General features: G+C 33.1%; 9 protein-coding genes, 1 long non-coding RNA gene and 1 pseudogene across 17 annotated transcripts in view; 7 read left to right on the top strand and 4 right to left on the bottom strand.

The window, feature by feature from the left end:
* Positions 1-2,778, top strand: part of LOC128192886 (uncharacterized) — a 3,458-nt gene extending 680 nt beyond the window's left edge. For both annotated transcript variants that reach the window (XM_052865915.1, XM_052865914.1), the window contains 6 exons: positions 68-558; positions 787-1,037; positions 1,275-1,476; positions 1,575-1,664; positions 1,771-1,848; positions 2,221-2,778. In XM_052865915.1, coding sequence (XP_052721875.1) covers positions 73-558; positions 787-1,037; positions 1,275-1,476; positions 1,575-1,664; positions 1,771-1,848; positions 2,221-2,514 — 1,401 coding nt within the window. In that variant the 5' untranslated portion in view covers positions 68-72 and the 3' untranslated portion in view covers positions 2,515-2,778. The remainder of the gene's footprint in view (positions 1-67; positions 559-786; positions 1,038-1,274; positions 1,477-1,574; positions 1,665-1,770; positions 1,849-2,220) is intronic.
* A 372-nt stretch (positions 2,779-3,150) lies between these two features.
* LOC128192884 (DNA repair protein RAD50-like) lies at positions 3,151-8,596 on the top strand. The gene is made up of 11 exons (XM_052865912.1): positions 3,151-4,214; positions 4,555-4,732; positions 5,333-5,748; positions 5,841-5,933; positions 6,078-6,161; positions 6,321-6,398; positions 6,528-6,608; positions 6,701-6,899; positions 7,243-7,356; positions 7,463-7,552; positions 7,718-8,596. Exons 1-11 carry the CDS (start codon positions 4,102-4,104, stop codon positions 8,027-8,029), a joined length of 1,758 nt encoding a protein of 585 aa, XP_052721872.1. The 5' UTR covers positions 3,151-4,101; the 3' UTR covers positions 8,030-8,596.
* A 426-nt stretch (positions 8,597-9,022) lies between these two features.
* On the top strand, positions 9,023-18,260 carry LOC128156264 (early endosome antigen 1-like). The gene is made up of 10 exons (XM_052818328.1): positions 9,023-9,431; positions 9,690-9,873; positions 11,051-11,307; positions 11,770-11,886; positions 12,280-12,384; positions 14,810-14,884; positions 15,426-15,612; positions 15,740-15,826; positions 16,380-16,463; positions 18,051-18,260. The coding sequence occupies exons 1-10, from the start codon at positions 9,409-9,411 to the stop codon at positions 18,258-18,260; spliced, it is 1,329 nt and encodes a 442-aa protein (XP_052674288.1). The 5' UTR covers positions 9,023-9,408.
* Positions 18,261-56,635: 38,375 nt separating this feature from the next.
* On the top strand, positions 56,636-98,188 carry LOC128156245 (uncharacterized; annotated as a pseudogene).
* A 3,019-nt stretch (positions 98,189-101,207) lies between these two features.
* LOC128155534 (uncharacterized) lies at positions 101,208-105,453 on the top strand. Its single transcript, XM_052817299.1, has 6 exons — positions 101,208-101,373; positions 102,616-102,801; positions 103,141-103,357; positions 103,586-103,675; positions 104,109-104,201; positions 104,580-105,453. The coding sequence occupies exons 1-6, from the start codon at positions 101,309-101,311 to the stop codon at positions 104,895-104,897; spliced, it is 969 nt and encodes a 322-aa protein (XP_052673259.1). The 5' UTR covers positions 101,208-101,308; the 3' UTR covers positions 104,898-105,453.
* Positions 105,454-107,577: 2,124 nt separating this feature from the next.
* Positions 107,578-111,935, top strand: LOC128155533 (E3 ubiquitin-protein ligase BRE1A-like). Its single transcript, XM_052817298.1, has 9 exons — positions 107,578-107,775; positions 108,550-108,712; positions 109,360-109,478; positions 109,907-110,035; positions 110,224-110,256; positions 110,449-110,644; positions 110,785-110,862; positions 110,951-111,049; positions 111,260-111,935. Exons 1-9 carry the CDS (start codon positions 107,675-107,677, stop codon positions 111,545-111,547), a joined length of 1,206 nt encoding a protein of 401 aa, XP_052673258.1. The 5' UTR covers positions 107,578-107,674; the 3' UTR covers positions 111,548-111,935.
* On the bottom strand, positions 109,646-113,761 carry LOC128155536 (uncharacterized). 2 transcript variants are annotated; one of them, XR_008239614.1, is made up of 4 exons: positions 113,640-113,761; positions 113,157-113,268; positions 112,657-112,724; positions 109,646-110,003 (listed from the first exon to the last, which is right to left on the bottom strand). It is a non-coding gene; the product is annotated as an uncharacterized LOC128155536 (long non-coding RNA). The 2 variants fall into 2 exon arrangements; XR_008239613.1 differs by lacking the exon at positions 113,640-113,761 and having other exon boundaries at positions 113,157-113,296.
* LOC128155532 (uncharacterized) lies at positions 112,017-116,909 on the top strand. 2 transcript variants are annotated; one of them, XM_052817296.1, is made up of 11 exons: positions 112,017-112,219; positions 113,140-113,284; positions 113,407-113,584; positions 113,691-113,809; positions 113,902-113,997; positions 114,097-114,126; positions 114,850-114,882; positions 114,981-115,176; positions 115,322-115,399; positions 115,497-115,580; positions 115,681-116,907. In XM_052817296.1, the coding sequence occupies exons 1-11, from the start codon at positions 112,150-112,152 to the stop codon at positions 116,578-116,580; spliced, it is 1,929 nt and encodes a 642-aa protein (XP_052673256.1). In that variant the 5' UTR covers positions 112,017-112,149; the 3' UTR covers positions 116,581-116,907. The 2 variants fall into 2 exon arrangements, with proteins under 2 accessions (XP_052673256.1, XP_052673257.1); XM_052817297.1 differs by lacking the exons at positions 115,322-115,399; positions 115,497-115,580 and having other exon boundaries at positions 115,681-116,909.
* Positions 116,910-122,786: 5,877 nt separating this feature from the next.
* Positions 122,787-125,925, bottom strand: LOC128191952 (heat shock 70 kDa protein 12A-like). The gene is made up of 5 exons (XM_052864335.1): positions 125,819-125,925; positions 125,304-125,651; positions 125,003-125,221; positions 124,563-124,698; positions 122,787-124,339 (listed from the first exon to the last, which is right to left on the bottom strand). The coding sequence occupies exons 2-5, from the start codon at positions 125,616-125,618 to the stop codon at positions 123,282-123,284; spliced, it is 1,728 nt and encodes a 575-aa protein (XP_052720295.1). The 5' UTR covers positions 125,619-125,651; positions 125,819-125,925; the 3' UTR covers positions 122,787-123,281.
* A 40-nt stretch (positions 125,926-125,965) lies between these two features.
* On the bottom strand, positions 125,966-136,817 carry LOC128191950 (uncharacterized). Of its 4 annotated transcripts, none has more exons than XM_052864331.1 (26): positions 136,643-136,814; positions 136,305-136,370; positions 135,810-135,845; positions 135,419-135,565; positions 134,425-135,330; positions 133,647-133,790; positions 133,305-133,361; positions 133,063-133,191; positions 132,822-132,890; positions 132,209-132,238; positions 131,840-131,983; positions 131,570-131,698; positions 131,202-131,330; positions 130,932-131,039; positions 130,358-130,483; positions 130,120-130,245; positions 129,939-129,988; positions 129,794-129,830; positions 129,487-129,612; positions 129,123-129,155; positions 128,451-128,579; positions 128,172-128,225; positions 127,914-128,057; positions 126,739-126,780; positions 126,304-126,443; positions 125,966-126,103 (listed from the first exon to the last, which is right to left on the bottom strand). In XM_052864331.1, the coding sequence occupies exons 1-25, from the start codon at positions 136,653-136,655 to the stop codon at positions 126,313-126,315; spliced, it is 3,105 nt and encodes a 1,034-aa protein (XP_052720291.1). In that variant the 5' UTR covers positions 136,656-136,814; the 3' UTR covers positions 125,966-126,103; positions 126,304-126,312. The 4 variants fall into 4 exon arrangements, with proteins under 4 accessions (XP_052720291.1, XP_052720289.1, XP_052720290.1 ...); XM_052864329.1 differs by having other exon boundaries at positions 129,794-129,829; positions 129,935-129,988; positions 136,643-136,813; XM_052864330.1 differs by having other exon boundaries at positions 127,914-128,054; positions 129,794-129,829; positions 129,935-129,988; positions 136,643-136,813.
* A 2,398-nt stretch (positions 136,818-139,215) lies between these two features.
* On the bottom strand, positions 139,216-142,786 carry LOC128191951 (heat shock 70 kDa protein 12A-like). Of its 2 annotated transcripts, none has more exons than XM_052864334.1 (6): positions 142,340-142,786; positions 141,974-142,076; positions 141,538-141,883; positions 141,113-141,349; positions 140,721-140,871; positions 139,216-140,393 (listed from the first exon to the last, which is right to left on the bottom strand). In XM_052864334.1, the coding sequence occupies exons 2-6, from the start codon at positions 142,039-142,041 to the stop codon at positions 139,327-139,329; spliced, it is 1,869 nt and encodes a 622-aa protein (XP_052720294.1). In that variant the 5' UTR covers positions 142,042-142,076; positions 142,340-142,786; the 3' UTR covers positions 139,216-139,326. The 2 variants fall into 2 exon arrangements, with proteins under 2 accessions (XP_052720294.1, XP_052720293.1); XM_052864333.1 differs by having other exon boundaries at positions 142,206-142,783.
* Between the last annotated feature and the right edge of the window lie 1,393 nt (positions 142,787-144,179).

The following is a 144,179-nucleotide window of genomic DNA, read 5'->3' as shown; positions in this document are numbered from 1 at the left end:
TCAGCTTCGTTGTTATTTTAAGAAGCAAGTCAAATGCTGAATCCTTTTTTTTCTTCATTTGTTGCAGTTGACATGGCTAACCGTAGGAAGAAAAATGCACCGTTCCACGTTCCTATACCCTCCCCTCAGCTTGGTGTACGACCTGTCGTATATTCCGCAGCCTCTCCCTGGAACACCATAACCAATTCATCATCACAAGCGCACCGTCAACGCACGCAGCTTTCTTACCACAGTTCTGACGTCAGTGATTTCAGCGGACGGTTTACTGACAATGTATTTTCTCGTCGTTCACCCGAATTTGCTAATCATCTCAAGTACCAACCTAGGTCAGAGCCACAGAGGATCCTCCGATCAGGGTCTGCTAATTCACTCCAGTTGCTTGAACAGATTGTGAATCGCCAGGATCTGATTCGCAAAAAGATGCGAGGTGCAATAACGGAATGGAAAATCGTTGCAAAAGACATTCCGAAACCCGGAAAGAAGATCTCTGTGAACGACCAGATGAAACGAATCAGAGGACTCTGTCACGACATAGATCAGCATCTCCGTGGATGGAAGGTAAATAAATGTATTCATATAACTAGTTCACCTTCTTTTAAATATTAGTTTTGAATTCGTTAATACCGGTAGTATCGGCGTCTGTTTTTGATATGCATTATCGTACATGTGTTAAACAGTATTCAAGTCAAGTATCTCAAATATGGAAAAAAAAAATTCAAATACACGAACATTGTATTAAATTATTATGATTATTTTATTATAATTTTTTTTTACCTTTCTTTATAGGACGAAATATACAGGCTTACTGGAAGACGCGTGACAATGAGTTCTCATAATTCATCAATGGATGACAATGATTTGAAAGAGACTGCCTCAAAGCAGACGACAGTGAGCCAGAATCAAGGGAATGAGTTGAAGAATTTAGAGAAATGTCTTCAAGATTTCAAAAAGGAAAACAGTAAATCAAAAGAGAAGATTGCTGCTCTTGAGGGAGATTTGAGAAAAGTGATACAAGAAAAAGAAGAGTTGTTGACGAGGTTTGAAAGATCTAGTGAAATTAAATGGAAAAGAAGTTCATTTAGAAAGATCCATGTTCAAAATGAACGCAATTTTTTTTAAAAAGAAAAACAAATATGGTATATAAAGAAAATGAAAATCATTGAGAAAGCATGTACATTGTACAATGTAGCATCATTTTTGAATTTAGGTATTAAACTTTATTCTAATGGGTCATCATCATGGTAATCTAAGATGTAATTCGTATTTATTTTTAGATTAAGCCAAATATCAGGATCAAGACTGACTGATGGTAATGTGCAATTTACAGACCTAAACACTCAGAACAGGCCAACCAAAATTGCCGAGAACTTTCGAGAGCTGTATAACGATGAATGGATGGAAGCACTGGAAGTGTTGCCGAATGACAGCCCCGATGCAGAAAAGAAGTCAATTTCTACATTATTATACATTGTACAGGCATGTATAGTTACTGGAACCTAAAACTTAAGTCAAATTCCATAATTCAAATGTACATGTAATAAGCTCGCTGATATGTCAATTTTTGTCATCAACAGTCTTCGTTTGAGTATTGTTCAAATGAAAGTAAGAAGATGAATGACAGATTGGTGTCTGCTGTATACGGTGATGGATTACAATCAAGCGAGGTAAGTCTCGGTAACAATGCATCAATAAAATGTCTACGATCGTATATGTACAGTGTAAATTCCAGATGATATAATATGCAAAATATTTATTCAATTTGATATGCAGTTAAACGACGAGAGCAAAAGGTTGATTCTGCAACTGCAAAAATCAACAGCTGACGTGATGGCATCCGGAATAGCTCAAGTGAGTTTTCTTGTACCATATTTTTTTTTATTATTTTGTATTTGCTCGAGATATACATCTTATTGCATTATGCAACAACATGAGTAAATATACGTACATATATGATTTACATTAGGTATAGACAATGTAAGGTATATAATAAAGACACAATAGTATAGCAGAAAGCAAAGAACAGAATATCATTGCGATTACTAAAAGCTAAGTGGAGATATTTCCCAAGATTACACAATTCTTTGTAATTCTGGACAGTTAATAATTGTATAAATTTATAAACAGAGGGTTTTCCCCTAATAATATTACTTAATATTAAATCTTCAATTAATTGACATACTACAATGTCAAGTTGCTTAATGATTTTGTTCTTTTTAATAGAAATTTTGCAGTGTTCTGGATATCGACGAAAATTTCGAGCATCCGCTACCTGCAAGTGTTAAGGAGTTTGCTGAGGGGTGTGCAAAGGTCACGTGGTGCATGGCTGTTCAATCACCACCTATGCACATTGTTTGCAATGGCAGCCCTGGGTCAGAGTTGGATCGTAATTTGTTTTCAGAATACACCCAGCAAGGAGAGAAGTTAGACTTTATTGTTTGGCCTGCAGTTTTGATCGAAAATGGCGGTGCTTTGTTATCAAAAGGAGTTGCACAACCCCTGAAGAAAGCTTCCTAAATGTTGAATGCATATCTGCCATCAAAACTTTCTTGGGTTACGGAGTTTCTTATGTAAATTCGGAAATCAAAATGATGGAATATATGTTTGCTGTGTATACGTACATAATAGATAATTGATTATTTTTTAACAATATTATTATTTTATTTATCAAACTCACACGAGTCAAGTAAAATGACTGTTGTCTTGCACCTGAAAACTTATTTTGCGAAAAATGCTAGCGTGTTACAGAGAAACTTAATTATAGTAAAAATGTTACATGTCTGCTGTTTTAAACATATTTACTCCGTTCACAAAACCGTCTGTTTTTTTTGTCATTTTTTTTTACTTTTGATTTTGATACACCCCATTGAATATGTACAACAAATAGATATGTGCAAGTTATGACTTTATCATTCTTTGCTTTGTGAAAATAATAAATAATGTTCCCAAAATTATAGCCGCTCGCAAATTTTAATCGGCAATTATGAAATAATTAAATAATCTAGTAAATATTCCTACTCCTATACTATGAAATGAAAAATTTGCAACTCGTCGCCATTTTGGTATTGTTTGCGTAATTGTAGCACCTTTTTTGCATGGAAGAGTTGCTACCCCTGAGCAAAGCCCCCAGAATCCGGAGGACCGGTGGTCTTCTATTGGGGTCTCCCTTCCCCTAGTAACGATTTCCAGTTATAGAAAGGCGCTGGAGACCCGCCTTTTGCTACTGTCACTCAGCTTTATGTACCTAAGCATCACCAGGGACACCAACGAGAAGTTATGACACGTGACTTGCTGGCAGAACCTATTTGAGACATTAGACATTTTTTAGTGTAACTTAGTAACGTCAGTTACACCCCTCGAGACCTTCACCAGCTTTTGCCCTCTATTTTAATCGGATACGCTTATTTCAAACGATGTTTGCATATTTCTTAAGCAGTTCACAGAAAAAATCAAAATGATGGTTTTCTCTGTTTATTTAAGTGTTTAAATGCATAGATCATAGATTGACTAATTCTAGTCGAGCCAAAACAGACCAAAAAATGGGAGTCGCAGGCAATGTTGGTTGTATAGAGTAGAAGAAGTAGACTGTTTTTTCTTTTACTTTCTAGTATTCGATGGGGACGCCTACATCATTAAAGATGGTACACGAGTCGGACTGCGATTTTTGGTTGTGTTGTTCGATAATTTAGATACATATATAAATCAATTGTAAAAATCTTTCTTCTGTTCATTTGGGAAACAATTATGGAGCTGAAAAAGTTTCTCATGAATAATGAAAAGATTGTCCGCCTATTTATTTCCCCAACTGCGCTACCGTACAAAGGTAAACACAGGTAAAACGTCATGACTGAATGCGCGACCAATGCCAGATGTGTGTCCCTAAAGATAACTACCTGATCTTTGTTGTGCAATATTATCGATAGACCCAATTACGCGTTTATTCTTCGTCGACAAAGGTGTGTTTACGACTCTGTGCAAGGGCTCCCGAAAGATAGGAAGCCAACACGGTGTGCGTACCTGGATAGGTTACACTGGTTATGCACGACATGATTTTATTGATTTAGTTTGTTGTTATTTTTTGAATCCGGGTATTTAATACAAAAAATGGAGGAGGTAGAGGAAAAAGAAGACAAACCTAATTTCTTTCGCCGCATGAGTGTCAGATTGTCAAAAAGAAACAAGAAAAAATCTGCTGGGAGATTTGAAGAAATAACCAAGTAAGTTCTTTGTGTTATCGGTCTAAGGGTTTAGAACAGAGTTAATCGGATCAATGAAGCCGCGATAAACCAAGCTGTGCACATTGTAAATGTTTTCATACATATTTAGTATTCAACAGCAATACACCGGTATGATTATACGTGCACATACGAATAATGTAATGGATAGGTCTTGTGATCCACAGTTTATTTTAATTCAAGGCAGGTTATCGTATTACATTTTACTATAGCACCACGTGCCTACATGTATATTCAGAATATTGATAGTAGAAGGTCATGTAAAGCCAATCGCTCAGTGGTGTCTATGACGGAAAAATCAATTATGTTTGTGTTTATGTAGGCCCGCGGGTTACGAACATGAAGATCTTCACAAAATCATGAAACGCCTGAAGGAGGAAATCAGTGCATTGAAAAAACTGCATCGTGATTGGGAGCAGACGACCAAACGGCCAAAGCTGGACCACGACTTCCGGGAGCACGTAGAGCACGTGTATACCTATGCCAGCATGATAGCAACGGTACCCATCTGCAAGAGGCAGACAAGTGTTTGTCCACGTCTAGCTCTATAGAATAGTTCAATTGTGTCGTCCATTAAGTAATCCATACGGCTAAATTTAGAGATGTTTAACAATGGTTTTGTTTGATATAAACGATTTTAAATTTTTCACAAATCAATATACATGTATATATTATTATTGTTTAAAAAGAAAATGAAGATGGCGAATTAATTTGAAGAGTAAGCAGTAAAGACTAACAGAATTAGTATCTGGCCCCAGGATCATGAAATATCTTAGACTCAGGTCAAAATTTCATTACTTCATTAAATACTTATTAAAAACATAGATTGTCACTTGAATGCTTGAATTGCAACAAGAAAGGGTAACACTCCTTAATTACATTTAAAATGTTGCTAACATGCAATGATAAAACCGTTAAACTGTGTACAAATTCTGATGTTGAGTCTAAGACAGTTTAATGATCCTTGAGCCTGTTGTTTTAATCCCCATATACAGTACTTGATGATTTTTCCATTTAAGAAGATATTGGTCTCTTTGTTTCGACATGTTTTTGCACATTTACACTTTTAACAAATAAATGGTCTTTGGTTTTTTTTCTAGCGGATCGGGGTGGCCACAGTGCAGAAGGAAATGACAGACGGTTACGAAAACGAAATTGCAAAGCTCAAAGACGACATCAGGGACCTCAGAAGGAGCAACTACAATGACAAACGTCTTCAAGATAGAGATTTTGAAATCCAGCGTTTAAAACGTGAAATAGAAACTCTACGTAGTGAAATCCGACTTAAGCGTCAATCTGACTCGGACCAAGGCCCAGCACCGGAACATGAACACAGACGATACTCTCGAGGTCGTCTACCTAAGAAAGATGAAAACGGGGCTCCTGATACGTCAAAGTATATAATTCACGATCTGAAAGATAAAACAGAGAAATTAACCAGGGAAGTCGAAAAACTCAAACAGGAAAAGTCAGAACTGGAAAAACAACTAGAGGATACGGTTTTTGATAATAAAGAGTAAGTGTTCGGTCATTAGCGGCATGATTTCATGAACTTGCATATTGTTTATCTTAATTATGAAAAGGTAATGCTATGACTGTATTTTTTAGGTTGTCAAAACGTAACGCTGGTGCTTTGAGAGAAATGCATTGTGGATATAATGCTAGCAAAACCGAGGATGGTGAAACTGAGCAGAATTTGGGGTAATGTTAAATTTTTTGACATTCGAGATTAGGGCAATTTTTTTTTTTTTAATAATCTCGAGTATAGAACTCTCATATCAAAAACTGTTTGCATAGATATATATGGAATTACAATTAAATGATTTTGATGCTTGTTTATAATAGTGAAGAAGAACAGTCAATATCATCTCTGAGTTCTGTGGAGGATGAAAAGAAAACTCAACAAGATTTCGCCAATAAAGAAAAGAGGTAATTATGTAAATCATATCCATTAAGCCGCTCTGTCAATTTACTTTTTGTAACCCATAATTAATCAGAACAAATGCAATGTGTATAGTGAGCAGCGTAGAATATTGAAATCGCCCTCTGCATCATATAGGAGACTGATAAGCGATTTCTATCATTCAGATTACTTCAGAAAATAGAAAACTATGAGAAAGAAAATCGAAAATTTGAAAAACAACTTCAGGAGAAAGAACATGCTGAGTAAGTAATGACTATAAGCAAGGTCCCTTTGATGATTATGATAATGACTGAATTGATAATATATTCTTTAAAAACTAAGAGTATTGGTGCCATATTTTTATTTTTACGCCATCTCAATTCTCAATAAAGGAACCAGAGGAAAAATGAAATCCAAAGACTACAGAAAAGCCTTCAAGAGGAGCGCAAGGCAAAAGAAAATGCATTGGACAAGTATGCGTTGGTCTATTTGGATTTGGTTCATTTAGATGAAAATAATGTAATATAAAGTTTATTTATTTTACCTTTGATATGAAATATTGTAGATATAAAGAAAAACCACCTCGGAATCATGAGTCTAACAGTGCTTTAGTGATGGACTTAAGCGACCCCAACCGATCACTGAAAATTGCAGAGAGATTTAATGAAATCTACGACAACCAGTGGAATATTGCAGTTGATAAATTAGAAGGGCTAGGAATAGAGGAAGAAAAAGGGATAAAAATTCTTTTAGATATCATCACGGTAAGAAATCAGCGACTGGATTCGTTTACCAGACCATTGTTGTATTTATAAATAGCAGGATAAATAGCAGGCACGTAGCATCGTTTTTTTTAAGTTGGGGTGGAGGGGAGAGGGGAGGGAGGAGGGGCAGCCTCATCCATAAATTCTTGACAACCCCCCTCCCCCCACCCCCTTGATGCTACGTGCATGAATAGTAGCAAATATTATATCGTTGAAATTCTCTGTGTATTATATTCCCGTAATAATAAGCTGGACTGTAGACATAACCAAAAAGATCTACTAGCGAGTTACCGGTATGTGTTGAATAAAAAAATAGTAAATATTATTGTGTAATGTATTTCAGACAATCTATAGAAAATGTGAGTCTTATGAGAAAGGGCAGTGTGCACAGATTGAAGCTCTTCTGCTCAACCCATTATTTACACCAACTACAAAATCAAGCAATTGTACGAGCGAGGTAATGTATCAGGTTTTCATATCACCGACATTGGCTGCTAATACTTTGAGATTATCATTGCCATACATATATACTAATATTGTTGGTTTTTGTAATTTCCTTTAAGGAATCGATGGAAGTTTTCCATGAAGTTCTACAATCAGTCCGAAGCAGCAGGAAACAGTTATCTGACAGAACTGTCAACATTCTAAAAGAGGTTAAGTTTGATTTTGTTTTTCCGAATCGTCTCCATTATTAATATGTCAAAACACTCACAGTGAGTAAAATGTTAAAGCTAATATACGAATACACTATCATTTGAAAAACAATATTAAAAATTTTTTTAGAGTTAAAAGTGTAATGACTATCTTTACGTTTTCAGAGAATTAAGGAGGATCTATCAAAAGACTTGTTAAATGTTGACCAATTAACTGCGTGCAGTGAGTACATAGACACGTGTGTCCAGTGTTGTTGGTTAATGGTCATTCAGGACCCCCCTATATTCATGGAATGGGACCTCACAAACGGAGTGTCAAACTTTGATAAAGACCTACTGAAATCCTACACCAAAACTGGTAACACTGTTGAGTATCTGGTCTGGCCGGTGTTGTATCTCCATAAGGACGGTCCCTTGCTCTGTAAAGGAGTCGCACAGGGACACAATAAAACCATTAGCAATGAAAGCGAAGTATGAGGCACCATTATTACTTGTATTACAGGAATGGTTGGTGATATTGTAAGGACCCGATCATGACGGAAATGGACGATTCTTCATCCTTGGACATTCATAATGTAAATGTTGTACCTGTATGTATGCAGTCTCATTTTTGGAGCCGGATAAATTGGAATTGTACTGAATCGTTTTAACCTATATACTTGTTTTTATTTTAAGATCTGAACTTGCATGTGTTCAAAACTACTATGAAAACAATAAGTGTTTTTATTTGTTATGCATCTTAGGTGATGTGTTGTTGTGTGTCCCTAGATAAGATTTTAAATTATTTATCAATCAAACTTGCTAGATGTTTGGTAATTATTAACGTGATTATATGCATATGCTGAAGCCTAGATTCCAAAATGCATATTGTGTCTGTTGTTGAAAACTGTTGCCGACTTTAATGTGTCTGTCAGTGTACATTATATTTGAGGATGTTGTAGTTTCAAAAGAGGTTAGGTTTAGAATCTTTGAAAAATGATTGAACTTCATTGTTGACTGATGGGTGATGAAACCGTGGGCATTGAATAAAACGTATACCATACATGTACGACTTGCTTTGTTTGATTTTCAATCGATGCATTCACTTGCATACTGCGATTTAAAAACGTCATCGATGAATATTACAGAGCAATTGAGGAAAAATTCAACACACAGTTTTTCCCCTACTCGTTTTAAATTGTTTAAAAGAAAATAATTGTAGGGACAATGAGTCGGATGCAATTTAATCACTTTATCCTGACCACGTATGAAATACTCGTGATGAATCACAGTGTCGCTGAAATAAACAATTTCTTACTTGCATGTATTTATCACCTTTTTATCATCCGACCAATCGAAACTAATGTGCGGATGTTTAAGTTGTTTGAAGGTTAGTTAAAATATAACCGAAAGATTACCATTCGTTTCATAAAAAATATGATACTCGAAACTAATTTGTAATACATAAAACTCGCTTTTAAAATATGCCTTTTTACAAATAAAATATTAAATAAACCGATACAGTATAGTCGATGCTGAAATACGTGTATCATGACAATTTGATATTAAAAAGTAGTCGAGATCAAAGTTCTCCGTATATCGGTTCATATTTTTTTATTAAAATAAACGGTGAAGTTAATAAATATGTGTTCTGATTTTGGAAAATTTTGCAGAGGATTAAAAGTTGGCTTACTGGATCAATAAAACAACCATTACACTATTTTAATACATTTATACTCTCAATACCCTTTTGGTACCCCACATTTTAAAAACAATGTATTCTCCCTATACAAGAAGGATAACTCTAATTTTCCCATTGGAAGACAATAGTAAACAGGTATTCTGTAACGTAAGAATAGTGTTTGCAGTCGTTTGAGATGTCTTGTGCTTCAAAACGAAGGTAAGCGCTTTTTGCAACTTAATCATTCTTGTACAATAATATTTTTGTCTGCAAACAGACTTTAAAATTAAATACAATTTCTAGCTATCGAAGCGTAAATTTACAAAAGTATGGTGGGCCGTTCTTGTAATTATGCATTAGGTTATAGGAACGAGCTGTAAATTTTAATTCACAATAGAAAAGAAACCCGTAAAACCCAAAATTTTTAAGTTTTTAAAAAGTTTACTAATAAGTTTCTTTGTGTTTTATGAAATGAAGTATGCCTAGAGATGAAACGGAAGACTTGGCCATTTTGAGACTGACCATTAAACGACTACAGAGTCTTGAGAATGAAAGAAGTGGGCATGGAAAAGCAGGTCGAAAGTTGGACATATCTCAACTTGAAAATCAGATTTTGGCAAACATTAGAACGGTCGAGAAACATTTCAAACATTATTTAGAGGTAACATTTAACGTTAACCGAAAACTAAAGAAGGTGGATGAATAAGGCGTGTAAAATGCCCATATGAGGAATGATTAGATACTGCAAAATTAAAATATCATTAAATCTGACACTTTTGAAAATAATAATTAAAAAAAATGTATATTTAACGTAACATCGATTTGTAACCCTTAAATATTTTAAATACTTGCAATAGGTTGATTTAAACTTCCGTACGCGTGTCATAAAACCTCCAAATAGTGTCATTTTTATAACTTCAATGCATTTTCTTTTATAGGGTGGGTCTGAGCTCCATATTTTTGTCATAGTCTAAATGCAGTTTAATGGAATTTAAACAGATTTTATTCAACAAAAATGTGGAGAGATGACCCACTATACTTTAAAAATGTCATTTTGTAGCCCAGCAATTGAACGTTTTAGAAAAATAATGCAAGTCCGTAAATTCGTGGCCAACGTCTCATATAGTATTTAAACAACGCAGATTGTTGTAAATGAAATGGCTCAGTGGTTAGAGCACCACACATTATGTTACTTTATAGAACTTGGGTTTTTATGTTATGGGTTCGATACCACCAAAACTTAACGATTTATTTTTTTTTTTTAATCTTTTTTTGAAATATTTCAAACTGAATATAGTTGCAAATTGACTTATTTGACTTTCTCACTCCCTTGTGGAGTATATGCCACAGACAATTCTTCACCACTTCTCTCTGTCCTTTGCTTGTTGGTAGATGGTGTTCCAGCTGTGTCCTCTCTCGACCATTTCTTTTATAGTTGCAAATTACCCTTTTGTAAACTTGTATTATAACATATCAAAAATATTTAATTCAAAAAATGTTAAATTTGAAGGTGTATTTTACGACTAAACAAAATGGGCAGTTGCGCCATCTTATTCCCCCATCTTCTTTGTATAACGTCATTTTTATTGTATCTTTTTTATTGATATTGTCAGTGATATGAACATATTAAAAATTTATCATCAAAAAGTTCAAATATGAAATAATTACATGTTTTTATAGGTATAACAATTAAATAAAAGAATTCAATCTCGGTACATAACAAACGTAATATACAGTTGTTTTTAATTTTTACGCTTTCCTTTATAATCTCAATTTATTGATTTCATTTCTTCCACTTTTCTTTTATAATTTTTGCAATTGAGTATTTTTTTTCTCAGACTAACGGTTACAATGAGGCTATTTATAGACCACCCAGCATAAGCCAATCAGTCACTTCGTTAAACGAAGAGCAAACAATAAACGCTTCTTTGTTTGAAGTGATAAAGAAATTTGAATTTGATAATAAACGTCTAGAGGATGACTGTCAAGATTACAGACTCCGGATCAAGAGTTTGCAGGAATCAGATGAAAGAAATGAGAAGACCATTGAGAGGCTAAGAAAGGAGCAGCAGACGTCAGAAACCCGTCAATACAGGTACAGGTGTTTCTTCAATAGTGATACCGGTACCATTAACAGATTTTGTTTTTTGAGAATAAATATTTATAATGGCAATGATCGATGATTTAGTAATATGATTGAGTAGTTTCTTAATTTGTAAGTTTAACAAAGAATACTATAGATTGATTCATTATGTATAATATATATCATGTGTTACATTAAAAGATTAAAATCAAAGATTTCTTAAGTTTAAAATTAAAGATTTCTAAATTGAACTATAAAAATATAGATGGTTATAAATAAAGTTTAAGTTTAGAAATGTTTGATTTTAAACTCTAAATGTATTATCCCATGCATTAAGAATTGGTTTGAGATATGACGCTGACAGCAAATACGACGACGATAAATGACGTCAGTGATAATATCAACAACAGTCTAAAGACAATGCAACACAATTTATTTAATTTTTGTTGATTAGCATTAGTTTTTCGTATATAGATTACATGGAGAAATAGACAGTTTGAAACAGAAAATTGATTATCTGGAAAACGCACAAGTTCTCAAAACGGAAGAAATAGTTAGACTAACGGAAGAGAACAGAATCCTGGAAGAAAGGTTTGAGGCGAACAGTTTCGCATTTTAAAGCAAAGACTCTGTCCCAGTGAAAATCTGCACAACCCCAAAAACTCATAAAAATGTCTGTGCAGAAATTATTAATCATTTACTTCTAGATATCCTTTTTTTATGACATGTGTTTTGTCTGTCAGGTGTTTTAAAACAGGATGGTGTCTGTGAAGTCAAATTATCTTATTTTTTTTTATTCAAATAGGTAGTGTATGCATATGTAATTTTTGAGAAAAAAAAATGTGAAATGTGATGCAGAAAAACAGGGACAGGGTAGAGCTTTCTTTAATTTTGGCTTAATTGAATATGTGTATGTGGTTTTAATTTATAGAAATAATTGTCAAATAGATTTGCATTTGTGTAAAAGAATATTCGTTATTTTAGATTGAATAATAGGATATTGGAGTTAGAGCGAGAAGTTCATACCCACAAATTGGCTCTCATAAACTCCAACACTAAACACAACCTTACAGAGGCTGACCGACTGAGGTAAATATTCAGTCTACGTCTACTGGTGTCTTTTATCATAAACCTTGAAAAAGGACGCCGGGAATTAAGGTCTCAGTTCTTACTTTTTGAGACGTCGTTTTAGATCACCATCCTGCTACCATAATGACATTACAAGAGGTGATTTTCTTTTACATAAGAATCAATGAAATTGTCATATATACATATTTTCATAAACTTTCGATCACCATTTTTTAAAGATTTATTGATTTGAGAAGCAGTAGACTGAATTTGAAGCGTGATTTTTAAAGCTGCATGGTCCGAATTTTTCGGTCTTACAGTTTAAGATAAATTCCCATATAAACCGATTATCTTAGAAAGTTATGGACTCTCGCCTTCTAACACCAGCAGAAACGGTCTCCTTTCAAAGTTAGAAATATTCAAAGTAAATTAAATACATGTAATTTTGTTATGGGCATGCAAAAAAAAAAGAAAAAAATGAATGATGTGGTATATTCAACCCGCGTGTTATGCATCGACTGTAAACAAAGCAAATTTTATAAATATTAGTGAACAAAATGTACATATTTTTATTATACCCCCGCTCCGAAGGAGAGGGGGTATACTGTTTTACCCTTGTGTGTCTGTCTGTCTGTCTGTCCGTCCGTCCGTCCGTCCGTCCGTCAGTCCGTCCGTCTGTCTGTCCGTCCGTAACAAAAATTTCTGTCGCATTTATCTCAGCAACTATTTATCGCAGATGCTTGAAATTTTAACACAGTGTTTGTTAAGGCAGGCCATATCGTGGGATATATTTTTGTACCAATCAGACGTCAACTTCCTGTTAAATGACGACTTTGCTTATTTTTTAACCAAAATTTTCAAACAAATTTTCGTCAAAGATTTCTCAGCAACTGTTTATTGCAGATGCTTGAAATTTTTACACAGTATTTTTATAGGCATGCCATATCGTGGGATATATTTTTGTACCAATCAGACGTCAACTTCCTGTTAAATGACGACTTTGTTTATTTTTAGCAAAACTTTTCAAACAAATTTCCGTCAAAGAATTCACAGCAACTGTTTATCGCAGATGCTTGAAATTTTTACACAATATTTGTATAGGCATGCTATATCGTGGGATGTATTTTTGTACCAATCAGACGTCAACTTCCTGTTAAATGACGACTTTGTTTATTTTTTGCCAAAATTTTCAAACAAATTTCCGTCAAAGAATTCTCAGCAACTATTTATCGCAGATGCTTGAAATTTTTACACAATATTTGTTTAGGCATGCCATATCGTAGGATATATTTCTGTACCAATCGGGTGTCAACTTCCTGTTAAATGATGACTTTGTTTATTTTTAGCCAAAATTTTCAAACAAATTTTCGTCAAAGATTTCTCAGCAGCTATATATCGCAGATGCTTGAAATTTTAAGACACTATTTGTTTTGACATGCCATATTGTGGGATATATTTTTGTATCAATCGGACGTCAACTTCCTGTTAAATAATGACTGTTATTTTTAGCCAAAATTTTCAAACAAATTTTCGTCAAAGATTTCTCAGCAGCTATTTATCGCAGATGCTTGAAATTTTTACACAGTGTTTGTTAAGGCATGCCATATCGTGGGATATATTTTTGTACCAATCGGACGTCATCTTCCTGTTAAATGAGCACTTTGTTTATTTTAGCCAAAATTTTCAAACAATTTTCGTCAAAGATTTCTCAGCAGCTATTTATTGCAGATGCTTGAAATTTTAACACACTATTTGTTTAGGCATGCCATATTGTGGGATATATTTCTGTACCAATCGGATGCCAGCTTTCTTTTAAATGTCGACTTTGCTTATTTTGCATATTCACATCAGAGCGGGGGTATCACTAGTGAGCATTGGCTCACAGATATCTTGTTAATATTTATTTATTTTTTCTTTTTTTTGGGGGGGGGGGGGCGACTTTGATATGAGGCGAAATATCGCAGTACCTCTTGTTTTGTTATTAGATTTTGTACATCATTTTTTTTCATTAAAATATGATTAAATTGACGGGGAAACTACTGGAAAATCTTTTATTATGCACAGTCAAAGCTTACCATCGTTAAAAATCGTTCTCAATTTGATATAAAAAGAAATGTTTATCATCAAATTAAACGGATGGCGCATGTACAAAAAATGTGTAAACATAAAAGTATTATATGGCAAAGGAAGATATCTGTAAATAATTTTTTCACGAATTACTGACAGAAAATAGGAGCAGATGAGCCGGTTTAAAAAGTCCCAGATATTGACAGTGACGAACCTTTTAATCATAGCACGGAAGTTATCTACCTATTGGAGAAATGTTTTAAGATCAATTGCCTGTGTCTTCTTCCTTCAAATTTTGATGAATAAACAGCAAATGTCATTTTCAATCGTGCATACCTTTGTTGTCAATCTTCACACTATCATATATTTTCCAATTCAGATTAGAAGGGGAGTATACAGAAAAATGTAGAGAAAATCGAAGATTACAGTTTCATGTAAAAGACATTGAAGGACAGTGAGTATTACTTTTTCAATTTACTGGTTATCTATATGTATATTAATTCAATTATATATGAGTACGTACTTTAAGGTTCTATCCTCAGCCTAAAGAGTTTTTTTTTCATCCTAAAAATGTTATTTATCCTTCTAACTTTATAAAAAAAATTAAAATAAAAAGGAATTTGTTGATGGTATACATGCATTTTACGAAGTTATTGCAATTTTAGCCACGATGAATATAATGGAATAAATAATGCATATACGTACAAGCTGAGATCAAATAAGTAAAAAAAAAAGGTTATATCGTACAACGGTGGCTCGAACCCTTTAAGTTCTAGATAGAAGGTCTCCGTGGAGCCACTAAGCAAAGAAGTTCTTTGGAAGACTTCGCGTAATATTAATACTTGAAGAGCAATTAAATTTGTCAAAATAAAAGTCAGATTTATAATACGGATAAAAAAATCCGGATAATTTAGAGTTATTGAACACTGTTGAGGATAGGAGATCGTTAACAAATATTCTAATTTCCATATTCTATTGTATGCATTTACATGTAGATTAAAGGCTCTAGAATATAAATGGAATAAAATGACAAATATCTGCCCAGAAGAGAACAAATACGCTGAAATCATGTGGTGTATGTCCAAGCTGTTCATTCACAAGTGGGAGGAAGCCAGGAACAGCCTGCGGCTCAGTGGCAGCAACGATGGACAGATTGTAAAGGTTCTAGGACGTATTCTGAAGGTATTTCCTAACACTGAATTTTCGAATACATTTTCCACAGAGAGAGAGAGAGAGAGAGAGAGAGAGAGAGAGAGAGAGAGAGAGAGAGTGTAAAAAATACTACATGTTTTGTTATCTTGTGTTCTAGATCTCTTTTGATGAGTGTAAGAAGTTTGTGAGGAAAATGTTTTACCAAGGAAACAAACATACTACAAGACATAGTTTACAACAACCGGTTAGTATGTTGATTGAGGTGTAAAGTTGAATTAGAAAAAAATCTTTAATGAGAAAGGAGAGAGAATAACCTTAAAATATTTTTTGGGGGAAAAATTTGACATAAAATAATACACACGTACAGTAGTATTAAATTTTAAAGGGACACGATTTGAGCTGAAAATATTCAAATTTTAAATTTTGATTTTTAGTATCTTGAATGGTCATTTAATATGGGTATTTTATAATGATTGATCCAAATTTGAAAGTCAATTCTTGAGTTACAAGCAAAATACAGAATTCGGAATTCTTTGTTATTGTATACATATACATGTTATGGTATTTGTATGATTTTCAATCTAATGCTGCCTTTTTGTTGATAATATTATTAACAAACACATTAAATCAGTTGATCTTGTTTATCATTTTATTCAAGGAATGTATTTTTTGTACTTTGCATTATTAATAAACAAATATAAGACTTGAAATTTGTTTATATAACAATTATTTCTTACGTCTGTACCTACCTTGAAACTCTTTTTAATATGCCATGTATTAAAAAAAATTTCTTTAAGTGTTCGGGACCCTCACGGTTGGTTGAATTGACCTTCGGAGTCATAGAAGATCATTCTACACAAGTTCTTTCTGATTTATACGAGGTGTGCTTTTCTATATAAAAAATTCGTACTTAATGAAGGTGTTTTGTTAAAAAGAAATTGATTAAAACTTATGAAGAACAATTATACATAAACAGTATAGATACACTAAGAACTTTCATGTGTAAAACGACTTTAAACACCACATGAGAGCTTCATCGTCGGAAACCCACGGTCGGTCTCGCTTCTCTTACCTCAGGTAAGAGAAGCGAGACCGACCGTGGGTTTCCGACGATGGAGAGCTTTTGACATGAAATGTGCTCTGCCAAATCTTCATGGATGAGATGTCATTGATCGCTGATTTTTGTAGATCGAGTAGGTCTTTGCCCCTTATTTTTCTATTAATAGATATTCAAAAACGATTTTAACCAGTAGTTAAAAAATGCAATGCACACAAAATACAAACTTCTGCAACTCGAAATCTTGCAGAAAATGGTAGAATTGTTAACTTAAGGATTACGTTTAATTACTCAAGAGTGAAAAAAAGTCCACTTATTGGAATGAAAAACTACTTATTGTACATTGTAGCCCTACTATTATGGTGCTGTTTTTCACTTTCGAATTACTAGGTCAATGACCTACTTTTTATGCTGGTGACCTTTGAATGTTAATTGAATGTTTATTGAAAATTTTCAAAATTGTCCACCCTTTCCAAGGTTTTCTTTATTTTGCAATTATAAGAAATGATAAAAAAATTTGATAGTTGGAAACTGATTACATACAAATAGCTTTACTAATTGCATATTTCAATAAATTGTTTTAAGGTCATATTGTATATTTAATTTAGTCCGAATTTCCTCTGTCAATATTAAAAATTCTACCAATTTTTGATCGAGTTTTACAAAATAACTGACTGATAGGGGCTCCAAACCACTGGTTGCCTTAAACTACTTTTATTGTCTGTATTTTGATGACATTAACATTATAGGCCTATAGGGTCAATGATCAAATTTTTAAGTTATTCGATATAGAATTGATTTTGGGTATTTTAAAGATTTTTCCCATCGCGTGCCAGACAGTGATATAAAAAATACGCGAGATTATACAACAATAAAATATGTAAAATGGCATGAAAAAACATGTAGGAACTTAACTTTTGTAATCACATTGCTACAAAAAGTTTTTCAGGGAAAATAAGAAAATGAAAAAAAAATAGTCCGAAATTCCTCTGTTTCAATTTTAATCTACCTTTATCGTAGCATATCTTCCTCAAATAAACAAAACATGGAAATCAGTATCGATTTTGTGAATGACATTGTTATTTTGTGTTTTTAAAACAACATTTGACTTCAGGTATTGAACTTTGTAAAAATATTTTTTGAAGTCTCAAACCCTGAGTAAATGTAATCCTTAAGTACCATTTGAAAAATTACTTAGAAATAACGCAAGATAACCCCAATCCATTTACACACATACCGTAGTAAACTATGATACTTGTTATTCAATTATGTACAAACTATATACCTGGTCATAAAATCTTATTTAATTCCAATTCTGAGGGAATGTAAATGACATATTTTGTTAACTACCAACAGTAACACATATGCTTACAATATGAGAGTCCATGGCATCCTTTCACGTATTTTGTAGGTTGTGGATGAATCATTAAGTACTGAATTAAATGAAGTGTCCGATTTGACTGTTTTGAATAAATTCAAAGAGAGGAGTGTCAGAACATTTTGGAGACTGTTGGTGAAGCACGGAGATTTCTGTTTGGATTGGAATCACACCGGCCCCGGGTTTACACTAGATGATAGAGTCACACTTTTTCCTGAAGTTTCTGTAATAATAAAGTCATGAAAAGTCATTGTTTCATTAGTCTCTCTCTCTCTCTTTCTCTCTCTCTCTCTCATAAAAGCCTGACCAATATGGTTATATTCTAAAAATGGAATTTATTTTTGAAAATCTTTTTCTCTACTCCCACATATGTGACGAAAAACTAATAAAATGCATGAATTGATTATGAAGTCCATGAAACCCTTTACAAAAGTTGTGAAATTCATAGTCCCTGGATCAGGAGAAATATGATTTCTTTCGTTTGAGGGACGAATTAGACAGAAATCAATTTCTACTTAGTATAATAATGAATTAATTATCCGGAAATATAAGGTTTTCATTCGAATACTAAGTACCTGTTTGTGTCACCTGGTTCTTAATTAAGAACCGGTTTATTAGCAAGGCTATATAAAGAATTGCTCAGGTGTTAAATACCAGTTTAGGATGTCACGTACAGCGGAAAGTTTAATTTTCAGAATTGTTTTATTAAAATAAATTAATCATGTAATCCAACTTTATGCCATAATTATGTATTTGTACATTTAATATGCCAAATATTAAATAGCTGCAGCATGTCGTTGCTGTTATATACTAGTTTCATAGTATTCAGCTTTCATTTGGAAAGTAATGAATGGATTTAAAGGAGAATAAAGCACATGGTCTAACAGGTCAATCTTCGGGCTATGGTAAACTGGTGACCGGCAAGACCTTTTGGCCTCTTGTCTCAAATATAAACGGGAGTACAGAATAGATTTAATACATATTTACTGTATATAGCCATATTGACCCTACCCTAGGACCTGAACCACAGAGCAGGGACCATGAATTTCACAAAATTGGCAGAGAACCTCATGGACTTAATAACCATGCATTAATTTTTTTTTTCAAATATATTATAATGGGAGTAGGGATGATATTTTAAAAATAAATAAATTTTCACTATGCATGTATGGTCATATTGGCCCTACACTTGGGCCTAAAACCCGGATCCAGGGGCCATGAATTTCACAATTATGTGAAAAACTTCATGTACACCATAACTAAGCATCTAGTTTTTACCCACGTGTGTGGGATTTAATTTGGCGAATTTAGAATTAAGATTTTAGAAAAATGAGCCTTTCTTTGCATATTTTGCCCCACCCATGAGGCCCCAACGGTCGTAAAGTCATACAATTTAGATTCTTCTCTTACTAAAGATAATTTTCACTATATGACGCATCATATTTGACCGATGTTTAACAAATACATGTAGATAGGCTCTGAAGAAATTCGTCACATGTCTGGTTGATCACTTACTTGTATTTTAGAATATAAAAAATACAACGAAATACATGTACAACCTCTTATCCTCGCCACACCTCACTCTTTTATACTGTTTATATCTCTTTCCTTTTTCTCTTCTTTTTTTTCTTTTTTGCTTTTGTTTTTTTTCCATTTCGTAAAGGGCGGGGTGCAAATCCTGTAACCTTTTCTTGGATCCGCCACTGATTGATGTCATCATATAGAAGAAGATGGTGCTTTATTATATTATGATGTGGTTATTTCATGTGAAGATGGTGCTTTAGTATATGGAGATGGTGCTTTTTTATGTCAAAATTGTGCTTAATTGAATGAAGATGATGCTTTTTTATATGGAAATGGCGCTTTATTATATGAAGATGGTGCTTTTTTATGGGAAGGTGTTTTTTTTAATATGGAGGTGGGTTTTTTTTAATATGAAGGTGCTTTTTAATGTGAAGGTGGTCAATTTGATCTCTTCTTTTTAATAATTCATGTAAGTTCGGTTGAGGTCAAGTCGTACAGTTCATCTCGTTGGCTTAAATACTTCTTATGCTAGAAAAAAGAGGAATTATCAATGGTGTATTAAATGGGTTTTAATTGCATCAAGTTTTTGTTTACTTTCCCAATTTCGAGATAATATAAATGTTAAACTCAGTCTTCAAACATATGAGGCGTTCCAAGAGAACCACCTTCACAAAAGCAAGTTCATATGATAAAGCACCATCATATAAAAATCATCTTCATATGAAGCACCAGGTTTATATAACAAAGCACAATTTTTCACATAAAAAAGCACCATCTTCATATAATAAAGCACCATCTTCACATAAAAAAGCACCATCTTCATATAAAAAGCATCATTTTTATATGACAGAGCACCATCTTTACATAAAAAAGCACCATCTTCATATAAAAAGCATCATTTTTATATGACAGAGCACCATCTTTACATAAAAAAGCACAATCTTCATATAATGAAGCACCTCATCATATTAACCACAGCATAATATAATAAAACACGATCTTCTTTTAAAAATAACCACACAAGGCAGCTATGGCGTTCCGTAGTTATGACCTCAATGCAGAAAGCGCGAATGGAACTATGGGAAGTCCAGACTCTAAGATCGGCTAGTTTCGTTTTGATTTTCATCACGAAGCAGATCTTAAGCAATGGCTTCCTGTTCGTCAAAAAGAATGTAAGGTTAACTTTAATTCATTTCATTTGATATGTTTATCATTAATTATCCGGATCATGTACAGTATGTAATTTCATTTCACCCTAAGTCTAAATCCACTTTCGTTTTGTTCAGATTTCATGACATTATACCGATTAAAAAAAAATTAAGAATATACTTAGAGTGACGATGAATTTCTTGACACATGATGATTTAGCAAATGACAGATAATGACAAGACTCTATATATAGAAGTTTACAAATGACCATTTTTAAAACTTAGAAGATTGTGAAATTTAACACTGGGTTAATGATCACAAGTTTCGTGGAAAACATCTTTACTGCAAAAAATAGACCAAAACAAATTTTTTAAAATATTTGAAAAATGAAATGAAAAGAATCAAAACATTTTGATTCATGAAGCTTCATGAGACTTCATGAAAATGTAAATTTAAGATTAAAACCCAACTAAAAACAACTCGAAATTTAAGCAGCGTATAAATTGTGATTATAATATACGATCATGTTGCTCATCGACTGAGACACACATTAAACTATGTTTGAAGGTAAAATTGAACGACTGCATGGTTATGTTCAAGTCGTAAAGGAAAACCGGCTGCGTAATACACCCGATAAATATTTCACGCAATTGTGGACATTTTTAGATAATATAGATAAAAAATAGATATCAAAAGAGGAAAGCTGAATTTATTAATTCTAATTGAGTATAAGCTACAATGTAACGACCACTCCCCCAAAATGTATTCTCCTCCCATTACAAACCTATGGATTTTATTAGGAAAATATAATATCAAGCTTAAAATGACTGTTTTTATGTATCGGTATGCGCTTTAAAATTTTTGCTTTGTATCCCCATGTTAGATCCGAAAAACAGCAAACTTTTAAAAGACTTAGGTCTAACTTCAAAAAATTAGCAGAAAGGGAAAAGAAACACCATTACTTTAGTAATGATGTCAAATGTAAAGAAGCGGCAGAAGCGATATTTCAAGATTTACGAGAGCTAACAGAATCAGAAGCAGAGGTAAGAAGTATTTTCGCGGGTTTTCAGTAATGATGCGTAGATTAGAATTAAGTACAAAACTTGCACTTTTATTTTGGTTTACATGTATTCACTTAGTTGGAGCCGGTTCTTAATTTTAACGTTACCACAAGGAAAGACCTGGAGAAACTTAAAAACGAAGAAATCAGAGCAGGAGAACTTGAAGCCAGCATTAGTAGGTAAATATGCAGTCGAACGGAGAATGTATTTAGTATTTAAGGGAAATCATCTTAAACTTTCTTGTGAAATTTGGTCACACAGTGAAAAAAGTATTTATCCAAAATTCAAAAAGTAAACGCAAGTGCACTTTAGAATAAATACCTATAAAGGGAAATATATGTGTGTGTAAGTGGTCTTACAATTGTAATATGTTTTACATTGCGATCGTTGGAGCGAGCGGAAGATCAGTATGATAAATTGAAAATAATCAAGTGGATGCAACAACGTTATAAAATCAAAGTACTGAAGTACTGACGGGAGTTGATTTTGTCGATTATTATTTATCTTAAAATCAACGATATGTTATTTTGCTCGGCAAGTAGTTTATAATCTCTATTTAAATTACGCACATTTTTATAATATGGATTCTCGGACTTTTGCGACAAGAATTCGAGAAAACCTCTTATGAATCATGTTGTGTAATATTTAAAAATAGAATTGATTTCATGAAACTATGTATCGGTATTCGAAATATTTCAAAAAGTGTATGGATCCAACCAATAATGAACTCTAGCCTCGTTCAACCAGATGCTCGGCTGTCTCCGTTTATCTCCGACAAGTTAGAGATACCAGGTCACGTGATAGCATAATGATGACTGAATATAGACTGACTCTCTGCTTGTCGGAGATGTACGGAGACAGCCGATGGTTGAACGAGACTATATTGAACTCTGGCGTAGGAAAACACACGACTGCAAAAAACTTCTAAATTGTTCGTACTATTTAAAATCTGACCATTTTCAAGGTATTTATAAATAAGTTTCCTTTAAAAAATGCTTCAACGTACATATACATTACATCGAATTTATCGATTATTTTCAAGAACTAACTCTTCTCAGCGGTGATGATTTGTGCTTAGGTCCAAACAATGTTTCAGTTTCGGTTTGCCAGAGTAACTGCATAGGAGAGTTGATTAAAATCAACTCCCAAAGAGTAAATAAAATTAATGTGGAACGCTACATCAAAATTTTATTTTATGGATCATTACATTATCATTTCTGAAACTCATTCTTTGTTTTCCTCCTTAGAACTTTCAAAAAAAGAACATGTGTGTAATTTGCCCTTGATAGAACAGAAGATTGATATTAATATGCATGAAAGGTGAAGCTGACATTATCAGAATAGTACTAAAATTAGACTAGCATGAAAAACATCGCCATGTTTAGAAAAATTATATGATCACTTTTCCACCATAGCCCTTCCTATTCTATATGGAACAAGTACAATATTGACTATGGTTTCAATATAAGACCACGTCCATGCAAGAACAGAAGAATTTAAATCAATGCTTGACAACTAGCGTGTTCAAAAACATTGTCCTAGTTAGCACATAACATGCTACCTTATACATGATATAATTTTGTATTCAGAATGTTATTAACCTTTGGTTACAGCAGAAAAAGCGAAAGTAATAAGTAATACGATAATGAAGATGCCGACTTTTATACTGACTTCATACATAGTCAGCGCATGTTTTTTTTTATTATATTCCCAGTAACATAACTAAGATTATGTAAATATACAACTGCAGTTAAACGGAGAACAAAAGACAAACATGCACTGACTGTGTATGAAGATAATATAAAAGTGGCGTCCTCATTATCATATTGAGATTCAAGAATTTGTGATGAACCCCGCCTATGAAAACAACTTCTTACTTGGTTACAACATACTTTTATTTAACGCAATTACGTAAAGATGCAGTTTGGTTGTTGACGATTTCTGATAATACAGTAATACCTGTGATATAGATGGCGGTGGCTGGAAAATTCTGCAGAAATGTTACATAATTAAGGACACATTAGACGATCCTCAATTTTATATTATTTTCCTTGATATTTTATTCCTTTTTTATCAACATTTAAACCTGTTGATTCCACAAAATTCAGGGTACATTACCAGGCTCTTTTCGGAGCTAGAATATATAGAAATTTCCTTAAGATAGCATGCAAAAAGCGCTTTGATGCTTATAAATAAAGCCATACTATACATTTTAAAAAAGGAATCATACAACATACATGTAAAAATATAATTATAAAATTACTAAGTGGAAATCTTCACATTTTGGAGATGGAAAAAAATGGAATATAGGTCGAGTCTGGCCTTAAAGGGAGACACGGTAACTTTTGTGTCCGGGTCTTTTTTTTTTACGTTACGGGATAAATGTTCTGTTATAGTTTTGGACACACCGATGATCATTTTAGATGGCATGTATTGTACAAGAATGGTTAGATGGCGTCAGTACAAATATATTGCTCATATTTTTCAAACGGAGAGGAAAACCATAAATATGTCAAAACACTCGGGGGAAAACAACTTGCTGGAAAAGGGTTGGGTACTACTGCATTTGTTTCTACGGATTTGCCAGCTAGGACCAAAATTTTAATATTATTTTACAGTTTGAATATGTATATACTTTTTAAAGACTGATAGATTATGTCTATTTGTTACATTTCATTTTTTTTCAAATGTTTGCAAAAAAAAAAAACCCTCACAAAACTAAATCAAACAATATGTGGGCATACAGGTTAAATAGACTATCAAACACAAACAAACTGGTCAATTTATATAAACTATGTTCTTTGTCAACAATATATATAACTATATATAATATATATAACTATTTATGATATATTTTGTATATTTTTCTGTAGAAAATCAATAAGACTTTTTCATTTAACAACCTTCCTAAATTATAACCTAACAGAATGTATTTTGCTGCATAATTTAATTTATTATGAGATCATGCTTCAGTGTATTAAAATTTGGCTGCTGAATTTCACTGTGAGAAAACAAACCTGCAAAGGTATAAATATTCTGGCCTTTTTAGTAAGTTTTTAAGTTGTTTTAACTTTCAAAAATAGGTTTGACAAAGATTTCTACAACACTGGGTCGGCCTTAACAAATTGTTCGTTGTTTTTTTTTGGTTTTTTTTTTTGCTTTTGTGTCACCTGTCCTGTAAAATATTCAAAACTAAGAATAGTTAGAAGTTGTGATATTGATTTTGCAAACTTACATTATAATATTGTCGGCTCAAGTACAGAACAAGACAAAAGTAGTTCTAAAGTCAAATAATTTTTGCGTAGTGATACATAATTAATATCTATATAATTAATCGGGTTAGACAATAGTGGCGTATTGACTGTTACAGTAGTTCTTTTGGCAATAGATTTAAATGAAAAAAAAAGATATTGAATTTAACGATTAAAGAAATGGACTTATGCGCTATCTTAACCCAACATCTTCTTTGTTGTGAATAAATATAATATTAGTATCTATTAAATCATGCCCAGATATGTTAATTAACCCTTTTTAGCTCAAGTGAGCTTTTCTGATCACATTGTGTCCGTCGTCCGTCTGTAAGCTTTTACATTTAAAACTTCTTTTCCAAAACCACCTGCCCTATTTCAACCAAATTTGACACAAAGCATCCTTATGATAAGATAAATATAAATTGCAGAAATTAAAGACCGATTTTTATTCTTTTACGAAAATAATAAGAAAAAAAGAATGGGGTCGATCAGTGTATAACTTTGGGTTCGGTATTTCGTTTATCGAAAACGGGACGGTGTAAAAGTAGTCCGGGACATTTGTCCCGCGATGTCCCAATTTCCTACTTCGCGTCTAACTTATTTTTCAGTTATTTTTTTCAAATACGATTACATGTAATCAGATATTAAAAAGCGGGTACCTGTAAAGTGCGAAAACGAAATAGAAACAAAATGAAACGAAACAAAATCTACCAAAATGAAATATACCGAACGAAATGAAACCTACCGTAACGAAACAAAACGAAACGAAATCAAAACGAAACGAAACTATCAGAATATTTTTGAAATCATTAAAGGTATGAATTATATGTATAATGTTTAAGGATTATTATTTACTTCATATAAAATTTACATACTTCAAGCATCAAGATCATTGTCGGGTCCAGCTTTTTGAGAGGTAGTTCCGAGAAGGATCCACCTTTCAAGGCATATGTGTTTAGCTCACCTGAGCCAAAAGCTCAAGTGAGCTTTTCTGATCACAATTTGTCCGTTGTCTGTCGTTGTCGTCGTTATCGTCGTAGTCGTCGTTGTCGTCGTCGTCGTCGTTGTTGTAAACTTTTCACATTTTGATCTTCTTCTCAAGAACCACTGGGCAGATTTCAGCCAAATTTGGCACAAAGCACCACTAGGTAAAGGGGATTCAAATTTGTTCAAATGAAGGGCCACGCCCTCTTTAAAGGGGAGATAGTTGAGAATTATTGAAAATTAGTTGGTATTTTTCAAAAATCTTCTTCTAAAAATCTATTTGGCCTGAAAAGCTTTAACTTGTGTGGAGGCATCCTCAGGTAGTGTAGATTCAAGTTTGTTCAAATCATGATCCCCGGGGGTAGGGTGGGACCACAAGAAGGGGATCAAATTTTACAAAGGAATATATAGAGAAAATCTTTAAATAATTTTCTTCTCAAAAACTATCAAGCCAAAAAAGCTCAAATTAAAATGGGAGCATCCTCACGTAGTGTAGATTCAAGTTTGTTCAAATCATAGTTCCAGGGATAGGTTGGGACCACAATGGGGGGATCAAGTTTTACATAGGAATATATAGAGAAAATCTTTAAAAATCTTCTTCTCAAAAACTATTAGGCCAGAAAAGCTCAAATTAAAATGGAGGCATCCTCATGTAGTGTAGATTTAAATTTGTTCAATTCATAGTCCCTGGGGGTAGGGTGGGGCCACCATGGGGGGGGGATCAAGTTTTACATAGGAATATATAGAGAAAATCTTTAAAAATCTTCTTCTCAAAAACTATTAGGCCAGGAAAGCTAAAATTAAAATGGAAGGATCCTCATGTAGTGTATACGCCAGAAAAGCTTAAATTAAAATGGAAGCATCCTAAGATAGTGTAGATTCAAGTTTGTTCAAATCATAGTCCCTGGGGGTAGGGTGGGGCCACCATGGGGGGGGATCAAGTTTTACATAGGAATATATAGAGAAAATCTTTAAAAATCTTCTTCTCAAAAAGTATTAAGCCAGGGAAGCTCAAATTAAAATGGAAGCATCCTTATGTAGTGTAGATTCAATTTTGTTCAAATCATGGTCCCAGGGGGTAGGGTGGGGCCACAATGGGGGATCAAGTTTTACATAGGAAAATATAGAGAAAATCTTTAAAAATCTTCTTCCCAAAAACTATTAGGCCAGAAAAGCTTAAATTAAAATGGAGGCATCCTCAGATAGTGTAGATTCAAGTTTGTTCAAATCATTGTCCCTAGGGTTAGGGTGGGGCCACCATGGGGGGGGGGGGGGATCAAGTTTTACATAGGAATATATAGAGAAAATCTTAAAAAATCTTCTTCTCAAAAACTATTAGGCCAGGAAAGCTCAAATTAAAATGGAAGCATCCTCACGTAGTGTAGATTCAAGTTTGTTCAAATCATGGTCCCAGGGGGTAGGGTGGGGCCACAATGGGGGATCAAGTTTTACATAGGAATATATAGAGAAAATCTTTAAAAATCGTCTTCTCAAAAACTATTAGGCCAGAAAAGCTTAAATTAAAATGGAGGCATCCTCAGATTGTGTAGATTCAAGTTTGTTCAAACCATTGTCCCTAGGGTTAGGGTGGGGCAACAATGGGGGGGGGATCAAGTTTTACATAGGAATATATAGAGAAAATCTTTAAATAATTTTCTTCTCAAAAACTATCAAGCCAAAAAAGCTCAAATTAAAATGGGAGCATCCTCACGTAGTGTAGATTCAAGTTTGTTCAAATCATAGTTCCAGGGATAGGGTGGGACCACAATGGGGGGATCAAGTTTTACATAGGAATATATAGAGAAAATCTTCTCAAAAACTATTAGGCCAGAAAAGCTCAAATTAAAATGGAGGCATCCTCATGTAGTGTAGATTCAAGTTTGTTCATATCATTGTCCCTAGGGTTAGGGTGGGGCCACCATGGGGGGGGGGGGGGATCAAGTTTTACATAGGAATATATAGAGAAAATCTTTAAAAATCATCTTTTAAAAAACTATTAGGCCAGAAAAGCTAAAATTAAATAGAAGCATCCTCAGGTTATGTAGATTCATGTTTGATCAAATCATGGTCCCCGGGAGTAGGGTGGGGCCACAATTGGGGAATAAATTTTATACAGGAATATATAGAGAAAATCTGTTAAAAAATTCTTTTTTAAACTAATTGGCCAAGAAAGCTCAAATTGGCGTGTAACCATCCTCTGATAATGTAGATTCAAGTTTGTTCAAATCATGGTCCCAGGGGGTAGGGCGGGGCCACGATTGGGGATAAATTTTTATATATAGAGGAAATCTTTAAAAATCTTCTTCTCAAAACTATTAGGCCAGGAAAGCCTAAATTTTAGTGGAAGCATCCCCAGATCATAAAGATTCAAGTTTGTTTAAATAATAGTCCAGGGGTAGGGTGAGGCCACAATGGGCCACGATGGGGGATAAATTTTTATATATAGAGAAAATCTTTAAAAATCTTCTTCTCAAAACTATTAGGCCAGGAAAGCCCAAATTTGAGTGGAAGCATCCCCAGATCATAAAGATTCAAGTTTGTTTAAATAATAGTCCAGGGGTAGGGTGAGGCCACAATGGGGGATGAATTTATATACAAAGAAATATATTAAGAAACTCTTTAAAAATCTTCTTTTTAAAGACTATTAGGCCAGAAAAGCTTAAACTTGTGTAGAGATATCCTTTGGTAGTGTAAATTCAAGTTTGCAAAATCACAGTCCATAATGGTAGGGCAGGGCCGTGATGGCGGTTTGAATTTTTACATAGGAATATATAGAGAAAAATATTTAAAAATATTCTGGGAAAGTTTTCGGTCCAAAACTCAGTTCTTAGTGTGAAAGCACAGGTTATGCAGATTTAAGTTTGATGAAACCATGATTCCCTAAAGAAAAGTTGGGCCACGAAATGGGGGGGGGGGGGGTATATAGGAATAGAGAAAAATCTTCTTACAGGTACAACAACAAAAGGGGCTTGGTATTTACCATAAAAAAGAGGCGGATAAAAATTGGCAGATTTTCATTTTTTTTAGCAAGATCTACTGAACTTAGTTGTCAAGATATTTTGATACTATAATGCCAAGTAGATCAGAATTAAGGCTATTATTGCTCAGGTGAGCGATGTGGCCACTGGGCCTCTTGTTGTTGGTGTACTACTGTAGATTCATTATATTACGCGAGTACTTAATACCGCCATTCAACGGTTTAGCAGAGTGGTAACATGTCTATTTTTATTTGCTAAATGTCTGTTTGAGGCAAAATTTCCCAGATTAAAAAAAAAGACATTTCCAAACAGTGGGTATCAATTATAGCGAAAGAGGTAAAAGCAGGAAATCTTAAAATTTGAGAACGTTACCTATTTGTTACTCTTTTTTGTGAATTGATTATGAATTTAAGAAAAAAGGATCAATACCATTTTTTTACATTGAAATTATAATTAGTAGTCAAGAATGAAGCGCAGAGAGAGAGAGAGAGAGAGAGAGAGAGAGAGAGAGAGAGAGAGAGAAAGAGAGAGGTGAAATTATGCAATAGATCGGTCAACTGAAAGTGCTCTCACTGATAGAAAATTGAATCTTAATTTTGATTTTACCGTATTATTTTATGAGAAGTTTCTTATCCTCTACTTTTAGTTTACTATTTATGAAAGCAGGCACGTAACATCAGAGGGGCTACCCCTTTTTTCGCAGCAAACATTTTTTCTTAAAAGTGATTAAAGATGGAGCCATTTACCAATATTTCCTTTGCTTGTCAAGACTTTTGGATCAGTCTGCCCCCCCCCCCCCTCCAATTTTCAAAAACGATGCTACGTGCCCAGAACATAACCCACCAGCAGTCACTAAATATTCTTATCTATAAGTAATGTTTTTAATCGTTAAAAATTTCTTGAAGTTCACAGCGACGTCACATTTTACGTTACCCGATTGACAGCTTTGAGAGCCCTAAACAAAAGAGAGATACATAATGTAATACTTGATTGGCGCAGAACTTTTGATCAGCCGATGAAAGTGGTTTATGTTCTACATGTAAGTAAGTTAGATCACACTGAATAACATTTACGCGCTTAACTGATTAAAAAAAGGGCGCTCGCTTCAATTCTTCTAAATTCCGATTTTGTTTATACAAGTATACATACAAATGGAATACTAATATATTAACAAGAACCCGATAGTAATAATTTAGTATTTTAAATCATAATGGTTATATATATATATATATATATATATATATATATATATATATATATATATATATATATATATATATATATATATATATATATATATATATCTCGATTTCGTTCCGTTTCGTTCCGTTTCGGTAGAATTTCGTTTCGTTTTGGTGGGTTTTGGTGGGTTTCGTTTTGTTTCAGTATATTTCGTTTCGTTTCGGTTCGGTTCTATTTCGTTTCGCACTTTACAGGTATCCCTGTCTACCATTTCCTTTCTAAATGGCATTTATTTTGAACATTTTAACCAAAGGTTTGAAAAATATGAACAATTGAATTTAATCCTATAAATTATTTTTATTAGGGAAAAAATAATAAATTATGATATGGATGTTACTTGATATAATTTACTATATAATTATATCATGCATTAATTCATAACATCTTTTAACAAAGAAATCTTGTTTCAGAAACGACACTTTAGAGGTACATTTAATTAGATAATTGTGTCACAATCAACCTTGAACCTTTCGTATCATGCTTAATAATTTTGCTCTCTCTCTCTCTCTCTCTCTCTCTCTCTCTCTCTCTCTCTCTCTCTCTCTCTCTCTCTCTCTCTCTCTCTCTCTCTCTCTCTCTCTCATGTTACAAGTTTGAGACTACACCGCTGGTTTTTATGACTTTATTGCCCATTCGTGGTGATGTAATTTCATGGATGCGTTGCCTTGGGTTTCAGTAACAAAGATAACTCTGTCTAAAATTGTTTTCGTTGAGGATTTTAATTCGGGGCAGAGGGCTACCCACGAATTCCATGAAAATTAAGACACCACAAATTTTAATAATTCCACAGTATTTGAATCACTTTAAACCAAAGAAATCCGAACAAAATTATGGTCTACTGGTATAAAGTACACGTTAACATTTAATTAGGGCTCTGCGGGGACCCTATAGAAACCGTTTGTTTGTCCGTCCGTCTGTTAGTCATTCCGTCCGTCTGTTCGTTCTAGATGGCTTGTTCGGAGCATATCTTCTCTCTCCTTGCCCCAATCTGGCTTATACTTCACCCACATAGTGCCTTTGGGTAAAGGGTGTGCAGTGACCTTGAATCATGTTTCTAGGTCGAAGGTTAAGTTCATAGCAGAATTATAGATAAAGTACTTGTCCGGAGCATATCTTCTCTCACCGTTGGTCCAATGTAGCTCATACTTCACTTACAGTGTCTATGGTCATAAGGTGTGCAGTGATCTTGAATAAAGGTTGTAGGACAAGAGTCAAGGTCATCGGGCCGTGCAAAAATCTCTTTTTCAGAGCATAAATTCTTTTCACTTAGCCCTATATTTGGTGCATACTTAAAAAAACAGAGCTTATGAATAACGGGTGTGTAGTGACCTTGAACGAAGTTTTAAGGTTAAAAGTGATGGTCATAGCAAAATTATAGGAAAAATTCTTGTTCAGAGCATATCTTCTCTCCCTTTTCTCCAATTTGGCTCATACTTCACTCACATAGTGCCTTTGATTAGAGGGTATGCTGTACCGTTATATCATGTTTGTAGATTAGGTGTCAAGGTCATATCATTTCAAACAAAAATCCTTTTTTAAGAGCAAATGTATACTCTCCTCTTAGTCCTTTTTTGGCTAATACTTTACTTAACAGAACTTTTTGGTTAATGGCATGCAGTGAACTTAAAGTCAATGTGAAGGCCATAGCAGATCTCTTATAATCTGTTTTTGACCATAGATTATTTCCCATTCTGTTAATCTGTTCAAAACAGATGGTCACCATCTCAATTTTGTCTAGTTAATTTTGGTTTAAGGATGACGTTTACTCAGAATGAAAAAAAATTCCACTGATGATAATGAAAAACCAACTACTGTGTGTTATAGACCTTACATAGTAGTGTTATTCCTCACTTTCAAAAAAGTAGATCAATGACCTACTTTTTGAGTTAAAGGCCATTGAATATTTTTTGAAAATTGAAGAAAAATCCATAAAAATTGTATACTATGATTGAAATTTTCTTAATTATGAAAATAATACAAACTGCTTAACTCTTTCCGAAATGAAATAAAGTTTATGAATGACAGTGACATCAAATAGATACAAAGCTTGAAGTTTTCATTCACAATTTTTATAGATATTCTAGTCCGAATTTCCTCTATCAGTTTTTCAAATTAATGCCCTTTTTTGATTCAATATAACCAAAAACTGAATGATGATATTGATAAAACATTTATAGGATTAAACTAAGTATATTGACCTTTTTCTGCTGGCATAAAATTTATATGAGGTCAATGATCAAAATTTTGAGATCTTTTGTCTTTTATCATTTTTAAGCATTTTTCAATATTTTTGAAGTGTGTGCCATACAATTATCTAAACGAAAAAGCAAGATAAATCCAACAGAAAATATGCAAAATAATGTTGACTAACAAATAAAATCTTAACTTTAAATATTATAGTACTATCAAAAATATTTCAGTGAAAAACAAAATCTGAAAAATTTAGCCCGAATTTCCTCTGTTTTGCTAAAAGTCAAACTTTGTCAGAGCCTAATTCCATAATTAAGTAAAAATATCGATTGTTATATCAATGATAATTCATTTCATAAATACTTTTTGTATTTAAAACAAATTTTACTCATGAAATTGAACTTTTTAACAATCCGGATTTGAGAACTCAAACCCTGAGTAAACAACATCCTTAACTGAAAATTTGAGAAATATTTCAGTAAGTGACTTTTCCAATACAATCATCTATTTTGCCATAAATATATGAAAAAGAAATCCAATAAAAGTGTTAGATGCGTGGCCTATACTTGTAGTTGTTACGCGGAGGTCGTTTTGACTTTGTTGCTGGATCGATTCCATCATGTAGTAATTATTTTTTTTACTTAATGGAAGCATGATAAGAAAAGTTTAAACTTTAAACTTAGTAGGCTTCTTCAAACTCATTCCTTATTAAATATGCTCATGGTGTTTGTCTTATAATATTCTTCCAAAATCTCATATAAAATCCCCCAAAAATCATTGTAATTTTACATTGAACATTTTTAAGACAGTTCTTTCATGACCTTTAAAAATATAATATAGATGCAAAATAAAAAGTATTACATCGAGTGAAGAAAAAATTTCCGTCTCAATTCCCCATGTGCACTTTCTAACACAACAAAATAATCGGCCCCTCCTGTAGCTAATAATAACGGACCACATTTTGGCGGTTGGTAATAGTTGAAATGAGGGGTTTTTTTTGGTAAGCTAGTATCAATTTGTGTGCATCCAGGATATTAAATGTTAGCATGAAAACAATGTTTAATAGGCATACAGGATGCATAATAAATAACTGGATGCTATGTCGAGAGGTAAATATTCTTGCAACTATTCTCTACCTCCTTCCTGTTAAACACATCATTGCATTGTAGTTTAGCATAAAAAAACGCAGTACGTTTGCAAAGACATTGTTGCTCAAGTGAGCGATTTGGCTTTTGGGCCATCTGCTTTAGTGTTGTTTGTAAATGGCATGTAAATTATATGTAATCTTCATTAAATGTTTTAAAATTCAGATTCTTTATACTTTAAATATTTTAAGAATAAATAATTCAGTATTTTAACAAAATATCTTTTTAAAGTTTGAAAAACCAGAGGAGAGTCGACATCGACGAAATAAACACGTTAAAATCTGAACTAGAAAAGCTTGAACGTGAAACGGACAAATTGAAAGATGAGAAGAAAAGGTAATTCAATGATAATGACGCAGTGTATTTTTAGTTTTAATGATTTATTAGCTCACCGAGACGAAGTGAAGGGGAGCTTATGCTATACCCTCAGCGTCGGCGTCGATGTCGGCGTCGGGACCTGGTTAAAGTTTTTGTTGCAGGTCCTGTATCTAAGTTATTACTTGTCCTATCTTCTTCACCAAACTTGCATGGATGATGCATCTGGACCAACCTATGGACTTGAAAGACTTGGATGCTGAATCTGGGTCCTAAAATTCAGATGCTGGAGGAGGGTAAGGTTTTTAGAACTGGTTTAATTTTGTTTCAGGTGCCCTCTGATGATTATATCTTAGCTACTGCTGGTCTTAACTTCACAAACTTGCATGTATGGTGCGTCTTATGATACTGATGCATCTGACAGGCTTGAATACTTAATCTGAGCCATAAGTTTCGGATGCTGGAGGAGATTAAGGTTTTTAAAGCTAGTTAAAGTTTTTGGAGCTGGTGCCCTCTGATGATTATATCTTAGTTACTAGTCTACGGGTCCTGACTTCATCAAACTTGCACGGATGGTGCGTCTTATGATATTGATGCACCTGACAGGCTTGAATGCTGAATCTGAGCCACAGTTTTCAGTTGCTGGTTGAGGTTAAGGTTTAAAGAGCTGGTTAAAGTTTTTGGAAACATGTGCCCTCTGATAATGATATCTTAGTTATTACTTGTCCTAACTTCATCAAACTTGCATGGATGGTGTGTCTTATGATACTGATGCACCTGACAGGCTTGAATGCTGAATCTGAGCCACAGGTTTCAGATGCTTGTTGAGGTTAAGGTTAAAAGAGTTGGTTAGTTTTTAGAAACAGGTGCCCTCTGATAATGATATCTTAGTTATTACTTGTCCTAACTTCATCAAACTAGCATGGATTGTGTGTCTTATGTTACTGATGCACCTTACAGGCTTGAATACTGAATTTGAGCCATAGGTTTCGGATGCTGGTTGAGGTTAATTTTTTTTTGGGGGGGGGGGGGGTTGGGGGGTTGGAACAGGTCACATGGTTTTTGTTTAAGATAATAGTAATATTTCAAACTTGCATAGTTTCATTCTATAATTTCATTTTATAATATGAATGAATCGCAGAGGTAGTTTCAGAAGCAGAGCTTGATCTCCATTATCAAGATGCTAAAAATATATCTTAGTTATTACTGGTCCTAACTTCACCAAACTTGCATGGATGATGCGTCTTATGATACTGATGCATTTGACAGTCTTGAATGCTGAATCTGAGCCATACGTTTCGGATGCTGGACGAGGTTTAGTTTTTTGGAACAGGTCAAATGTTTTATAGATAATAGCTTGCATAGTTGATTTAACTGTATTATAAATGAAATGCAGAGCCTGATCTCCATTATCAAGAAAACTAATAAAATCTCCAACCCCACTCAAACCTGCTTGATAGCTAGATCGATGTATTTGTTGTTAAATGATAAATCATGATTCCTATGATAAAGTATTGTATGACATGATACACTATTGTTTAATGTGATACAATATAATATCATATGTTTGATTGAAAAAAAATATATAATAGGATATGATATTGTATCAGTTTTTTGATATTTTATGATAATTATGATATTCTATCATGATATTGTTATGTATGGTATAGTATATTATGACACAATATTGTAGAGTATGTATTAAATTATTTATTTTTTATATTATAACATGATACTGTAACATATGATATTTCAATATAGAACATTGTATCATATAATACAAAATTGTATATTATGAAATATTGTATAATATGCTACTGGTTTCTATGATATAGTATTATATCACATAAAATTGTATTATATGATATTGTTATATAATATCGTGCCATGCAATGTTGTATAATATGATATTGTTAATATTATATATGATTATATCAAATGAAATTGTATTATATATGATATTGTAATATATATTATTGTATAATATGATGCAATTTGTATAATATAATATTGTATTGTATAATATTTTACTATTAAAGGTCATGCCTCGTCTCGGTGAGCTTAGTAATCTGTGATTACCTATGTTTTTGTTTAAGGATGGACGAGACGTTTCTCAGTTTTTTATAATTTTTCTTGGTATTTTATTCTTATTTATTAACAATTAAACCTGTTAATTCCCAAAAATTCAGAGTTCATTACCAGGCTTGTTTCGGATCTAGAATAGTTCGAATTTTCCTTAAAATAACATACTAAATGAATTTGAATGCTTAAAAGTAAAGCCATACTATACATTTTTAATTGAACACTTTATATCTAAATAAAAAAAGAATCATGAAAGTATAATTATGAAATTACGAAGTGCAAATCTTCACATTGTGGAGATAGGAAAAAATAGAAAAAATGGAAGATAGGTCGCGTCTGACCTTAAAAAGAAACTAATTAACACCATTAATGGAAAGTTGGAATCTCTATTTCATCACTAAGTCTGACAGTCATAAATTCATCATTGTTTACTCATAAAAAATATTGATTAACTTTTAATTAAATTTATCATATGTACAAAACGTTTTTAAAGGCTATCGACCATGGATGAGGAAAATAGCAAAACAATAAATAAGCTAGGAGCTGAACTAAGAGAAGCAAGGAAGGAACTGGAAGACGAAAAAAAAAGGTGTTATTAAAATGAATATCTTGTTATCTAAACGAACTTCCTTGTTTAATGAAGTTTTTGTAAAAATAGAAATTGCCGTGAATACATGTATCAATTTTAACTTTATTAAAACAAATATTTAAAAATCAACAAATTAAAATTACAGTCTGAAAGAAACGACAGATCTACAGAGAGAAGAAGCTACCAAAGAGATAAATAGGCTACAAATGCAGGTTAAAAGGCTTGATGATGAGCAAGAAAGGTAATTTTCATAATTTTTAAACATATTTTATTCAATGATGTATGTTTTAAGGCATTTTTAGGGTAAAAGGAACATAGATTATAAATTTTCTGACTGTTGATCCACAGGGGCCCAAAAACATGGCAAATATCTAAAATTTGACAATTACTTGTGCACAACTGAAAAGAAAACTGAATTCATAGTTTTGTAGACAAGAAAACCTTCTACTTAAAATATAAAATGTTGATGTTCCCTGGGATAGTGGTTTTAATATCAGGGAAGGGCCAAAATGGTCATAAAATATTTATGTCTATAATGTTTAAAAATCTTCTACTTTTCTTCTGCTGATAGTGAAAAGAAACTGATGGTATATTTTGAAGAAAAAAATCTACTAAAATGCAAATTTTATGTCCCCCTGGGTAAGGGAATTGGCTAACGGGGGAGGGGGGGCCAAAATGGTGTTAATGTATATATGTGGATGTGAATTTGAATGAAAAATGAATACACAATAAGAGAAGAATGTGATGTTGTCATTCAAAATCAATAGACCATGATAGCCCCTGTAGCTAGAATTCAGTCCTGGGGTTTGGGGGCAGGAGGTGAATTCTATTTAATTCCCGTACAAGTGAATGAAGATTTTTAAATGCAAATTCAAAAAGGATATAATGCAGTCTACCTTTATTTAAATTCCTTGGGGACGGATTTCTGCCTGCCCCAGGAGGTTAGAAAATAAGACATGTATACTAAGGTAAGGTTATGGTACTGAGTTAAGGCCCATGGGCCTCTTGTTTTGTAATATGAATTGAATTGCTTAATAACTGTCAAATGTGCATTGTCAGTCCTATAATCATTTCATATTATAGTATGTAGAAATTCTATTTAAAGTCTGACGAAAGCTGCAAAACTACAAAAAGAGAATGATAACAAAGAGATACAAAAATTGGAATCTGAAATTGAAAAGCTTAAAGACGTGAACACCAGGTAAAACAAATTAAAATTCTTATTTAAACCAATAAATGTAGGTTGGCTTAATTTTCAGGTATGCTTCTTTTTCATCTGTTAAACATGTTTTAAACTTGTTCACAAAATACTTTCTGATGTTTTACATTTCTAAGCTTTTGTTAGCGATTCTGTTGTGGTAAAATAGAAAGAAAGCCCTTAAAAACATTAAAAATACATCAGTTATCATAGTTTTGTTTTAACAATTCTGAAGCGCTGATCATATTACGTTGCGATCTTTATTACATCCAATACACAAAAAGAGAAGTTAACGAAGATATCAATCAAAACAAAGTTAAGATATCATGAAATGCCTTGGACAAATAGTTCAGGGTCGGGGGAGGGGGGGGGGGCGGAATTCCGTTCTTTACATTTGCTGACATTTGAATGAATAATGAAGGCATATCTAATAAGGAAATAACGCAGTCTACCATTTTTAGCTCACCAAGACGAAGTCAAAGCGAGCTTATGCTATACCCTCGGCGTCGGCGTCTGGACCTGGTAAAAAATTTTGTTGCAGGTCCTGTATCTAAGTTATTACTTGTCCTATCTTCACCAAACTTGCATGGATGATGCATCTGGATTTGAAAGATTAAAGTTTTTGGAGCAGGTTAAAGTTTTTGTTGTAGGTGCTCTTTCATAGCAATATATAAGTAACTGCTGGTCCTAACTTCACCAAACTTGCATGGATGGTGTGTCTTATGATTCTGATGCACCAGACAGCTTGAATGCTGAATCTGAGCTATAGGTTTCGGACGTTGAAGGAGGTTAAGCTTTTAATAGCTGGTTAAAGTTTTTCAAACAGGTGCCCTCTGGTGATGATATCTTAGTTAATATTGATACTAACTTCATCAAACTTGCACGGATGGTGTGTCTTATGATACTGATGCACCTTACAGGCTTGAATGCTGAATCTGAGCCATAGGTTTCGGATGCTGGATGAGGTTTCGTTTTTTAAAACTGGTCACATGTTTTAAAGATAAAGGCTTGCATAGTTGATTTAACTATATAATAAATGAAAATCAGAGGAAGCTTCAGATGCAGAGCCTGATCTCCATTATCAAGGATGCTAAAAAAGGTCTCCTACTTCACTCAAACCTGCTTGATAGATCGATGTGTTTGTTGTTAAATGATTTCACATGATTCCTATGATAAAGAATTGTATAATATGTTACACTATTGTTTAATTTGATACAATATAATATCATATGTACTATTGGAAAAAGTTATATGATACGATATGATATTGTATCAATGTTTATGATATTTTATGATATGATATTGTAATGTATAGTATTGTATATAATGATACGATATTGTATAACATGATATTGTATTATTTATTTATTATATTATCACATGGTACTGTTACGTGTGATATTGCAATTTATGATATTGCATCGTATGATACGATATTGCATATTATATAATATTGTATCATTTGATAGTGTAAAATATTAAATGGGTTTTTATAAGATAGTATTATATCACATGGAATTTTATTATGTGATATTGATATATTATATAATATCGTATCATACGATATTGTATAATATGATATTGGTTTATATTATATATAATAATATCACATGAAATAATATTATATGATATTGTTATATTTATTATTGTATACAATATGTATAATATTGTATTACATAATATTTTACTATATCACATGACATTGCATCATTTGATATTAGACAATGTTGTATCAAATTATATTGTATCATATGATACAATATCATATAATGTAACATATATGATACAGTATCATACAATAGAATATCATACTATATGATACAATATAATATCATATGTTACAATAGTATGATGTATTATGTGATATGATATTGCATTATATAATTCTATATTGTATTATATATTATGATATTGTATTATGTGATGAAATACAATTATTTATAACACAATACAATGCCATATCATATGTTACAATATTATCATTGTTTATAACAGTATTTTATTTTATTATATGATATATATTGTAAGTATGATATAATGCAATATTGAATTTATATTATTGTATTGATAAACATTGTATCTTATACTACTGTATGAGATAAAGATATCATAATCATACAGTTTTTTAACAGATGATATGCGATATTGTGTCCAAACAGTATCCATGAATATCCAAGATGATTTTGAATGCTTGATGAGGTTAAACAAAGTTTTTAGTGCAAGTGCCCTTTGATTACTTACTATAGGTCCCAATTCCAATAAACGTGCATTAGTTATGCATCTTATGATGCTTGTGCACTTGACAGGCTTGAATGCTAAATCTGAGCCATAGCTTTTAGATGCTGGAGGAAATTAAGGTTTTTAGCTCACTGGGACGAAGTCAGGGGGAGCCTTCGGCGTCGGCGTCCGAATCTGGTTGAAGTTTTTGATGCAGGTCCTGTATCTACATTTGTAAGTTATAACTTGCCCTATTTTCACCCAGCTTGCATGGATGATGCATCTGGACCTACTTTTGGACTTAAAAGACTTGGATGCAGAATCTGAGCCATAAATTTCAGATGCTGGAGGATTTTAAGTTTTTTTAGCAGGTTGAAGTGCCCTATGATAGTCTTTTCTTGGTGCAGGTCCTGTATCTAACTTACTACACGTCCTTACTTCACCAAACTTGTGTGGACGGTTCGTCTTATGATCATTATTCACCTGACAGGTTTGGATGCTGAATCTGAGCCATAGGTTTCGGATGCTGGATGAGGTTAAGGTTTTTGGAGCAGGTGCCCTCTGATGATTATATCTAAGTTATTACTGGCCCTTAGTTCTTCAAACTTGCATGGATGGTGCGTCTTATGATACTGGATATATTTTTAGAATAGGTGGCGTTTCATAAACAAAATTTTGGTTCAATCATTATAAATATTGAGTAGATTATGCATTTTGTGATTCTGATGCACTCCAGAGGCGTGGAGGCTGAATCGCCAGCTGTTTGTATGACATGTTGACGTCGACGTAACTTTTTGACGTAATACTCGGAGATCGGGGTTGAACGACACATTACGAACTCCACGATATAATAGCCGATGGTTAACGGAAAAGGGTGTGATATAACATCAGAAGATTACCGGAAAGGGATATGATATAAATCTTATATCACACCCCTAGGATTTATATCACGCGGGTAAGTGAATTTTAGGTTTATAACGCACAAGGCGGAAAAGGGTATATTTTCTATAAGTTTACGATATATACAGAAAATTCGCCTACTTGTGTGATAAAAACCTTAAGGGTTTGATAGAAGATTTATATCACACCCCTCTCCGGCAATTTTCGGATGTTATATCACACCCCTTTCCGTTAATCATCGGGGACGTTTACGCATTATAAATCGCGAAGCGGTTTATAAAAAAGCGTAAACTGTTTCAAACCAGTTTATATCGTATAAATCTAATAAATATTGAATTCATTGCTTAATATGTTTTACGGCGCGACTGTTGGGGCGAGCGCAGCGTGTAATCAAACAATGAACTATGATAAATTAATAAAAATAAAATTAACAACATAAATAAATTTGATTGCAAAATAAAATATAACAATATTTTTCCGTAAATTTACATTATTCATAGTTTATAAGATTTGTTATTTATTTATTTATAAGTAGATACAATGTTGTTGAATAATAAAGATTTAAATATAAATGTTCATTGCACTCCATCTCCTCTTTTATAGTGATTGTATCGTTCGTCAGTTCATCCCCCTTTTTGCAGTAGACATTTTTTCTTAAACTTACATACAAAAATTGACTTATCATAGAGACCCCCCCCCCCCCAATATTAATTTTTTTTCAATTTACAAATATAAATTCAACTTATCATAGAGTTGCCCCCTACACTTTAAAATTTTTTTTTTTAAATTTACGCTTAAAAAAAATTGCTTATTATAGTATACAAAAAAATGGAGTTGCCCCCCCCCCCCCCACCTTGGAATTGGGAGCAATGTAATAAATGGAAGTGAAGATAAAGAAACCATTAAACTGCTTAAGAGCTGAAGGATTAAAATTTTCATGATTTTGAGAATTATCCTTTTTTCCTTTTTGCTTGTAAATATTTTTTGGATGAGGCTCCCAGCCACCCAACCACCCCCTCCCTTTTAAGAAAAACGATGCTACGTGCACTTTCGTGGAAATTAACGTTACAGTAATTATAGTGAATAAAATAAATGTTAGCATTCATCCAAATGAGTGCAAGTTACAACTGATTCCTATCTGAAGAAATTTCCTCATTCTTAAACTTTGCAAGATTTTGAGAGGATTTTCAGCAGATTTACAATAACTTCAGTGAGAGTAATTTCTCCTTTTTATGAGAAATAAAAGTACTTAAAAAGCATGATGTTCTTAAAATTACACATCTTATATGCTTCTCAAAAGTTTTACTTCGATTCTCGCGAAAACGTGAGGTTGAAACCATTGGTACTATGAATTGTAGGTCAAAATTTACTGACGCCGAAAACATTTATCGGATCAATGTGTAAACCTTTGTGACGTCACTCGATTATTTTTGATTGAGTGTACTGAGGTGAACTTTCGAGGTAACATTAACTATATCATTGTATGTCGTATGCATCGTTATTGTTTTTATTGTCTTGCTGGTTCTCGTGAAAAGTGATAAAAATTGCCATGATTACATGGAACTACTGAGACGATACAATGCATTACTGGTCCGATTTACTGACGCCCAAAAAATCCGTTGAATGAATGTGTAACTAGTCCGAATGTTCTATTCACACACGCCCTGCCGGTAGAGCTCGCTTCGCGTCGGTGCTGCGCGCCGGCGAGCTGCGCTCACTATAATTTATTTTTTAATCTCTTAAAGAGGTTCGATCCTCTGATTTTGGGTTGCCATTTTGGGTCACCTCTAGTCTTGAAATTCTGTGTCATATATGACTTCTACTTGTAAATTCCTTTTTTACAATGCCAAATAAACTAAACTGAATAAAATAGTGAAGGAACTATTCCATATTAAGAGAGTATAGTAAGGGACTATATTTTGTGGCGGAAGGTTTTTAAGAAGAAAATGTACATTTTTCATAACTCAGTTGTTTTAGAGTACCGTAATTTTAGCTTTCTTATTTTCCGTGCAGACCCAATGTTCAGATAGTTTATGCATTTGGATATCTTCATGTTGCAATTGTTTCAAAAAACAAATTTCAAAAATATTTCAATATATCTATCGACATAAATTGGCATGTGTAAGTGATATTTCGTATAAGTAAAGATAAAATCAACTCCAATTTTCCCCTAAAATATGCTTATATCATGCCATATCTCAAAATTTACATTATAGACCCATACTTTTGGTTTTATTTTCTGAATATTTAAGGTTTTTTTTAACAAGTCTGTCATAATTTGAGAAAAAGTTTGAGACTTTTAAATTATTTAATTGCAGGTTGAATCGTTTATGAATAAAAATAGTATTTTTTCAGTGCAAAAAGGTCAAAAAATCAATAAGGTTAAGAAATCGCAAACTTTTTCATTATGATGATTTTAATTTTATTCTAAATAATGTAAATTTGTATTTGATATCATGGTTCATTTCGATAAAAAATTATAGAGGGAAAAGCGATTTATATGCAATTTGCACTTTCAGTGCAGAAAGGTCATATTAAATACACCGTAGCACCGAAAAGAGCATATAGACCCCAAAATTTTGTTTTGAATTTTGGTTTAGATATGTGTGTAGATGTTAAAAAAATACCTTAGAAAAAAACTAAGAGACTTGATCGCAGGATCAAAGTCCTTAAAATGATATAAAATTGTACAAAATTCAAACGTAACGGAAGGTGGATTGATGCGTTTTTGACGTTAGTCTTACTATGACGTAGGTAACATTTTTTATACAATATGAAATTATTTTTTAGCCAATCAGAAAGCGCGTTACAACTAGAATTAATTTATACCAATTAAACCCTTAACGGTAACTGCGGGACTGCTCTTTTGCAGGGCAAAATGACATAATTTGGTGAAATATGACGTATTATTAGACACTGTTTCAGCTTTAGATAAAAACACGTCTATATTGAAAATTTGAGCGTAATCGACCAAGTAATCTCCGAGAAATCGTCTGCACAAAATCGGTAAGAAAAAAAAAGAATAATAAGAAATGTGAAAAAGAAACAAAAGAAGACGGAAGACCCTAATAAATTGCAGGGGTCACTTCAGATGCAATGCTTGATCTCTATTATCAAGGATGCTAAAAATATATCTTAGTTATTAATGGTCCTAACTTCACCAAACTTGAATGGATAGTGAGTCTTATGATACTGATGCACTTTACAGACATGGATGCTGAATCTGAGCCATAGGTATCGGATGCTTGAGGAGGTTAAGGTCCGACGATTATTTCTAGTTTGCCTGGGAAATTGGGGGGGGGGGGGGTGGAGGCATATTTTTGTTATTTTTAAATTGGTATTTAAAGAAATTTGAATTTTACAGGGGGCGGACCCCCTACCCCCCCCCCCCCCCTAGATCCGCGCATGAAGAAAAATTTCGGGCACAATATTTAAAAGAAAAAATATGATTCAGCATTATTGCATTATGTCATTAATATGTTAAGTATTAATTCGCGCGCTCTCGCGGGTTATCATCTAGTACAATAATAAATAACATTTGTAATTGATTAAAATTAGATATGATTAAAACTAAAATACCTTGTATTTTATTTTAAGCTTTAGATAATTTATATTAAACACCACATATTTTTTCTTATTAGAAATATTCACTAGATATACGAATAAAAATCATCATACGATTGTTGAGAATTCGCTATATGAAAATCTGCACATTCAGACAGAGCAATTGCGATTAAAGAAAATTAATTGCAGCTTCTCCGTATCGACTTATAGTGGGAAATATTAAAGGGACTTAGACACGATTTGACTTAAAATGTTCAGATTTTATTTTTCCATTTTCAATGTTTATACTGATAAATATTGAAGTTTTTAATGCTATGGGAAAATTTTAAAGTCAAATATCAAGTTATTAGCAAGATACAGAGTTCATAGTTCTTTGTTTTGGAAACAGAGCTCAAATATTGTCATTTTTACATATGTATTGTATTAGTGTAAGTCTCAATCAAATGTATCTTTCTTTTGTTGATAATAGTATTTATTAAGATATTGAGTTAGTTTAAATTGTTTTTTTACATGTCATTTTGTCTAAGAAATGGTATTTCTCTATATAACATTTTTGTAAACAACTATAAGACTCGAGCTTTGTTTACATAACAACTAATATTTACATCTGTATATCGCTTGTAACTTGACTTTAACATTCAATATTTTGGTCAATCATTTAAAATGCTCCAGTAAATCATTTTATACATAAAAATTAAAAATGAAATTTTTTATCTCAAATCGTGTCCAATTCCCTTTAATGGATATGCAAATTTACTGATACACCTTGCTATAGTAACTGTGACGTTGGGTGTTTTTTAGTCCCAAAAAAAAAAATCACGGGAAAAGCAAGCGTTCTTTCAAATTCAGCAATTGAATTAATTTGTTATTTAATCAGCAAGTTGCCGAACAATCACAGAATTCAACTACTGTTTATGTTCTTACTAGGAAATGAGACACGATTGACCTTACCGAGAAAATTTGAGTTGTTTAGCAGACGAAATCTCATTGTTAGATTGTGTTTCAAGTGTCATTTAAAAGAGCGTTTAAATGATTCCCATGAAAAATTGTTTGAAAAATGTTTTATCAATTTGTTGAAAGATTTATTGGAAACTTTAACTTTTAAATTTCCCTCAATAATGAGGCGTTTTTGTAAAAATTCTTTGCTTTAATGTTTTGATGTCAATTGCATGTATCATGATAGTATCCAGTATATACCTATTTATATAATAGTGTTGTGTTGTGCGTGTACTATGCCTAAATAGTAGTCAGGGTTTGATACATGGTGCACGAGCCGGAGGCGAGTGCACTATGTATCAAACCCTGACTACTATTTAGGCATAGTACATGCACAACACAACACTATTGTTATTATTATGCCGAGTTTTGTATATACTGACGTGCTTTGCTATAAGTAGCTGTGACGTTTGAGTGTTGTCATGTCCTAGCGTTTGTTCTTTCAAATTAATCAATTGATTTGATTAATTATTTAACGCACAAGTTGTTGTACAATAAAATTCAACAAAGGTTTATGTTCTTTTTAAGAAAATGAGAGACGTTTCACCTTACCGAGAAAAATCGAAATTTTTTCTTGTACATTGTTTATCAAGCGTCATTTAAAAAAGCGTTTTTCCGATTCTCATGTAGAATTTCTTTGAAATTTGTTCAAAAGTTTATCAAAACTTTGACTTATAAAATTACCGTCAATAATGAGGTGCTTTTGGAAAGATTGATAATTTTAATTGCTTTATGTCAATCGTATTTTTCTACGTTATATAAATATAAATACCGCCAATTACATCATCGGCTAATGTAGCGTAACGGTAACGCGTTGGGCTTCTAAACAAAATAATTTTAGGGTCGAAACCCGCTGTCGGCGCTACTAAGATTTTCGTTGAAAACATTTGCCGTGCTCTATTTCGGCATAGTATGCTTACGCTATATAAACCCCTTGTATACTATGCGAAAATAGAAGAGTATTGAATATATAGCGACAAACTGACAGGAGGCATAATAATATATCATAATATCATATAATCATTTATAATAATATATGTATGTGATAACCGTTTTGTTTAAATGCCTGGTACGGATTTCTGTATGGCATCAGGAGGTTATAGAGTAAGATGTGTTTACTTAATAAGTTTGTAGTACTTAGGTGACCGTTAAAGTCTGTTGGCTTCTTGTTTGGCAGTATAAAATTATTAACTTAATAAATGCCAAATATATATTGTTAGTCTTATCGTGAATGCATATGAAATATTGTTCAAATTTTATTTTAAAGTCTGAAAGAAGCAGCAAAACTACAGAAAGAGAATGATACCAAAGAGATAGAAAGGTTGGAATTTGAAATTGAAGGTCTTGAAGACCTAAACACCAGGTAAAATAAGTTAGAGTTGTTATTTTAACCAATAAATGCAGCTTGACTTAATTTACAGATATGCTTGGTTTTCATCTGAACGAGTTCTAATACATGTTACCTGCTTATAATTTAAATTTCTTAGCTTTTGCAAGCAATCCCGTTGAAATAAAATTGCGATTTGATTAAAAAAAACATTAAAAAATTAACTATGCATAGTTATAACACTGTCGACGAGGTTGAAATCTTGATTTCAGTTTATGTAGTTTTGTTTGAACAATTTTGAAGCGCGAATCATTTTATGTTGCGAGCTTTATGGCATTCGACAATAACTGTGTTATATTTTTTAAAATATATCAAGCAGCAACAATTTTACAATGATCATAATCTTTGAAAAAGAACCAACATATCAAATCACCGGAAGTAATGTTATACTATACGATAGATATGCGTTTTGGAAATATGGCTTAGACCATTTAAGAAAATAATTTTTACTACAAATACCGCCGTATGTATACATCTGAACTAATTTACCATTTATGGTACAAACAAATATTCCAAATAAGTTTAAAAACTTAAATGAGAGTATGTTTATGGGATAATTTGAAATGAAGTATAGCGCCCTTTCCCACTAATATGCTCACTCCTGTGTTTTTGGTATTGAGTTTGTAAAGGTATAGTTGACCTGTGATTTCTTTTATGAATTCAGGAAATCAGGATCGGTAAATGAACATACAAAGCTGGATATTAAACAAATTACCCATCCAATCTACCATAACCATTTTATATTTCGTGTTTTGAACATTAAGTGTTAAATAATGAGAAAAAAATCATCCTAAATAAAAATATAATAGCTTTCAAATCTAAATTTATTCTTTTATTTTTATGCTAAACTCTTCGTCTCAAGGCATTCAATGTAGTCTAAAATTCAGCCATTCAATGCATGTAATAATTTAAAAGTGCAAGAATGTTTTGAAAAACAAAACTTTAATTGAGAATTTCTTTAATTCCTCTTTACGCCGAAAACGAAATAAAATATTCATTGATAACGTGCATGGCAAGATCTTTAGAACGAATTTCTTTGTTTAAAGTGGTTCAGTGTACTCAAAATGTATTTTTTTTTTTTATCAATTTTCATCAATTGTCTATATGTCTTGCACAAAATCTTATGATATCATTAATATCGATCAAAGCATGTTTTTGGTAGTTATATCAATATCATGTAATAAAACTAAATTATAGACAGTGTCGTATACTAGGTATGATATACCGCTTTTATGAGAAGTTTTAGATTATCGGCCATCAGAGTTTATAATATTTTTAAAAGGTCTTTACAGCCTTTGCACACCTCCTTTATTCAGCGTCTTCCAAGCGGCATATAAACCATTTAAGTATCGCAGTCAATGGCTATCAAATTACCACGGCATTTGCAAAAGTCGCACATACATATTTTTGTGGACGTATAAACAATTTTCGTCAACGATCGTGTCCCCGTTTCCCTTGCATCACGTACATGAACATTTGCATGTTCCACCGGTCCAACTCGCATCTATAATCAGTTAATAACGAATCTCGCTGCACATTGAAGAATATTACAAGCCATCACATGTTTTTCCCTTTTATCCAATTCAGCCTTTTTAGATTATAACTTTCATCTCTCTTTAATCCTTTAAATTCAGCTTAGTAACTCAGTATCAACTGAAGGCGCATTCATTTTTAATGTTTTTGCTGTTATTGGTGTGTGTTCCTATACGCACCGCTTTAATTACATTATTTACAATTTTGATAAATGGCACTCTAAATTTTATGATATGCATTATAAAATAGTAATAAATGAATTTAATAATTTTTATTTTGATCGACGTATCAAAGAAAAAAAAATTGACCGGAAAACTTCATCGATGCGAGCTACAAATTATTAAATTCATTTCTTAAAACAAAGAATTTCTTTAAAGGCAAACACATATAAGATTTTTCATATTGCATCTTAATAATCGGACCATTTTGTGTTTTCTCGTGATTCAAATTTCAAACAGCAATATCAACATGCACTGCAGCTATGCATATTCGTACTTTAGAATTAAAAGGAACATTTAAAATCATTTGTTTAATAATTATTATTTCATACTTACATTTCATATTTAGAAATAAAAAAGAGTTGGAAGCTATCAAAAAACAACTAGAAGAGAAAGAAATGGCTAACGCAAGACTTGAAAATAACGAACGGTAGTGTACAATTTTATACATTATTTATTTGTCCTACGACAATTATGTTGACTATAGGAAATGATAAAAAAGTAAAGATGACATCAATATTAAGTGTATATGGTTACTTTTTATCAATTCATCTATATGTAAGACGCAAACTAAAGTGTACTGTTTTGAACAGTGATGTAGTTTTAGCTAATTAGTTACTTGGGACACAGTAGAGCTAATATTGTAAAGTTGTACTATGGATTAAACGATCATTATTTTGCAAATCCAGATAACACCATATGTATTTCACTCGTGTTCATTGTAGGAAATTAACCGAAAACCTCCGTTATAGTGAAGATATGGTAAATCAATTGGGAGCGCAAATTCAGGCTTTGATGTATGACAATAAGCAGGTTAAGACCCACCTTGAAATGCAAAGGAATTCAATCGACAAATTACAGAAAAGTTTGTCTGATGAGAAGAAAGCAAAAGAACATGCTTTAAACAGGTGATGTATTTTATGTATTTTTCTAGGGCAAAACCTTTTAAGATATATATATATATATATATATATATATATATATATATATATATATATATATATATATATATATATATATATATATATTCTGCGTTAATTTTTAAGATAACTTTTTATATTATAAAAAATTTAAAAAATGTTACAAAAACATCGAAAATTTTAAACAATATATTGGTAAACCACGATTGATTAATAGATTGAGTGCTGCCGCTGCACACAGACTTCGGGACCAAAATCCTGGAATTACAGACCTGAGCGATCCAAACCGTCCCTTAAAGTTAGCAGAGAAAGTTTCTGAGCTGTATGACAACGAATGGACCAATGCCATGGAAAACCTTGAAAAGCTTGATATCGAGGAGGAAAAAGGAATCAAGATTTTGTTGAAAATAATCAAAGTGAGTTAATGTGCATTATTGACACTAAAAATGATGGTATTAAACATGTTTTTTTCCTACAAATTAACTTTTGTATCAAGAAAATTATATCATGATATAAATTGAGAAAATTTGAATAAAAAATCCAACTGTATATATGTCATGGTTTTTTTTCTTTTGTTAAGAAACAATGCTTAATCATTAAAATGCCCCTGTGTTAGCATAGATCATATACTATCCTGTCCAAGGTGATCATTTCATTCTTTTTAAACAATTTTGAACAAAAATAAACATACATACATCTGTAAAATAAGTACAACTGAAATCAATATTATGAAAAAAAAATCTAAGATTCCTGAAATGTCATCTCTTTGTGTACGGTGAAATTGACAAAAACAAAGCCGGATTCCTTACGGAGATTCAAAATTAGAAAACCAATGGAGGTTCTCGAAAATACTTTTTTGACGTTATTAACCGCGTACTTTTATATGCCCTAGACTTTTTTGCTCTCCTGGAGGATACCCGAATTGCAGCATTTCTTTAAGCTGTTAAAACTACATGTACGGTGTGCAAAATTATATCAAATATGGTAATTTTACTTACAGAATGTGTTTGACACATGCGTGGAGTTTGGCGATACACATCTTGAATCCTTTCCTGACTTGCTAGCCCTACCTCCAGTTATTTTTGAACTACAAAAGGAGCGAGTGGTGATTGATTATACTTTTTAATAGCACTCATCCTCTGAATTATTTTATTCGTATTGGTTTCTATAATAAATGCCAATCTAGAACAAATATAATGTCTTAATGTTTTGTCTGCATGTATCGTTTTTTGCATTAAAGCTTAGTGTCAAAGAGATGTCCTCTGAAATGCTGAAACCAATGAAGGATTATCGGAAATCGAATGCAGAACACGCTATATCTCGATTGCAAAAGGTATGTTTAGGCATAGCGGATTATTTTAACCATTAAATGAAATCTACCCAAATATGCATGTTAAAAATTGAATTGGAACGAACCTCCGTCTCTTTGAGCTTGAGTGGATTCATCAATATTTCTTGATTACCATTTTTTAAGCTCACCTGAGCTAAAAGCTCAAGTTAGTTATTCTGATCACATTTTGTCCGTCGTCCGTCTGTCCGTCTGTCTGTCTGTCCATCCGTCTGTGAACTTTTTACATTTTGAACTTCTTCTCTAAAACCGCTTATCCAATTTCAACCAAATTTGGCACAAAGCATTCTTATGGGAAAGCGAATATAAATTGCAGAAATGAAAGACCGATCTTTATTCAAAGCGGAGAAAACCTCGAAACTGTAGAAAAAGGGGGGGGGGGGGTGCATTTTTAAAAATCTTCTTCTCAAGAACTACTGAGTCAAATTCAACGTTATTTAGCATAAATCATCCTTATGGGAAGGAAAATTTAAATTGCAAAAACTAAGGGCTAATTCTGTTTCAAATTTGAGTAATTTACAAAAATAATAATAACACAGGGAGAATGGGGGTTAATCAATTTAGCTTCGGACTCGGTATTTTATATATCAAAACCCAGTTTAGAGGACCAGTCTATATTAGAATCAGCCATCTTGAGCGAAGATAAATTTTGCTTGTTGTGCAACAGTTTACGTTCGAAGGGAATATTTGAAACATCAAAAATATATTTGTGCTGTTTATGTGAAGTAAATTGAGGAAAAATATTTCAATGCGTTGTCATTTTTATTTGTGACGGTGGTTTTAGTTTGTTTTGTTTTTCGTTAAGCATGTTTAATTTCTCTACATTATGCCCCCCTTCGAAGATGGAGGGCATATTGCTTTGCTGCTGTGTGTCGGTCGGTCGGTCGGTCGGTCTGTCGGTCGGTCCACCAACAGTTTCCGCTCATTTTCTTTGCAGAGGATGAACATATTGAAATGAAATTTGGTATACAGGTTTGTCATGATAATATCTAGGTCAAGTTCGATATTGGGTACGATCGAGCAATTTTCGACAGAGTTATGGCCCTTGGACGTAGAAAAAATTCGAGTTATTTTGCAGTTTCCGCTCATTTTCTTCGCAGAGGATGAACATATTGATATGAAATTTGGTATACAGGTTAATCATGATAATATCTAGGTCAAGTTTGATATTGGGTACGATCGAGCAATTTACGACAGAGTTATGCCCCTTGGACTAAGAAAAATTCCAAATATTTGCAGTTTATGTTCATTTTCTTTGTGGATGTTCCAAGGGAGGGGGGGGGGGGCATAAGTGTTTCACAAACATCTCATGTTTAACTTGAGAGGAACCATCGTCTTTATTTTAGAATTTAACATTTTTACGCGTAGACCGGTAAATCAGACAGCTGATTGTTTACATATACCTGCGTTTTAAACCGATGCACTAACAACATATTATAAAATACTATTCATTATGTTGGTACATGTAATTCGGTACGATCTCCACGTAATGGTTGATTAATGCAACATGTTTTATAAAGATACCCAGCAATTTCAATCTAAACGGATATTATTTTCGCTGTTAGATATATATAAGTATATATATGATGAAAAATAAATTGTGTTTTTACTTTGTTTTAGTGCATTTTTCTCTTGTTTTAATTGTTTACAAATTTCTATTTCTATTACTATTTCTATACTAACCTGAGAGTCAAGCTTCGAGTTATAAGCAAGATAGAGAGCTTTGCGCTCAGTGCTACTGTATGTTTGTACACAAAGCTGAGGTCATGCCTTAGTTCGTTTATATTCTAAAGCAATATGAGCAAATAAAGGGAACTGGAAGTTAACCGTGAATAACAACTTGCATATGATCTTATTTTCGGTAAAAATGGTATTCCATAAAGGTAAATATGAGAAAGATTAAATGTATGCAAAAATAAGTGTAAAATTTAGAGTTAAGTTTTTAGTTAATCTACCGAGGGGCCATATGGCACAATATCCTATGAACGCCCATAAAAAGCCAGTGTTTCTCAGGTGAGCGATGTGGCCCATTGGGCCTATAGTTTAAGTTCATAATTTAAGTGCTATATTTTATATATATTAAAAACCATTTGCCACGTAAAACAACAATATTTTTCAATATATGCCTTAAAACCGTAAATTGTAAAACGCAGTAATCCGTTTAAATCTTCTAAAATTTGAAGTAAAACATATTGCATTCTTATAACCATTCTGTTTTGAAATATACCAATATTAGACTTCAGTTTTATATCAATTTAGGAATAATGATTTTCACTATTTGATGTATATGTGATATAGCTAAAATGAGGGGGTTTTTTTTTTGAGGTGGGGGGGGTTGTTGGAGTTGGAAAATACACGGCCCTTACCCATTACACACAACGAAATTAATACATTCTTTTGAAATCGTATAATGAAGTAATAATGCAAACCTCATTGTGGATTATGGTATGATGACACATTTTTACAAAACTACTAAAAATTTGGTGTCCTCATCTTAATTTTTAAAAAAGCTACGGGAAAAGACATTTTGTGGCGTCTTAATTCCATTGCAATTTAAATAAGTTATAAGAAAATCATTTTGAAATTAGGTAAAATATGACAGAGACTGTACCTGCTCCTTAACATATCAATGAAACTGTTATTTTAACAAATTTCACGAAAATTGGTGCTCTTGAATATAAATGAAATCAGAGTGGTTTATTTATAGGTTGATTGTAGCAGGGTTTTTTTATCATTGTAGTATATTGCAACTAAAAGAAAACCGATATTGCATATCAAGCAAAAGGTTTATGAATCTTGCAAAGAATACATTGAAAAATGCGTAGAGCTTTGCTGGATGATGCGCATTCAAGATCCCCCAATCTACATGGAAGCCGATTACCAAGCAAATTCGGCTTTTGACTCAAATAAAATGCGATCATACACAAAAGCTGGGAAACTGGTACATTTTGTGGTATGGCCAACATTCTTTCTACATAAAGATGGGCCACTATTGGCTAAAGGGGTCGTTCAAGGCAGCAAATTGGAAATAGCTGGAGAGGAATCGACTTTTTTGAGTGAAGACGACAGCGACGACGAACAAGAGTTTGTTGATGCCAGCGACAATGAAATTAAATCGGATGGTATTTCAGATGATATGCAGGCTAATCAAGGTAATGCCAACAAGTTAACCTATGACGCCAACAAATCACCTATTGAAGCCGAACGTCTAGAAAACGATGGCAAAAGAGAGAATAATAACAGTCCTGATGATAACAAATCTAATCCAGAAAAAAACGAGCTACCCAACGACAACATCAACGCATCCATCGGTATTAAACGCTCAGACGACGTCGGTAATGGAGAGGGTGATGATGTTCCAGATGGTAAAAAACCTGATCTTGACAAAGGCATGCAAAACAACACGTCTTGTGTGACCGAATGTTCAGAAAATGAAGAAAAAGATGTTTCTCGTAATAGCGATGAAAAAGGAGCTGAAAGTGACAAAAGAGCGACAGATAATCAATCGTTCACGAATGATCAAGAAATAGATTCCTAGGGGTATTGGCTGTTAACAAATTCAATCAAAAGTTTGATATAACATTTTACAATATATCGATGACTATACAATATATTATTGCATCAACCACTGTTAAAAATATTCTTTTCTTTTTTCCTATAGGAAAATCATATATATACCTATATGTTTTGGAGTGACAGTAGAAAAACTGTTCAAAACAGACTAGTGGAGTGAACTAATTTTGAACTTTACCAATGGATGACGCTTATTGAATTTATGTATCTATAGAAGAAATTGCATAAAGATATTGCTTTTTTGGTATTTACTTAGATATAATTATTAATGAATAATTTGCATTCGTATATTCATTGCTTATTTTACATATTGATTTTTAAATGGTTGTAATACAGTATGCATTCCTTTCAATCATATCAATCATATACATGTATATTTTATCCGTCTGTGTTTTAATTGAATGATACTGATTTGATATAAATACGTATTAACATTAATACAGATTGTTAGTTATTGATGAAGAAATATCAATTTTAACTTAATACAGTTTTTAATATGTGCATAGAAAAATTTTAAAATCATAAATTAAAACCAGTCATCATAATACTCAAAATAAAAAGGTTTAATCAAAGAAGGCACATTAACCTGTGAAATTTGAGTTTCAGTCATCGAGTTATAATCGAGATACAGAGCGTAAAAAATTATCAAGCTGATTCTATGTAATGGTAAACGTAATACATACAGACTTAGAATACTGTGCCTGATAAGTATGCTAGTGTCAAGGTGGCAGATTTGTACCCGCTTAAGATGTAGATTTGTAAAAATCCATATATACTAAATGATAGATTATTGATAAGAGAGTAACCATTTGATTTAATTCAGTATATCTTACATGGCAGTTGAGATATTTACCTTAAAAATTTAATGCCTTAAAGAAAAATAATAATTCCCTTAAGAGAAATAATTTTCCTACAAGAATTATGAAAAATCCTGTGGTTTTTTAATTTCATTAAGAAAGATAATGTTCCTGAAGGGAAAAAATCATATTGGATTTCAAACCCTTGCAAAGTTTTGTTCAAATCCTATAGGAATTTATATTCCGTTAAATCCTGTAGGATAATCTTAATATCCTATAGAAAAAAATTTCCTACGGGAATTTATTTTTTAAATTAAAGGTAAATGTATCGCAGGTGAGATACATCACTTACAAAAGTGGTTATAATCTTTTTAAGGAATGGTGTATTATACGATAAAACATGCACGATGCACCTTAGACGGATACAATTATGCCACCTTGACACTGGCACAATTATCAAGCATAGTTTTTAGACATCCAGATAAATATGTTTATATCACAATTTTCTTACAATGACTAAGGTATAAAGAATCATTCTTTGAGTATTATGAGGTGATAATTTCGATCGAGGCATGATCAAATTCAAAAGAATTTCAAAAAGAAAAGAAATAAAGCCGGAAGGCTTTATGATAGATTTGAGCACGAGCCGACCGTAATAACTACCTCAAAATATTTTAAGAATGATTTCTTATTTTTTGTATTTATTTTAATTTCCATCATTGTATGATTAAATATTGGAATACAAATAAGCAAATTCCGCTTGCGCCCCAATTATAAGTCAATTGAATTTAAACACTGTGCTGGATAATAATGCCAGTGCAAATGTGTAATTTTTGCACCCTAAGCTGCATATATCGAAAAATTCAAATGTGCCATATGATAGACCATTGCTTAAAGAGTTTACAACCTCCTTTGTTATCACTGTATATCACTTGTCAGGTGTAATATTTACCTTTCAAACATAAATTCCTAAAGGAAAATAATTTTTCCCCATGGGAAAAAGGATGTTTCCTCCAAGAAATTTCAAATTTCCTATCGAAATACAAGGATTTCCTAAAGGAATTTCAATTCCAATAGGATTATATTAAAAAAAGATCAAATATGTGTCTGTTCCTTTGTTCACCCATTTAATAAAAAAAGACTCGGAGAGTACGTGTAGAACAAAGAAACGCACCATTTTATATAGATCTTTTCTCGTTCTTACGAGATATATTCTCGTTATAATGAAATAATAAACTCTTATAACGAGATCTTTTCTCGGTATCACGAGATCTTTTTTCGTAATAATGAGATAATGAATTCGTAATAACGAGGTTTTTTTTCCTCATCATTACGATATCTTTTCTTTTTTTTTCTTTTTTTTTTAGTGTTGGCTTATTCGTCTTTCATAGAATTGCCTTTTGCCATTTTTCGTTTTCTGCTGTTTAAACTCATGCAAACCGAAAGTACAAATTGTTTTTCGCCTTGTAATGGCGAATCAAAAATCCTACAAGGAATTGGAACACTGTGATAGTCCTTCAAAGACGTTAAAAAGGTAAGGAAACCTAATATTCCTTTTTGGTCGTATTACCTATTTGTACAAAGAATAAGGTGAAATCATGTATAAATCACATATTTTACAGTATCCTTTTAGTGTCATTAAACATTTAAATTATATTGTATTATATATGCCGTATTTATTGGATGTTTTTCAAGCCATATAAGTTCAAAACATTCTACAAAATATACAATTTAGTTCGACTGTAAATTAATTTCTTTATCTCCAGATAAGACACCCCTGCGAATGTTATTATCGATTAAAGAACAGGGGCGTACAAGGCTTGTAAATTAAACCCCCCACTCGAAGCAATGAAGGCGAAAGAATTTCAATTCTAGTTAGAATATTAATTTTTGACTTGTGTGTATCGTTTTCATTATAAATTTCACGATGGAAGTCAATATTGTGATTTCATTCTATTAACACGACAGGTATAGGTTTCCAAATAAAGCTGCGCACCGGTTTTTTTCCTAAATCTTAGACCATTCACTGTTCTTAATTGCAAAATTAGGTATGAATGGGTCCTGACTCCATCCTAAAAAAAAGTACTTTTATTTAAAGAATAAGTTTATATTGATTTTTATTATTGATTTATTAAAATGGAGTCTAGACCCATTATGGGTCAAATTTGTGATTTTCACCATAAACGTTTTACTTTATTAATCATTGTCAAAGAGTTAAATTTATTTACACTTACTCTAATGTGTCAACGTAGCTCATTGTAATAGGCGGAGGCGGAGGCTCGTAGTCCATCCTCCTCCATGGATAGGGTGTTCGAATCGTATTGACGGCGTTTTATTTTTAATTTATTTGCTTTTAAGGTCAGACGACACGTTCCTCGAGAATCTTTTTTGTATCTCCTCGTAATAAAGACTTCCAATAAAAAATATTAATTTTATAATTATTTTAAAAAATGATTAAAATTTAATTGGCTGTTGTTATGTGTCTTGATGGCCGAGTGGTTAGAACCGTGGTTGCTCACTGCCAGAAGCGTATAGGTTCAGACCCGGCCGAGATAGAGTTCCAATATAGTGAATTTTGCTGTGCTGTATATGTATTTATTTTTATATCAGCAATTCAAATGTATTTTCAAGAAGATTATCTAGGAAATTGCATACTCTAGTATTTTGCAGAAATGCCCGGTAAGGTACCCTAATTTTTTGCAAGAAAGCTTGTCAAAATAGTAGTAAACCATCAACAAATTCCTGGAAAAAGTTATATAAACTATATATATATAGGAACGTGTCGTCTGACCTTAAGTAAAATATGTTTTGCTTTTTTCTTGGATTATTATGAAAAAAATCTAATACCATTTATATAATGCCAACAATTACGTTATGTTCATAATCTGTACACACAATGTCGAATAAAAATAGCGCTAGCACAGATACGAGATCATACTATAATGCTAAGAAAGCATCAAATAAAACAAAGGAGACAAGTAACAAGTGCATGAATTATTCTATATTATGTATTTGTAAGAGAATGCAGTTCTTTATTATACATGTAAATGTGCCGATGCACAGTTTCAAATGTAAAGATTTTTTGTATGTTCATATGCCATTTCAAAATCCTGGGTACGCGGGATTTGTCAGGCCTTGTACGCTCTTGTCCTTTCACACTATGCGGTTTTATTTGACCCTTTCAGTATTGCAGTGAAAATCGTGCCTCGTGTTTGTAGTCTATTTCCTAGAATCTAGGTACTTGTTGTCAAATACATTATAAGATCTTTACGTTTTTTAAACTTTATCTTCATTAGTTGGTGGATAAAATGAGTTCTAGAAATAAATATGACAATAGAAAATATAGATTTTATTTCTGTTGTTGCAACAAATAACGTGCTTAGTAGCGATCCCCCTAAGGATTAATTCTCGATCCGCGCCTGACCTAACAATAGCATCAATAGTGAAACAAACTATACTTTTTTATGCAGAATGTTCCTTGAAAATGGCTGGATATACTAAGTTTTAATACAAAACAGACAACCATTCATTTTTTAAAAAGCATGGTATTGCACATCAAAAGCATCAAACATGGCTATGATTATATAAAGCAACCTAATGTTTATATCTTCAACCACGTGTAGAGTGGTTGAACACGAACGATAACTCTGTTCTTAAAATCATCGTTTAGTTTAAATAACCGCAAGATGATGAAATAAAACATATATATTTTAATAGATTTTCATGTTTTAACATAAATCTAAATAGGATATGAAATGAAAAATGACCAGTACTTACGTATTTTGAGAATATTATCCGAACACGTATACTTCCGCTCTAAATTTTACAGGAACTGGACGAATCTCGGGGAAATTTCGTGAACTTTCATTCCAGCACCTCTTGATTTATTACATACTTAGCAGCAATAAAGAAATCAATCCCAACACATTCGCAGGGGTGTAAGAGAGTGAACGCCATTGTAAATACTCATCGTCACGTGATCTCGCAAGCTAATTTTAGTACTTTAAAGCTGACATGAATTCATAAAAACATTTGGTAGCCATATTAGTATTGATCGCTCAGCTACTTCCACTGGGATATTTATACCGGTTGAGAAAGTAACAGTCGGTTGCTTTCCAATGGAGGCATTCAGGGTGCACGGACTTCTAAATGCCTGAACTACACATTGTTGTAAAATGTTTGTAACAATGAATATACGAAGCTGCAATAAATAAAACACAAAATATATTTTTCTTTTAAAGAATTTTTATGGTATCCGTAAAATTTTGCACAAATAGTGCTGCCTTTTCTTCGCATGCACATCGAACACACGTGTCGCTCATACAGGGTGCATAACGTCTGCATTTTTTTTTTGTAAACCCAGCGACATTATATTCAACACAGAAGTAAATAATAGGAAATTCAAGAAAGTAACAAAGTAACATCGTTTCCATCAATTTCCACAAAAACGCACCGTTTCTAAAATCCATGCGATCATTGACATTGCTCGATCTGCCACAATATGTGGTTTGCGCATGTGCGATGTTATAACCTACACAGGAAAATTGTCTACTATTATCGAGGATTTTTGAAGTATGTGTGCCTGGATTTCTGTGTGTCTTGTTTCGTCGTTCATTGGATATTCCTTGCCAGTGCAGTAGTTGTCATATTGTTTTTTGTTTAAAACGGGTTTCTACAAGTCTTTTCGGCCAAAGTAACGTGTTCAGGCGTATGTAATACATGTACTTGAATGCAGTGAATATATGAATAGTGCTCTCGGCCTTATATAAGGGGTCTGTAGCGATGAGTAGAACAATATAAATCGACAACTATTAAGGCGTTAGTCGGACATAATGCGTATTTATGAATTCATGTCAGCTTTAACAAAATGTAGACGAGAAAGCGTGATCGGCATGTTATTAGCTGGCTTAAGCATTCAGAAATAAAACAAAATTGAAAAAACAGAGATAAGAGGAAAAACTGTTGACGTATATCGATAAATTTTCTTTGTCTCACGGTCAGACGACAACTTACTTATATAATAATGATTTTTTTTCAAAATTTCCAAGGCCTGATAATAAACCAAATAAAATTTCTAATATTTATTATCATTTTTAAAATGACTAAAATTTCAAAAATATATATAATTATATTCATGCCAAAATATTTTATATCAGCAATTCAAGTGCATGTATTTTCAAAACGATTATATAGGAAATTGCATACTCTAGTATCTTGCATAAATGTTTGGTAAGGTACCCTAATTTTTTTGGCAAGAAAGCTTGTCAAAGTACATATGTAGTAGTAAATTAATAAAAATAATTCTGGTAAAAGTTATATTTAAAGTTATGGAACGTGTCGTCTAACCTTAAATTGATGATACTTTGACAGATATAAATTGAAGTCTGATATTTCAAATGTGAAATGTTTTGGGTCGAGTTCTATATTATCTGCATCCTAAAAGAAGTATTTTCATAAGATTTAATTTTGTAATTCAAACTTTTCCATCAGGAAGGTGCAAAATTTTACATTTGAAAATATTATTTCAATGTACTAGTATTGAAAAATATTCCAAGACCTATAAAACGTCTATATTTTATATATATTTGGTTCAAAAAAGAAATGACGGCAATTTAAAACGTTTACCGGGATATGAACTTGGTTGGTCACGTGATCAAATCCTGTGAAGCCGAAGGGCTTCTCAGAAGATTTGATGACCTATCAATCATATCCCGGTACACGTTTTAACTTGCCGTTCGTTTCTTTTTTGAACCAAATATCTATAAAATATAGTAGTTTTATAGTATTATAAATATATTATATTGTATTATATTTATAGTAGTATTATTGCTGTTTATTACTTATATTTACATTGAAAAGGGCAAATTTTTCAGAATTGTTAAAATAATCGAGATTTTATGTTAACTATAATCTACGCAACAAGCGATAAGCGCATGCTTTTATCACTGTGACGTCATGAAAAAGTTAATACAGAATTAAACGTTTTCTCTATTCTACAGATCCATATAAGGAAGCATATTTGTAAATGTAAATATATAAATTTAAAAAAACAACAACAAAAAAAAACTGTGTCGTTGCCTCCACTATATAAGAAAAAAGAAAAAAACGTTCTATAAAGGAATATCGAAGGAAACAATTCTTTTAAAACCACAGTGCTATAGTTTAAGATTTTGCTATTCAACTGTACTAATACATAACAAGTATTCTATTCATAAGAGTTTTGTTCAACCATGCTCATTTACAATTAAAAAGTACTTGGGTACATAAGGTCTGCAAATGCTATTATTAAAACATTGTGTGCAATCGATCCAAAATTCATTATGTCAAAATGAAAATAAATGTGGTTATTTCTATCAGAAAACGAAAAGTACTAGTATTATCATAAGAATTACTTAATCCATGGGCTTTTTTGTTTAAATATTACAGTGAGAAAACTGTAGAAGATGCCCTAACAACCATACAAAACCAGGTTCAGTTGCTGAGACTACAGGAAACCCAAAGTCAAAAAATCATCCAGGATCTTCAGACAACCGTTGATCAATTGCAGAAAAAACTATCTAGAGAAACAACGGCTAGGGAGGACGCCCTAAAAGATAAAAAAGCAGCTGTAGCAAGGTAAGTTTATGGTTCCATGGATGCGTTTCGTGTAATATGTATAGATTATGCCACAATCGCTAAAGATTAATATATATTTTTACAAAACACGATGGTATCCTTTTTAGCTCACCTGAACCGAAGGTTCAAGTGAGCTTTTCTGATCATCCGTTGTCCGTCGTCCGTCCGTCCGTCTGTCCGTCTGTAAAATTTTCACATTTTCGACTTCTTCTCAAAAACCACTGGACCAAGTTTTACCAAATATGGTACAAAGCATCCTAATGGATAGGGGGTTATAAGTTGTTAAAATAAAGGGCACAGCCCTTTTAAAAAGGGAAATAATTGCGAAACAGTGAGTATAGGGTGCGTGTCTTTAAAAATCTTATTCTCAAGAACCACTACACCTGAAATGCCAATTTTTACAAAAAAGTTTGTATATATTTAGTGAAGATTTTAAATTGTAAAAATCGTGATTTTCGGACCAAAACTGGGGCCCCAGGCGGGGTTCAAAGTTTAACATAGAAATACACAGGAAAAATGTTTACATGACTTTTGTTCCATTTATTCAAATACATTGTGCACCAAAAAAACCAACTTCGTCTCCCTGATTATTGACAACTCATTGCATAAGTATATAAGGTTGTTTTATCAAGAAATGACGGATGAATACGATAAAAATAAAAATTCACTAAATATTATTTACGTTAATCGCTTAGATGTAATTTGGATACCGTGCCCGATAAAAATAAAAAATTAGATGTAAATTTATTTGTTATCGGGCACGGTCTCCAAAATAAATGTAAGCGATAAATTTATCTTGTGATTTTGTTGCAATATTGCAGCTAATTTGGTTGAGCATTTTAGATAGGGCAGATCAAACGCACGTGGTGTGGATTTAATTGTAAACAACCATACCATAGATAATCTTGTTTCACATGAGAATTAGATTTTAAATAAGCATGTTTTATTATAATTAGGGAAATACTGTTAATATGTGTTATCCTCGTATACAAATGATGAACCCATGAAATTTGTTCAAAGACTGTTTAAAGCAGAAAGAATATAATTTATTTTTGAACTTTGAATTTTTTTCGATTTTTGTAACCATGATGAGTTATGATTCATTGTATTACAAATGCATCACTTCGTATTTTATAAGGAAATATACTGAGTATACAATCACATGGTGATGTTAAAATTGCGTATAAAAACATAGTTGCATATTGTGGTTTTTATGGACTTTTGTACGTACGACCTAACTCAGACAGTGCGTGCACGGATCTCTATCTTGCGGGATCCCTGGTCGAGGACGGAAGTGTCCCGGTGCATGGCGAGGGCTATTGTGAACTTTTGTTGATGAACCCATGTTTTATGTGTATTTGTATGTTGTCTGCTTGGCAATAAAAATTATAATATTTACGAATTTAGTTACACAAACCATTTTATTTTTGATATAATTTGATATACGACTATTGGTACAGAACTTTAAAATAATGATACCTATATTTAAGAAAATTTCAGCTCGAGGCTTTTGTGGGCGTTCCGGCCTTTGATATGTATAGTGAAGATTCTAAATTGTAGAAATCGTGACCCTCGGACCAAAACTGGAGTCCCAGGTAGGGTTCAAAGTTTAACATAGAACTACATAGGAAAAATGTGTAAGAATTGTCTTCTCAAGAACTATTGCACCAAAAATGCCAATATTTCCACAAAAGGTTGTATATATAGTGAAGATTCTACATTGTAAAAATCGTGATCCCTGGACAAAAATCGGGGCCCCAGTAGGGGTTTAAAATTTAACATATAAAGGAACATGTTATAAAATCTTCTTCTCAAGAACTATAATGCAACAGTTTGGGATATTACTATGCATATATGTACACCCTTAAATAATGTAGATTGAATTTGTAAAAATTGTGACTCCTGGACAAATACTGGGGCTCCAAGAGGGGTGAAAAATTTAAACATTTTAAAAAATATAAAGGAAACGTTTAAAAATGTTCTTCTCAAGAACTACAATGTTATAGTTTGTGAAATTACTATGCATGCATCCCTGGCTAATGTAGATTCTTAATTGGTAAAATCGTGACCCCCGGACTAATACTGGGGCCCCAAGAGGGGATCAAAGTTTATTATAGAAATATAAAGGTAACATGTTAAAAAATCCTCTTCTCGAGAACTACAATGCTTCAATTTGTGTGATTACTTTCATGCATACAACCTTGGATAATGTAGGTTCGATAGTTTTAAAATAGTGACCCCTGGACTAATACTGGGGACCCAAGATGGGTTAAAAGCTAAATGTAGAAGTATATGGAAAATCTTCATCTCGAGAACAACAATGCTTCAATTTTTGTCAAATAACTACTAAGCATCCTCAAATAGTGTACATTCGAAATTATAAAAGCCGTGACCATCGATCTAATACTGGAGCACCAAGAGGTGTTCAAGTTTAACATAGAAATATAGAGGGAAAATGTTTAAAAATCTTTTTCTAGAGAACTATAATGCTTCAGCGTGTGAGATTACTATGCAAGCATCCTTAAATAATGTAGATTCCAAATTAATAAAGCTTTGGCACTGGACTAATACTGGGACCCCAAGAGGGGTTCACAGTTTAACATAGAAAGATATATTGAAAATGCTTTTAAAAAGTTTTTCTCGAGAACTATTATGCTACAGTTTGTGAGATTATTTTGCAATGATCCTCAAATTGTGTAAAATCTAATGAAGTGGAACCAAGAGTTATCTTTCTTGATGTTGTTCTGTACAGTCTGAGAGTATTCCTCTTAATGTGGAACGCTTTCACGTTCAGTTTTTCATGCTGTGTACGTGAGGTCCCGCCGCAGTGCTACACATTTTCATTCCTATGTTACTATTTATGTTGTTAAAGCCAATCATAAACCTCGGACCAATACTGGGGCCACAGAAAGGGGTTCAATGATTAAAATAGAAAAAGCATATGCCACGAAATAGAATGTTACAATGAACTGCTGTTCAGGTGAGCAATGTGGCCCATGGGGCTCTTATCTTTAAAACACAGATAGACTTATTTCAGCGTTTTTAACATAAAGAAGACATTTTAGAAGAAAAAACGAAACAAAAACTAGAATATATTCATTGGAGATAATTGAATAAACGATTTTTAAGATATCTCTTTTTTCTACAATTACCTTTTATAGAATTTCAATAATGTTAAGATCGCATAAATTATAGATATGATGTGTGACATGTTCATTGGTTGATATTTTAAGGACGATATGTCATTGAAATGTTCCTAGGCTGATACAAATAGCCTGTTATGACATCGAATGATTGAACATATTTTATTGTAATAAATTGTAACAATTTATTGGACACAAAATGTTAAATCTAATTTTCCCTCTCCCTACGTGTATAACAGCGAATTCAACAAACTCTACGTTTCACCGTGTATATATATATATATATATATATATATATATATATATATATATATATATATATATATATAAATATATATATATATATATATATATATATATATATATATATATAAAATTTGAAAAATGAAAGACAACACAGAGTAAAACGTTTTACACTGTGTTGTCTTTCATTTTTCAAATTTTCTATATATAAAACCGGACACTGCGATATTTTTTGGATTTAACTATATATATATATATATATATATATATATATATATATATATATATATATATATATATATATATATATATATATATATATATAATATATATATATATATATATATATATACACACAATAGAATTTGACCCGTGCCTGCACGGGTTAACATTGCATATGGTATCGGGCATGTACAAAATAGATACATCGAAACACCGTATATTGTTGACATTTGCACAAACAAACTTCAAAGCCTACAATAATGCTATTAATTTTACTACACTCTGCTGAGTTGGAATAATCTAACTGTGTCTCGGGAAAAGCCATCACCACAGTTGAAATGCCTCCCATTTACCCGTAGTGTAACAGAAAATTGCAGAATCGCTCCAAAACGATTTTGGAGAAAATTGATAAAGTTGCATTGAAAATAACAGTCAAATTGTTCGCAACAAACCATTTTGAAGCTGTAAATACCTTTCTTTAAAAAGATTAATTCCAAAATTGCAGAATTCAACATATTTCAACAACGTTTTTTACACACCATGTTGACATTCGAAACTCTCGGAATTTCTAATAGTAAATGCACTGTGTCAGAGTTATCTCCCGTATTTTCTTTGATGAACAGAAAAATGTCCAATGGAAATTTACACGCATTTGTTTTATCGTTTCCAAGTTTATCCATGCAAATGTGATATTGTGGAAAAAGAGCCTCCCGTGATTTAGCGTGAATGTTATGCGCATGGGCAAGATTGTAAAATCAAAAAAACTTAGATGATTTCCGGAATTTTTTGAGGAATTTTCGTTGATTATTAATTAACAAAGTTTGATTGAGAAAAAATAAAAACAAATTGGTTATTTTCGAGTACCAATGTTGTAATGTTGTTTAAAATAATTATATAAAACAAAAGACAGTACTCTTCCAATGTTTCGGTATTAAAGCACAAACATTCGAGTCTATTATTTTAATATAGTAGTATAGATACATGTATGCCCTATATATATTTATATAACAAACTAGTTAATAAAACAAGATTATGAACAGTCTCTATTGAAGTCGTCATGTCGTATGTTTTATGGTCGATATATTCAACGACTTTGTCAGCAAATATTCTAATGGGCCGACTAACGTTTTTCCTTTATATTGTTAGACCATAATTAATCACCTAATTGTCTACGGATTTTCCCGATGAAGACAAAGAACACATGGAGGGTGGCACCGGTCAGCAGAGAAAACTTACTTTTCCATGGCACCTGATTTAGACTTTTGATTTTGAATACTGTTTTCCATCACCACATTTCATCTAAAGAGTATTGTGATTTTATATTGAAATGGTCTTCGGCCATTCCTTAATATATTTTGTGACATTGAATATAATAAGGCTGACACTTAATAAACGGTGTAAAATTGAAATGTTCCTAAGCTGATATTTTTAAAAAGTTATGAAATGAAAATTTCCATAGATTATTCTTAAGCTGATACCATAAGAATGGTATGTCATTAAATTGTTTTGATTCTGGTACGTTACCAAAGTTGACGAAATGGAGTATTCCACTCATTGACATGTTTCTATGTTGAAATATTCAAAATATTACGACAATGAGGCTCCTAAGTTTCCTGTAAGGCTGATAGATTACGAATGTTGTAACATTAAATTGACCCAAAACTTAAAATAGAAAATACTTAGACAGCGGAATGTTTCTAAGCTGATATTAAGAAAGAATTCAAACATGGAAAACATGGAAACTTCCCAAGCATCTTCCTTGATGATATTTAAAGAATGATGATATTTAAAGAATGTTTCATGGCTGATAGTATACGGATGTTGAAACGTTTCTAGGATGTTTTTAGAATGTTGAAACATTGAAATGTTAGTAGGTTAATACTTGTGTTGTGACATCAATTGTTCCTTAACAGATATGTAAAAATACCGTGAAATTGAAATATTCCTTAGTGGATATTTAGAAATGTAATGACTACAAAATGTTATGGACCTTCTTTTAGGCTGATTAATAAGATAAAATGTTGTGACATTGAAACGGTTCAAGGCGGATACATTAATGACAGTGTGACATTTAAATGTTCCTCGTGTGATACTAAACTCAAACAGTCACACTGAACTGTTATAAGGCGAGACGAGAATATGATAATTCATAAAGAGATATAAATTGAATAATTTCCTGACGAAATTCCTGGTTGCAAATGAAATACATATTCTATTAAAAGGTTTGTTAAGGGTATAATACAATGATTCCAACAGGAGATTCAAAGGATCCTGTAGAAAAATTTTAAGATACTAGTACGTTTTTGGTTATGAAAGAATATCTCATTTGACAGGTTAGAAACATCTTTTTTGTAACCAAAGAAGTTTTTAAGGAAAAAAGAATCATTCTTTCAGCATTTATTGTAAAGGAGGGTTGCTCTTATGAAATGATAATTTTGGTCAGGGCGTGATCGAATCAAATAAAGCCCGAAGAGCTTTATGATAGATTTGATCACGCCCCGACCGAAATCATTACATCATGATATTCAAAGAAATATTCCTTATTACTTTTATGGCCCCCTCTGCGGGCGCCCTAAAGTGATCGGTCTGTGCGTCCGTCGGTCTGCCTGTTCATCTGTCCGTCCGAGATATCTTGTCCGGAGCATATCTTCTCTCCCCTTGACCAAATCTGGCTCATACTTTACCCACAGAGTGCCTTTTGGTAAAGGGTGTGCAGTGACTTTTAATCATGTTTTTAGTTTAAAGGTTAAGTTCATAGCAGATTTATATATAAAATCCTTGTCCGGAGCATATCTTCTCTCCCTTTGGTTTAATATAGCTCAAGCTGCACTCACATAGTGTCTATGGTCATAGGGTGTGCAGTTACATTGAATGAAGTTTGTAGGTCAAGGGTCAAGGTCATATCGGGCCGTGCAAAAATCCTTTTTTAGAGCATATGTACTTTCCAATTAGCCCTATTTGGTTCATACTTCAAATAAACAGAGCTTACGAATAACGGGTGTGTAGTGAACTTGAACCAATTTTTGAAGGTCAAAACTGAAGGTCATTGCACGATTATATGACAAATCCTTGTCCGGAGCATATCTTCTCTCATTTTTCTTCAATCTGGCTCATACTTCAATCACATAGTGCCTTTGATTAAAGGATATACAGTGACTTTACATGATGTAAGTAGATTAAGTGTCAATGTCATATCAGATCAAACTAAAATCCTTTTTAAGAGCATATTTATACCCTCCACTTAGTCCTTTTTGGCTAATACTTAACTTAAACAGAATTTTTTGTTTGGTAATGGTGTGCAGTGACATTGAACCAAGTCAAAGTGAAGGTCATAGGAAATCTCTTATAATCAGTTTTAGACCATAAATTATTTTCCATTTAGTTAATCTGTTCAGATTGAACAAAATTGCCAGTATGCAAGTGGTAATGAGATTAAATGAGACGTTCTATACCAGGTGGAAAATTTCAAAGTTATAGGTCAAGGTCAAAGCAAAATTCTCTGAAATTCTTTTCATTATATTGTCCACTATGTAAGGGGGCCATTTGAGATGGTCACCATCTCAATGTTGTATAGTATTCATATAATTCTAAGCAATTGTATGATTAAATATTTGAATCTAAATAAGCAAATCGCGCTTGCGCACCAATTATACGTCATTTGAATTTATTGGACTGTTTAGTACAAACTCAATATGTAATGTTATCACAGGCAAAGACACTGAAAAATGTTTATATAACACTTTTAGTTTAATTGGCATGTTTCAGTTTTTGCCACAGATGCACTGTCAATAATATCTGGTATAGTACTAGAACTTTGTTTTACTTAGGCATGAATACTTTAGATTTTACTCAGTATTTTTGCTATTAACAAAACATATCACTTTTCATTATTTTTTTTTCTCTTGCAGAAGATGCCATCTTTTCAATTTAAAAATTCTCTCAGTTTTATTTATGCTCAGATCAATATTCAGAGTACACCTAATTACAAATCAACACGACTGCATGTCGAAATTTATATGCTTATACGTTTGATTTTTAACGCTTCTACCTTCAGTAGTATGGGGAGCATAAAGAGTTTTCAGTGCATTGGAGTATTAGCCCCCTTTGTGGGATATTTCATGTTATCAAATTATTTAAGCAGCAAAATAAGTAAAAGACACAATAAAGACTAACATATATAGAGCTATCACTGCCAAATAAATATACACATTTAAAATAAAATAGTCTTGGTATTTTAAATAGTTAAATAAGCATATGTCCTTTTCATTTATGAGTAATCTTTATCCACCAACTTTAAAATCATATTTACAACAATCTCATTAGTATTTTAAAACTACAACTTGGTTATTTTAAAATACGCCTTCTTATATTTAGGTAGAACTATTCATTTATTGCATGATGATAAGGATAATATATTCCCGAAGGAAAATTATATTTTTCGGGGGGAACAAATCTTCATTTCAATCTTCATTTCCCCAAACGTTCATGCAATAAATTGTTTATTATACCAAACAACAGGTGATTATACAATATAAATCGGGTTTTAATGGTTTTCAACTTTTGTAAAGCAAAAACATAGTGAATATTTACCGGTGTCTTTCTAATATATGTTTAAAACATATATTGTAAAGCAAAAACATAGTGAATATTTACCGGTTTCTTTCTAATATATGTTTAAAATGTTGATAAAGTCCGATAACTTATCCATTGTTTAATGGATTAATCCATTGATGACACATGTGCTCATCCTTGGGATTTTTATACGCATCGAAAATTCACGCAGTGTCCAAAGGGGTGGGATATGTTTGACATAATAGACGTTGCCAGGGAAATGCGAAGTTTTATTGCTCTGACACGTGATTGCCTACAACCAATTAGATAACGCGTCATACAGTATTTTTATAAGTTATAATGATAATTTTAATTCATACTTCAATTTCAATGATACAATGTACATTTACTTTGTTTAACAGACTATTTTTAATCTTGTGTCATATTTTAGGTACAAAAAAGAGTTTAAAACTTTAAATATACAGCTGGAAGAGGAAAAGATAGCTACAAGAAAACATGAAAATAACAAATGGTAAAGAACAATCATATAACTTTATTTATAAGGTTTTTATTTACTTTTTGATATGATGTAGAGGTAAAGAGTATTTTATCTCATACTCGTGGTGTATATAACCCATATGATAATCCTTAGCTTTATCAGACTGGTGATGCTTTATGAACTACTTCCGGTCCCAACTACTTTTTTCACAGCCCCTCGCTTCAACGCTTGAGCGATCTATTTTTGAAGATTTTCCTGTATATTCCATATCTACTATTTCTACGACCAAAATTTAATTTAAAAAGGATTTTGTCGAAGATTTAAATTACAAATATAAAATTAAATATCACGTTAGCTATAGGCCTATTAGGGTGTTCATTCTGACAAGGCGATGAAAACAAAACACTTTGGTTGTGATTCTATACTAGAACTTACCGACATAATGCCTCCCTAGACTTATTCCACCACCAGTAAGCATCCTCAATCAATATTTTCAACTTCGAATCATTAGTAGTTTTTTTATTAAACATCAACAACTGTTCTTCTTTCGAGTCAATTCAAACTAACGAGCATTCGCAACTTTGAGTATGCCAACACACTTGACTATTCAAGTCTTAAGTATTTCAATTAAATTAAGAATTTAAATTCTAAGAAAAATTATTTTAAGATTAAAAAAATAGTTCATGATCAGGGGCTATTTCAGTGAAACTTTATTATATTTGAACAGCTAAATTTACCTCGTACTAAATTGTATTGCGCAAGGTCATAACAACCGCACAACACAATGTGCATTATCGATTAGGCTTAAAAATCAATTCGTGTCATTTAGAAGGCTGTCTCAAAAGCTTTATAATATAAATCAAATCATATGAGATAAATACAAGATCCATAATTGTGTGATTTTATATTTGCTTTATCCAACTCGTTGAAATGCTGATATTCGCTCGGCAAGCTTCGCGAATATATACACCATTTCAACTCGTTGGATAAAGCAAATATAAAATCACACAATATAGATATCCTCTGTATATAAAATGTAAATTGTGTCTACATTGTACTTACGTGTATCTAGAGAGAAAGCTTTTTAGTTTGTTGTTTTGAATTGTTCCGAATACAGGAGGACACTGTTGCTATGACACTGTTATGCTAACTTGCCCTGGAATCTTTTGTTACGAATTCTTGTTATTTGTTTTTCAATTTATAGTTTGCTTTTGCATTTCAAAATGCTATTAATATTTTGCGAAAGGGGATAATCCATGCTTATTTCACTTACGGTTGTCATAGGAAATTGAGCGAAGACCTACGTCAAAGTGAAGAAATGGTAAATCAACTAAAAGCACAAATTGTGTCTTTGAAGTATGAAAACAAACATCTTAAAACTAACTGTGAAATGCAAAAAGCTTTCATTGGCCAACTATGGGAAAAATTGCAAGAAGAGGAAAGAATAAATGATGCTTTAAATAGGTAATCTATTTTTTTTTTCTTCACATCTTGTTTTAGTAAGCTTAAATGTTTTTTTTTTCTTTAAATTAATCAGCTAACTATTAATGTACGCAAATGTTATATTAAACTTTTAAAGTTTGAAAACATTGATATATCATGATTAATTATTAGACTGAGTGCACATACACTTCGGGATCAGAATCAGAATTCTGGAATAACAGACTTAAGCGACCCAAACCGTCCCTTAAAGTTAGCAGAAAAAGTTTCTGAACTGTACGACAACGAATGGACCAATGCCCTGGAAAACCTTGAATCCCTTAACATTACCGAGGAGAAAGGAATCATGATCTTGTTGAAAATAATCAAAGTGGGTTCATTTCTTTTGTTGTTATTAAAAAAAATTCAGTTATACAAATGTTCTTTTAATGACGAACATTAAGTAGTATATAACAGTGGGGTGGACATCCCCGGAATGGACATTTTTCCGGCGTTGCGCACCACTTTCCACTTAAGCTGTCTTAGTGATTTTTTTGTTAAAAAGGTTGGTTTTTTCTTCTAAAAACATTTATGAAATAAAAAAGGAACATTTTAGATAGTTTTTTTTTTCAAATTCAGCTTTGAATTTTCCTACCCCATGGGAAAATGTGATTAAAAAAAACCCATTAAAACCCCATAGGTTAGAAAACCCAATCGAATACTAAATGGGGGTTTTTACCCCATATTTTTCTTATTGAACAGTTTAGGGTTTTTTTTACCCAATTTTTAAGATGGGTATAAAAACCCCATATTATATTCTGACCATTTTGATTTAAAACAGGTTAAGCAAAACTCCTTTCATCATAATTCTACTTTTCATCCACCTCATTATGCTTTACTTAATTACCTAATAGTGTGATGTTAATTCTCAGCTGTTTAATGAAAATCACAAACATAATCAATAAAGAGTGAACTACCTTTCATTAATCTCGCCTACCTATAAAGAAGTGGTGCAAGTCCTTTGTGGGGATTTTTTAATACATGTATCTTAGACTGTAACTCTTGCTATACTACATGTACGCAGGTTGGGACCAATTTCCCAAATGTGCTATCCGAGCGCAGCGAGAGGCGGGCTTGGAAGCGAGGATTAATGGTAACACGTATATATAAGAAAATCAGTAAAAAATGAAGGTTGAATCAGGAGTACTAAGGCCAAAAAAAATTTCTTCCAGCCCTGAGCGTCGCCATATTGGCAGCCATTTTGTTTTTTAAAAGTTAGTTCGATCATTGATTGACTGGTACTATTGCCCCTAAACTCGATTAAAATGTTCCAGTGTTTCAACAGAAGGTAATTTGAATTTAATAAAAAAAAAAGGAGGACACCAGGTAAGTTTCAATAGTGCTTCAATCAAGAAACACGACTATAGTCTGTCCCAAGATATTTATGCAGCTCATTTGGACGATTTTCAATAAAAATACGCATACCTGTGAAAGAAGTGCAATTGAAATAGTTGAAAAGGATAGTTTCCAAGATAAGTTCATTGACACATTATCATCTCTCACTCGGAAAAATTCACAGGAACGAAAACAGATTCCTTACGGAGATTTATAATGGGGAATGTTTACATCTTCTCTCCATTCGGAATACACTCGGAATGCATCGCGCAATTTTACAACGTTATCATCCGGGCTTACAGCAATACAAAATCTCCGTAATCATCACATTTTTTAGCATTGTATTTAAACCTGAAGGGCTAACAGGGGCGTTTCGACTGAGAAATCTTGGAATTTTTTTTATACTTTTGAAGGAACATCGTTCAAACCCTGGGGTATTTATAAATAAAATGCAATTAAGCAAAATGTAAATCCAAAATATCTTGGGACAGACTTATAGTTCTATGTATGTCTTATCAAATTATCAGATTGAAAATAAAAACATTAACATCAAGGAACTGATCTTTTAGATACTGAATAAAGTATTCAAATTTATTACCGCGGCATTTATATGAAATATATTGATAAACAATGAAAGAAGAAATAAAAAAAGTTCGGAATAACGTAACTTTCATCGGCTATTTCCGAAGACAAAACGTGTACGTTTTACGTCTGAAACATGACGTCATAATGTAGACTGAGCACGCGACGTTTAGTTAAACTTTGGCTTTTGATTTGAGTAGGCAACCAGGCGGATCCTACTGTGTGCATTTCAAATAAATTTTGTTCTACAAAAATGAAACTGCAGTGTGTTAAATTTGCGCTCGGTCCAATGGTCACACCGTTTACTTATTAGTCTCTGGGGTATAATAGCTCTAATGGGTTGTAAAAATACAGCGCAAAATTGTAAATCCGCAATAAAATGCATAAAATGTAACAACTTTTTTAAACTACTATTTTATAGACTCGTCGGTAGATCTAGACTTCTTGAGTACCAATATCATGAATCAAAGTAACCATTGGTTTTTCAGAAAAAAAAACTTGGTTACCAACAATCGTTGTATTGTGGTGAATATTCAGGGAATTTATTACAAAATTTACTGAAGCGGGCAGCTTATTCATGTATTTTTTTGGTTAGAGTTATTCCCCTTTGATTTATTGATTTTTTTTGATAATTTAATTAATGTTCCCAATAATGACCAAGGAGTTTGCTAATTACTTTTTATACAATAATAAATATTCTATGTAAATAAGTTGTTATGTATAAGTATTTTTGGGTTATGTTAAGTTAGTTTGTTTATTTTTGATTTCCTGTGTTAGATACTATGAATTACTTTAGGCCGGCACATATATAGGGACAGTGTCTATTGCGGATCAAAAAACGACTGTTTGGGGTTAAACTTGAACAGGTACGGCTAGATTGAGTGTGTGGACATCCCTGCTCTTGCTAATCTTCGTGTGATCTAACCTACGATACTGAGTGTGCGGTCATCCCTGCTTTGTATCGCATCAATATAAGTGTGCGGTCATCCCTGCTTGTATTGGTGGTGGTTGCGGCGGAGCACTAGTGTGTGGTCATACCTGTTGGTGTTCTGGCCTTTCTAGCGCAAGTGTGCGGCACTCCCTGCTTGCGTTAGGTTGCGTTGTTGGCGTAGGTGTGCGGTCATCCCTGCCTGCGTAACGCTGAGTCTCTATATATGTGCAGGAGCGGTGATTAAAGTCTGCACTTGTAAATATTGGCAGCAATCAGGGCTATCCGATTCTATCTCGGGTACGGGCCCGCGGGGATCACAGGCAGTGACCCCCTTGCACGTTACATTACTGTATCAAATCTATTCAATTTTTGCACTGTAAATTTATACCCCATCTGGGACATTATACTATAGTGACATCCCGTTTGACAATCTGGTTTGGATAGCCCACAAACGGCACGGCGTCGAAATTCATGATATCTGTCCGTTAACTTCAGCATGGCTATAGATATCTTTGATTCACGTAATAGCGAGCGAAGCGAGCTCTACCAGCAAGGCATGTGTGAATAGAAAATTCGGACTAGTTGCACATTTATGCAACAGATTTTTTTGGCGTCAGTTACTCAAACCAGAAATGCCTTTGTTTTTATCGGATATCTTTGGTTGGTTTTCTGATGATCGATTTACGTACGACTTAATGATTTTCAAAGATTTCAAATCTTAAAAAGTGAGAAAGTGAAAGAACAATAAAAATGGCTATAAGTGAAAATCAGGCTTTCATTTTTCAGTTAAGTAGTTGAAAGCAATATTCTGTTACATCTCTTGAAATTACTGGTTCTTTTCTTTTTGTTTTGATTATACAAATACCAATGGAATTTGATACGGTATGGCTAATATCAGTAAACAAGTTTGTATATCAAATACAGTAAAACTAATATCAGTAAAACTGAATGATACTGAATGCAGTTGTATTAAGTTTGATTTTACTATAGTGATACAACCCTTTTAAAGATCTCTTTTTACCTACTACAGTCAATCTCAAATAAATAACACGTTGTAAACAATTTTCAATCTTAAGCGCGCACGTTTAAAAGGTGTATATTTGAAGAAGAAAAATTCGCTTGCCATTGCATGGAGAAGAAGGTGACAATTATATACAAAAAATAATAAGATTGTTTTTGATATCTTATTGCTCTTAAGAGTTTGCTCTAAAGACGGTAAGCTTTTTGAAAAAGCTAAACTTGTTCGACAGAATTTTTCGGCGTCAGTAAATTTCCACCCACAGTGCAATTCCAAAAATGGCGTTCTCATCTTCTCGCGAGAATCAAAGTAAAACTTTTAGAAACAGATAAAATGTATAATTTCAAGAACATCGTGATTTTTAGATAAATAAAACAGTATATTTCGCGTAGTTTTTTTTATCAGGGTAGTTTGTAAAGAGAAAGACGACACTTGACCGACGTGAACTTTGAAGTCACAATAAGGGGAAATTACTCAAACAAGTTTATTGTTAATCTGCTGAAATATAAATACCAAAATCTTCTCTAAATATTGCAGAGCTAATGGGGACATTTCTTCAAAGATAGGTAACAGTTGCTACTTCCTCTTATTTGGATAAATGCTCAAATTTATTTTATTACACTATATTTATGGTAATTTCCAGGAATGATTTTAAAAGGGGGCGTGGTAGCCTCATTCAAAAAATCTTCACAAGCAAAAAGAAACAAAATAATTCTCAAAATCAGGAAAATTCTAATCCGGGGTAAGGAATAGAGAGTGCATAGTATGCTTTAGCTCTTTAGCTGCTCAATGGTATCTTCATTTTCACTTCCATTTATTACATGCTTCCAAGGGGAGGGGGGGGGGGCAACTCCATTTTCCTTATGTGATCGGCAAATTTCTTTATACATGTAAGTAAATTTTTTTTACTTTTTATGATAAGTCAATTTTTTATATGTAAGTTTAAGAAAAATGTCTGCTGCAAGAAAAAAGAAAATAAACTGCAATGAACATTATGTTAAAATCTTTATTATTCAACAACATTGTATCTGAGATAAATTCTACTTTTAAATGAATAAAAAATCTTATATATTATGAATAATGAATTTACTGAAAAAAATAGGTATGTTTTATTTTATTTTGCATTCAAATTCATTTACGTTATATTGCTACTTTTATTTTTATTGATTTATCATAATTCTTTATTTGAACACATGCTGCGCTCGCCCCAACAGTCGCACCGTAAAACATATAACATGTCACCATAGAAAGTTATCAACTTTTGAAATGTATGAAACAGATAGACCTCCGAGCTCATAATGTTTTGGAATCGTTGTGAAGCATGCTGTTGTCAATAGCTTTCTTAAATTCATTTGACTTTGCGCATTGTTGATCAAGAAAAATGGTGTAGAAAATAAAATTTAAGTCCGGATCGTATCGAATTAGAGCCGATTTTTGTAAAGTCTAAATGTAACATATCATGCGAAATGAGATTTTTAGATACAAATATGTATAAGCCTATACCTTGAGATATTCAAACGTTAGCGATTAAATTTGCGCATACCAATGGTCTTGAACACATAATAACACATGTGGTCGTTTGTTTATACCATTTATTGGTTTTTTATGGATTCGTGAAAGCCACTATAAACAAATCTCATTTAAAATGGTAACTCGATGGTAACTCTGTCAAACACTAAAACCATGTCATACATTTATTTCGTGGGTAATTATCGTTCTTAACCAATTTCAATAGTAGCTTAACTGATGAATCCGTCGACCAAGTACCACATAATTCCCCTAAATAGCACAAAACATATTGGAATAAATTATATCCTATTTTAAAACTTGTTGACTCGATCAATCCTTTTTATTAGCTCACCTGAGCTGAAAGCTCAAGTGAGCTATTCTGATCACATTTTGTCCGTCGTCCGTCTGTCCGTCCGTCCGTCCGTCCGTCCGTCCGTCCGTCTGTCTGTCTGTCCGTCAGTAAACTTTTTACATTTTGAACTTCTTCTCTAAAACCGTTTGGTCAATTTCAAAATGCACAAAGCATCCTTATGGGAAGCTAAATATAAATTGCAGAAATGAAAGACCGATCTTTATTCAAAGCGGAGAAAACCTCGAAACTGTAGAAAAGAAAGGGGGGTGTATTTTTAAAAATCTTCTTCTCAAGAACTATTGAGTCAAATTCAACGTAATTTAGCATAAATCGTCTTTAGGGGAAGGAAAATATAAATTGTAAAAATTAAGGGCTCATTCTGTTTTAAACATGAGTAATTTACGAAAGTAATAATAAGACAAAGAGAATTGGGGTCAATCAGTTTAACTTCGGGCTCGATATTTCGTATATCGAAAACCAGTCTATGTTAGAAGCAGCCATCTTGAACTGAAATGAATTTGTTTGTTGTGCCACAATTTACGGGCGAAGGGAATATTTGAAACATCCAAAATATATTTGAGAGGAACCATCGTCTTTATTTTAGAATTTAAAATTATTATGTGTAGACCGGTAAATCAGACAGCTCATCGTTTACATGTACCTGAGCGAAATCTCATGCACTAAAAACATAAAAAATAATATTCATTATGTTGGTACATGTTATTCGGTACGATCTCTACGTAATGGTTGATTAATGCAACATGTTTTATTAAGATGCTCATCAATTTCTATCTAAACGGAGATTATTCCCGCTGCTAGAAATACATAAGTATATATATATATGATGAGAAATAAATTGTTTTTTTAGCTCACCTGAGCTGAAAGCTCAAGTGAGCTATTCTGATCACATTTTGTCTGTCGTCCGTCTGTCTGTCTGTCCGTCTGTCCGTCTGTCTGTCTGTCCGTAAACTTTTCACATTTTCAACATCTTCTCAAGAACTACTGGGCCAATTTCAACCAAACTTGGCACAAATCATCCTTAGGCAACGGGGATTCAAAGTTGTGAAAATTAAGGGTCACACTCGTTTTCAAGGGGAGATAATTAGAAATTAATGAAAAATTTCGAGAAATTTTCAAAAATCTTCTTCTCAAGAACCAGAAAGCCAGGAAAGCTGAAACTTGTGTGGAAGCATCCTCAGGTAGTGTAGATTCAAAGTTGTGAAATTCATGACCCCCGGGGGTAGGATGGGGCCACAATGGGGGGGGGGTCAAAGTTTTACATAGGAATATATAGAGTAAATCTTTAAAAATCTTCTTCTCAGAAACTAATCAGCCAGGAAAGCTGAAACTTGTGTGGAAGCATCCTCAGGTAGTGTAGATTTAAAGTTGTGAAATTCATGATCCCTGGGTGTAGGGTGGGGCCACAATGGGGGGGGGGGGTTCAAAGTTTTACATAGGAATATATAGAGTAAATCTTTAAAAATTTTCTTCTCAGAAACTAATCAGCCAAGAAAGCTGAAACTTGTGTGGAAGCATCCTCAGGTAGTGTAGATTCAAAGTTGTGAAATTCATGATCCCTGGGGGTAGGGTGGGGCCACAATGGGGGGTCGAAGTTTTACATAGCAATAAATAGAGTAAATCTTTAAAAATCTTCTTCTCAGAAACTAATCAGCCAGGAAAGCTGAAACTTGTGTGGAAGCATCCTCAAGAAGTGTAAATTCAAAGTTGTGAAAATCGTGACCCCCGGGGATAGGATGGGGCCACAATGGGGGGTCGAATATATAGAGTAAATCTTTAAAAATCTTCTTCTCAGAAACTAATCAGCCAGGAAAGCTGAAACTTGTGTGGAAGCATCCTCAGGTAGTGTAGATTCAAAGTTGTGAAAATCATGATCCCCGGGGGTAGGGTTGGGCCACAATGGGGGGTCGAAGTTTTACATAGGAATATATAGAGTAAATCTTTAAAAATCTTCTTCTCAGAAACTAATCAGCCAGGAAAGCTGAAACTTGTGTGGAAGCATCCTCAAGTAGTGTAGATTCAAACTTGTGAAAATCATGATCCCCGGGGGTATGGTGGGGCCACAATGGGGGGCTGAAGTTTTACATAGGAATATAAAAAGGTAAATCTTTAAAAATCTTCTTCTCAGAAACTAATCAGCCAAGAAAGCTGAAACTTGTGTGGAAGCATCCTCATGTAGTTTAGATTCAAAGTTGTGAAAATCATGACCCCTGGGGGTAGGGTGGGGCTACAATGGGGTGGTCGAAGTTTTACATAGGAATATATAGAGTTAATCTTTAAAAATCTTCTTCTCAGAAACTAAAAAGCCAGGAAAGCTGAAACTTGTGTGGAAGTATCCTCTGGTAGGGTAGATTCAAAGTTGTGAAAATCATGACCCCCGGGGGGTAGGGTGGGGCCACAATGGGGGGTTGGGGGTCAAAGTTTTACATAGGAATATATAGAGTAAATCTTTAAAAATCTTCTTCTCAGAAACTAATCAGCCAGGAAAGCTGGAACTTGTGTGGAAGCATCCTCAGGTAGGGTAGATTCAAAGATGTGAAAATCATGACCCCTGGGGGTAGGGTGGGGCCACAATGGGGGGTCGAAGTTTTACATAGGAAGTTATATATATAGAGTAAATCTTTAAAATCTTCTTCTCAGAAACTAATCAGCCAGGAAAGCTGAAACTTGTGTGGAAGCATCCTTAGGTAGTGTAGATTCAAAGTTGTGAAAATCATGACCCCCAGGGGTAGGGTGGGGCCACAATGGGGGGGGGGGTCGAAGTTTTACATAGGAATATATAGAGTAAATCTTTTAAAATCTTTTTCTCAGAAACTAATCAGCCAGATGATTCTTCATAAATCATAATTTTTAAGACTTTGGATTCAGGACAATTCTTTGGCCTCACAAGAAGGTTCAGAGTTTGATGTAGCTTAATATCCCATATATAAACAATTGTTAGGGATCTTTTTGAGGACCGCAATGCTCAACATGTGATATGACTATAAAATCATCCTGTTAGAAAAGGGACTAATGATTATAAACATAAGAAAATGGATTTTATTTATACAGGATCTACATGTATTATTGTACATTGTCCAGATTGTTTGTATTATGACTCCATTAAGCTGATTTTATCATACCTATTGTTCCTCAGGTGAGCGATGTGGCCCATGGGCCTCTTGTCTTTGTTTTAGTGCATTTTTCACTTGTTTTAATTGTTTACAAATTTCTATTTACTAATCTGAGAGTCAAGCTTCGAGTTATAAGCAAAATACAGAGCTTTGCGCACAATGCTACTGTATGTTTGTACACAAAGCTGAGATTATGCTTTAGTTCAACCAGGCCTCTCGATTCTCTTTAATTGGGGCCGATATTTGGCCCAAATCCCAACCTGAAAAAGGCATCTTTTTTTCCAAAATTGAGTGTGTTTTTCCCAATTTGAGATTGACTAAAATAAATAATGTAACTAAAAGAAAACCATACTTATTCTAAATATATATCATGTATATTCAGCAGTCATAAAAACACTGTGAAGATGTGCAGCACTACCGCATTGTAAACTGTTTCTGATGATCGGTAACTTAGCCAGAATTTCCTCAGACAGAGACAATGTAATTGAAAAACGATGTTTAATACTTTTAATCCCGATATTACAGTTAGTTGATAAGCTGTTAATAGTTTATAATTCTGCAATAAATGTTAAAATTATTATAAAAATATTTGTCTAAACAGATCCTCTACAAAACGGTAGTAAGTAGGTCAGAGGGTTGGACTAAAACCCCAAATACACAGAAGTACAGAGACTAGTTTTATAAATATTGTCATTCAGCTTACACAATCCAAAAACTTTTTATTTGTAAAAGGTATCAATACAAAAATAAATTAAATTTTACATTAATACAAATAAGATATCTGTTTTGAAATTCTGGTAAACTGTTTCATTTTTTCTTTGCCATTTGACATATATAGTAAATACACAAAAACATTTTTGGAAATTTTACATCTTCATTAAGAAACTTGTATCACACTCTATGAATAAACCTTTTTCCTTCTCTTTGTTATACTCACATGTTCCCAGTTTAAAAAAAAAAATGTTTTTAAAAATTTAATTTTTAAAAAATCCTACCAGTATACCGGTACCCTAGTTTTTTGTTATGGGGACTGTACGTATAAAGTAAGAAAAAAAAATTCCAATTGTTATCAAAACGTCGCATTTTTCCCAATCCAATGGCCCCAGCCCCAGTATTAAAATGGGTGTGAGAGGCCTGCTGAGCTCGTTTATATTTTAAATTCAGCTATGCTGAGTAGGACTAGAAATACCAAGTTTAAAAATCCTAAGTTGAATGTAATAACTCATGTAAACAAAAACATGACTCAACCCAAGCTATATATCTTGCTTATAATTCTATGATTGACGCCGAAATTTTGGTTGATCAATAGAAATGTCTTGCTAAAAGAATGATATGCTGTAACTACTTTCTGGTGTCCCTTCCTAAACGATGAATTGCATTAAATCTAAACAAATTTTTGATAGTTTTTAGAGCACAAATAAAAACGTCTTTTAAACAGTTTCATAGTCCTGACACATTATTATAATGAGAATAAAAGCATAAGCGTTGTTCTTAAAAATTATTGCAACGGAAAATCATCTTTGTAGACATTTGTTGTTTTTTATTAAAGATGAAAATAATGGGTGGGCCTTGGTACAATTGAGCGACATGCCTGCCAATACATTGATCTGAATTATAGCTCTTTAACATATGTAACAACATTTTTCAGTTAAGCTAGTTTATTCATCAGTCAAGTGAGTAATGATATGAAATGTCATACAAAATGAATTCATGCCTGGTAAACGACAATCTTTTATAATGGAGAAGGCCAATGAAATTTTTCAATATTTAAATTTGAGGAATTGAGCAAATTCATTCTGGTGCATTGAGGTACACTCTTCTTCTTTCACATATAGGATTTTCAAAAATAAAATACAATAACTAGTAAGTAGTGGAGGGAGAAAATGTAACTTTATGCTCTCATGTATTTTAATCGTTTTTCAAAGTGATTGGGGGGGGGGGGGGGGCTAAAATAAAGATAATTGGAAGTAGCTGTGAACACCAACTGAAAAATTTTTTATATTGCATATAATCTTTTTTGCGGTAAAAATGGTATTCCATAAAGGTCAAAGATGCAAAAATGAGTTTAAAATTCGGATATTCATTTTTGGTTAATCTACCGAGGGGCCATATGGCACAATATCCTTTGAACGCCCATATCAGGCCGGTGTTGCTCAGGTGAGCGATGTAGACCATTGGGCCTCTTGTTGCTTTTATAATAATTATATCTTGGTCTTCTAATATTTAAACTATATATCTTCATTATGTATTACTATATTTCATCAATTTAAGATTTCCTGTTTTTCTAAACTATCATTTCTTATGCTAAAGTAACAGTGTAAAAACCCTCATATTTACTTATAGAATGTGTTTGTCACCTGTGTGGACTTGGGCGATACACATCTTGAATCTTTTCCTGACTTACTAGTTTTGCCTCCAGTCATCTATCAACTACAACAGAAACGACTGGTGAACAGTTTTGATTCGTTGAAAAGACACACTTTTCTTAAAGATTTCAAATTCTTCGATCCTCAGCGTCATAGTAATTTTTTAATCTTAAAAATGTTTTTTTTTACTTATCCATGCATTTTATTGAGTAATTGCAATTTTGACATCAATGGATATATTGAAAAAAATATACAAGTTGAGACCAAACAAGAAAAAAATCCGATTGTACTGGTGCATCGGTGGCTCGAACCCTTTACTTTTATTTAGTAGGTCTCCGTTGAGCCAAAAAGGCAAGCAGATCGTTGAATACATTGTAGTTTTAGTTAGTATTATCATACTTATTAAATTTGTCTATGTAAAAGGTAGAATTATGGTACGAATGAAAAAAAATCCCGATAATTTAGAGTTATCGAACATTGTTGAGGATCGAATGTCGTTAATGCATATTTGTTTCATTTATGAATGTCAGTCTGAAACAAATGATATTGTTCAGTTGTTTGTCTGCATTTTTTGTTTTGCATTTAAGCTGGGTGTCAAAGAAATGTCGTCAGAAATGTTGAAACCAATGAAAGATTTTCGGAAATCAAACGCAGAACACGCTATATCACGATTGCAAAAGGTATTAAATTTTTCATTTTTTATCATAGCAATAAATCTACTTAACTTCACATATATAGGAATCATGAGAACCCACTATCTTTATTAACATAATAAGTTTTAAATATTTTTCAAAATCTAGTTAGATTTTACCATTTTTATTATTGTAGTATATTGCAGCTGAAAGAAAACCTAAATTGCCTAACAAGCAGAAGGTTTATAATTCTTGCAAAGAATACATTGAAAAATGCGTGGAGCTTTGCTGGATGATGCGCATTCAAGATCCTCCAATCTACATGGAAGCTGATTACGAAACAAACTCGGCTTTCGACTCAAATAAAATGCGATCATACACGAAAGCTGGAAAGTTTGTGCATTTCGTGGTTTGGCCAACTTTTTTCCTGTATAAGGATGGACCTCTGTTGGCCAAAGGGGTCATTCAAGGTAGCAAATTGGAAGTAGCTGAAGAGGATTCGAGTTCCTCAAGTGCAGATGACACCGACGACAATGACAAGTATATTGATATCGCAGAAGCTACCGAAAACAAGAGTTTTAATGATGCCCAGTGCGCCATCTAGTACATCAGTACTACATACACTACTAATGAAAGACATTTGAATTATGTTTAAGATTGTAAACAAAGAAAAACAATCTAAATAATACTTTTTGGTATTTGTTTGGAATTTAAAGCTTTAGTGTTACACCAAGTCGCAGTAAAGACTGTATTTGGTTGGTTTTCCTTGTTTTCTTTCACGAACTTCTTTGAAAGAAATACTTTGTAACAACTAATTCTATTATTCTTTTCGTTTATGAGTTTGATGACAAAAAATTAAAAAAATGTCCTGCTTCGCTGCGTTTAAAGTGGCTCTATACACCCACAGTTTATTACAATTTTCAATAGAAGACCACAAAACATATACTTATTAAATATTAAAATGATGATAGGGATACTATAGGTATTTTTAAAGAATTTTTTATTGTTTTTTCGAGTTTTTGTAAAATAATTTTTTAAAACTTAACTATTAACAAATTGAGATAATTTTTTTGTCATATGTTGGATATTTCCTTCGGACACCTAAAAAAAATACAACACTTCTTAACATTCAAAAATGTTATTATTGCAATTTTTTTTAGTATTTCCCCAAAACATAATTTTTCATATTTTCTTACTCTGTAGACAAATCATCTGAAAAAGCTGCTTTATGTTATAAGAAAATGTATTTCAATAAATGTTACATAAAAAAGTTGAATGAAATAACTGCAAATAAACACAAAAAATATTTCAAATTTTATTTGGTTTGAAAGTTCCTCAGTTAGGAGTTATCCTTCCTAAGGCCCAAGGCCTAAACACCTTGGAGACTTTTCATTTCTGAGTTGAAGAAAATTTCCTAAATATCATGTTGGAATAATAATACTTACAAATTTCAATATAGGCCTATATAAGTGAATGTATTCGCTTTAATGCAAAACTAAGTCAAATGAATAAAGGGGAAAATTAACTAATTATAGGATTTATGTTTCCCTACCTGAGAGAAATTCAAGGCCACCCTCGCATCCCCTTAAGGTGGGAACATCTGTCGATTGTTGATTAAAGTGTATCATAATTGAAATACCTTCACCGGTTTAAAATTTTCTTTCACAGTATTCAGCCAAACTCGTGACCTCCGGATTTGTAGTGAACCCACTTCCCCACTGCGCTACATTGTAAGATGTCGGTATTGGGAAAGAAACTACTATTTTAAAAACTATACTTGATTTTTTTGTTTATTTCGATAAATAATACGACACAAAGTGAAGGTGTCAGGTACCACATTACTTGTTAAGTAATGAATTTTCCAATTAGATTAATCTATTCATTTAACAAATTTTCAAAAGAGCGGTCCCAATATACTTCGCCTCAGTTTAAATCAGTCAGTACCGGAATTGCATTCTTCCTGATTTACTTTTTTGCGTACTGCGTCATCAAAATGTGGTGTATAGAGCCACCTTAACTATAGAAAAATGTTATAAAGTATATTTTTGCCTTTCGATTAAAATTCATTACGATTCGGTAAGGTGGAAAATTGAGTATACTAGTACATACAATTTATGTGAAGTTTGGGGCAATATTTAGGAAATGCCTCTAATGTTAACAAAAATATTGAGTCGCCTATCTCTTACAATTCTCTTTAAAGACACATAAACAAAACTTAAAGGGGCGTGGTCACTATTTTGGTCAAATTCTATTTTTCTGTTGTTATTATTCATAATGCTTTAGGAATAAATTTCTAGTCATCAGGTGAAATTTGAGACCTAGTCGTAGAGTTATAAGCAAGATACAGGGCTCACAATTCCTTGTCATGTAAAGGCTGTTGGTACCTTGCGGAAGCAATTTTTTAAAAAACGCCATTATTTCAATTAAACCTAACGTAAATGAAAAATTGTTTTTTAAATACGCTACTCATTGCTCTAAAAGTCATTACACGCTTCTTTTCCGAGAAAACCTAAGATGTCAGATTGATAATGTACATGTACATATAAAATTGAGATTTAAACCAAACGCGATAAATCTGTATGTGTAACATCGATGAAAATTACTTAGGCATCTTTTCTTTTGAGAAATTTTCTTTTGATTCCGTTCCGTTCCGCAAAATACCATTATCCGTGTGGATATTGGTATTTAACGGAACGGAATCTTTCAAACTTTTTAGATAATGACATATATAGCAATTACTCGCCGTTCCTTGATTTTTTTTCCAGATTCTTTAGAGATGAATGAAGCAAGCTTTTAAAACAATTCAGTCATCTTGTGTATGTGCTGATTATCAATTTCGGCGTTTGTGTGTGTTGTGTACAACGACATCTCTCATTTCATTTTTTGATCAATTACATTCATTTACATGTATTATTGTCGCGGCAGAACTAACTAGTTGATTATCATGCTAGCAAAAACACAATGCTTATATCAAGTAGAAGTCATATTATACCATACGCATTCGCAGCGCAGGGATAACATCGATAAAAATACTTGATAGCCTTATTTTAAATAAATTAGAATGAATGATGATACATGTATAACAAATGTCGGTACCATACTTATAAATAATTTTATTCTGATTCCTTTCCGTTCCGCAAAATACCAATACCCGTGTGGATATTGGTATTCAACGGAACGGAAGGGAATCTTTTAAAATATGAAATATATCATAGCTTCTTGCCGTTTCTTTATTCTTTCGGGATTAATGAAACAAACTACCAAACCATTTCATCCATTCAAACATCTTGCGTATGTGCATATCATTCCAACGTTTGTATGCTTTTGTTGTGTATGATTTTGCAAAAGACCTATTGAAACTAACAGTTCCGAAACTGACGACAACGGAGAAAATTAATTTAATTTCATTAAACTCTTTAAAAGATAAAGATATTAAAGCAAACGGTATTCTTGCCAAGAAAATTTTTTGGACCCCCCCCCCCCCCCAAAAAAAAAACAAACTAGCTTTTCATAAATAACGTCTGAAACTGACACAACGTCGTTATCAATATTTGTTTTTTTTGGGGGGGGGGGGGGGGATCAACGCTGTTTTTCCTGCTTGTAAATTTCTGTGTTGGTAGTTTTAACAAACATTGAAATACGATGAGACCTTTCAAAATGAAAAGCCCGGTATATATCACGTAACACTAAAAATCAGAAGTAAAGTTTATAACGAAGGTATTATTTACATCTTAAAAGATTTTTATTTGCTATTGTATTTCTTTTTCGTATCGTTTGTTTTTTAAGTCTTAGTAATTTCGTTTTTAATTCAGTGCAGTTGGGTGCAGATCTTTTTCTTATGCATATTTTTTTCTCCCAAATAATTTCTAAAAAGTTCTAAAAAGACGTTAGAAATAAGAATAAAGATAAAAAATATCGTGTTTTAAAAAAGTTTTTACAAGTAATTTATTCCAATGACGTCTTAATATAGATATAGCGTCATGACAATCATCTTACTAGTATTTCAAAAATAAATTGTAGCAAAGCAAAGGACCCGTCTGCTTTTAGACTAATATACTCTGTCTCAAAATATCCTCGATTCACATTGTGCATAATTACTCAATATTTATAAATGCCTCAGGATTCAAATTATGTTCGTTTAAAACTATGAAAAATTTCTCTGTTGAAACACCCCCTTTCGCTTTGGCCATATAGTAAAATTATATATGTATATTATAAAAGATTGACTGTGAACGGCTTGCATGTCTCTTATTTCCAAAAGTTTACAATTTCTGGTCCCTGGAGCTAAGGTACAGATGGGTATAGTCCACTAATTCATTTTCCATATGCGGTATTGTTAACGTTAGGGATCATAGCTCCGGCCCTAATTTTCGTTCAGCAATGAGGGACCTCTTGAATGAAAGCTCATCAAATTGTCTCTTTCCTGTTAAAATTTCTTGGTGTGAAGTCAGATTCGTTTTCCGGCAAAATGCGTCTGTATTGAAAAACTCTGAAAATGAAAGTAAAAGTAGGGAATTTCACAGTTTTGGAAAGGGTGCACATCAAACAATTTCAATTATTTTCTTTAAATGATAATTCAATTTTGACACATGCTTTTAAAATTGCAAATCCTCATTTCTGATATGTGTCAAGCATTTTGATTTAAAATGTCCCAATAAATGTATATATACTCTGCAAGCATAGGAACTATTTTGCTAAAAGGCACTTCTTTGTTGTCCTACCGATTCTAAAAATAGTTAGAGGGATATACCCAGATAATCCAAGATTCCCCCGACCCTTCTACCCCCATCTTTATGAATAAATGTTTTTCAAACATCAAATTATAAAAACTGGGGTAACTGCCAGAAAATTCTCAGAATAGGGTGAATACTTCAAATTGAAGCTTAAAACGCAAACATAAGACTCTGCATGTCAATTTGCAGTCTTTAGGCTATGGTACTCAGGTGACCTTCAAGGCCTATGGGCCTCTTGTTTTTTGGGAGTTGATTTTAATCAACTCTCCCATGCAGTTACTCAGGCAATCCGAAAGAGAAACAGTGTTTGGACCTAAGCACAAATCAACACCGCTGACAACATTTAGTTCTAAATGATAAATTCGATGCAATGAGTTCTTGAGCATTGTTCTTCAAGGAAACTAATTGATCGATACCTTGTAAATAGTCACATTTTAAATGGTACGAACAATTAAGATATTGTTTTTGAAGTCGTACATTTTATGTATTCCTACGCCAGAGTTCAATATAGTCTCGTTCAACCAGACGCTCGGCTGTCTCTGTAAATCTCCGACAAGCAGAGTGTCTCTCTTGCTTGTCGGAGATTAACGGATACGGCTGAAAGTCTGGTTGAACGAGACTAGAGTTCAATTTTGCTTGGATTCATACAATTTCTCAGAACTATTTCGATTACTGATACGCAGTTTGATGGACTAATTCTTTGAATATTACAAACATGATTGATATTAGATTTTCACGACTTTCCTGTAGGAGCAGTCAGATTATAAAAATGTGCGTAATTCAAATACTTATAGCAATTTACTTGCCATGCATGCAAAATTACATCGTTGATTTTAAAATAAATAATAATCGATAAAATCAACTCCCGTCAGTACTTCAGTACTTTGATTAATGTATGCAGTTGAATTCGGTTTAAAGTAGAAAAAACACATAAGTTCCTGCCAAATGAATGAAAAAGACTCTACAGCTGTTCATTTTCTATGCCAAAGAAGTAGGATTTAACTATACATTGACAATTTTAGGAGGCATGGCAGGATGGGGGTGTTAGCCAGATGCGCCACCCTTTAGATCCGCCAGTGAACAATAATAGAAATAAGTCACTTTAGATACTTATGTGACCTTATTAAAAAAATCGAAAATTGTATAAATCATCAAAAATGTTTAATATTATTTTTCTTTACAAAGCCATCAAGGTGGTTTAAGACACTTTAATGTTGTTACGTACTATTTATCGAAATCAACAAAAAAATATCAAGCGTAATTTCATGAATAGTTTTTTTCCCCTATAATTGTCACCTAACAGCGTAGTGCAGTAGTTAAGAGGTTTCTCTAGAACTCTGTAAGTCTAAATAATCTCGCTGGTGATTTTAAAACTTTCAAAACCTTTCCAACAAATTTTAAAACGTAGTTTTGGGTTAGATATTGTGAAATTTTAAAATTCTAAACATGTGACAGTATTTTAATTATAATTCACTTATATCCACATCAATAGCGAAACATGTTCCTACCATCATAAAGAAAAGTAAAATAAAAAATCTATAGATTGCGAAACACATTTTACAATTTATTTTTGGGAGTTGATATTAATCAACTCGCTTATGCAGTTACTCTGGCAAACCGAAAGTGAAACAGTGTTTGGACCTAAGCACAATTCATCACCGCTGACAAGACTTAGTTCTCGGAAATAATCGACAAATTTGCTGTAATGAATTCTGAAGCATTGTTTTTCAAGGAAACTTGTTTATTGATACCTTGAAAATAGTCAGATTTTAAATGGCAGGAAACAATTTAGACGTTTTTTGTAGTGGTACATGTATGTATTCCTACGCTAGAGTTTACTATAGTATTGTTCAACCAGACAATCAATGGTTTCCGTAAATCTTCGTCAAGCAGAGAATTTCTTTTGCTTGTCGGAGATTAACGGAGACAGCAGAGCGTCTGGTTGAACGAAGCTAGAGTTCAATATTGCTTGGATCCATACAATTTTTCAGAAATATTTCGATTACTGATACGTACGTTGATGGAATTAATAGTATCTTTAAATATTACACGACATGATTCATATGGGGTTTTCTCGAAATTCTTTTCGGAAAAGTCCGAGAATTCATATTATAAAAAATGTGCGTAAATCAAATACATAACGGAAACCACTTGCCATGCAAATTAACATTATCGTTGATTCTAAAATAAATAATAATCGATAAAATCAACTCCCGTCAGTACTTCAGTACTTTGATTATATTTTGTCAGGTTAAAAAAGGTTTGCAACATTAAGAAAGACAGTTTCAAAATTTAGAGGGAAGGGTACGGAGAAGACTAAAAGTAATGATGGCATACCTTCAGATGTAGGAAAGCGAACGAAGCCCCCGGTTTCCTCAAGATTTTATACATCGGTATGCACTAGACTATTTAAGGTGTTCATTTTTTTTCTCTACTTTTGAAATATTAACGTACTTCAGATTTTTGCTACCTAGATGGATTATTTAGGGGGTGAAATTCCGATACCACAAAGAGAAGAAAGAACCATTCCAACATCAGAAACCAGGTATTATAAATATGTGTTTTTAGGAATTTAGGTTTTTAAAAAAAAATAATGTAGTAGTGAAAAAAAAAACATTTTTCAATGCAATGTTAGATGAAAATAATACAATCAATACAATACAATTGTCTTTAAAATAAACGTGCCTGCGCTGCATCGTCCGATACCAGTGTCGGGTGATCATGTTTCTTCAGAAAAAATGGATCGCGCGACCATCGACTGAAGAAATTTAATCGACACTGGTATCGGACGAATCGGAGCAGTCACGTTATTTCTAGGAACACCGATATCTTCAAAAGTTTGAATATTTATTTGTTGGAGAATTGTCGCTCGATAATAAAGAACATTGAGCCACAGTTTGATTTTTACGGTCGACCAATTACATAACAATTCCATCATGGCGTCCATTTATATCTTTAAGGTAAATTGTATATCGTCGATCGTCCGTTAAACTATTTATCAAAGTAGCCCGACATACTAGTCAATCCTCGGTCGTTTTTCGGTTGAGAATAGGTGTCTGCCGGCCAACATTAGGAAAACCCAAAATGTCGACCGATCGATGACAGACATCATCAAAGTACTGAATTACTACCGGGATTATCATTTAAATTGAAATCAACGATAAGTAATTTCACATGGCGAATAGTTTCTTAGCTGTATTTGAATATTTTTTCTAACATGAATTTTCGGGTTCATCGGACAAGAATCTGAGCTAGAGACGAAAAACCCGATAAGCATCATGTAGTATAATATTTAATGAGAGAACTATAGCATTAAACTGTACGCTGCTTATGTATCAGAAATCATAATATTACTGTAAACATTTTATTCAGGACATTTTGTAAATAAACAGATATTGATAAAGTCTTGTCAACACCCGTACTTGTTCTATATTTAGATTGGATAGTCTGCCCTTGATTCAGAACGCTAAGGTTGTAGATATGACACCCTGGTAATCAATGACAGCGAACCAGTCCAATTAAACTGTACCCTAGGAAAACTATGGTGGTATATCTCTGCCTCCTGTGTTCAAATTATTTTTCTATTAATTATGTCGACATGCGAGATAAAGATGTTGAAATGCAAGATAGTTATGTCAACATGCAACATAACTATGTTGACAGGCAAGAAGACTGAAATCAAATATGAGTTATAAAAAATCTCAAATATGGTCAACATGTGACATCCAAGATGCTAGATACACTACCTATTGATGTCAACATGCAACTTCTTTATGTTAACATGCAACTTCTTTATGTCGATATGCAACTTCTTTACGTCGATATGCAACTTATTTATGTCGACATACAAGATAAATATGTTGGCATGCAACATATTTATGTCGACATGCAACTTAGTTATGTTGACATACAACTTATAAGTTGCATGTCAACAAATTTATCTCGCATGTTAACATAACTAAGTTGCATGTCAACATATTTATCTCGCATGTCAACATAAGTAAGTTACACGTCGACATAAATAAGTTGCATGTCGATATAAATAAGTTGCATGTCGACATAAATAAGTTGCATGTCGACATAAATAAGTTGCATGTTGACATAAATAAGTTGCATATTAACATAAATAAGTTGCATGTCGACATAAAAAGGTAGCATCTAGCATCTTGGATGTCACAGGTGGGCGATATTTGAGATTTTGTATGATTCTTATCTAATTGCAATGTTCTTGCATGTCAACATAGTTATGTTGCATGTCGACATAATTATGTTGCATGCCAACATATTTATCTTGCATGTCGACATATTTGATTGAAAAATAACTTGCACACAAGAGGCAGAGATATGCCACCATAGAAAACATACGACGACAAAATATCTAAATTGTCCGAATTTTTTTATTTGAAAAACAGTGCCTATTAAAACATCGAACTAATCAATTTTTCATGTACTAAGCCTTGTCTGTGGTGGTGATGATTTGTGCTGAGGTCTAAACGCTGTTTCACTTCCGTTTTGCCAAAGTAACTATATCGGAGAGTTTATTACAATGAACTACCAATAGATCTCTGCGGATGATCGGACGATGGCTCGACGGACTATTTGATGACAGTTTCAGCTAAATAAATCGGTCATCGATGCAGACAAATTGTAACTAGGCTCTTAGATAAAAAAAAAATAGTTGGCTGACGAAAAAGGTCAATTTCGGCGAGTACAACGTTTACGGTTGATAAATCCCCATTGCCTGAGGAATCCTATCTTTGCCTCAAAAACCGTCGTCGGTCGTTGTTCGTTTTTGTGACTGGGGTTTTAGACGGCTTTTTCTTAAATGTCACCCACCAGACACTGATTACCGATCGCAAATCTGCCAAGGGTGGACAATTTTGACAAATATGCTGATTGACGACCGGCCGTATTACATTTGAAACAAATTTGCAAGTTAATGATATATTTTTACCTTCAATTAAACTATGATACAGCCTACAAAATCTCTCTGAAAAGTAATGATTAGGGAAAATATATCTAATTCCTCTTATCGAAACCACAGAGCCTCTATAATCATCTTTCCTTTAAACGCTATCACTAGCCCCGTAAAGTGAAATAGTGTAGATGGTTTAAATGTCAAAGACAATTCTTGATCTGCACGTAAAAATAATTTCAATTTTCATGTTCAATAAGCGTGTTTTGGAGATAAGAAACTGTGAAAATAAGGATTATTAGTCCAAATCAAGCTTTAATATGCCATATATAATTAAATTAATCTAGTAACTGTAGTTCCCAGGTCATCCATTCGAATTTTTTTCCTCGGACACAACAGACTGTGGCTAGAAACACCTGTGCTTTGTTTTGTGATATATATATATATATATATATATATATATATATATATATATATATATATATATATATATATATATATATATATATATATATATAATTACGCTCTGAGATTTTTTTCAATCATGGCCAATCAAACAATAACTTAGATAAAATGGAGTTTGCAAAGATTATCGTTGAAACACTTTATCGCCTATGGCCAAAGTCAAATTTCTTCAAATGTTCCTCTTAATTATGAAATTATCTTGAGAATGACACAATGATGAAGTCCATAGACCTATTGTTTGAATATTCCAGTGAGGAATCGGTAGAAAATGTACTAACAACTATAGAAAAACAGATCCAATTTCTGAGACGAAGGGAAATCCAAGGTCAAAAATTCGTTCTGAATCTTCAGAAAACAATTGATCATTTACAACAAAATCTATCAGCAGAACAAACGGCTAAAGAAATCGCTCTGAAAGACAAAAAAGCATCTGTAACAAGGTATTTTCTTCTGTTATTAGTGAATACTAATTATTTACGTTAAGTAGGTCGCTATTTCCACAGAAATGTGATTCTCTTTACAAAAGTCAAATGATACAAATTTTCTCTTACGTTGTATAAGGGAGTTCAATGCCTTAATGCGAAATATTTATTCAAAATCATTTATAGACGCATTGTAGTATTGTTAACATGGAGTGGGTTGGAAAGGATCTACGTACCCACAAATTAGGTTGCGGTTCTCCAAGAGAAAACGCACCTTGGAGAAATCATACAGTAACAAGAATTGAAATACAATTGAAAACAATAAAAGGGAAAATATCGAAGATATCCTCATTGACACATTATCGTTTTTCAATCATAAAAGTTCACAGGAACGAAAACAAAATTCTTATGAAGATTTATAATGGTAAATGTTTTACTAATTTTTACCATTCGGAACTTACTCGGAATACCTCGCATCATTTTCCCCTTTCTACTATGGGATGTGTATTGAAGCCTGAGGCGGTAGGGGGGTGCGTTTCAAAACAGATAATCTGGCCGTTTGAGCACAAAGGTATTTATGATTAACAAAAATATCAAGCAAAAACTAATGAAAGCAAAAACTCGGGACAGAGTTTAGTACTTATTCGATAAACATTACAGTGGCGTAGCTGGGGACAAAATATTTGTAAGCAGGGGGTCTGTGGTCAACTTAATTCCCCTCGAAGCGGAGCACATTTTTTGACTGAGCCCACATACCCCACGCTCCCTATAATGATTATAACACGGACAATCTAATAGTTATTATTTGTATGTATCAGACGATTTTATTTGACTAAGATTAAAGGGGCATGGTCACGATTTTTGTCAAAAATTACTTTTTCCGATTTTAATGTTTACAATGCTTCAATAAGGCATTTTTAACATGCAACCAAAATTGAGTGTCATTCGTTGAGTTATGAGGGAGTTACAGAGCTTACAATTCTTCGGTATGTAAACAAAGCTTTTGTTTACATTTTGAATGTTGAAGTGAAAATTCCAGTTTTAGACCTAAAATGAATTTGTTAAACGTTAGGAGCTGTTTCTTTCAGCTTAAAATGAATAAGATGATAGACAAATCAGTTTGAAAAAGATTTTTTACTAAACCTATGTAAACAAAAACAGGGCACGAGCCTTGTTTACATGACAAACAATTATGAGCTCAGTATCTTGGTTATAACTCTGCGATTGACTCTCAAATTTCATTTTTCATTTCTAAAGCATTATAAATAATAAAAACAGAAAAAATAGAATTTGACCAAAATCATGGCCTTGACCCTTTAAGCTCTATACGTGTATACAGTACCATATATCAAATAACGTTAACCCTAATTTAACGTTATCTTAATAAATGAAATAAGAGGGTGTCGTTCATGAAATGTAAAAAAAAAACACCACCAACACAATAGATACAATTAAAATCATAACAAAGCTGTGTAATTTGTAAATATGTGTATCTTGTTTGTGCAATTATCCACATACCGATGAAAAAGATAACTAATTAAAAGACAAATCTCAAAATAAGAAACTTATCGTAAAACATATTCATGTATGATGAGAAAATGGGAGTTCAAAATTCAAATATTAAATTAGGAAATTCCAAATTAAAATAAAATATTCCATGCTAAAATTTGGAAATTTAAAGATAAAAGTTTATAAATACAACTTTAAAGGTTGAAATTTTTAAGTTAGAACTTCCTCAATAAAAGTTGACGTATCCAGTTCTAAAGTTGACGATTTCAACTTTAAAACTTCATAACAAAGAAACGTTTAAGTTGTAAATTCCAGGATTTCAGTAGGATATTGCTGTATTAAAATTCAATTCAAGATGAAAATCCAACGTTAAATTTCATATTTCAAAGATAAAAGCTAGAGAAATCAACTTTAAAGTTGGAAATCTAAAAATTGAGGTTGAAAATTATTTTCAAGTTTAAAGTTTTCAACTTTAGTTGAAATTTAAAAGAAAAACGTGGAACTGATACGTAAATAATGCATGATTATGGGTGTCCTGCAAATAATATTTCTAATATCAAGTTAGTTTAATGTTATTTAGATTTTTATTAAATGCAATCTGAAAATACTGAAAAGGAAAACGTTTTAATGGACTTTACTGCAAGAAAATTTCACTGTTCATCTTATTTGCCTGTAATTAGCAATTTTGCCAAAAGTGAAAATGCCATTTTGAAGTAAGATTTATTTTATCAATATTTAGTTTCAACGCTTTTTTTAATGCTAGAAAATGATTTACAACAACAGATAAATTATATGAACAAGCTTAAAACTGACCTTCAAAAGATTCAAAATGCACAAATAGTTCTTGAAAGAGAAAACACAAGTTTGATCTTTATTTTTTCAATATTTAGTTTCAACGCTTTTTTTAATGCTAGAAAATGATTTACAACAACAGATAAATTATATGAACAAGCTAAAAACTGACCTTCAAAAGATTCAAAATGCACAAATAGTTCTTGAAAGAGAAAACACAAGTTTGATCTTTGAGCGAAGGAGAGTAGTCACTGACCTGAAGAAAAGTGAAGAGAAGAGAAGAAAACAAGAAGATGAAAATAACACTTATTAATAAATATTAGTTCCCTTGGGACGAACATATTGCCCTCCGCTTCGCGTCGGGCAATATTTCGTCCCTCGGGGCTTATATAATCAATGTTGCCCTGAACCCCAGTCAATATTTGTATAGTATAAATAAATGGTATTCGAATGTTGGCTAAAGGGGTCATTCAAGGTAGCAAATTGGAAGTAGCTGAAGAGAAGTCGAGTTCCTCGAGTGCTGATGACACCGACGACGACGAGAAGTATGAAATAGCTCCATCTGTCAGCAGTGACAACAATAAAAACAGAACCGATGATGTTTCAAATGCTTAACAATCCCATCCAGAAAACGAGGGGATATCCAATGACAACGCACCTTTTAATACCAACTGTTCAATAAGCGATGGCAAAGAAGAATTGGTAAATGTTGCACAAAGCGGTCCCAACTATGTAAATAAATCGGATAATGTTTCAGATTGTAAGCAATATATTCAAGGAAACGACAAGTTAGGCAGTGACAATAAGGAAGCACCTATTGATGCCGAACGTCTGGAATACAAAGGAGAAGGAGAAGCCGACAATGATTCAGATGTTAAACAGGGGTTTTTTTTTCAAACAAACGACAAGTTTTCCACTGCCAACCGTTTAAAAAACGATGATAGAGGGGAAAATGAAAATTTACGGAAAACAACCTTCTTTAGAACACGATGACCTACTCATTGACAACAACTACAAAGCAACCAGCAAGAATTGCACATACAAGGAAAACAATATAAATGATGATGATGATGATGATGATGATAATGATGGTGGTGAAAGTAATAAATCTTATCTATGTAACGACGTGCTACGCAACACATCTATTGGTGTCCATTGTTCAGGAAACAACGGCGAAATTTGTGAAAAAGCGGCTGTTCATCAATGACGAGAAGTTCATTGATGCTCAGTGCGCCATTACTTGCGACAATGTGAATAAATCGAATGATGTTTCATATGATAACCAATCTGATGGAGGAAACGCCATGTTATCCACTGACAACAACACGGCGCTTTATGATGCCGAATGTCTAGAAAACGACGGCGAAAGAGAAGACGATAATAGTTCAGGTGTTAAACAATCTACTGACGAGCTATCCAAGAACAACAACTCATTTATTTATACCATACTCTCAGAAACTGATGACAAAGAAGAAAACTAAAATGTAGCACAAGGAAAAGGGAAAGCTACTCAATGACAACAGCAACGCAACTATCGGCAACAACAGCACAGAAAACGTCAGCATAAAAGATGTTTATGTTCCATATGATAAACATCCTAATCTAGGCAACGACATGTTACACAAAACAACTATTGGTACCGAAAACGACGGCAAAGGAAAAGATGTTGAGTAAAAAAAACAGCTCGAAGTAGTGGATAAGCGTCAGGTACTCCATTGTTTACAGCTGATAAAGAAAACGATTCATAGTCCTTCATTGTTTAGATATTAAAGCTAAGTTTTCATGTAACAATATAATGATGAATATACAATTACTTTATATATGATCAACGTTTATATAGACCGTCGTTATTTAGGATTTTTTGTGTAAAAAATTGTATATTCATCATCAAAAGGAAACTCGTTTTTATCTCGTTTATATAGTTGTTAAGAGTATTTGCGTTAAAATACAGTAATAACATTATCAATTATAAAATGTTGGTAGATATACATTGTATACTTGCATGCAATATTTTTTAAACAATTGATGTTGATTTTTTAATTTAGGTTCAATGAATCGTGGATGAATGCAATTAAGTACTAGTTTTCCTTTGTAAAGTTAATTAAAAAGATGATATCATTAATTGTTCGCATTTTAAATACAATTTAGAATTGCTTGTTTGTTTCCATTCATGATTATTTAAAAATCGATAAATATACTAGTGTACATAACTTCGGCTGTTGTATTTTAATAAAAAAAAACATAAATGTTCAAACTGTACAAACCTAATACGTATAAAAGTATCAATATTTTTAATTTAGATGCAAGCTGATATAGAATACGACATAATTATACCTTAACCTTTGACACTGCATTGACATAAATGAACATATTCATCTTGTTTTTACACATTGTTTAATTATGTACAACAAAGAAATATATACTTGTAAAGTATTTTAGAATCCCGTTTTTACTTTAAAAACATGATCGAAGGCTTAATTATAATTGCAGACGACACATGCTGGTATCCACTAGGTTTTTATATTAATGTACATATTCATTCTAAAAGCAATGGCTACTGCTGGTACCGAAAACGGAAGAGTAATTCATTCTTTTTTCAAATCATATTTCTTAAGTACCGTTTGTTTATATTTTTGAATAAGTCTTACAAACCACTTAAATCATATTTATTGATTAAAGTGATTATTTGTTTTATTTTTTAACGGTTGCAAGTGGATTTTTTTAAAGTTTGAGTTCTTCAGAAAGATGATGTTGATTTATTGTCCAACGATATCTTACGTCTTACATTCTGAAATCATAGAGAAACAAAATGTAAAAAGTCTTTAAAATAAAGATGCAACACACTTCAAATTTATTTTGTACATTGATTCATGTATTAATGATATAAAATATAAAATTTTAAGGCTATATTAAACATAACATTCTAATAACAAAAGTATAAGTAAAGATGTGTTTTTTCCCGTTAAACATCTGTCTAACTTCGAATATTAGCATGTTGCATGTATTTAAATGCATTAACTACACGAACTAATATATATATATATTCTTTTCTGTAGCCCATACAATTCAATTGCATTAGATACCTCTTGATCTAGATAAAATTGAAGCATATGACATTTTTGCCAAATTTGTTCGATTGAACAAAAACAAATATTAGCCTTTTATAAATAACTCTATATTGTCCTTGGGTTTCAAAGGAGTCCTTACCTGTTTAAAAGTGTCTATCTTCCATTATTCGATAAATATTGAAATACGATATTTTAAATGAATATCCTGGTACAGCATATGTCATATATCATTTAATGCTGAAGAACACTTTACAACCAAGGGAACATAATTCAATCTCATTGAAAAGTTCTTTCCTGCTGCTAGAAAAGATATCATATGATAAACAGTTTACGGAAAAGGCACAAATATCTGTATCTGTTTTCTAAACGATTGTATTGAATATTTTATTGCTGTTAAGTGCAAGTTTTAAAACGGAGATTTTCATGTGGCTTTATTTTAACATATTAAAAGCATGTTCTTTTTAAGACTAATAAAAAAATCTCTAAGAGTAATTACTAGTATGTATACGTAGATGACAACAAGGAGAGTTAGGAGAACATTAGCAAGGAAAGAATTGGTACTGGATGTGATGATGGAGCAAGAGCATACACAGCCTCAAAAAGATATTTGAATTGATCATTTGTGAGATTCTTTTAAATACAAAAACAGTATCCTTATTTTTCCCATTCTAATATTAGATGCTGACATAAAAAAAAATCATTGAATTGAAGCATTTTGCCAAACATTCAGCAAAACGGTGATATTTTAAAACACATAAACGGGAGCAAAATACCAATCTGATATTTATTAGTCTTTTATTTTATTTTTTATATTTTGGGGGGCAAAATATGTTATAGTCTTATGAATTTAAAAAATTGATATAAGCTGTTTGTGATGAAGGTATTGATCTATTTACAGTACTAACTTTTTAAACTTAAGTATCTCAACAATTCGTAACTTTTTAATAATTATAATAAACAAATGTGATTCAAAAAATGCACCTGCATTGATTAAAAATGTATATACTGTAATATTTATTGTGTGGAAGATGAATTTCATTTTTTATTGGTGTGTTCATGGTGTGATATTTTTTGTAAAAACTTAGACCTTATTTTTAGAAAAGACCTTTAGTGTTCAAACTTGTACAACTTTTCAGCTCAAAAATGTCAAAATTATGACTAATCTTGGAAAGTATATAAATTATAATTTGAAAATACGAGATGATTTGTTACCATAATTAAAGTATATTATCTATTTTCCTCTTCCACTTGCATATCTGTATGATATATGTATTGTATAAATATGAATACTGATAGGTTGTTAAGCCTAAAGTAATTAAAGAATGAATGTCGAAAAGACATCAATACTATATTAAGGTCAGAATATAAATAGGTGGTTATACTGTATTTTAATTTCATCTATCGGCTTCCATAGAAATATATAGTTAGTTGTTTTTTTTAATTGTACTTATAAATGTACAGAAAACGGAACCTTATATAGAGTGATAAACCTGTCATTTTAACTTAATTGTACAACGCTTTGATAATAAAAAAAAAAAAACTCTCGAATCTTTCGTCTTGAGCGGTTTTTGTCGACAGTTGTTCAAACTGTGCAAACCGAAAGTACACTTGCCTTACAATGGCGAAACGAAAATCTCATGACAAATCGGAAGACTATGAAAGCCCTTCAAAGAGGTTAAAAAGGTAAGTGAAACTTAAATATTTGCTTTATAGTCTCTTTACCATTATAAATAGAAAATAAAGATTCGTTGTAATCAATGCATACACTACAATTTTTAACATGCATAAACTACAAGACTTACAGTATTACATGTACTTAGTTTGCCATTAACTGATAAAACTTGTCAGTAGTGGGAGGACTTATATATCAGCACCGATCGCGTCTTAAGTTTACAAACTATACAATGAGTAAAGTTTAATGTTGTTCTTGACCCGGTGCACTATCTCCGTCAGCCAAACGTTCATGATTCCAACTATTTTCAGCCAAAATCTAGAAAGGATATATATATAGTGAGTTAGGCAAATGTGGTTTAGGATTAGGTATTTCCATAAATTAAAGGAAAATTACACAAAAAGTCCTCCATCTGGTCTGCGTCTAATGTTTTATATTGGTTTGATCTTTTTTATCGAGCTAAGAAATGCATTGATAGCATTCACTGTCCATGATTTATTTAACCTCTGTGTAGATTAATCTTCTGTGTTTAGCTCACCTGTTAGGCTTAGTGTACGGGCGATGGAAAGGGAGTAAAATACGTTAATGCAAAACGAACAACTGTTTTCGGGAAAATACTGAAATACAAAACAGACAGACTTTAAACAGAAGCAATGCACTCCTTTGCAAAAGTAATAAACCCTGATGCCAAAAAAAAATGATACCAATGGAATTAAGTACTACGCAACTATCTTGATGGATTATAAATATAATTTGTTAAAATTGAAATTGGGACACCGTTTTTAAAATGGAAAAGTGTTAAAGTTCCACTAATGAAAATAATTCGAAAATTTTATAAATCCATATCTTAAGAAGCATATATGCTAATATATTATTCGCTATTTAGTATCACCCAGACATCATCTACAATACGGGGGGGGGAGGGGGGGGGGGAGGTTGCAATAATAAACGGTCCTTTGACTGGAATCGGGGTAACACGAGATTGCAAAAAAATTTATTAGTCCTATCGGGGAAAATTGCCCCTAAAATCATTATCTTTAAAATGGAGTTCAGGGCTTTTTTTCTCAAAATAATTTACGGCGAAGCTGTATATCTTTTCACTCTTGAAATGATCCTCAGCTTGAAAAATTAATGCATATCCATTCACATCATACAATTTTAACCCTTGTACGTGTTACTTGTATTCTAGAAAATTTGGTAACTTGTGATAAAATGAATGATAAAGTCATTAAGCTTTTGTTTAAATATTACAGTGAAGAATCTGTAGAGGATGCACTGACAACAATAGAAAACCAAGTCCAATTGTTAAGACGGGAAATCCGAGGGAAGAAAAGCGTCCAGGATCTACAGAAAACGATCGATCAATTACAAAAAAAATTATCAACAGAGAAAGCTGCTAAAGAAGCCGCCCTGAAAGACAAAGAAGCAGCTTTAACAAGGTAACTCTTAGATTTTATTAATTTTAGTACATAATGTCCAACTCTTCTTAAGAGGATCAAGTGTGTATATCCTCTGTTCGGTAAAGGATCCTTATCATTTTTGTATAAGTTGCATGGCCGCTAGCGACATTTATTCGGGGTTTTTTAATATTCTGTATAAGCGCACGATGCTACCCATTTGATTACTGTTATGACATTAGAAATTCTATCGGCTGATATTAGAACATTGAAATGTTCTTCGGCTGTTATTGTGATATTGACAATAAACTGTTCTTAGGCTAATATGACATTGAAATGTTCCTAGGATGTTATTGTAACATTTAATCAAAATGTTCCTAGGCTAAGTGCAGTAGCTGCAAACCGACTTAGGGACAACAACCCAGGCATTGCCGACCTCAGCGACCCAAATAGACCAATCAAATTAGGAGAGAAGGCGTCTGAAATCTACGACAACGAGTGGACAGACGCCCTAGAAAACCTCGAGAAATTACGTAAAGCCACGGAAACCAATTATGATGAAGAAAAAGATGTGCAGCTTCTACTTAGTATTCTTACAGTAGGTATCTTGTGAATTATGATGAATTTGGGTTAAACTTAGTATATACATGTAATTATCGACTAATTTAGTACCATAATCGATGGTACATCAATTTTTTTAAAAATTCTTTGTCAAATATTTTAGGACAGAGAGACACGTGTATTAAATCAGTCTATAATCTGTAAAATGTTTTCTCGAGAAAATCAAGGTTGATCAATCTTTTATTGAGTTACATTTGTTTTACAGGAAATATTCCAAATGTGCAAAAGAGATGCCACAGAACATATGGATAACATGTCAAGACTGTTAATAACTCCAAATACAGTTAAAATCAAAGTAAAAAATATGCACGCTTTATTTACACGTAAAAAATAATTTTGAAAAACTTGGGGATTTTTTTTCAAGGACATTCTTCTTTAAAAAAAACCCTGAGTAGTCTTTTTCTGCAATTTTTGTCAAAATTATGTAAAGAGAATTAAACTTATCAATATCTATCACGGAAGAACAGTTGGACATCGGAATGAATGGAAAATTCTTATGATTCGTCTTTCTCCTGGGGAAATTAAAATGAACACAGTCAATATTTAGAAGAGGTCTTGGTGTGGCTTACTGAATTGTTAAATTTTCTAAATAGAAAAAAAATGTAATAAATGTATCCGTATTTTTGGAATTATGTCATACAGAATGTATATGCTGTTTTGAGGTTCACAAACTAACGATGTAATGCTATTTTGTGCATACTGTATTGTGTACTTTTTCGTGTTTTAAGCATAAACCTAAAGTTCCAGCAGCATTATTAAAGGAGATCAAAGATTTTCGGCGGCAGCATTGTTCGGAGTCTGTTCTTCAATGCTTAGGAGAGGTAAATATCAGATCAGTTTTATTAACGATCTCCGATCCTCAGCAGTGTTCGATAACTCTAAATTATCCGGAATTTTTTTTTTCGTACCGTAAATCTGCCTTTTTCCTAGACAAATTAGATTAGACTTGTGGTGTTAATATCACTCACAGCTATTCAAAGAACTGCTTGGCTTAGTGGCTCCATGGAGACCCACTACATAATGAATCGGTGCACCTTAATCGGCAATTCATTCTTATACCTTTGTACTGGTAAAATAAAAATGGTTTTGATAAAATATTCATATATATATATAATATATTTTTGTCATGCTAATTGCACGTTTGGTTTAATCTTAATTTTTTTCATTTATGCATCTTTAATATTGAAATATACACGCAGCACTACCTGGAGAGTTTACCGGAGAGGAATCCGGAACAACTTGGACCGGAAGTAATCGAGGCTTGTCAAAAGTACATACTTAAATGTGCTGAACTGTCCTGGTTGATGGTCATTCAGGACCCGCCCATGTGTATGGAGTGGCAGTTCACCGGAAGTGAGTTCAAATCGGAAACCATGCGGTCTTTCACCAAAAGCGGCGACCAGGTGCAGTTCGTTGTGTGGCCCGCCTTGTATCTTCATGATAACGGGGCTTTGGTTGCCAAGGCAATCGTTCAAGGAATGAAAACAGAAAAGAAAGGAAGAAGAAATCAGAAATGATATTAAAAAAAAACTTGAAAGAAAGAAGAAAAGGGGTGTTATATAAAAAGATAAGGAAACTGAGAATGGAAACTATCGAAGAAAATGGGCAGTAAATAGTGGTAAACGATCATTATTAGATGACCCTTGATTCAGTTTTGTTGTTGAGAGATATATGCCATATTGCGTTCTCGTACTTGTACATTTCAAACGCACACAATTCTTTCTTCTTTATAATTTTGAACGATGAGCCGCAAAACTTTTATTCCTCATATTTACATTTTATTGGTATTCAATTCTTTTCAGTTATAATAAATACATTGTATATGATTCACCAGCAACGTACCCTTCCGTAGGTACGTACATGTACTGTAGCCTTAAAGCAGATGGAATCATTCTAAGTGATTTCTAAGTAATCTGAAATAATTAACACTATAAATACCACTCCACAATGACTTCCAAATGCTGACAGAACAGGGAAACTATATCATTTGCGGGGGTACATGTATACTGGAAACAATTTATTTGCAGTATAAATTGTATTTTCGAATATAATTAAAACTATATTGTCAGTCAACACCAGCAGACTTAAATGAAAACTTATAAACTGTAGTTGTAAATAAATCGAACAGATGAATTAGAATATAGTATAGACTTTTCTACAAAATATCGAAACAACTGTATGCAGAATCAAGTTTAAATTCCTCTATGATTTCTAGACCATTTAGTAAAAAATACTACCAAATTTTAGAATTTTAATTTTACCGTCTTCTGAGGTATAATCTTTGCAAACAAACAATAACAATGGGATATGCTATTTTGACATAATTTCATCGTCAATTTAATAAGATATCTTCAAAGGGCCATTAGCGCTAAAATACAAATTTGATTTCTTCAGCTATTTCCAATTAAATTTAATCAAAAATGTCAGTATATTCATCTGTTTTACCTTTCTTAACTCCAGGGTACTGAGTGCCGATATCCTCAGCCAGTTGACCACTGAGGTCTATATACATCCTCTTTTTTGTGTATATTATAATTAAATTCCTTGTGAGGCTGCCGCTATACCTGTTTCAAAGGTTAGAGAGCGTCAGTCAGCCGCTGTCTGTTGTATTGTACTAATATTGTTTTACCTTACGAAACTTCCTTTTTAATACTTACAAATTAGGATGATATACATATTACAACTTTCTCAGTAGTTGTCTTCATTTAAAATTGCGCTATTTCAACGGTGTAAAAATTATCAAAACCCAAACATTAAAACAATTACCCTAAACAATATTTTTTTTAATGTGAACGACGTCTCAATCAACGTTGTCTCACAGCTGATGGAATATATACAAATACATACATTTACAAATACAAATATTTTATTTGCACAAACACAATTACAATAATTGGCAAAGGCCCAATGAATATACATGCAGGAACATCAGTATTTGTATGTTTGAAATAACTGCATGCACAGTATATATATTTTTACTGATCTATATAGATCAGTTTAACATTTCCTTAGACTAATTGACATCTGTGTTTAAAGCAGTCATTAATGAATTTAACTGTAATATTTAAAATAGTATGTATTTCACTATTTAAACATAAATGTAAAATGTATCTTTCTTTGTCCAAGTTATTGGCAATATTTATTTTAATTATATTATAAAAATTACCAAATCAGCTGTTCCTTAGATGATAATATGCTTTACATTGAAAAAGGAAATGAGTTTCATCTTCAATTGCACCAGTTTTACAAGCATTGCAATATCTTTCATATCTAAATGTGGCATTATATCTACCACTTTCTATTGCAAGTTAATGTGCACTTTATCTTATTCTACTTATAGAGGATCTCAGATCTTTTCCTGGGTATATCAACATAAGGACATCTTTTTCTCATATATAATTTTTTGAAAAAAAATTTTGATGATTGCTTTTGGATACATTGATCAACGATTCTTTGCTTTATGTTTGGTAAAAAGTGTTGAATTGTGCTTTTATAATTACTAATGTTTGAGAATCCCAAATTATCTAGGATGCCAGAAATTTTCTTAGTCCAGGTATTGGAATTGTTTGTTCCCTGATATAATTTAAATGCCAAAGAATTAGACGTTATCAAGTGATTCCAATATCTAATGCTTGAGAATGAGATTTTAGACCAAAGTGGTAACCTATTTCATTCTACCGAACAACCAGCATTAGATGCTTTGCAATGATGTAATCCAAGTATATCTTTAAGAAATATTAATTTTACTTGAAAGTTTTCGATAACTGAAATATCTTTCAATGAGAGATCAACTCCCCATATTTCACAACAATAAAGAAGTACAGGAAGTACAATGGAATCAATAAGTTTTTTTAAGAGCTTACATGGATGCATTATCAATACAAATTATTTTTTTCATTTTAAAATATGCTTTTTGGCCAGCACAGATGTTGCTAAATTTAACTTCCCATTACTTTTCAATACAATACCTAAATAACAGTATTTTGATACATATGTTTGAAGAGATATAATTATAAGACAAGAATAAATGAAAAATTTTATTCAATTGTACAATCATGTAAATTAAAATATCCATGTAGCAATAAGAGTAATAATCAAGAATAATTTGAATTCGCACATTAAATTACAATCGGTTACCGTAATAATTACACCGTTAATATATTTTCATTCAAGGATTTCAATCAGTGGACTTCTACTTTCATTTTGTATACTACAGGTAATGTATTGATCCCTGCCCATTGTAGCGATACGATAAAGATATTACAAACCAGACAGGAAGCAAGATTTGCATGAAATGGCCAAGTCCAAAAAAGGTGGTTTCTTTAGTAGGAGCTTTTCTCTACCGAGTTCCAGAGTTCGGAAGGGCCAGCGTATTGAACGAAATATAGAAGAAAGGTTTGCATTTTACTAAGAAAATTAAGTCTAATACGATGGTCTTATTCAAAACGAAAGTAGATAGTTAATGTGTATTGAAATCTTCTATATACATTGAGCCTCTTTTGAATTGTGATTTCAATAGGTCAACATCAGTATTTTTCTGTTCAAACCAAGTTACCTGCATTCTTAATTATCGGAATAAGCGCATTCAATATAAACTTAGTCTGTGCATATAATCATTGATTATTACATGTGTGTGCGGATCCAGAATTTTTTCCGGTGCGTGGGAGGGGACACGCAGACAAGATTTTCGGTAACTTTACAATGTGAGTTAATAAGATTAAGTTTTCAGGGGGATCTAGAACACCCTCTCCTCTGACTCCCCCTCCTTTCCCCTATTAATCCGCGCATGTATTACCTGGACGTTCGCAATGCTTTATTTGGTATGGGACACCATTCGATATTAAATATTGATATAAAAATTTAGATATATAACAATCAAAATACTTTCGCCGGTTTAGAATTTTCAAATTTTACAATATTTGACCAAACATGTGATAAAAAATATTTGAAAAGGTAAAATTTATAAACTCCCGGATTGATATGAACTCATGACTTACAGATTTGTTGATAACGCACTAGTTAACCAATTGTGGTATTAGGCGACAGTTTTTAAAAGTAAAGAAAAAAATATGAAATTATGCTTGATTTATTGTTTATTTTGATAGGAAGTACTTCACAATATGTACTAGGTATCCCACATCATTAACACGATAAATTATTCCTGTACAGACAAGAAGAAGAAGAAGAAGAAATCGACGAAAAAGAACTCCACAATGTTTTACGGATGATCAAAACACTGGCAGTTAATGCTAAAAAGGACTTCAAGAAGAAGAAGGTGTACCGATACTACTGTGAGGAGATGATTGACAGATGGATACCTGACCTCAAAAGGGTAATACAGTGGTCTGTGAATATGGACAGTCACACGCCTACATAGAAGGGGGTTGTATGTATATGAACATGTACTTCTAGATCTTGCCAACCAGAATAGGACATGAAAAAATGATATCAGTGTGCAATAATTATTTATTATGGCAATGCTCGCATTAAAACATCTACTTGAATAATTTTAAGACTGACCTTCTTAAACATTAATGTGGAGATACACTTTTTTTTATTTCTATTTATTTTTTTTTTTGGGGGGGGGGGGGGGGCATTGATATACTGTTTTATACGGATAGAGATCTCAAGAGATTATCGATTTGTGTTTTTGTGCTTGTCTGGCTTTTTTATGTGTGTGTGAGGGGGGGGGGGGGGGTAATTGATAGATACAGTTTTAACCACCATAATGTGTTCATAGGCTGACTAACTAAAGATTAACTCGTTCGTCACGTGAAGTAATATTTTCGTACCTATACCTTAAATTAATTTGATCCCATAGGTCACAGCAAAATCTATGAACTCCGCAAAAAAGATCTCTTCTTTTCTATTATTTCTTAAATCAAATCTCAGTTCGACAAAAAGCGATGTGAGCAACTTTTAAAAAAAAACATATATGATTGCAATGGGTACTCTACGTAATCCACGGATTTCTTTTAGCTCCTGCGGATTCGTTCACGAGAGGAGAGGAGGCATCGAGAAGAAGCCGATGCACAGAGAGAGAACGACCGCCGGGAGACACAGAGAGAACTCCGAAATTTTAGCAAGGGTTATGACAAGTATGACAGTGTGTTTCAGATGTGATTTACCGTAAAAAGTTATATATTTTTATTGGAGGGGGGGGGGGGGTGTTACCAAGATACTGTCATGTGCATTGCAGACAATAATTTTTATAAATGAGTGTTTCTTCTTCTTGTATTTGTAAAGAGTCATGTCACAAAGCAAAGTATTGAATTTAATTTTAATTAGACAACTATTAGATGCAAAAAATAAATCAAGATTAGAAATATCAAAAGATAAAATAGCATAAAATAAAAAAATGCACATTTTAAACAGTTCTTTTATTTAAAAATATTATTTTGTAGACTGTGTACAGTTTATAGACGTATAGATGTAACAAATATACGGCTACTTTGATAGATTTCCTTTGGTAAAAATGCCCATGTTTATGATTATGGAGATAAGTAAAGAATATTGATTCTTGTAGTAAACGAAACCGTACAGATGAAGTTGCAGCACTGAAGAACAAACACGAAGATGAGCTCGTCAGGCAAAAAAAGGAGCACGATGATGTCATGACAGCCCTGAAAAGAGAACATCAGAAGGAAATGGATAGGTTGTACAGCAGACTATCAATTAACATTTCATAATTATATATTGTAGTTAAAGTCGATGGATGTTGATGTTCTATTTGTTTGGTTATTTGGGGAGGAGGGGGGTCTTACTGCGTTTCATATACCTAAATATACACAATGATAGCCGTTTGTTGAACAAGGTTGTATTTTATAATTTATTGTGATCTAGGTTGCTAGCTGAAAAAGAGAAACTTCTTACAAGGTATGCAATTGCCAAAAGCGGGAAACGTTAAACGATATTTTGATAGTACAGTATTGAAGAATTTATTAATATGGTGGTTTGACTATAAAAACAAATGATATTGCTAATATACCAGTAATCAAAGTTTGAGAAATAATCCGACAGGAAAAAAACTCAGTTATAATAACACATATTCTCATTATTAATGTTCAGACTAAGCCAAACGGCCGGAGACAAACTGAGGGAAAACAACCCAAATTTCTCTGATCTCAGTGACCCGTATCGACCCACAAAGTTGTCCGAGATGTTTAGTGAACTGTACGACAACCAGTGGACGGACGCCATGGAGATATTGGAGGCGGATCGCCAGGAAAAACGGGCGGTGGAGACCTTGCTGAACATATTAATGGTCTCTCTCTCTTTCTCTCTCTCGTGATGTTTTATAGGGAATAGGTGTTGTTGAATGGACCATTATTTTCACCCGAATTTAATTAGTTCAATTCATTAAACGATGAACCATTCAAATGTCATTTTAAGATTTTTTTTCAGAAATGCTTCGAGCTATGTAAGGAATCTTCGGAATCTCAATTATCAAGTCTAAGAGATGCCTGCTGTGGAAATGTAAAGGTGAACAAGTTTAGTGTAACAAAAATATGAATATTACTAATTGATATTAATTTCCTAATCCAAACTAAGACTAACTTTATTTGTTTAGAACGACAAAGATAACGATTTAGTAAAATCTGCAAAGAAAGCTAAAGAAATGCGGAGGGAAATGGCAACTTGGACGCTTAATGAATCAAGAATTTATCACGTAAGTCTCCGTTAGACAATGGACTACTTGTATCATACCACACACTCATTTTTGTTCACAAACATTTCTTGCACCCAAGTTAGTTTATTCTTAAAGTTCTTAAACGACAATTTTTCTTACGGTGTAATGTTGTTTTCTAAAAATTCTTGGACCTAAATAGCCTAGTTGTTAAATTTCTAAAACGACAATTTTTCTTATCTTATAATTAAGGCACTTTGGGAAAAATTAGAGGAAAGTTTTGGTAAGGACGATGTCGAAAAATGCAAGTTATATATCCAAAAGTGTGTTCAGTGTTGCTGGTTCATGTGCGTGCAAGACCCCGCCTTGCAATTGACTGTCTGGACCATTGGAACTAAAATGGATGGTTATAACATGAAATCCTTCACTAAGAATGGCCAGTATGTGGACTTCAGTGTTTGGCCTGCATTATACCTTCACAAGGATGGACCACTGTTATCCAAAGGAATTGTACAAGGAACAAACCAAGCTACAGTTTAGTGATTCAAAATATTCTGGTTAAATCTTTAGACAGGTTGTGCATTGGCAAGAAAGGCAAGCCCAATGGAGATTATAACTGATGTTGTAAACGTGCATATCTTGTTTTACTGTAAACATTTAAAAAATCCCAAAGGTTGTTCAGAATTTCTTCTGCCATAAAACAGAAAATACAGCATACAGGATGATGTCGATATTAATTTCCCCAAAATATAAACTGAGATGATTTACAGGAATGCTGGGGAATCTGGAGTTTTCCTTCACCTTATGACTGATTTGTTGTTGAACGTCACCGTATACATTTTTTGTCACTAATGCCATTCCATGTAATAACATGTAATATTACGTCTATTATAAGAGTCCAGATTAATAAAGCTTATAAAAATATAAATGAATTCTCAAAGTTGTTATACAGACTTGGTGTACATAGCAGTTTACAAATATTATGTAAATCTTTAACCGTACATGTTAGCTTTTTATTTAATTGATGATCATGCATTATGCATTCATACAATAACACAAGAATTAAAAAGTATACGTTGTGATGTGGTGATTGTTATAAATGTGTTCATTTAATTTTTCGGGTTGGAATTTTTTTTATTTCAATGCCAAACTGCGGAGAAGCCATCGTTAGACCAAGGAAAATACAAACCAGACATTTCAACTTTGATTTCGGTGAGAGAGATTTTCACTGTTACAGGCAATAATTGTTCGAACGTGTTCGAAGCCTTGAAGCAGAATTAGATATTTCTTGATTTATAAGATTTTAACAGAAGAAGCATTCTTGACTCTGTTTAAACTTCTTAACAAAATGAAAGTGTGTGGATTCTAAATAAATTTCTTCATTCTATGAATTTGTAAATATTTTTAAAACTAATGCACTATTGAATGCCCCATTTTTCAATTGCTTTGGACGCAGATACAGGCAATGTCTAACCATCTAGAGATTCTTTTTTTTTATTGAAACTTCTAGATCCATGAATACATAGGGAATGTTGATAAAAAAATGTAGTGAGTCTCTTCTAGATCCATGCATACATATAAAAACTTGATAATAAATGTATTTGGTCCCAATACTTCTTCAATATTAAAACAAAGTGAATATCGGGTACCTTTCATCGTTAGAGACACATTTGTATCCACCACCCCGTTGAATTTCAGTATGGCCACGAGTAAAACCCTGTCAAGATTGATCATATGTCGTCAATTTGTGTAACAGACTTTAAAAATAAAGAGTCTTGTATTGATCACCAGAATCAGTATTTATTGATATCAGTTTTCTTGCTAAATAATTAAATGTACAAGCTCTGAAGTTACACGTATCTAACATGTTTTAATACGAAATAAATAATTTAAATTTGAACCCGATTTTCAGAATTCGCATTTGAACCATCCTAAAATTTGTGAAAACATGCTTTGTTCATAGTGTTCTAATAAAAAAAGTAAATTTTTTATCGTTTCATTTAATATCATATAAGATAAAGTCAAAACGACGTTCGTTGTGATTGACTTTTCCCATCTGAAACCTGCCCCACCTCCTCATTTACATAGGCTATTTAAACGGCCGTATATTACGTGAATTTTACAACACACAGTCCATATCTCTGCATACCTGGGATCCGGAAGTGCAATCAAGATGTCGAAAAAGCATAACTTATTCAGCAGATCCGCCTCGCTGCCGTCAAGATCAAAGAATGTCCAACTCCTGTTTGGTACTGGCAGCCCTGCAGTAGATACAGGGTTAGTACATCGAATTTCGTTTAAAAAGAATTTTAATTAATGAGGGTATATGCAGGCAAAACGAAAGTAGAATTTTAAGGATCACTTATAAAGGCCGTGGTGATTGTTTATATATTTCACAGGTTATCTGCAGAGGAAAGGGAAAAAAGCATTCATGAGGCGTTAAGAGAAATGAAAAGACTGGCAATATCGGCGAAAGACAAATACAAAAAGGATCGCAAAAAGAAAACTCGGAGCAGTCAGGAATACGTTTATGACTGTCAGACTCTAATTCAGACTAGTATACCTAAACTTAAGCAAGTATGTGCATTTGAACATGTCCTAAAGAAGATGATATAAACTTTAATATAAGTACCAGTATCCCCTTATCCTTTGACTTTATATACGTCCGGGACCTTTCTTGCAGTTGCTGGGTATAAACACTCTCGAGGAAGAAAGGGCACGGGAGCAAGTGCTCGCAGAGGAAGAGAACTTCCGCCAGGGCACAAGTAGAGACTTCAGGAAATGGAACCAAGCATTTGAAGGGTATGAAAATGGTTTTTCGCTAAAGAACAAAACAAATAAAAATTCTATAATAATCTAAAACCATGTACTTTTTATTATTTGTATGCCTTTAGAAAGAAAAAGTACGAAGATGAAATCAAGAGCCTTCACAATCAACATAAAAAAGAGGTTGCTAGTTTACAAAGAGAAAAAGAGGGGATCTTACAGAGGTAAATCACGTATGAGGTATAAATTTAATTAAACTTAAAAAGGATTAATTAAGTTCATAGTTAAAAAATTTACAATAACATTCAAATATTCTGTTTTAGATTGAAAGAAATGGAAAAACAGGTAGCGAGGTAGGTACGCCAACGTACAATTAACATTCTTGTAATTAACAGTGGTATTCCATTGATCAGATCAAAGTGTATATTACATTTTCTTTCTTATTGTTTCATGATAATGATAAGTCGATTCTATTAAAAGGACATGGCCACTTTTTTGGTCAAAAATTGTTTTTCCGAATTTAATGATTACAATGCTTTATTAAGGCATATCTAATAGTCAACCAAAATTTGAGTGTCATTCGTTGAGTTATAAGCGAGTTACAGAGCATACAATTCTTTCCTATGTTAACAAAGCTTTCGTTTACATTTTGAATGTTGAAGTGAAAATTCCAGTTTTAAAACTAATTTCTAATGCATGTAGTAAACGTTAGGAACTGTTTATTTATGCTTTAATTGAAAAAGATGAGAGACATATCAGCTTGTAAAAGATTACTTTACTGGTATATTGAACCTATATAAACAAAAATAGGACACGAGCCAAGTTAACATGACAAATAATTTGAGTCCTGTATCTTGCCTAAAACTCAAAGTCTGACTCTCAAATTTTATATGATCATTAGAAATGCATGCCTAAGGCATTGTAAATAATAAAAACAAATAGAACTTGACCAAAATCGTGACCACGCACCTTTAACGGAAAGTGCAAGTAACTGTATTCTTGTCAGCAATCTAGTTTATTTAGCGTTTTTCTTTCAACATAGAACTCATTCCCAAACTCTTAATATTTCTTTTCAGTTTAACCGAAGAAAAGGAGACTCTATTAACAAGGTATTTTATTATCACTTTGAGTATTAAGTCACACTTCGTCCTTAAATTATAAAATCAGAGAGGGAAATTAAAAATCCATTAACGTTTCGCTATTTCAGACTGAGCCAAGTTGCTGGCGCGCGACTAAGGGACAACAACCCTGGTATATCCGACCTGAGCGATCCGAACCGACCCCTGAAACTGAATGAGAAGATAAGCGAGTTGTATGATAACGAGTGGACGGATGCTATAGAGAACCTGGAAACCGAACAGAGCGAACAAACCGCCATCGCGATTCTACTGAACATTGTTATGGTAACATGCTTTAAATCTTGTGTTTCTAACTTCTAAAAACTGATCATATGAGAAGTTTCTATTCATAAAAACATTAATTATAGTCTAAATTTGAAAATGAAAATATCAAGTTTGAGAAACTAACATATTTAATTTTACACTACAGAGGTGTTTCAGAATGTGTCAAAATTATGCCAAATATCAACTTACTACCATTACTAAAGCACTGATGCTTGATGAGAAGGTATACGATTTAAACAATTCAGAAGTAGTCTTCAAAACGTTTGACTTTATCCTTTTAATAAAAATCTGTTGAAAATAATTATTTGCTAACGCAACAGGTTTCAACATCGGTAGCAAAATGCGCAAAAGACGCACAGAAAACCTCTTCCGAAGTGGTAATTAATGAATCAAGTCTGCATACGGTAAATAATTGATTAAAAAGAGCTTTGTATCCTTGATATCATACAAGTATGACATGACTATTTCGACCACTTACCGGGCTCTTTCACTACTTTATTTTAGATAGTATGGAAGGATATGGAATCAACATTTGGAAAAATGGCCACTAAATGTGAACCTTTAATTAATAAGTGTGTGCAATATTGTTGGTTGATGTGCATTCAGGATCCACCGATGTGTTTAGTTGACTTTGGAAGAGGACTGGAATTCAATAGCAACGAGATGAGGTCTTTTACAAAATCTGGAAAATTTGTTGACTTTGTTGTATGGCCAGCTCTTTACTTACACGAAGATGGCCCTTTGCTATCCAAAGCAGTTGTACAAGGATCAAATCATCCAGCTCAACAAAATCAACAAACGAACCAGAAAAGGCAACACGAAGATTCTATGAGAAGAAATGATGGAGAAAAGATAAAACATTCAAAACCTGTTCCAAAACAACAGAAAGCAAATTCACAAACTCGTGGACATTTGGATAGAATGAATGATCGTGATAACCAGTCTTTCAATTCGGAAACACAAAGACAGCATCACGACCATTACGATGGAGTGTACTATGAGGGAGGCAGAATGAATTCGTGGGATTATGATCAAAGCAAGTATTACCTTCCTCCTTTGCCAAACAAAGGTGGCCATTTACAAAGTCGACAAACTAACCCTCCTTACAACCGAAGAAATCCACAAGGATCAGAGGTCAGCCCAAGCTATGCAAACTCTGGAATTCCACATACAGTATACAGATCAAAGGAATACCGGTCAGCTACAGCAAAACCGGTTGGACGAGGGCATTATAACCCAAGTGCACATGGCTCTAAGTCATCTTACGGACATGAATATTACAATGAAAGATACAAAGATCAGGACAGTCAATATTCCCAGTCGAAACAAAATCCCCGCTACGGAAATTCACAAACTCAGATACTTCACACTGAAACACATTCGTACCAATCTACCGAGTTATGACTGAGAAATGTTAATTCATTGCAAAAGTTTTAATTTGGATGTTATACATATTTATATTTACATGTACATGTATACAAAATTAAGCTGATTTGATAAAAATGAGTGGACCTAATCTAAGTGTTACACTATCACAAAAATGTCTGAGTATAAAAATTAAAAAGCTCTCCACAGTCTAGGGATCACTGAATTTTTCATTTTTCTATTTAAATTTCCTGTTTTTAGATAACGCAACTCAAGAACATTTTATTTGTAATATGGTTGATTATATATTACGTTTGCGCCAATTAGCTATGACGTACTACAGTCTTTTGGACAAAAACTTCACAATATACATATACACTTTATCTCAAATACATTCAATAATTTTGTCCGTTTCTTTCTTCAGTCAGTGGTCAATATTAAAATGTTCCACTTGCTTCTTAGTCCTTGAAAAATAGTACCGGGGTATTTAAATTGAGAGGACTTTTCGCACTGTCCTTGGTAACAGCTGAAGATGGAACCGACAGCAGTTAATATATCTTGCTTAATCGAAATCTTCGGAATACTAGTAGTATGTAGCAATTCTCTATAACCCCACATGGGTGATACTTTTCGCTACTTTTGCAGGTCTGTTGCATGTTTATGGCTTATTCTGGTAAAATGTTTGCGCCAAGAATCATTCTCTCTGTCAACTCTCTTTATTAAGACTAGTACTATGTCACATTTACCCTTGTCCCTTCCAAATCTGCTCACCTCTTTGTACAGCTTTTTAGCTGGCTGTTGCAGTGAAATTTCTTACATTGAAAGGAGAAGATCCATACCAGACTTAGTTTTTTCTTTCAATACTGTTTCCAGTCCATACAGCCATCACAGTTTGGGATCTCTTTGAGAGTTTTTTAAATACACGATTGTATACTATCGGGTATAGAAACTGTGCATTATGTAATATATGAAAAAACATTTAAAAATTACAATAAACAATTTATTTTTTTTGTAATACTGTTAACACATGTATTTGTAACAACATCTCATAATACATTAATGTTAACGTCGAATAACGTCAATTTCAGCACACTCGAAAGTCACTGTCATTTGAAATTGAATTAACAAAATTAATAACGCGTGTGACCACCATTTGCGTTCACGCATGCTTGACAGCGACGCCTCATTGATGCCACTAAAGTGTTCAGAAATGCTTGAGGGATGTTGTTCCAGATATTGGCTAAAGCCTGGCCAAAATCAGATTTTGATGTCTCTGTATGAAGAGTATCACATGACGCTGAATAATTTCATCTCGATAGCGTACGCCAGTGAGATTTCCATTGACAATTTGTAGATGGGGTCCTTCCACGTGCTGATATTCAACCCAACATCATAAAGCTTCCTCCACCAAATTGTCGACGTTGCACAACACAAGCGTCCTGGTAACGCTCCCCAACGCGACCATACACCCTAAAAAGGCCGTCACTGCTATCCAAATGAAATCTGGATTCATCAGTGAACAGAATATTGGCCCAGTCCTGTATTCTGAATCGCAGATGTCGTGTGCACCACGCTAGTCTGGCGATACAATGACGTTGAAGCAGTACTGGGCGAACCGCCGGACGTCTTGGTCTGATGTTTTGCTCGCGCAGACGATTACGCACAGTTCTTGGACTAATTGGTCGAAGCCCTCGAATGCTACGGGCAGTCAAATTTGCTGTCTGGAAACGATTTCTCAGATGCACAAGTCTAATGTGGTTGTCCTGTTGACGTGACGTCACACGAGGTCGCCCAGAGCGCGGTCGATCCTGAGTGTTGCCAGATTGTTGAAAACGTCTCCATTATGACTGGATGGTGTTCCGATGAACTCCAAAGTGTCTTGCTACAGTATTTTGTGCCATTTCAGCTCGCAGCATCCCAACAGCACGATTACGTTGGTTTTCGTTTCGTGGCATGACAAAGGGGTAAATTTTGTTGAAACTAAAGTGATTTCCTTAAAGCTGCTTGGTCCGATTTTTTTGGTAATTACAGTATCAACATTTTTTCCATACAAATCATTTATCTTAGAAAGTAATGAACTTTCTCCTATTTACACCAGCAGAATCAGTCTCCTTTCAAAGTTAGAAATATTCAAAGTAAATAAAAATAATTTCTCTTTGGGCAAACGAAAAAACAAACCAAAATGCATCACGGGAATGTTTAGAAAAGAAAACCGCTTGGTTTCGTCCCCCGAATGATTGGGGTTATTCAACCCGCATGCTATGCATCGATTGTAAAGAAAGCAGATTTTGGAAATATTAGCGAACAAAACTTCAAATGTTTATTTGTAATTTGTCTGATCATTTCGACCTTTATTTAAAGCGATGTCAAAGTCGTAATACAACCATACCCGTCTCGTCGTCAGGGGTGAAATTTAACATGAGGCGAAATAACGCGGTACCTTTTAATGTCGTTTGTTTTGTTAGCAAATTTTGTACGGATTTTTCTTCATTGAAATTTGGCATAATTGACGGGTAAAACTACTGCAATGTCTATTATTATACATATACTAAGCATAGCCATCGTTTAAAAGCGTGCATAAAATTTAATATAAAATCGGACCAAGCAGCTTTAACAAAAAAAGTTTAAACAAATACTTTACAGTATTGGTCCGTAAAACTCGTGCGTACAAATTCTTCAATAAACAACAGGTGCTCACTAACCATGAAAAAGTCCGTGCACCCGAACGATTACCATCCGATATTGCCGAAAACATTACCATTATCGATTGTTTAAATTTTATAATTATAGACAATAGATATAGAAAAATTATACTAAATTTTATAATGCACAGTTTCTTTTTTCCGATAGTATATAATTAATTTGGGGGTTTTTTTTGTCCGTGGATCACTTTCTAATTTTCTGCTTTTGAGTTATGTAACCCAGGTATCACGCAGAAATGTATCGGCTGGAAAGCAGAGCCTAAATAACTAATTGTTCACTGCCTTATAGCAAATTCAAACATTCTATTCTTTTTCATCTGCACAATATACAGAAACTCAATAATTAACGTAATTTTTAGAACAAGACACTAGCTTGGGTTGTTTTAAATATTTGTTGGTCTTTGTTGTGAGTAGATTTTTTTTCTTTTTTGTAGTTGATGTAGCCAATTTGGTATTTTTTGGCAGGATTGATATAAAACTGCTCATTTGTAGACTTTTTTTTTGGAGCTGATAAGTCTTATATTAAAAAAAACCATTCTCCGATGACTGATGAAAAGTTGTCACCACTTTCTACAATCTTATCTGTAATAGATTTACTTTAATCAGATACTCGAACAACTGAACTTGCCAATGTCGTAAAAAAGAAAAGCTACATAAGGGTGTGTTTTAGTATTCAAAATTTTTTATAGAATTGTATGCAGTAACTCGTAATAAATTATTCCATATTTATCAAGATTAGATCCACGCATGTATAGAAAGAATAATCATATTGGTTAATAAATGTTTTAGGTTATGATATATCAAAATAACATTTGTTTTTAATATCCAGATATTGCATTTGAACCATCATACGACTTGTAAAAAATGCTCTGTTAGTGAAATTCACATTTTACACATTTTCGCACTTTTTCATATTTATCTAACTTTCTTTTATCAAGGTTGGTGCGCATGTTTTTGAGCAATCAAAAAAGTGTAAAGTGTATCAATACTATTTCAGAAATTGTTTTGACAATTAATGAAATTGCATAAGACAAAATACAGATAATCAAATACTATAGTAAAGCTTTGTAGGAGTACGTTATAACAAAGAAATAATATAAAAGAAAAAGTCAAAAGTGTATACTTGGAGTATACTATCCTCTTGGTAACTTTTCTTAATTTCTATAAATCTATATATGTAATACCCTATACAAAAATTTGGTGCATTTTGATATTTTGAGATGACCCCTTTAATAAAGTATTCAGTAGAATATACTAGTATCATTTTTCATATAAGATAGTTATCTTACTATTATTTTAAAATTATATTACTAATCGCATATTACAAATCAAGGGAAATCGCTGTTATAGTAATCATCCCTTTAACCTACTTTAACCTACTGCGGTAAAGTAATTTCTTATACATTCCCATAATACATGTATATGTACCTTTATTTAAAGATAAACCCTAAAAAAAAATCAGACGGAAGGTTTTCTTAAACTTTGCAAACATACTAGAGTTGGTGTATATTACATATAGTTATGTATAAAGAGTTTTTATCGTAGTTTTTACACCCTAAAAACCCAAATCGGCTCCCTTACGCAATGAATATGGATGCAAACGACATTAGAAGACCACCTATCCGTTCTGCCAGCTAACTTATATAGTATTGTTTAATGACCATCTATTACGTAAAGTTCAAAGCACACAGTCCATCCGGAAGTGAAGTAAAATGCCGAAAAAGCAAACTCGATTCGGCCGATCGGTCTCGCTGCCGCTGCCGTTAAGATCAAAGAATGCTTCACCAATGCTTGTAAAACATCTTTTACAAAATCTGGAAAATTTGTTGACTTTGTTGTATGGCCAGCTCTTTACTAACACGAAGATGGCCGTTTGCTCTCCAAAGCAGTCGTACAAGGATCCAATCATCCGGCTCAACAAAAACGGCAAATGAACCAGCAAAGGCAACACGGGGATTCTATGAGAAGGAATAATGGAGAACATTCAATGCCTGATCCAAAACAACAGAAAACAAATGCACAAACTCGTCGACAATTGGAAAGAATAAATGACGTGATAACCAGTCTTTCAATTCGGAGACACAAAGACAGTATCACGACCATTACGATGGAGTGTACAACGAGGGAGGCAGAATGAATTCGCGGGATTATTATCAAAGCCATTTTCGCTAACCAAGGGTTTCCAATACACTACGCTTCTCATAATTTTTATGAGAAGCGTAGTGTATCGAAAACCCTTGGTTAGCGAAGATGGATCAAAGCAAGTATCACCTTCCTCTTTTGCCAAACCAAAGTGGTCATGTACAAAGTCGACCACCAGACTCTCTGCATGACCGGAGAAATCCACAAGTACCACAGGGAAGTCCAAAACACGCAAATTCTGGAATTCCATCCACAGTGTACAAAAGACAGGAATACTGGCTAACTGCCGCGATCCCAGTTGGACATGAACAGTATCACTATAGTGTACACGCTTCTCAGCCATCTTACGGACATAGATATCTAACTGAAAGCTACACACACCAGGACACTCAATATTCTCAGTCAAAACAAAATGGACGCTACAGGAGTCCAACAACTCACACACATCACACAGATACACATTCGTACAAATCTACTGAGTTATGACTATGAAATGGTAATTTATTGCAAAAGTGTTTGATGTAATACACATCATTACATGTTTTTATAAGACATTTAATAAAAAAAAATTTAAACCGATTAAATAAATATGAGTGAAATAAATACAAGTGTTTCACTAACATTTAAATTTCTAAATATAAAAATAAGAAGTGGAAATAGAAATCAAAGTACTGAAGTACTGACGGGAATTGATTTTATTGAATATTGATCATTTTAAAATCAAAGATATGTAATTTTACATATAAGTAGTTTCTTATAGCTACATGTATACATGTAATTGAATAATTACGCACATTTTTTCTAATATGAATTACAAACTGTACAATGCATTATGTATCAGAATTCGAAACATTTCTGAAAAATTGTATCAAAGCAATCTTGAACTTTGGCGTAGGAATACATACAACTACCAAATATATCGAAATTGTTTGAAGCATTTAAAATCTTACTACATTGTATTTTCAAGATATCTATATAGTTTTCTTCAAAACAATGCTTCTGATTACATTACATCGAAATTATCGATTATTTTAGAGTAGCCTACTTAAAAGTAGTAAGTCTTGTTAGCAGTGATGATTTGTGCTTCGGTCCAAACACTGTTTCACTTCCAGTTAGCCTGGGTTACTGTATAGGAGAGTTGATTAAAATCAAAAAAGCTCTTCCTTAGTCCAAGGATCACCAAATTTATCGTTTTTTCTTTTTCTGTTAAGACTTTTTTGTTCTCAGAAGATGCACGCAAGTATTTTTGATTTAATACCGATGACACACTGAAGCTTATACGGCATTTACATAGAAGTAATTATTATTTCATATCTGCACTTGTTTGTCTCCGAAAAATAGCATTGACTTGTATCATAACAGATTCAAACAAGAATATAAAAAACCACAAAAACAAAAATGAAGTGTTTGGAAAATTAATAGTGCTTACAGCTTTAATTTAAAAAAATCAAGAAATATGTACATGTAAAGCTCTTGTTTAAAATTAAAACCATTTACTTATTGTAAATCGTAATTCATGTTAAACTCAGTAATGAATCGATTATAAACCCTTATTTAAATCGATTGCAGTCTTAGTAGTAGGTTTATTTTTTAAAAAAATATGAGGACACCTTGTCGGTTTTATTCTACATAAATGTTATATATTTGTAGCAATATACATTATAATGTAATGGATGTCTTTTCCTTTGTGAATAAACATGTAGCAATATATACATTTATATCAACACAAGTCATGAATATACATGTAACAGGTTGTCTGCTTAATAATGATAATTTTCACAAAACAATGAAAAAAAAATAAATGTGTATGCAAATGATGAATGCCAAAAACCAAAAAAATATTTCACAGAGACCGCCTCCCTGAAAAAATATACATTTAAACTGTCTTCAGAATACTTAATTATTCAGAAAATCAAATCGTGCTCGAAAGATCTGTCCGGATGTCTTCTCTCTTGCTTCCACTGTCAGCTCGGTCTTGCCGAAGCTCAGGCCTACAGACACGTGATTAGAGGCATCTTCAATACTGCCCACATTGATGATCATCTCCCCTAACAGCCTACATCCTTCATCAGTCACAAACATAGGATCTCTATTAGTGGATGAATAAACACGGACTCGGCTAATTGTCGACCCTTTATCCATTGTTAATGGTACAGTGTGCATGCATCCATGTTCCACTGATTCATCACTTTCTATGTATTTATGGAAAATGTCTCTGCACATAACTCCACTCGAAGTACAAAGCTTCTTTTCGGATGGATGGTGGCCGTCTATGAATGGCTTACTGATGGCAATTCCAAACGTTAAATGAGAAATTCGGGATCCGATGGAAAGGGGCTTATGACCAAAAATGACGGCACCTTTTAACACAGTTAGCCCGGCATCGGCAGGAGTTATTAGTTTGATGTGTGGAAACTTCCCGCGCAGTGTGTCTTGTACAATGGGCGATTCCGCGAACCCACCCACCAAAAGAAACGTCTTTGTACCTCTTACTTTTGGAACCATCAACACCTGCTGTAAATGCTCAATAAGCTTATCCAAAGGATCCCTGAAAAATCCCTTCACCAATTCAGAATCGATTTTTAATTTATCAGATATAGTGCTAATTCTCTGGTAGTACATTTCATGATTTTTAACGGCGTCATTGAATGTTTCGGTATTTTTACTGTCGTACAAATTACGAAGTGACATTGGAACCTTCACCACGATTCGTGGTTGCATATCCGCCTTGACTGTCCGTTTCTTCAGCTCAAACTCTCGGAATATATCGAAGTAGTCTCCACCGTTAGTTGCGCGAAACTCCATCCAAACTTCTTCCCCCACGATGTCAATGAAGAATTGTTCATAAGCCGCATCTACCTTTGTCCCACCCCAAGCACCACCTGTTGCTCGGTGCAACTCTCTCAATGTCCCATCATTGTCCACCTGATGAACAGTGATGTCGGCAGTCCCCCCTAAAATATTTGATTTAGAATGCCATGTTACTGTGCATGTATATAAATGGTCATGATTAAATGTCATATCGCTTTTTAAATCGAAATAAGAAAAATACGCTATTCTAGCGGTTTTGTAAACTAAAATGCATAAATGTTTCAGGTCCATAGGAAGTGGCTTTGATACCGTAGTTCAAGTGTTTTATTGGTGAATGTGCAAAATTCGTGTATCTTAAGCTTTTACCTCCTAGATCAATCACCATATACTTTGATTCTGATCTAAAGATTTCAAGCCCTGTCGCGTCTGGGATATATCGACAGAAGATAGAAGCTGCCTCTGGTTCAAGGGCGATGAGGAGTTGGTCGTTCGTTATGTCCGCCTAAACAAGATAAACCATTCTTCATTATTAAAGGCGATTTTTCAATGCTGATAATAATTTAATCGCTTCATATAGAGGTTGTGCCATCGATTATCATATAAAATCGACTATAAGACAGCCATGGCGTTCTATAAGATTATTTGCAACTTCCTTTTTCATATCATTTGATTAATCAATTAAATACTAATAGACATTTTATGGTAGTACTCGTACATGTTTGCTAGTCTTAGCTTTCTGGGTTTTGGCTGTAACTGACCAAATAAGTCTGCAATTAAATCATACCATTGTACATTTAAATATGTACCTTTTGTGCCGCCTCTCTCATAAATTGTTTAGCTGGTGCTGTCCAAATAGCAGGTACGGTTAAAACCCACCGTATATCCCAATCGTCTAATTCGTATCCTTGTTGTTTAATCAAATCAACAGCATGATGTTTAAGATACGTAATGCCATGTCCAAAAACAACTTTAGCGGGGAGCTCTTTTCCAGTTTCATCTGCTATTTTTGTGTCTCGAGATAGGTTCTAAAAACAAATATAAAAAAGTACTGATTAGTTAGCGGTTTCTCTATATGCACCTTACTTTCTTATTATTAGTGCATTTTACCGGGTTTCTGTGGAGAAGCATCTTGAATCTCCTGAAGAAATAATATTCATGATGTTTTCCATCGAGAGCTAGTTCTGCGTAAGTGTCTTCTGCTTCGTAGCCAAACTTGTAGAAATCCTTGTTGGGCTTCAGAAGCAGAGATGTCGGTGTCTTGGGCGAAATCAGCCCTCCAGAGGAAGGAATCCAATTGGTGTAGGCAAATATCTGTGTGGGGTCCTTTTGGAACTGATTTTGAAGTGAAAACGCATATCCAGAATATGTAGTTCCAAAGTCGATAGCCACAACAGCTGTTGGACCTTCTTCTTCGTCAGACATAGTTAGATAGACCAGAAACAAAGCATCTGCAAACTGGATTATATATCCAACATTACATGTACTTGGCAGGTATTACACTGTGATAAAATATTTTTTGGTTATTTGTTCTGATTGTAAGTATTTCCTACATCAAGTCAAATATGCACGTGTAAAATCTTACAAAACCGTTTAATTACTTCTGCAATCGAATACCATCTTACCTGTTTCAGTTAGTGTGGAAATTTTCAATTATCCGAAACCGAAAGTAGGAATTTACAATTCGGTCACGTTATTTCAATAAATAAATACAGTAAAAGTCGAAATCAGCGTATCCCCGACAGTGAGCAAAAAACGACACAAATACAATAACCTATATAATTGTTTATTGTCAACAAGTGTAAACAAATGGATTTCCTTTTAGTGTTTTCTTCCGCTTCTCTTTATCGCTGGTGTAGTCTTCAAAATCCTTCCCTTTAACTTTGAAATTCTAGTTCGAAAGCTGAATTCTAAAATATGAATTTAAATCTTATAAAAAAAAAGTACGATTTAAAAGCTGCATATATAGTCAATCTTTTTATAATAATAATTCTCTTCAAAGATATATTTTAAAAATGCCAACACATGACTCAGTTTTAATCAATAAAAAATCCTACAAGTAAACAAACTAGATCTATTGTTAGACCTGATAAGACAAGGACATGCATACCTGGACGTTTCAGTATGAACACATGCACTTTTCATACACGTATTTCTGTTGAACGGGACAAGCAAAGTCGATCAGCCCCATGATTCCAACCTGCATCCTAAAATATTGTTCACCAAGTGGTGAAGGCATAAGCGGGCATCCTGCGAACCATCAATTGTAAATAACAGTATCATATGAGGAAAGCATAAGCAAAGCAAAAGTATATAAGTATATTGGAAATAAATTATTTATATCAGCGATGTTAATGTTTGGTGAAAAGCCGTTACATTGTCATATAGTGCAAGTGGATATAAAATAGTTTTATGTGGAGATAAAAAAAAAATTTCATATTAAATCTAAGCAGTTTGATATTTCCATGTACATATATATGCTTTTATATAATTTCACATCACCAACTCATTTTCAAGCACACACATCAGGCTTCTTTAGACGTACCTGGGGTAATATAAGTAGTTTTGGGTGTCGTAGGTTTCGGAGCTGTAATAGAAAAATATTCTGAAAATCATTTTCATCAATGTGTTGTTTTAGTCAATTAAACAGTGAGAAAACGGTTAGATTTCCGTCCTTCTCTACTGAACCATTCTGCGTATTTCAATGACACAAAGCATCCTTGTGTATTGTTTTAATGAACACGCCCCCTTCTTAGAGGACATAATGGATAAATAATAAAAATAAATGTATAGAATTTGGTATTCAATTTTAAAATCTTCTTCTGATGAATCATCCAGACAGTATTATCAAAATATTTGCATGACCTTTTCTTTAAAAGGTAGATACAAGTTTGTAAAAAGAGAAGCCTGAATATATCAAATGGCAATAAAAACCATTCTTTCAAATGAGTTAGATGCCAAATATTTCTAATCATTATGCGAGAAAACTTGTATTGTGAACGTTTGAATTAAAGTATAGCCATGAGAGAGGTGGGGTTCCAATATGAGAAAGAAATACATTGTTTAAGAAAAATTTGTCAGCATTGAGGCTGAAATTTAAATGAAAACAGGCATGCGTGAAGAGATCTAATTTTTTTTTAATTCAAAAGAGCTGCCCTTGGTGGTCAGATAGGGCCACAAATATGGTTTTAAAAATCGGAGATATATAAAACACACTTCTGAAGAACATGGGAGATACAGATGCAGATTATGCCATTACTACTAGTTTATATTACATTGTCACTTTTCAATTGCTTTACTCTGTGCAATCCGACACTTTATTTACCATAGCATGTCGTATGAAAAATATATAGTCATACCATGGTCTTATCAAATCAGAATTAAATGGACCACATTGTGTGATTCGAAATTCTTACATAGGTATAATAAATAATATAACATGTTCAGTGGAGAGTATAATTTATGGAAGTATGCTTGAATGAGAAAAGATAGAAATATTACTCCTTAACTTACTTTTATGAGAGAAATCGTACTTTTTTATTTTAATCTACATAATTGATATGAACATATAAGTTTCAACACAGTTTACCTAAAAAGAACTTGAGTCACATTGGGCAATGTTAATATAGGTTGATCATGTGAGCAATATTGTTTCTGTGCATCTTGTTATATTTGTTATAGAATTTTAGATATTAAAACCCATGCTGAAGTCTTGGTTACCTTCTTTCACACAACCACACTGTGTTTGGTTAAAAACGAAACCGAAATCGCACTGATAGAGAATCTCCCCGTGACCCTCTACAAACATCAGGAAGTAGTCCTGACCCATGTCTGACGTCTTCATGGAGCAGGACGGCGCGGCTGCTGATGGCAAGAACACATTAGTATGTACTAGGACTTGGAAATACAACAGTACTTAGATGATGAGAACAATACTGAGAAATACAACGAGCATCGATTTGTTAACACTGTACTTACTAGACTGTTGGGGTGCTACCGTTGTCACTTGATCGTCATGTGATGGATGATAATCTGTACAAATTATGTTTAAATATAAGATACTGATTCTTAGAAGAAAAATAAGTAAAACTCACTACGTTAACTTTCATATAATTCATAATACATGTACATTTAATCAATCATTGCAAAAAGCGTATACATATCATGTACAATCCCAGTTTTTGTTGTGGATGTTAGTGTTTTTAACACTACTTTAAAATCTACATAGGCTGAATTGCTTTGCCGATGATGATGTACCTTTCCCCCTGCATTTACAGAGTCCGTTGTCGAACACCTGACCGGCGGGGCAGTCGTAGGAGACCCACTGACTGACCTCGTCCACAAACTGTCGGTATGTTCCGTCCCCCGTGGAGGAGAATGCGCAGCCTTCATGGAACAAACATTAATCGGTATTTACTCACACTTATTGGTGACGTATTACATTCATCAGCAAGACAAATGAAATCATTAATGCTACGCAAATTGGATATTTACCTTCAAAAATTCAAAACACTATCGAATGATAAAAGAATTAAAACTGACGTATAACTTTTATTTAATCAAGAATCCTATCATTAAAAACGTGAAGTTGATTAACCTCTGACGCGAGGATCCACTTTAAAATGTATGGAGAATTTGAATAGACAATTATATTCCTTATTTATTCAGCATTAACAATGGGTCAGTGAACTTTGATTTAAGATTGTCAACATTGAAAGGTTTTACGAAGCATGGTAAAATTATGATTTGTTATAAAATTACTAATTCGTCATTTTTGTAGCTCAAGTGGTTTGCTTTCTCTCATAATCAATATCTAGGATAGAACATTTAAACGAAAGTAATCAAAATGCTTATGGTGAAATACTAAACTAATGATTACATTTTTGGTTTACACACCGACGTGGTTACGTAATTATCTAATATACTTACCGGTTGTTTTTCCATCTTGTCCGGTCTGTGTTCCTGTTATAAGGAGGAAATTACTGTGGTTTCATCAATATTCGTTGAATACCAATTTTCGTGGATTTCGTTGTTAAGTTGATCCACGAAATTAAATGTTCATTGAAGTTCAATTTCAACTAACATTTTGTATTGATTGGATCATTGGCCACGAAATGACGTATCCTTGAAACTGTGGTTTTTAGAAAATCCATGAAAATTGATACCCACGAAAATTAATGAAACCACAGTATCAGTTTCCAAAAAAAATCATAAAATTTTTAAGTTATTTTCAATAACACTTATTTTTTTTTTACATTTGAATACAGATTTTCAATAAAGTACATGGGCATACCAGTCAATACGCATGTGCAGTCATCTTCACTGAAGGCATGATGGACAGGACAGTCGTAGTAAACCCAGTCACCCAGAGTAGCGAGAAATTCCATGTAGCCATTGTTTTTCTGGACTTTTAGACAGCCTTGAATTTGAAACAAAAAACATATCATAACTATTTGTAACTAACTTTGAATAACATAAAATGTATTTGAAAAAAATACATTTTACCAATATTGCTTTCACCGAAATTATCCACAATATAGGAATATTGTTTCTCTCTCTTTCTCTCTCTCTCTCTTTCTCTCTCTCTCGTATACACATACCGGTTGAAATCTTGTCCGAATCTCCAGGATGCCCACCTGTCAAAACCGAATAATGAACATTATATAGATACATTTAGTATCCATTCAGTAAATAATTAGGTCCAAAATGGCCAATGAATTGATTATGCAATAACACAATACCATCATGGTGATCAGGCTGCGTTGGTCCTGGGGTTGTAGATGGTGGCTTGGCGCCTGGAATCACAGAATGTATTTTGAAATAAAGATATGAAAGGCAAAAAATTCAGGACAGCGCACCAATGTTCACTGTATTTGTTTGGACTAAGAGTACAGGACAGTGTACCAATGAATTCGTTTGGACTCACTTTCTTTGTCACATTTACAACTACTGGTCTGGAAGGAGGTTCCTATGGGACAATCGTAGAAGATCCAGGTCCCCAGCAGGTCCACGAACTCCTTGTATCCGGTCTGGTCGGGTACATACTTACAACCTAATTAGTTATTGTAGTACTTATGAAACAAATCTACTTGCACTCAACAGAAAATCTTTATAACATTAAAAATAATGGGATAAATAATATCTTTTTACGGGAATGTACGTACCGGCTCGTTGACAAGAGCAGATTTGGACGTTAAATTCCGTATGTATTGGACAGTCGTAAGTCACCCAGCCGCCCACCTCCTGGATGAAGCGCTTGTATCCCCCAATGGTGGCCACAGCCTTGCAGTCTGTAAAAGCAGTATTCACACTGAACTTTTTGCGAGAGGGTGTTAGTTTTTTTTTGTTTTTTTGTTTTTTTTTTGGGGGGGGGGTCCTGTTTTATGTTTTGTTTTGTTTTTGTTAATTTTTTTTGTTTTGTTTTGTTTTTGATTTTCTTAATAGCGCTTCTGTTTTGTTTCCGATTGTTTTTTTATGGTTGGGATATTTTTATTTGAATGCTCCAAAAATTAGATAAAGTACTGTCAATTTAATAATGAAATATCAAACGACTATATGAAACTATAGAATACGAATTTCAAAACCATTAAAACATAAATGAATCTATTTTTATGGTATCAGATTAATGATCGTTTCTGAGCTATACAGAACCAAAAAAAATTAAACAGTTCCACAAAATGAAATTAAAGTTAAAATAATGAAGGGGAAAATAAGTACAGCCATAAAACATGTACATACTTGCAGTTGTGACCAGGGACAAGGATTCTGTGGATACTGGGTACGATGTACTGGTCACTACCGGACCAACCACGTGATCAGTGATCTGTACTGCAGTCTGACCACCCGCTGTAAAATCCAACAATAAATTCAATGTTCTTTTTTGTGTGAAAGAGGAGTTATTTATTCTATTAATGTTCTTTCGTTATAAACATTTAGGAGTGTTTTAATATTGTAACTTTGATCAAAATTGGCAATGTTACACCATGTTTTGATTGTAGGTATAACTACCTTCACTGACGCATTTGCACAAGGAGGGCATGAAAATGTGATTCTTTGGACAGTCTGATATAACCCAGTCTTTTATTTCTTCTATGTAAGTTCTGAACGATGCTAAACCAAACGCCTCGTGCTTACAATCTGAAAGAAACGCGTTTTCATATCAATTCAAATTTTAAACGAAATCTCAGTCTACATTTTTCACGTTGTATTGGCAATTTACTAGATGACAGTAAAAACAAATCCCAAACTTGGCTTACGTTTTACAGTTAGACTTTACAGCCCCTAGTTAGTTAAAATTCTACAACATTTATTACCAACAGTCTAAATTGTATTGCATGTATGATTTTATTTAAAACATAGATTTAATGGCGTTGTACCTTGTAGAATACACTTGCACTGTTTAGCACTATACATGTAGCTATTTGGACAGTCTGAAGTGACCCATTCTCCCAGCACATCGATATATTCTTTGAAAGACGACTTGTCTACTGCTATGAATGGACATCCTAAACAAGATTTAAAATCACATTACATCTTATGCATTCATGGAAAGTTCACATTTTCATACTCAAGTTAATCCGTTATTTCACTCTACATTTATATATTTTAGATCAAAGTAGAGTAATGTCATAAAGCGCTTGTTATACCGTTTATCGCTATAGTTTCCGGTTCACAGCGACATGCGCCTTGTTTGAACACGTGATCAGGAGAACAATCCGAATACACCCAGGACTGAATATCCGGCACGAACTCGCGGAACGAGGATCTACTTACGGCAATGTATGGGCAACCTTGAATATAAAGTCAGTCAAAATTCAAAGAACGTAATTTTTATTAAAATTCAGACCTAAAGAGTATGTTTTAAAGTCAAAAAATTCAAGTTACACTTTGTTTCGTATACGATGTCGATATTTTATATACCTCTCTCCAAATAAGTACAACTACTTTGATACAATCTTGTACAATAGATTCTTTCATGTTGATTTCCATTACGAATACTTGTAAGTGCTACTCACCAGGTGGTACTTCTTCTGTGGAAGTCAGCGCTGTTACAGAAAAAAATATCGGCCATGTAGATCAGTTCGATACAATTATGCTAGCATCATCGGCGAATAACCCCCCCCCCCTCCCCACACACACACGACCATACTTGGATGGGACAAAACCAACTTAGACCTTTTGTTTTATCTACGGGTAGTGAATAACTCCTATGCGTTTAGCATAAGGCTTATAAAATAATATAAAATGATATGCAATAAGTGTATGATATTAATATGGTGTGAATTTCATGAGAATTAAGATACTAATGGCAATAACATGAATTTCCTAGTATTGAACATGTATGTCTGTATAATTAGACTTTAAATCATTCATTCAACATCAAAACAGTATCAATTAAAGCATTTTCAGTTTAATTATGATTTATAATGATTGCCTCTTTTTTTCTTATTAAACCCACTTAGTAACAAAATATAGATTTAATGGTCTCCTTGACAGGGCTATCGTTTTGTCGTTTTTGTTTGTTGTTGGGTTTTGGGGGGTTTTATGAGGGCTAATTGATATTGTAAAATTTGTAATATATATAAAGTTCCGGTGAAAAGTATTCCAAACAACGTTCTAATGTATTACCAGGTGAGGTTACGATGGGAGATACTGTAGTTTTCACAAGATCGAAGGCGTCTCCATCTGGCGATGTTCCTGTTAGATTAATTACCATAATTATGAATACGAAAAAAAGGAACGAATAAAAATCATTTATTTGATTTATTTATTTCAATGTTTACTCTAATTTTATTAATTAAACATTATATCAATACATTGTATTATTCACAATAATCAAAAAGTCTTGATTAGCATTAAAGATCAATACCTTCTAGAACACACCCACATTTCAGCTGACTAAACTCGTAATTCTCTCCACATTCGGAAAATACCCATGTTTTTAATACGTCAATAAACTCCCGAAAGGCCTTCCTTCCCTCTTTCACATACGGGCACCCTAAAAGTTTAGTAAAAAAAAAACCACCAACTTGAGGCATCTTTGTTTTTATGATTGACCTTATCTATAGCCTATATTTCAAGATGAAAACAATATTGCTGATGGACAATCACCTTGCGGAATCCCAACTGTTGTTCTTGAAATCGTTGATGCATATGGTGTTGTCTCCTCTGAAAAAAAAATATCAATCGCGAAATGCCACAGTATAAGGTTTTATCAAATCGATGTAATTCTTTGATTCCAGGTCGTCTTTTTTATAGATACGTAAGTGAAAAATGTTTTTATTTCTGCACTTTAATCAATGAAATAATTATTAGTTTTCTATTAATTTGAAAGGGTTTCGAGGAAGAAAAATCTATATAGTTTACTTACAGTTGAAAAGTTTAATTAATATTGTCCATCAGTAATGAAATATGAATGTTTTAAAAAAAAAACTTGGCCACCAGCACTTTTACCTTGTGGATTGAAGCAGCCGCAGCGCGCCAAACTGAATTCCTGGTGATGAGGGCACTGGAACCGAATCCATCCGATATCCGCGTTGATGAATCCCATGTACGAAATTTTGTCGTCTGCTATTTCTTGAAATTCACATGCGGTTGCTATTTTCGTTAAAAAGAGTGTGAAAATAGACAATTTTATATTGAGTTTCATATTTTTGAATTTTATCGTTATAATGTTTTTGCTTTCTAGCTTTACTTTGTCCATTAAATGAAAATCAACTGAAATGCCGAATGATTCAAAGTCGTTCAGATCTGCCCTTTAATGATGTCGTTTGAAGTTTATCAGGAAAAGCCATCTTGTCCATAGGCTACGATTGTTAAATCGACAAAACGGTGAAAAGAGTGGACACACTGACGCATGAGGTAAACAGCCCTGTCATCCTCACCCCTTCAATAGATGTCGGGTTCTTATCGGTTTGAATTGGTTTATCTTTATCACTTCCACCTACCTCTGACGTATCAAAGTTAACCAAGTAGAATAACCGAATAACTCAATTAGGCTTTTAACTATTTAGAATTTAACTTTAATAGCCCTTTGTGCTTTGTAATACTTCAAGATGTGTTTTATTTTCAAATACCTGCTCAGTATTTTCAACATTTTTTGTATAAATGTACTTTAGTTATTTGATACTCGTATATGTCCAAATATATATGTCATTTTTACATAATTTTCGTTGCTCTATGGTTTCTTAAAATACCCGCAATTATAGTTATTAACGTCAAACTCTTGTACCTGTTGAGCTTGATTCCGTTGTAGAATGTGTTCTTGTTGTCTCACTAGTTGGATTCTTCGTTGATGGCGTCATCGTTGTTGAGGTCATTGTCTCCGTGTGGTTATGCATTGTTGGCTCATTATGGGGATGGTTGCCAGAATTTGCCCCGTGGGTAGTAACAATAATTGAATCAGTCATCGTGTTGGGAGCTAGTGTTGTATTGACCGCAGCAACGCCTTTCGTAGGAGACGGTGATAGTTCTGCGGTTGTTTGTTTAGTACTTAGTTCCAAACTATGACCACCATGATCATGTCCATGATCACTTACAGCCGGACCATTAGATCCCGCTGTAGACGGAGACACCGGAGTGGATATCGGGTAGAGAACTTCTGAGAGTGTTGTTGAGTCTTGTATCACGGGCTTCACCGTGGAGTAGTGATGGTTAGCATCCGATGGTTCTTTGGCTGATGACGTTAATGGTAGATTTGTAGATGCGGGTTTTGTTGGCTCAATTGTTGTCTGTTTCGTTACTGTTGGCGCAACTGTTGTTATGGTTGTGGTTTTTGGTGTAGTTGTTGATGGTAAAGCTGTTGTCTTGCTTGTTGATGCTGCAGTTGTTGACAATTTCGTCGTCGGTACAGTTGTTGTGGTCTTCTTAGTTATCGCTGATGTTGTCGTTTGTGGAGTTTTTGTTGTTGTTTTTTCAGTTGTTGTTTTTACAGTTGTTGTTGTTTTTGCAGTTGTTGGTTTTACAGTTGTTGTTCGTGTCGGTGTTGTTGGTACAGTCGATGTCCGTTTAACTGAAGTCGGTGTTGTTGTTTTTGGCACGGTTGTTTTAGGTGCGGTTGTTGGTAGAGTTGTTGGCCTTTTAGTTGTTGGTTCTAACGTAGTAGTTTTTGACTCCTTATGAGCTTCCGTTAAGATGTCTGTTAAAAAACAAAATTGTCATAGTATTCCTATCAAAATAGAAAGTGTGAATGATTTTCATTGAAACTATTAGTATTTCACAGGTACCTTCCATCTCTGGGTAATCACATCTGCACCATTTGGCAACAAACACCGTCTTGGGAGGACAGGGCATTTCTAACCATTTACCCCAAGGTGTAAGTCGACGATAGTAAGCCGGACCTTTATCGCTGGATGGCATCAGGTCGCAAGGTTCTGTAGCAATCCCAAACATACTATTATTCAAGAGTTAAAACTCACCCAATTTAAAACTTTTTTGGGTTATATTCAGAAATACATGTATCTTTTCAAAGGAAATCTATTGATAATTCGTCAAGAGCATACAACTCTTATCTTTTCGATGTTGATAAGAATAATTGGTATGTTACTTTATTTACGAAATAAGTATCATTACTGAATCATAATTTTTTGTGGATTGAGATACTTTAAACAAACAAACCTGCTGGATCTTGGCCCTTTACCATCCAACTGTTTACTGCCAAAGAAGAAGCAATAAAAAATAATAAAAAAAAACGGACCTCAATAGTATTGGGCTGGTGTGTTTTTGTTGTACTTTCTTAATATAGATTTTGGTATATTGATATTGCATACAAGGCCGCACAAGTTCCAAAATTTATTAAATCATATACTGAATTCAAGAAATGTGGTATCTTAGGAATTGAAATCTTTTATACGATTTGATATTTTTCTGCAAGCTGGTTCTGTTATTTCATCCGTCAATGCATGCATTTAAAAAATTAATTGTTGAATGTCTATAACAGTAAAAAGGACAGGAGTTCAAGCTTATACTAATTTTCTTTGCTGCATATATATATATATATATATATATATATATATATATATATATATATATATATATATATATATATATTATGGGTATTATGACTACGGCTTGTTGGTATTTTTATCGAAGTATTATTGAATTAGCACTCACGCTGTACGTCAATGATTAGCCCCAATAACGTCGCACAAATCGCTGTCACAACCATTTCATGAATACCTACATACAATAGAAAATGTACCACTCTTTCGTAATTTTGTTGAATATTTAGTATCAATGTACAAGTATCGTAGTAAACTTGAATATATAAATCTTTTTTAATGAGTTTTCTTTTTTATTAAACCGAAGATTTGTATAATGATTACCGTTATTAAAACAAATTATTTCAAAATATCATTAATCGTGATTTTTATTAATATGTAATGAAAATGTACAAATTTAATCACTAGTAAAATCAAATGAGTTATACTGATAAATAAAAATAAACTCACTTCTTTTGAACATCCTTAACGAAATGTAAATCCGAAATTATAACTCTTGTTCGAAAAAAAATGGTTTTGTGCATATGCACTCTCTTTCACACACTGTTCATTTACATATCGTTATTGAATTTCAAGAAAACAAAAGAGAACGCATGTTTATTGTGACTTTTTCTCGAATGACCAGATGTAAGAAAACGACCGGAAGACAAGATTCCCGCGATAATACAAAAATGGCCGGAGGCCATGTGATGGTAATCTGTGGAAATATTTTAAGTCTGTTCACTGAATCAACTCATTGCTTAGGCGTATTGTCTAGATTTGTGCCTTTGCTTCTTATGATGGCCGAAAGGTCGCTATAATGTGAATTTTACACGGAGGCGTAAATTAGTCATATCCCCTCTATTTAGAATAACATTGTGTGAACTTGTTACATGTAAACATTTTAACTTTTAATTGTGAAATGCATACGTATCACAAAACCATCGTTAAATGATTATTTTTTTTAGAACAATTCATACTGAAAAGGGTTGTTATCCTTAGCTAGTTAGTTTTTGTAAAACAGCATTTATGATATTTTTTGTCAAATACAATAGAAGTGGCAGACAATGGGGGCTTTCCTACAGTTATGAAATACTTTCGCATTGTCTATGAAATAAAAGTTTTGTCAATATGTTTCTATGCGAGCAAAAACAACAAAAAACCCGCTTTCAATTGCTAATGAAAGGAAAACAATGAACCTTGGAATTAATTTTGGCTCCATCAATAATTGATGTCTGAATCATATGTGTTCCAATTAATTCGTCCTTGAAAAATAAATTTGTGCAGCAACTGTTAGCTTTTATCATATGACAGGGAAAAAACTACTTGATTGTTGAATTCATACAAGGTTTATATTATTTTGAATATAAGAAAAAAAATTACAAGATAAAGAAACTGAAATGTATATTCATGCACTTAATTTAAAATGTGAATTTTGTTTGAATTTTTTATTTATTTGTGAGTGAGAGAATTTGATAAATGGGGGGGTGTGTTGAGGTATATGTATATGTCATTAGATATATAACAATACATTTGGAATATTTAAAAACGTGTATAGAACATTTAGCTGTGTAGATAAAATTGATTTTTCTTTGCAGTAAAATGAAACATTCATCAATCTTAAGCTGCTGAAGATAAAAGCGCTTACAGACAATGATGATTTTAGAAAAAAAAAAATCATGTTGACATGCATTATTCAAATTGATAACAAATACTTTTTTAATTATTCTTCTTTTTTTTAGTTTATTTTTGGATATTATCCTCCAAGATCAATAATTCTGATGGCCTTGGTTGCGAAGAAAACCAAAATAAGGTAATTTGGATATAGGTTAATACCTACATGTACTTAGCCCACGATAACCAAATAAAGTTTGACTAATGTCAAAATATCAACCATTTATGAATTCATTTTGAGAAGATTTTCAATTTATGATACTTATACCAAATTAACTTCAGTCCAAGACAATCAACTAATCTATGACGTTAGACATAGTATTTACTGGGATCATAACCCTTTAATAAAGCGTATGTAAATATTCTATTTCTAAAGTTAGTGCACCTGTCAGAAACAAAAACATGTAATGTGCAAGAGTTGGCGACAGGTGTGTTCACGGTCCGCTTGTTCACAGTTTGCCCAGCCATTGTCTATGTCAAGTTCTTTAAAAAGTGTGTTATCATTGATCTGTAGTACATATTATTTATGTATGATATCATTTCAAGCATGCAAACATCTGTAAGACTCGATATTGGTCATATTTTTTTTCGACTGATTTTTTTTTTGAACAATTTTTTCTTTAAAAGGTATCGATTATTTCCTCGAATTATTGTACAAAAATTATAAACTAAATTTTGCTTCAAAGATAAGATTTAAAATATTAGTATTAGAACTTGAAATATCTTTGAATCACAATGTTGACGGAGGGAAGGGAAGGGAGTAAAATTTCGATGGGATGACTTTTAATAAGAGGAATTGTTAATAGACCTAAAGCAATGAAATACCGAAGATTTCAACAACTCATTTTTATTAAACGCTTAAAACAAAGAATATTTCTTTAAATAATAATATTGATAACAGCAATAACATTGTTAAATACAAGTGCATGATGTATATTAAATCGATTACGTATAAACCATTAAGTTTGCCACGATATCGACTTTTCGATCAAGCTTTTAATCCGTGACTGGAGGTCAACTCGGTAACAAAATGCATCGTGAGTTTCCTGTATGCCCTGCAACACATTGTAAAATTCATAATTCATGCTCAATATCTAAACAAAAACCAGGCAGTCACAATCACCAATAATTCTCTGGAGTCCATATCTGAAAGAACCATTTCGCTTAAGGACAACAGTCTATCGATGCCATAGCACATACATAATAGTAATTCACCAAGCCCAGGTTTCCTAGGAGGAAACCACCAAAACATATTAGCAGATTTCATCTGACTAAGACCTTTCAAAATTATAGGAATGCAACAGATTAATGCCTCAAAGGCTGAAACAATTCTTCTGATTTTCTTTCGTCGATAGACAATTTTTTTTAAAAAATAAACCAACAAACTTCCTGTTTCACTCCAAGAGCTAATGAATTATATACCATGAATATGCGCCGGGTGAAAAGCAAAATCGAGCGTTTTCGTTACGACCTAATTAACGTTACTCAATGTGCGGCGAATCGGCGAAAACGTCACGAATAGTTCTTCCACTTCCTTCGTCTGTCACTTCTACAACCAGCTCATGAAAAGTAAGAGCCATCTTCACTGATATAGCAGCTTTTTCATCGCGAGTTGACATTAAAGTAATTTTCATTTTGCCTAAATATTGACATGTTCCTTCTGTCGTGAACAAGGCCTCTCTAACTGTTGACAAATAAACGGGTATGCAGAGAAACCGTTGCTCTCTCCTATTAATGTACAACAAAGTCCGGCTTTCAAACTCGCCAATCTGCACGTCTTGGTTCTGTGTTATATTAATTTTGAACACATCACTACAAAGCGACACTCCATTAGACTCAAATTTCTTCTCATCTGGATGGACGCCATTTTTGAAAGGCATCGCCATCCCAATCCCGTAGGTGTATTTTGCTTTCATGTATATCACTGGTCGGTTATCAAACCCATACAATACACCACCTTTCATCACAGCTAGATCGGGATCGGGGGGCATTAAAATCGTCATATCCGGAAACTTTGTTCGAATGGTGTTTTGAACAAGGGGAGACAATGCAAAACCTCCAACCATCACAATCGTTTTGCAATCTTTGCCTTCCTTTGCATACAGCACTTTTAATAACGAACTCGATATGTTTTCCAAAGCAGCGGCATAAAATCCTCGAAACACATCCGGGTCCATGCTTAAAGTATCACCATTAAGTTTGACAAGGTATCCATATTCGGATTGTTCTATCTTCAATTGTAACGCTTGCTTCATGTTGACTTCAAAAATTCTTCTTAATACTGTAGGTAACTTAAAAACTATAGGGTCTGAGCTTTTAGGGTCAAACGTCCGCTTTTTAATCTCAAATTCCTTGTGGAGATAGGAAAGGTCAGCTTTAAAACTACTGGCGAATTTCTCCATCACCTCCTCATTCACAATTTGCATTAGAAAATTAATAAAGGCGGCGTCCACTTTGATTCCTCCGTTCAGGTTTCCGGTACTGTTTATGAGTTCTATCAGCTTCGTGTCGTTAGTCAACTGCAGTATTGTAGAATCAGTGCTCCCACCTATGTAGAAAAAAAATCATATAAGTCTACATGTATACACTCCATAGTACACGGCTACCAAATCTGATATAAAAGATGACAATGATGAAATTGGAGGTTGGTAATGATTAGCTAAATACCGTATAACACTCAAACGACATACTTTTTAAGAACTGTTTGAAAGCATATTTACATCAAAAGGTTAAAATAAGTAAGCATAGGAAAAATCAAATCGAACCCTTAATATGGACGAATGGAACAAAATTCATTTGGAGACAGAAAGAGAGGGGTAGAAGATAAACATATAGACAGAAAACTAAAACTTCTATCACATTAACAAAATCTTACCGCCTAGATCAAGCATTAGATATTTCATCCCCAGTGTCTGTAAACAAATCATTTCTCCATTCCTGGTGTTGATTCGATGTAATGGTGAAACTTGGCAGTAAAACGAGGCTGCCTCGGCTTCCGGTACTAGAGTTGCGTTGTTGATTCCAACCTGAATATGAAAAATCGTCTTTTCACTAAAATTCTGGTTACAATCTTGCAACATTTCACTATTTAATAATTAAAAAAAAAATAATAAAAAAAAAATAATGAAGATGAATAAAAGCATGTGTTTCTATTTATATCACATATACATGTAAGTGTATATACATGTAGGTGTAATTATCATTTGTGCCAAGTTCTAAGCAATATCCCACTTTAAGTTAAGGATTTAAAAATAACACTTTAGTAACCTGTTTGGCGGCCATTGTTATAACTTGCTTTGTCTGGTCCTCCCAGTTAACAGGGTGAGTAAAGATCCATTGAAAAGAAAAGTTTTCTAATATCCAATTTGGCTCTACACCTTTCATGGTGCTGGCCAATGCGTCCACTAGGTGATTTCGTAAGTATTTGATGGCAGCACAAAACACTGCCACGGCACGGAGAGGTTTTCCCGTGTCGTCCATAATACTGGTGCCAATGTTCGGATTCTGGAGGGAAAAGAAACGAACTGTCCATAGAATTGAATATTTCTTTATCGGATTTGGAATATACTTTGCCACCCTTTAACTTAAGAATAAGAAACTTGTGATACAAAAACAAAACTAAGATGATAGAAATGTTGTCCAATACTTGCAAAATAAAAATTAAGAAACTGAGTCAAGCTGATCGACTTTACCTCGTTCTGCATCATCGTCATCTTGAATTTCCTAAAGTAATACCAGCCCAGGTGGTTTTTGTCGGCTGCTAACTGACCATACTTCCATTCCGCCTCGTACCCAAAGGAGTGGAATCTTTTCTCCGGGGTCAGAAGAACGGAGCTTGGAACCTTGAGTGTGATCAACTTGGAGTTTCCGGATATCCATTCCTTGTTGACATGGACAGCTAATCTATCCTCTTGGAGATCTTTGCTAAGGGCAAATGCATATCCCGAGAAGGTTGTCCCTATATCGATACAAGCTATTATGTCGGGTTCCGCCGACTCCTGAAACGCTGGTAGAGAACCATTCTGATCTTGTCGAAATCTTCAGTAAATAGATAGGTTTGGTTTGTAAGAATACTCCATGATGTCTAATAAAGGAATTGCTGAATCATTTGTTGTTTTCTTTACTTACCTCGATTCAATACGTCTGTTTCTCGATCGTCTGCTTTTAATTTCTTGACGCAAGCGCAAACTAGACATATTTTAATTTTCCAAAACATAAACGGTGTTTTATTCTACAACAGAAATGAAATACAATTCAGTTTAGTATCACGTAAAAGTTGATGCTATGATCACGTTAGCTTCACGTAATATTTCACTTTTAAAAAATGATAACCATAAAAAGTATCATAGTACTGTCCTACCTTAAAATAACAAATCTGTGTGTGACGTCCATGTTACAAACATCAAAATATGACTATAGTCGAAATCTGAAAGATTGCCACAGCATTTTCTTCCTCGGATCAATAAAACCCATCATGAAATCTCAATCAAATACCTGTAGTGATCAATCGCGTTCACAGGCAAACTGACAAGAATCGCCCGCTCTGTAATCAATACGTTTTCACCGGTCCTGTCGCGCCACAGTTTTCTTGAGCTGTTTGCCCTCGCGCCGCCAGGAACTGGGATGGAATGTTTTAATTGGAGCTGGTAACTGAATTGGATCGATCAGCGGCCTAGCATCTCTTATATCCCTATTTGTTCCCGTTTCCATAGATGGCTGGGTAAACCGTGGGTGCGCAATACTTAGATATATGAAGCATTCGGCAGCGTGCTTCGTCCAACCGTAAACTATCCAGTTTTTTTTCCTCGTCAAGTTAGAAATAGCTATATTTTAATTTAAAAATTTATACAAACATTGAAACATGGAAAGGAATGAAATTAAAGTTGACCATGACTTTCTTGACAGCTTATAAGGAATTCGTGTGATGAAAATTGCTATACCAGCAATGCATCTTTTTGTTAAAGGGGCATGGTCACAATTTTGTTCAAATTTTATTTTTCTGTTTTTATTATTTACAATGCTTTATGAATTCATTTCTAATGATCAAATGAAATTTGGGTGGCCGTCGATGAGTTTTAAGCAAGATACAGGGCTCACAATTCTTCGTCATGTAAACAAGGCTCGTGCCCTGCTTTTGTATACATGGGTTCAATATACCAGTAACAAATCTTTTTCAAGCTGATTTGTCAATATTATTATTCATTTTAAGCATAAATAAACAGTTCCTAACGAATAACACATTTATTTTAAGTCTAAAACTGGAATTTTCACTTCAACATTCAAAATGTAAACAAAAGCTTTGTTTACATAGCGAGGAATTGTAAGCTCTGTAACTCGCTTATAACTCGACAAATGACACTCAAATTTTGGTTGCCTATTAAAAATACCTTGCTGAAGCATTATAAACATTAAAATCGAAAACATAATTTTTTACCAAAATCGTGACCATGACCCTTTTAAGACCGAACCATCATTTAAAAAATTTAAGTCATACAAACATTATATTTTTTTATTTTTCATTATGTAAAACAAATTATTACTAGTAGTTGACTAAAGCTCCAAATAATTCACACCTCAATTCAAACAATGTGTATCATATCAAATGTTCCAAAACTCAAAAACAGCTAAAATTTCAAAGAAACATGATCTCATATTTAATTGAAAAATGCAAAAAAATATATCACGTTAGATCATATTTTATGGAAATAAAACGTAATCACGTATTCAGTAATTTTCACTTTAAAGATTTCGAAAGAAAACAAATGATGTTCAATTTACACATAATCTTTTTAAAAAACCCACCTGTGCTGCAAATTTCTATACTGTATACAGGTGTCCTTTCCGATATATTTTATTTTTAACAAATAAAATATACATGACTACTTTTATTTGTTAAAAGTAAAATATATCAGAAAGGACACAGGGAAATATTAGCCACCGTTTTATTTTCGCCCCTTTCGACCTCGTTGTCAGCGGGCGAATTTAAAATTGGGCGAATTCCAATGTTCCATTTTATCTCTTTAGTACACAAGCGAGTCTGTGCGAATTTAAGACGGCGTGAAACCGTTTGCAAGTGTCGAAGGGCGAAAATAACACGGGGCGAAAATGACCCTGTATAGAGTATTTATTTTGTTAAAATATAAACATCGACATGAACTTACATATGTATCATACCCGATTGAGCATGAAAGCCTTTTGGAAATATGTATTTCAATAATAAAGTGATACAAAATTTTAAAAATGTTTGTAAGCAAAATTTAAAAAACATAATTCGTATTCAAAAGAAAGTAAATCTAGAGCTGGAAAAGAATACAAAAACAAATTGGAGTTGAAA

The sequence above is a fragment of the Crassostrea angulata genome, chromosome 7 (genome assembly GCF_025612915.1).
Source record: "Crassostrea angulata isolate pt1a10 chromosome 7, ASM2561291v2, whole genome shotgun sequence".
Lineage (NCBI taxonomy): Eukaryota > Metazoa > Mollusca > Bivalvia > Ostreida > Ostreidae > Magallana > Magallana angulata.
The sequence above is the reverse complement of the archived record's forward strand: the minus strand, read 5'-3'. Positions and strand labels throughout refer to the sequence as shown.

Coding starts and splice junctions, on each gene's coding strand:
- LOC128156264 (XM_052818328.1), top strand. CDS start 9,409: ATGTCTTGTGCTTCAAAACGAAG. Junction 9,432..9,689: donor TCTTGTGCTTCAAAACGAAG/GTAAGCGCTTTT, acceptor TATGAAATGAAG/TATGCCTAGAGATGAAACGG. Junction 11,308..11,769: donor TCAGAAACCCGTCAATACAG/GTACAGGTGTTT, acceptor TTTCGTATATAG/ATTACATGGAGAAATAGACA.
- LOC128191951 (XM_052864334.1), bottom strand. CDS start 142,041: ATGTCTAGTTTGCGCTTGCGTCAAGAAATTAAAAGCAGACGATCGAGA. Junction 141,884..141,973: donor AACAGACGTATTGAATCGAG/GTAAGTAAAGAA, acceptor TATTTACTGAAG/ATTTCGACAAGATCAGAATG. Junction 140,394..140,720: donor TCTAATGCTTGATCTAGGCG/GTAAGATTTTGT, acceptor TTTTCTACATAG/GTGGGAGCACTGATTCTACA.
- LOC128191952 (XM_052864335.1), bottom strand. CDS start 125,618: ATGTCTGACGAAGAAGAAGGTCCAACAGCTGTTGTGGCTATCGACTTT. Junction 125,222..125,303: donor TGCTTCTCCACAGAAACCCG/GTAAAATGCACT, acceptor ATTTGTTTTTAG/AACCTATCTCGAGACACAAA. Junction 124,340..124,562: donor TATGGTGATTGATCTAGGAG/GTAAAAGCTTAA, acceptor CAAATATTTTAG/GGGGGACTGCCGACATCACT.
- LOC128155533 (XM_052817298.1), top strand. CDS start 107,675: ATGGCCAAGTCCAAAAAAGGTGGTTTCTTTAGTAGGAGCTTTTCTCTA. Junction 108,713..109,359: donor GGATACCTGACCTCAAAAGG/GTAATACAGTGG, acceptor GATTTCTTTTAG/CTCCTGCGGATTCGTTCACG. Junction 109,479..109,906: donor TTTAGCAAGGGTTATGACAA/GTATGACAGTGT, acceptor TGATTCTTGTAG/TAAACGAAACCGTACAGATG.
- LOC128155534 (XM_052817299.1), top strand. CDS start 101,309: ATGGCGAAACGAAAATCTCATGACAAATCGGAAGACTATGAAAGCCCT. Junction 102,802..103,140: donor AAAGAAGCAGCTTTAACAAG/GTAACTCTTAGA, acceptor AAATGTTCCTAG/GCTAAGTGCAGTAGCTGCAA. Junction 103,676..104,108: donor CAAATACAGTTAAAATCAAA/GTAAAAAATATG, acceptor TCGTGTTTTAAG/CATAAACCTAAAGTTCCAGC.
- LOC128155532 (XM_052817296.1), top strand. CDS start 112,150: ATGCCAAACTGCGGAGAAGCCATCGTTAGACCAAGGAAAATACAAACC. Junction 114,883..114,980: donor AAGGAGACTCTATTAACAAG/GTATTTTATTAT, acceptor TCGCTATTTCAG/ACTGAGCCAAGTTGCTGGCG. Junction 115,581..115,680: donor ATGAATCAAGTCTGCATACG/GTAAATAATTGA, acceptor ACTTTATTTTAG/ATAGTATGGAAGGATATGGA.
- LOC128191950 (XM_052864329.1), bottom strand. Junction 133,362..133,646: donor CGGCTGCTTCAATCCACAAG/GTAAAAGTGCTG, acceptor TTTTTTTTTCAG/AGGAGACAACACCATATGCA. Junction 130,246..130,357: donor CTGCTCTTGTCAACGAGCCG/GTACGTACATTC, acceptor ATAACTAATTAG/GTTGTAAGTATGTACCCGAC.
- LOC128192884 (XM_052865912.1), top strand. CDS start 4,102: ATGGAGGAGGTAGAGGAAAAAGAAGACAAACCTAATTTCTTTCGCCGC. Junction 6,399..6,527: donor CAGGAGAAAGAACATGCTGA/GTAAGTAATGAC, acceptor TTCTCAATAAAG/GAACCAGAGGAAAAATGAAA. Junction 6,609..6,700: donor AAAGAAAATGCATTGGACAA/GTATGCGTTGGT, acceptor GAAATATTGTAG/ATATAAAGAAAAACCACCTC.